We start from the raw sequence: 139602 nt of genomic DNA on the forward strand, positions 1-139602 counted from the left end.
ATATATATAATTGGAATAAGAAGCTCAAGCATTCAAGGTTTCTTTCACATTCTTTCTTCTACCATTGCCTTCAGATTATTCTCTATTACCAGGTACGGACTAGAAGAGTAATGCTATTGTTTTATTTTTTATGTTTATTTATATTTTTTTAATCACTTGGTTTTCTTATGATATCAAAACTTTGATTCAGTTTATGTTCATTTTGTATTTTGTAACTTGGTGGTTCGGACTGGTGGATTATAATAAGACCTGTGTTTTTATGAGCTTAATCAAAGTTTGAAATTTGGGTTGTGTTTTTATCATAAAACCTCATCAAGCTGCTTGAGCTTACAACAGCAACTAAGCCATATCGTACTAAGTGAGGTCGGTTGTACGAGTCATATCACCCATTGCTTTGGTTAGACAATGGATTCCGAAACGAGGAATAACAGTTTTGCAGTTTCATATATTTTGTTGGTAATATTATGTAATCTATGATTTGTAATTGATGACTAAGCAATGCGTAAATCTTCGCTCTGTTTCTTTATTTTTTATTTGTATTTTTTTTTTTCTCTTTCTATATACTTGTTAAAATTTGATTTTTGTTCTGATGGAACTGGATCTTTTGACTATTAAGAAATATCAAGGGTAAGATTTTGGTTGCCCAAACCGGTTTGGAAGATTTGTTTTCGGCTAAATATATTCGGGTTTTCGTAGGATCTTGACAACGTATGGTACTGTGTTTGTGTAGTGGAGTCTGCAACTGAAGCTGGCAAAAGATGTTTATTTAACTGCTGAAAATTTGTATGTGCAGAATGGCCTGTTCAAGATTAGGCCAATGGTTAACTCTTCTAGTATGTCTACTGGTATTGCTGAAAGCAGAAAGCCACCCTGTGGCACTCACTCTCGTCGAGAATGCAGTTGCTAAAGGAGCTGGTACGAAATACTACTGTACCCCGTACATTTAACTGATTAGAATTGAGTCTGATACCTAAAGTTTCATTTTCATTGCTCAAATGTCTGTTTCTTTTGAGTTTTATTTTTGCGCTGTTTATAAATTTGACGTGCTATGCAGTTTGTTTGGATGGAAGCGCACCCGCTTACCATTTCGACAAGGGATTTGGTGCCGGAATCAACAATTGGTTGGTTCATGTTGAGGTTTGTGTTTTTCATATCATGCTAAAATGGATTTTAAAGATAAGAATGACAAGGGTAGAATTTTAATCTTAGAAACTATTTATCTCCAACTTTTCAATGGGAAGAGAAATCTGTTTATTGTATCCGAGTTCTGTTATAACATTAGTCAAATATAGTTGGAGAATTCGGAGGTCCCGTGCCTCAAACCTTTTTCTCTTGTTCATGCAACTAGGTGTACGATTCGTTAGCTTAGTTATTATAAAATTTTGCATTAAAGTTTACAATTTCTTCCATTGATATTTTGTTGTTAGGGTGGAGGATGGTGTAACACCGTTGAAGATTGCCTTGATCGCAAGAGCAATTACCGCGGTTCATCAACCAAAATGGAAAAGACAATGTCTTTTTCTGGGGTTCTTGGTAACAAGCCAAAGACTAATCCAGGTTCGGTTACCTTTTATATCTCATTAATAGCTTTTGTATTTCAATTAATGTTTTTGCCTTGCTAAAATCATTTTTCTTTAAAATGCTAGACTTCTACAATTGGAATAGAATCAAAGTTAGGTACTGTGATGGCTCGTCATTCACCGGCGATGTTGAAGCAGTCGACCCAGTAAGTTCTCTAAAGTTAATGAGCAACCCATGTTTTACATTGATACAAAAGTCTAAACCTGGTGTCTGTTGTACGTCCTTAACCATCGGCTTTCCCATCACATAACATGTTTCCAATCAAACTAATTTGATCAGGCAACAAATCTTCACTTCAGAGGAGCAAGGGTTTTCCGTGCCATCATTGATGATTTATTGGCAAAAGGAATGAAAAATGCTCAAAACGTATGGCCCGTTCTACAAACTGTCTACTTTTTTCATCCTATCCTCGCTACCGATAGCTCATTAATACCATTTTTGATCACAGGCTCTTCTATCTGGTTGTTCGGCTGGTGGATTAACCTCGATTCTTCATTGTGATAACTTTCGTTCTCTCCTACCTGTGGGTACTAAAGTAAAATGTCTAGCAGATGCTGGTTACTTCATTAATGCGTAAGCACTAAGCACGTACTTTATACATTTAATCATGAAAGCTTGACCGAACGTATTTTATACTTATAATCTTTTCTAGTTTCTAAAACCCTATAATGACTTACAGGAAGACTTTGTCTGGATCACAACACATACAAGACTTTTACAGTGAAGTGGTTGCGCTACATGTATGGTCTCTCTCTCAAGCCTCCGTTACGTGCAAGTGATAAGATTTAGCTTCTAGTTCTGATAATCTATATTTTGTGCAGGGTTCGGCGAAGAACTTACCTGCATCCTGCACTTCAAGAATGAGTCCAGGGCTGGTGTGTGTTTATACTTTTGTATGATTTTGCTATTCGCTCTATCCTTATTACTTCTGACATTTCGCTCTATAATATTTCAGTGCTTCTTCCCACAAAATGTGGTACCACAAACCCGGACGCCAATATTTTTGGTCAATGCAGCTTATGATTCGTGGCAGGTTAGCTGATTCTCTTAATTCTTGAATGCGTCCTGTAATTTTGATTGTATTCTACTGTGCAGTGTTATTTAATAATAGTTTTCTTAAGTTCAATGACATATCCTGTATATGTGACCCTGATTATAAAATCGACTAACAGTTTGGTTTGTAATCGTAATAACTTCTTCTTCTTTTTTTGTTTGAAATTTGCTAATAATCAACAATTACTAGTTCTCCCTTTCCACATTCGGAGAGTATGTTAGCGTGCTTTTTTTTTTCTGATTCGTTGTTGTATCCACTCAGATAAAGAACATTTTGGCACCGGGTGTTGCTGATCCTAAGGGTGCCTGGAAAAAGTGCAAGCTTAATATAAAGAACTGCTCACCCAGTCAACTTCAAACCATGCAAGGTATTTCATAACCCTCCTTCACTTCATACCAGCAGCTTGTTCACGTTTTTGACATGTTGCAGAATTTAAAAAAATAAAACCGTCTGCTGGAAAATTGACTTGTCTTTTCGTCTTGGAATATGTTTCAGAATATAGGTTACAGTTCTTAAAAACAATTGCCGGTGCGAGCAATTCTGCATCTCATGGCGTGTTCATAGACTCTTGCTTTGCCCACTGCCAAATTGGAACGCAGGAGACATGGCTGGCAGCTGACTCTCCTATGTTGAGCAAGACGGTAAGAGTACCGTGATCTGCACTCAAATCTCGGTTTTCATTCAGTTTGAACGTGAAAAACTATAACTTGTTTTTAGTTTTTTGTAACGTGTTTACTGTGTTATGCAGACAATTGCAAAGGCAGTTGGAGACTGGTATTACGACCGCACTGCGTTCAAAAAGATTGATTGCCCTTACCCTTGCAATCCCACTTGCAAGAACCGTGAATTTGACTCAAACGATCAGGAAGATTAATTTCTTTATGTCGAAAATATAGTTTTTATGAGCTATATGAGCTGTGAACGTTACATTGATGTAATAGCCTACGTACTTATGGTTCTCGGTAATATTTATTCATTTGAGCTTTGATTTGAAAGTGGTACCGAGCATCTTGTATAGTGTTGCGAATAAAGTTATTCTAGGAGTGTTATTGTGTAACTAAATGTAGAATTCAATAAGATTTAAGAAGTCTTATCTTATTTTGACTTTGAATTACGTAAAACCCTATCTATGATTAGTATAAATAAAGACACAAGGACAAGTGAAAAATACATCTCTCACAAACAGCTGACCCCTTCTCTCTCCAGTCGTCTCTTGCTCTCTCTCTCTCTAATTGTTTTATTTCACAACATGATATCAGCAAGAACGTGAAGGCAAAGTCTTGAAACTGCAGAGAAGGGGACGTTCTGCTTCCTTTTAAGCGCTAGGAGGTGCAATGAACGCATATCCGGGAGGCAATACTGGCGCCACCTGTGCAGGGTGCACCCTGAGGTAGGCCAAGCATATATGCTTTGGTTAGATCTGTCCCTGCCCTCTGAAACAAACGACGAGTCGAAAGAAACAGGGGAAAAACTTCACGTTCTCTCAGGATGACGCGACAAGAACTGTCGCTTCTTGCCTCCTGCTTTGATCTTTCTCTCAAAGGATGAACGCTGCGAGGGCTGGAGGGCTTGCATTTTGGACATGAAGGTTAGCCCACAGTTTTTGAGTAAAAATGCGAAGTCGTAGCCATAGGCTAAAGCCTATCCTTCAGATGGCTATCCTTGAGTTTTCAAACAAATAAAAGTCTATAATTTTTTTTTTTTTTTGAACAATAAAAGTCTAAGCTTATCAAGTAGTCACCAGGCCTCCTATCTCATCACAATTCCATCATCTTTTATATGCCTCCACCCATGTGCCCTTTTCAAATCATGCTTTCTGTTCCAGCTAAATTTTCCACCATGTGTGGTCGAGATGCATGCATAATAAATTGGAATTTAAGAAGAAGTTTCTGATTTGAAATTTAAGAAAGAAGTTTATGATTTTTGACTATATTGTATGACGCGTACGTTGACTCGTGTTTTTAAGTAACTTACACGTCGTTGACTTAACAATAAAATATCATATTTTTAATATTGCTCGGAACGAAAAAGACTTACACCACACACACACACACACACGCACACATCTATATATATACATATACATCTATATACACGCACACACACACATCTATATATCTATATTTATATTTGGAATAAGAAGCTCAAGCATTCAACAGCCTTCAGATTATTCCCTATTATCAGGTGCAGACTACGGTGCAATGCTATTTTTTTTTTTTTAGGTATATTTTTAATTTATATTATTTTAAACAGATAAATCTGTCCTATATTAGTTTCCTTTTATCACTTGGTGTTCTTATGAAATCAAAACTTTGATTCAGTTTATGTTCATTTGTGTAATATAAGTTGGTGGTACTTAGGCCCATACGGGCCGGGCGACCGTCTAGGGCATACAAAAATTAGAGGCACCAAAATTTTTAGAGTTGTATATTCATATATATTTTTATAAGAGTACAAATTTTTTAAATTTGGTTAATTGACAAAGAGATTTAACTAGAATTGGTGGCTTCCATTGTTTGAAATTAATAAGGAGTTCTTGGGTTCACTGTTCAACACACCATGACTGGTGGTTGTGTTGTTTAAAATTGACAAGGATGTCCCGGGTTCGAAGCATTAGCTGTGTTTTTTTTAACTTTCCAACTTTTACAAAAAAAATTTCATAAGAGTTTAAATTTATGAAATTTGGCTAAATGATCAAGAGAGTCAATCATAAGCAATGGTTTTTGTTTATTCTTTTCAATTTTCACGATTCTCTATTTGGTTGTTAATTCTTTTTAATTCCTAGCTAGTAGCTATGTGGATTGCAGTTTTTAAACATTCGTTTCAATTCAAGTCTAACCTTCAACAAAGAGTAATGCATAGACTAAATTTGCAAATTATATGATGTGTCGCTAATAGGTTTTTTTTAGTGCTCGTTCATTGCTTATACATATCAATTAAAGACTTGAAAATATCATTATTTTTTTAGTCCCATATTGCCAAGGTTAGTAAATAAGAAGAAAAAAAACACATCACAATTTATATAGTACACTTTAAAAGTTCATATAGAAGGAAAACAAAACTCATAATCTATCTACTTATAAGCCTATGATTTTTAGTTCCCTTATCTTGATACAAAATAAATTAGTTTTTCCGTGTTTCGAAATTATTGAGTTTGAAGTGCTTTTCTAAATATAATTTATCGAAGTCTCACGTATGTAAACAAATAATTTTCTTATATGAAGTTATGACACTTTTTTGACGTCGTCCTGAGCCTCAAAAATCTTAGGACTGACCTTGGTGGTTTGTACTGGAGTATAATAAGACATGTATTTATAGGAGCTCAATCAAAGTTTGAAATTTGGTTTCTGTTTTTTTTCATAAAACCCCATCAAGCTGATTGAGCTTGCAACAACAACCAAGACCTATCGCACTAAGTGGGGTTGTTGTCACTCATCGCTTTGGTTAGACAATGGATTCCAAAACGAAGAATAATAGTATTGCAGTTTCATATATTTTGTTAGTAATATTATGTAATCTATGATTTGTAATTGATGATTATGCAATGTTTCTTTATTTTTTATTTATACTTTTTTCTCTTACTATATGCTTGTTAAAATTTGTATTTTATCCATTGAATGAATGAAGATTCATGGTCTTGGTTCTGAATCTCTGATGGAATTGGATCTTTTGACTGTACGAAAGATCAAGGGTAAGATTTTGGTTGCCCAAACCAGTTTGGAAGGATTTGTTTTCGGCTAAATGTAGTCGGATTACCGCCCATGACGGAGGATTCCTTTGACAAATATATACACAGACTGTATAGAGAGGGATTCTTTATTAGATTTAGAAACAGATTTTTCAGTGAAGAAAAGCTGCCAAATGCTCTGTATATTAATTGCTGAAAAATTGTATCTGCAGAATGGCCTGTTCAAGATTAGGCCAATGGTTAACTCTTCTAGTATGTTTACTGATATTGCTGAAAGCAGAAAGCCACCTTGTGGGAATCACTCTTGTCGAGAATGCAGTTGCTAAAGGAGCCGGTGAGAAAAACTAGTGCACCATGTGACCATGTCTGTTTCTGTTGAGTTTTATTTTTGCGCTGTTTCTAAATATGACATGCTATGCAGTTTGTTTGGATGGGAGCGCACCCGGTTACCACTTTGACAAGGGATTTGGTGCCGGAATCAACAATTGGTTGGTTTATTTTGAGGTTTGTGTCTCCCCTATCATGCTAAAATAGTTCCCGAATTCGGAGTTCTTGTGTCACAAACCTTTTTCTCTTGTCCATGCATCTAGGTGTATGATTAATTAACTCAGTAAGCTTAGTAATTATAAAATTTTGCATTAAAGTTTATGTTCTTACATTGATATTTCGTTATTAGGGTGGAGGATGGTGTAACACCGTTGCAACTTGCCTTGATCGCTCGAATAATTCCCTCGGTTCATCAACCAAAATGGAAAAGACAGTGTCGTTTTCTGGGGTTCTTAGTAACAAGCAAAAGACTAATCCAGGTTCGGTAGATTTTATACCTCATCAATAGCTTTGTGTATTTCAATTAATGTGTTTGCCTTGCTTTGAAGGTTTGCTTTGTTTAAACAAGCATATATATCTTAAGAATTACTCAATAGTGATGAACATACCTATCATTTTCTTTTCACTAACGGTAAAATCATTTTTCTTTTCAATGCTAGACTTCTACAATTGGAATAGAATCAAAGTTAGATACTGTGATGGCTCGTCATTTACTGGTGATGTTGAAGCGGTAGACCCTGTAAGTTTCAGTTAATGAGCAACCCATGTTTTGCATTGATACAAGTCTAAACCTGGTGTCTAATGCACCTCCTTAACCCTCCGCTTTCCAATCACTTGGCATGTTTCTAATCAAACTAATTTGATCAGGCAACAAATCTTCACTTCAGAGGAGCAAGGGTTTTCCGTGCCATCATGGATGATTTATTGGCAAAAGGAATGAAAAATGCTCAATCTGTATGGCCCATTCTTCGAACTGTCTGCTTTTTTCATCCTGTCCTCACTGCCGATAGCTCATTCGTACCACTTTTGATTACAGGCTCTTCTATCTGGTTGTTCGGCTGGCGGATTGGCCTCGATTCTTCATTGTGATAACTTCCGTTCTCTTCTACCTGTGGATACTAAAGTGAAATGTGTACCAGATGCTGGTTACTTCATTAATGCGTAAGCACTAAGCACGTACTTTAATCATGAAAGCTTGACCTAACATATTTTATTTTTATAAACGTTTCTAGTTTCTAAAACCCTAGACTATAATGACTAACAGGAGGACGGTGTCTGGATCACCATACATTCAAGCCTTTTATAGTGAAGTGGTTGCGCTACATGTATTCTCTCTCTCTCTCTCTCTCTCTCTCTCTCAAGCCTCCGTTCTGTGCATGTGATAAGTGATGGGTTCTAATTAATTCTGATAATCTATGTTTTGTGCAGGGTTCGGTGAAGAACTTGCCTGCATCCTGCACTTCAAGAATGAGTCCAGGGCTGGTATGTGTTTATACTCTTGCATGGTTTTGCTATTCGCTCTATCCTTATTACTTCTGATATTTCGCACTAAAATATTTCAGTGCTTCTTCCCACAAAATGTGGTACCACTAACCCGGACGCCAATATTTTTCGTCAATGCAGCTTACGATTGGTGGCAGGTTAGCTGTTTCTCTTATTTCTTGGATGCGTCCTGTACTTTCCATTTTATTCTAATTTCTTAGCACAACCTACTCCATAGTTCTCTAAATTTGCTAACAATCAACAATTACTAGTTCTCTTTTTCCACATTCGGAGAGTCTGTTAGCGTGCATTTTTTTTTTTTCTGATTCATTGTTGTATCCACTCAGATACAGAACATTTTGGCACCGGATGTTGCTGATCCTGAAGGTGCCTGGAAAAAGTGCAAGCTTAATATAAAGAACTGCTCACCCAGTCAGCTTGAAACCATGCAAGGTATATCAAAACCCTCCTCCACTTCACACCAGCAGCTTGTTTACTTTAGTGTTTAAGATGATAATAAGCAACTTAAAACTCCTCGCTGTCTACGAGTTCCCATAGAAGCTTCTTTGGACCTTACCAAGAAACCGTTTTGATACGTTGCAGCATTGAAACAAAAAAAAAAAAGAAAAAAAAAGAAAAAAGCTGTCTGCTTCGAAAATTGACTTGTCTTTTCGTCTGGAATATGTTTCAGAATTTAGGTTACAGTTCTTAAAAACGATTGCTGGTGCGAGCAATTCTTCATCTCATGGGTGGTTCATACACTCTTGCTATTCCCATTGCCAAATTGAATTCCAGGAGACATGGCTTGCAGCTGACTCTCCTATGTTGAGTAAGACGGTAAGATTGAGTACCGTGATCTGCACTCAATCGTGGTTTGATTCGGTTTTAACGTGAAAAACTGAACTCGTCTTTAACGTGTTATTGTGTTATGCAGACAATTGCAGAGGCAGTTGGAGACTGGTATTACGACCTCACTCCGTTCAGAAAGATCGATTGCCCTTACCCTTGTAATCCCACTTGCAAAAACGCTGAATTTTTTTAACGATCAGCTAGTGGGATAGTTTCTATGTGGTAGCGAGCGTCTTGGATCCAATAAGATCTAGGATATTTTAACCTTTATGGCTTGTATTACTTTGGGTTATATGATTTGTATAAATAAATGCATAAGGCCAAGCGAAAAATATGCATCTACAAACAGCTGAGCCCCTTCTCTCTATAGATGTCCCTCGCTCTAATTATTTTATTTCACAAATAGCTGAGCCTCTATTACGGTCTCGTGATATTCCTCTCTTCACTTGTAAGTGAGAGGTCTTACGTTCAAATCTCGTAGATAGAGAATTTGATACCCAATTTGGTTGCTTATTGTGTGGCTTAGCCGAACTCCATCCCCCCCCCCTCTTTCTTTCAATGTAAAATATATCATTGTACAAAAAAAAAAAAAAAAAAATACATGTTATCAACGTCAACATGACTTTGCCAAGAAGAGGATTCTTTAAGAACGGTGTTCTTAAAAGGAAGGTGTTGAGAGCGCTCATCATCTAAGTAATTTTGAGCCTAATTTACTTTTCGAATTATATATCCTACTGCATTATTTCCTAAATTTTATGCTACGTTTTAAATGAAGTCTTAAGAATGAGTAAATCCTACAACCTTGCAAAATATTTCCTTCAGTCACACAAACCGCAGCCGGAGGAGTTTGAGTACAACGTAACATCGGACCACTAGACACTGGCAGGGCTTTTCCTGTGGAGCCCAGGCACATCAACCCCGATGAGTTGGATAGTTTCCGGTCTAATATATTATATTATCAAACTGTCAACATAATTCCATCAAGTGCATAGCATATAATTGTCCGCTCATCTCAAGTATACATTCAAACAAGAATCCACTTGCTGTTTGAATCCACTTGAGCATCGGTTTAAATTTGCGCAATCCGACAAAATAACATGTTAAATTGTCTAAAATGAGTACAGCTCACGAAACTTTCCTTCGACTATTCAAAGGTTCGGACCAATGACCCAGTAACAAGAAGTCGACCTTTATTTTCTACTGGACTGATTGGAAGAGAGAACACAATCGCAAGGCATGGAATTCATGGGCTGTATAGGCTGTACAGCGTCGACATTCCAGGGGCTCAGCTGGTGCCAGGGAACAATGCCATTTTCCTCACTAGAGAAAATAGTGTCAGTCCTTTCCAAGGAATTATGTATGTTATATTCGTTTAGAAGGTCCATCATCTTCTAAACCCAACAATCCTTGATTGCTTCTGTTCCAAGTAATCAATCAGACGACACCATTCATCCATTGAAAGAGCTAAAATTGCTTCCTAATAACCTAATTTGCATTTGATATAAAATAATTAAAAAGTGCTAGGTTATAAAAGTACTTTAGGTGGAAGCACTTGTCAAATCCTTCTTCAGCGAGCACTTACACGGTTACACCTGCTTTTTCACGAAGCATTTAAATTTTTATAGAAATGTCAAAGAGTTTCTAATAAAAGTATTCTAGCATAAGTGCTTCCTAAAGAAACAACCACAAACAAGCCTTAAGATTGTTTTAGCAACCTTTAAACTGATTGTTAATAACGGTTATGGACTAGAGTGAGTTAAAGAGACAAGAGCATGGAAGAAAATAAGTTTCCTTTTTCATGAGATTGCTATGTACAGAGGTAGACAGTGAATACACAACTCAAAGCATGAAAAGTTCAAGGTTACTCAAACATGAGGACTTGATCTTAGCACCCTCTCTAATTTCTCGGCCTTAGTGTAATCATTTTCTGTGAGAGAGCCAGCCGGAAAAGGAGTGATCTCCACAACTAGGTGAGGAGTTGGAAGCTCATCAAACAGTGCCCTCACATTGTTGCAACAGACACTTTCTCCATGAGCGGTCTCCCTCCTGATCTGACAACCCTATGAAGGCCCGAAGAATTCGGGACAAGTGAGATTAGATGGCTTTCTGATCACCGCTATTAAGAATTTGACTAAGAAAAAACTAAAGAAAATATAAAAAATATCAACCAAATTGGAAGAGGAAAAGAAATTGAAAAAAGTTTCCTCAAAGTTGTTCCCCACAGTTGTAATTACCTTGTGGGAGGTTGCATCTACAAAGTGATCATCGTCTGACAGTAAGGAAGCAATACCCTTCAGAAGACGACGCCCTTCAGATTTAGATGGTACCCTGTAGTTCCTTCTGAGTGTGCCCTTTGTTGTAGGATGCCATTTGCTTACTAATTTCCTTTTATCAGCAGCTTCTTTTGCTGATAAAACAAATCAACAGTCGGGGGTTTACAGCATATTTATAATACACACGATGATGATAAAAGTAAAGTGAAGCTCTAAATGAAAAATTTGTGAAGTGAAAATAAACAAATACATAGCCCAAAAATTTATATTTACAAAAGCCAAGAATCATTACCTTCAAGCAGAACACAACAACTAGAGTTTCTCAGCCAAAAACCTTTTATAATAACAAAACAACTTTTCATAAATATTGATCCGAGTAGGTAATCAACAATTCATTGTGGCATTTGAACACATTTTGGTCCATCATGGTTGAGCGTATCTGTTAGTACCAATTCAGGAGGTGATATAGGCAAACCCCCTGTTCTATCACTCCATAACCGCAGAACAAGATGAACTTTTTTCATCAATAGCAAACCTCATGAAACAAAGACTTTGTTCTGATGTGCTTTGGGCCTTTCAACAACATTAACAGAAATATAATAAATGCCAGCAGTATTCTTCCCGCTCCTCGATAGCCTTGAGGATAGAACCACCATATCCATTTTTCCTCATTCACTATCTTTTTTATTTTTCTTTGGCCTGGTCATTGTCTTTCCGATATGCAAACACCATAAAATGCCAATCTCTATCAATTCTTTTTCTTTAAATAACCAAGGCAAATAGCAATCCATCAATTTTTTACTTCATTCATCCTAGATATTCAGTGTAACCCATCTTGTAACAGAAGCTAGAACATGCCAAGGGCGGCGGCTAGCACAGCAACCCAGTTAATTAATCACAATGAATGATGCTGAAAACTAATTACATACTATGAAAATCATGTGTCCCTTAGATATTCATAATCCTCATGGAACAGAAGCATTGGAACCTCATGCTAGCCTTAAAAACAAAACTCATCATTGACCATTTAACCATATAAATGTTGTTAGTCCCGTGCTTAAATGCTTATCAAACGGGCATATCCTGCGAACAAATTTATCGTTCTCATTGCATCTTCATTCTTGAGTTAGAAACTGAGAGGAGAGAGCTCTACTTTTCTTTTCCTACCTTTCACATACTAAACATACTTTAAATCTTAACTTCCCAAGTTTTATCTGCAACCCAAGTTAAATTAATGCAACAAAATGTCATTCTGTCAAACAAAGAAACAAACCTGGTTTCCCTTGAATGCTGTTCAACCACTTAGAGAACCCCAAATCAACGGACCCACTAACAACCCCATCACCTTCTTCACCTTCAGTTCTTCCCAAATCTGAAAACCAAGTAAAATAATGAACAAATAAAGGCCATCAAAACTATTTAAAACTTAAAAACCAACCAAGGAAAACAGAAACAACCCATTACTTCTGAAACTTTATCAAGAAAAACGCAAATCAAAATTTCAGGAGCAACCCATTATTTCTGAAACTTAAATAATTGGTAATACAATCCATATACTGAATAACCAAGAAAAATAGAAACAACCCATCAAAGAAGTATACCTGACAGAAGTGGACTAGCTGGAGATCCAGCCAAACCAGTCTTCAAGAGAGCATAGAAGATGCAGAGCCTGCCAGCCCAGAGGACCGGAGCTTCAAGCAGAGAAGCATGGATTCTGAGCTTGGGGTTTCTGGGGTTTGTGTAAGAATGCGAGCTTTTGAGGGGATTTGTTATGGGTTCAAATCCAAGACCAAGAAAGGGAGATTTGGGCGGCGCAGCAGTGGGATTGTTGAGAATCTGAAAGTGTGAGGAGTGGAAAGAAGGGGATGATGCTAAGGTGGTTTGGACTAGAGAAAGAAGCATGTTTCTTCGATTACAGAAATATACAGTGATGAGATTGATGAGAGTGCCGGAGGATGAGATCAATAGTTGTTTGGGGACTTTGGGCAATGTGTGATGCGGGAAAACGTTGTCGTACCGACCCCCTATATTTATTAGGGAATGTGATATCCACACATCTCATTTTACTTTTCACACACCTTTTTAATTTTCGGCCGGATCGGATGAATTGAAGAAGATCAACAGACATAAATTATCAAAGAGCGTGTGAGACGTAGGATGGGGTGTGTGGATAGCACACCCCTATTTATTACTCCAAAATCTCTCATTTTCAAAATCTTAATTATTGACATGATATTTTTTCAATGTATTACTTGTATATGATTGCTATTCCGTCAATTTTTTTTTTATTACTACATGATTAACGTTTAATTTTGATCGATTTTCAACATTTTTATTTGTTTTTTGTGAATTTTCTAGCATTTATATTTCCGTAGTATATAATATATATATATATATATATATATATATATATATTGGGATCTTTCTAGATTGGATATTTGTTCATTAAATTCTTGATTCGTACATGCAAACATGACTTAATTATGACCGTTCAAATAAGGACAGACGAGAGGGAGAAGAAATGAGGAGAGAACGTAAATAAAAAGGGAAAGAATTTCTGGCATGTGCAATCAACATTAAGCCTCTCCTCTTCACTTTTGTCTTACTTTTCAACTACATTATTCGGAAATAATAGATAACGGATAACAAATACTGAAACATGAAACGAAACGAACGCATTTACAGAACAAAACCTATACAACTAAAGCCACAGTTCCGACGCGGGACTACTGCGGCAAGAAAAACCACAATCTATGCCGTTTTATACAAGATACTTGGCGGATCAAAAAGGGTAGGCGGGCCGAGAGGGGGTCATAAATACAGGATATCGGAAACTCTTCTCTTCATATCTTTAGAAACCGGATGTCATTTTGACCAAACGGAGTTCCACAGGCAGGACACTTTCGATGATGTATCTCTAGATTTTTTTGAACGCAGTAATTGCAAAATAGATGATAGCACTTGACGATTACCACCTGCCAATCAAATAATTAGAGCTAACATCATCAGTTCACCAGAAGATTTAGGAGATGGTAACAAATTTGTATCTGAAACACTGGTTAGACAAGGGTATATGCGGCAAATATCTTCCTTACCTCCTTCGGCCTATCAGTACAAACACTGCACTGCAAAATATTTTTGCAGAATTTTATTTCAGTTTGGAGTTTCTGTATTGCAGCCTCTCCGGTTTCAGAACTCATCTCAGCAACTATGCTGTTCAATTCCCCGAGTTCTTCCTCAAGGTTCTTCCTTGAGCTTCTGCACAACAAGAATCCAACTTCTCAGAGCTACATTTATGACCAAGTATTACAATGATTAGCTGCACAAACACATCCTGCATAAAGAATTTCCGTACTTGCAAAATCTGATCAAGCAGGGAAGATATACAGTTGTACTAGCTTCCTAGCTTGCATATAAGATTGTAGCCAAAGATTTAAGTAATTCCATGAAATCCATTGTACTTAAAACGAACAAACATTACCTTTCATTGTCTAATTCCAATCGGACGTCATCAATGTCCTTTTCAATATGCACATGTTCCTTCTCAGAAGATGCAAAGGCAGATTTCAACGACTGCAACTCCTTCTCAGAATCAGCCAATTCCCACTTGACAGTTTCCACGTTGACTGCGAGTTGCCTATCTTCCTCAGTAGTTTTTATGGCATCTGTCAGGAGAGCCTTCATCTGCAAGATTAAAGTACACGCTTGATAAAGGTTAACAAATGGAAAAAGATTGTGCATAGGAGTCACCATACCTGCTCTTCACCATGGGAAACTCTAATTTTTAGAGATTCTAATGATGTGTTTACTTGTTGAAGTTGCTTCACCAATAGAGAGTACAAAGCTCTGTGCTTGCTTTGTCTTCACACTCTCAGAAACGAGCTGCACCACCAAAGACATCATTTAAAAACCAAGGACAATGAGCCACCATTCCACCGCACCAATAAATTTGGTAATAATGTGGTGGGAAGAAGGCAACAAAAATCTTAACAGAGACCTTGATATTGTAGTCATCCCTCTCTGTCACCTGCTGCAACAGATGCTGATTTTGCATCTGCATATCTTCATATGCCTGACCAATGGTCTGCGGGAAAACAATAAATTTATCAGAAAGATAGAGTAGGTGAAGCAGAAAAGTGAGCCAACATCATCGTATAAATTATCAAGGAAGAAAAACTCCGGACATGAATAGGATATAAGCATAAACACGCACCTCAATTTCAGATATATAAGCCTCTGCCTCCTTGTCTTTAATTCCAATAGCCTCAGTAAGCACCATAACATCCCTGCAGATAAAGGTGACGCATAGCATTACAGGTTTCATTTTAGTGAAAGAAAACGAACTGCTTATCTAACAGCTGCGAAACAGAATAGTAATGTACTTTAATCAAAAGAAACAAATATTACTAAGCGAAATTGAATGAGATCTGTGTGCTACTAAAGAGAGGAAACATGTCCATAATGTTTGTTAGTAACAGGGGGGCAAGAAGGACACTGAATATAAATATAGAATAACATAATCCTACCCCTATTGTGTCATCTACTACAGGCCTGTTTGGTTTTTTGATAAAAATTTTGACATGCTTCTAATAAAAGCTCTTCTTGCAAAAGAACTTATGAGCAAAAGTCCTTCCTACAAAAGCAGTCCCATATGCACCCTAAATTTCAGAACCAAAAGCACCCAAGTTTGCCTTGATTAAACAATTTCATCTTCAGTGGTAGTTAAATACATACACTGATCAACTGAGCTCAGTGTGTCATCTCAACATTCCTATGCTACATATATCGGCTAACAAAAGCCCATCTAATTTACACATGGCAAGAAATTACCGGTCGTTTAGATTAATTAACCTACAGACAAATTTTTAGTAATGTTTTCCAAATTATGCCAAATGTCCGGTGAAAACACTGCATCTAGAAATAGAATAACATACTACTACCCTTCTTTTTGTAAAGGAAGCGATAGTGTTGAAGAGCAAAGAAAAGACACAGAGATTGCCCGAGCCAACAAGACATGAGAAAGCTCAAAAAAATAAAATAATAATAATAATAAACCACCCGTATGCTACTATATTCAAAACTAAAATGGAACCAAGAAAACTAACCGCTCTGATGCATCAAGTTTGGCACTTAATTCAGTTATTTCAGCCTTGGTAGCAGAAAGCCTTTGCTAACAAGCAGCTTCTACTTCATTGGCTGCTTTCACCCTCAACTCTAGACTATGTTCATCCAATGCATTCTTGAGCATTTCAGCTTGAGAGTAAGCTCTGCGTTCTGATTCTTTGATTTCCATCAAGTCTCTGAAATTTAAAATTCAAATCTTAAATGTACTGATAGAAAATAACCTAGATTTATTTACGTGGAATAGAGAATGTGAGGAGCACATAAGGAAACGTAAAGATGTTTATAATAGATAACCGAAAGCTAAAATAGTTCCAAATAAAACTGTTAAACGAATTAGTCGAATCCACGAATCATATAATGAAGAAATTACTGCATTCTATGTCTACCCCAAAAGAAAACAATATAAACCCTCCAAAATGTATGAAAACAAGAAAAACAAATAAATGTACATATACAAGCTTATGCTTGTATACAAAATCCCTACATTGCCCCCACGTGGCACTCACGAAAAAATGTTTACCTGTTTTCATAGCGTTCCTGTGCATACATGTCTAAGAAGATCTGCAGTTCCAGTTTTTCCTTCTGCAACTTCTCAATCTGCAATAAGTACATCTTCATCAATTACTGACCTGAGCTCAGTTATGGTACAGTCCATGTGTCTTCGAACTTAAATGTTATTAAATGGTTACCGATATCTACATATTTTCTTTGCTAACTATTTTCTTGTTAGGTCATAAGTACATACATATTTGTTTATAACATTTATGACCTTTTAAATAAGTAATCTATTGATAGAACTGAAAAAAAAAAAAACAGTAATTCCAAAAACAAATTGGACAACACTACCACAAGGATATAAACAAATAATTCCACCACAGCATTATTGCCTTAAAGATCAAACTGAAGAATTAAATTGAAAGTTCCAAAAACATTCATGAGGCAAAAAATGAAAAAAAATTCTTACCCGCCAAAAATTAATAAACAAACTTTATTTGACTGAGAAACACAGTATACAGGGTAACTTATCAGGTTCATACAGTCAAAGTGAATCTTAAATTCTCAAATTGGATAGAATTAAAATCAAACATCGGGCACAGATATACAAAGGACCTACATGTAGAGGAGTTGATATAAACTGAAACATAGAAAAGTATATATCAAAAACATTGATGAAGCTAAAAAAAGAAAATCCTATATTTGAATGGTCAAAAAATCAAATAACATGGATCCAATAGAAGTGAAGGCAATGGTAATCAAGACTAATAGAGAATCTCACCAATGCCTTAAGAGACTTTATCTCTATCACCTGTTCACCACACTTGTCCCCAAGGATCTTTTGCTCATTTGTCTTCCAAAAACAAAGAATTCGAGAAATTCAGAGAATATTCCACAATTAAATACTAATCAACAGTAACAACTAAAAAGTAGAAGTTGTAAAACTATTAGAAACCCATTCAGATAGCATTAATAAGAATCTTTTACTTTAAGATCAGAAAGGAGTTCTCCCAAAAAACCAACTTGCAGAAAGAAAAAAAATGATTACATTGTATGTGTATATATACATGTGTGTGTAATTTGATTCAAGCAACATAATCATAAATATCATTATATCCCTTTCTTTCTGGATTGCACGAGTACCCTTGATCTGTATTCATCACCTCCAAGAAAATAAATAGAAAAAAGAGCAGTGCAACTGATATGAGTATGAGAGAGTTAACTGGGAATGGAAGTAGACCCTTGTACTTAATGAAGCTTTCAATGATTGGGCTTTGTCACGTAAACAAAGTGTTTCATGAGCTGTTTCCTTCCACTGCTTCAACTGAGTTTCCACCATTTCCATTTCTTTACACAAAGATGAGGCCATCAAATGAAACTCTTCTATAATGTCCTTTCTTCCTGCAGCAAAGAGCATTTTCAGTGCCACAAGCTTGGGTAAATTAACAGTTAATATCAACAATATCAAACTTATAACACTTTTACCTGAATCCTGGACAGCTTCTTCCATGTTTATCTCAAAGTCATTTTTTGCAATTATACACTTCTGCAGCTGAAGTTCTAGTTCTTCAATCCTAGAATCAGAATAGTCAATGGGATTCCTAACTGCATCTGCTGACTCTAATTTGACATTTAGGTCCTTCTCCCTTCTCACAACAAGAGTCCTGTCAGCCTGAAATTAAACTTTTAAAACATAAAAAATATAGGGCAAGCATTCCAAACATCTGCACATAAACCAAGCATTTTAACCTGCAAAGAATCAGTTAATGCTTTGTATCGGTCCAATTCTGCATTCCAATGTTGGAGTTGATCATTTAGCATAGAGAACAGTCTTGATGAAAGTACGTATTTGTCATCCTTCACTTCATCCTGGGACAACATATAGCTTTTTTTATCAAAGAAGTAAACAGACAATGAAATCTTTGAAAATATTAATAACTATCAAAACTTGAATTTAAGATTAGAAACCTGAAATTCTTGCAATTGTTTTGACAGCGGTAAATTTTCTTCATGTATGTCTTGATACTCAGAAAGGCGGTCGGCTACTAGTATCTGCAACAAATGCTGAGAGAGAGAGAGAGAGAGAGAGAGAGAGAGAGAGAGAGAGAGAGAAGAGAAAGTAAGACAGTGCAACGGAGGACAGGGTTCCATTAAGTGCACTAGAAGTATGGTTCTGCACCCCAGGTCCAACATCCTTTTGCATTTCTAGGTCAGCCATTTTGTCATCCAGCTCACCGGTCACCCATAACAAAAAATTTACGCATTCAACAGACACTCAAAAGGCAGCATACCAAAATTTGGTAAAATTTGATACTTGCTCTGTCACAAATTGAACATAGATCCTAAAATATATAGGTATCAAATATTATGAAGTTTTGCCCAAAAAAAAAATAATATATATATATGATGATGATGCATCTCTACACGTGCTGCCATGAACTTTACTTCAAGTGACATGTGCATAAAAAACAGAGGCTTGTCGTAATAACAATCTCAGAAACCTGTGATGCGCCTAATTTCAGACTGATCTCTTGAATGGCTGCTGAGGTAAGTCTGAATTACGTCAGTATACTCTTTATGCTTCAGATGAAGAAAATCAATCCCTTCGTGTAGATTTTTAACCTCCCTTTCCATCATATCATCAATTTTAGAAAACTGGATGATAGCATCTGAGAATAGCAAGAAAGAAAAGACAATCTATATTCAATACATATTTCCTGGTGCACTTACTCCCTCAAAACATGGTAGAAAATGCAAATGTGATCTTATGAAATTAGTTTGTGCAACTATGAATATAAAATTGAAGCGCTGACCTTCTGAAGATATCTTTCCATCCAAAGTGTGAGATATGTTCATTGTTTTTTCCCTATGAGCATAAATGGCATGTTCTAAGAGTTCCAACAAGTCCATGGTAGACATATGCCACAAAGCGAGAGTTTCTTCAACATATTTAACAATTTCATCATTGCCATTAGCTTCTAGAGAATCTTGTTGTAGGAGTCTAAAAAGAAATATCTCTTCTGCAGAACATGATGGAATTGAACCTACAAATAACTTCAGGTTAATCCAATTTATACGATGAGACAAAAAAACTAAAACTTGGGTTTAGTAACATAAATTTGGACATGCTCGAAAATACCACGAGAATACTCAGCACCATCTAAAATTTCTAAAGCATTTTGGGCTCCTCCAGCACATAGTCCAAGAAGAATTAGATCATCAACCAACTAAAGAGCAAAATAATGAAACCGCCATCAGCAGAAAGTGCAAGTCATCCTGGTATACCTAATAGAGACTATGAAAAGGAAGGAAACAAATCAAACATACGAGATAACCTGATTCCATAGCTGATTCATTGTGATTAAGAAATCATCATAAGAACCTTGCTTATCCTTTAATTCCTGAATTTTCGCTTCAAGATCTTGCAAGTCAAGCTTCTGTTTGTCTACCTGCTGATTAAGTTGCTGGTTCTGGAGCTGGAGAGCTGCTGCATTGACCTAGACGGATATACATACACAAACCGCATACAAATATCTTCAATCTGCTTCCAATTTCAAATCAAAATTAATGTGTACTTGAGGCACATTGAACCATAAACGTACACTCATCTAACTCTGGGCATATTCATGGAATATCATACTATATCCAGAAATGGCTGCATCCAAAATTAGAAATTAACCTCATAACCGTGCTCGTGCTGTTGTTACCCTAAATTACAACATTATTAAACAGAAACCCTTTTCTCTTGATCCCAAAATTTCAATTGGATTCCCCTTTTCTTACACTTTCTCCACAACCAAACAGAGAAGAGCAGAAATGATAATATTCTCGAACGCAAATCCAAAGCAGAAATTAAACACACCCAATGACTCTCATCACCCTTCAATCACACACCTTTGATCTCAAACCCAAAAATTTATTAGAAAAGCAACAAGCAGACAGTTGAGGGAGAGAGAGAGGGATTACGCTGTGGTTCTTGGGCGGAGAGGTGGAGGAGCTACGGGCCATGGTGGGGGAAAGGGAGTTCAAATGACGTCTCTTCTTCTCTGGTTCGTCAGAGTCTGAGTTTTCCATTTACTGTAAATTACAGGAGCTCCTTATGGAATCCACCACACCATTACAACTCTCTCAGCTTCAGTTCAGAGCTTTTCCGTCTCAAAACTCTAGAAGAATAAATAAAATAAAATTCCGCTGATCCGCAGAGAGTATTTGGAGCTGGAGAGGGAGGGAGAGACCCTCGATTACAGTCGGACTCGTGACGACGTTGTAGGAGTATTAATCAAGTATACAAACCTCTAATTTCAAAAATGCCAGTTTTTATATAAACTTTAAAATATATTCAAAATCTCACCCATATCGAGACAAATACCTCAAAATTTTAAAACAAAATAAACTAAAAAACCTAAAAAATGGTAGAGACATGGTGAAGGCATTGGCTGCTGTTGGAAACTTGTGTAACCCTAAACGGCGATGAGTGTAGATAGTTAATTTTTTACATTTTTCCTCCTTTTTTTTTATCAATTTCTTTCCATGTTTCAATCGTTATCTTTGTTTTTTTGTTCTTTCATCTCACTGATTTTTGGGAAGGCTAGAGAAAGAGGATCGAATCCTCTTTGTGAGGATTCTAGGAATCTTTCAATTACATTCGTTCATCGTACATTGTGTGATCAGTTTTCATCAGGTACTGTTTATATTCAATTTTAAATAAAAAAAATTTACAATGATTTCTGATCGCATTATGTATGATAAACAAATATGATTTAAAAATCTTTAAGATCCTTACAAAGAGAATCCGGAATACGGCGAGAATCCTCACTCATACGTAAATGTAGTTTCGTTGAGTTTTGGTTCTTAGCTAACGGTTTGGAGTTCCATATGTAAATATCCCTGTAATTGTGTCAATTCGTCTAGGTACAAAAAGACAAAAGACAAAAACAAAATGCAGATGGAGAAAAAGTTGTGTGTTGTAAAATTGTCACCGTTGATTTCTTATTTATTATCTGGGCAATATTGTACATGGTCCCATATTCAATTGGAACATCAGTGATTGCTACTATTTGAAATGCCAATTTTTCTTTGTTTGTGTTTTTATTCTTCTTATCTTGGCTTGGAAATTGTCAATTAATTGTACTAATAATCTGGACAATATTAAATCAAACATTTTGCTTCTGTAGTTTCTAATCTATGCGGCAGTGTTGTAGTTCTGGCTAAATCAGTATGCACTTCTCCTACAAATCATTATTTGCAAATTGCTTTGTAGTTTTTTTTTTGCGGATTTTTATTGTTTTTCGGTCCTTCTTTTGTTCTAGTAATATATACACATATATATTTTTTGCTGAGGAATATATACATATACATATATATATATATGTATATATATATATATGCGAATATGCAGGTATATATATGCGAATATGCATGTATTGTCCATCACAGCTTATAGTACAAAGAATCTTTTTATCAACAGCTGATTATTCATATAAGTTGAAGGTATTTTTGTCTATTTAAATGGGATTTTGGACAAAATTGAAAGTTTTTATAAAAAATGATATTTTTGAAATTGAAAACTAATTTTTTGCTATTATTGATAAATTTCCACGTTGCAGATCACAAGGAATTTACAACTATCACATTTTCATTTTATTTCTCTCATTCTTTATACAAGAAATGTACAATTTTCAAATTTATTAAAAAAAAACTAGCAATTTTGACAAGTGGGGCATATAATAAAAGCCGTTATTATGAGAAGTACTTTCATGGCATGGACACACCTCTACTATAGGTTTTTTTCAGTTAGTTATTATGAGAAACACTTCAATGATATTGACACTCGTATTGTTGTTACGACAAAAACTTCCATTGATGTACAGCTACAACAACATCATATCCAGTTGTGAAAAAAAAAAGGAAATAAATAAATATGTAATTAATTTTTGTTTTTATTATAGGCGGTAATACTTTTTTATATAGGAGAATACAGTAGCAATTTTATTACTTGATAAGTAGTATCTTTAAAATGTACATCTAGATGATATATAGAGGTCGTCGAATCAAGGATATTCAAATTTATAAAGCAAGTCCAATTTGGCCAAATGATGTGCCACAACATTGGTAGAAGGATGGGACACATGTGAATCATCGAAGGAGCGAAGCTAATGCTTCATGTTATAAACAACTAGACCTAAAGAAGAAGAACTCTTGAGGGCTTCCAATCGCATGAACTAGCTGAAAAGAATCACTCTCCAAATGCTTGCGGTTTTGATGATGCTCCAAAGCGAGATGCACACCCTCCCTTGATGACATGAACTTCGTAGCCTTTGGACTAGTGATATGAGAGACCATATAAACAAACAGTCCTATGACTACGGCTTTGTGTCGAAAAACAACACCAACGCCACCAAATTTCAACGATCCATTGAAAGCCCCATCAACTTAGAGCTCTTGAAATGGTTTTAAGCCATTTGTTGGAAGTGTGTTCTAAAGGTTAAACATAAGATGATATTTTTACAAACATTTCATATATTAGACTGATTTAGTGACTCATAAGAAATAAGAGGCTTTTCTTAACAATTGCAAAATCATCAAAAAGTGGTGCAATCTTTCCCTCGTGGGCATCAGTTGTAGTGGCTTTGATTCATAGGCTTGTTTTTTTTATCGTTTCAAGGTCTTTAGGTGAATGGTACGATGTTTACCTTGTGTATTTGATGGTGTTGGGTCCATCTTGTAGAGTTTACGCCTTTTGAGCTTATCTTTCTTGTTGGTTACGTGTGGGTCTTTCATGGTTTAGAAATCGTACTTCCACGGAGTTTGTTTTGTGTTTTTTTTTTTTCTTTTTTAGTTTGTGATGTTGTTGTTTTTCCCTTGGCAAAGGACTAAAAGAACATCTTTTTGATGCCTCATAGCTAGCAAGACTTCTTTGTCGATGGAGCACTGTCTGTTGCAAGTTCATCAAAATATGATGCAAAGTTTTGTCCTCATAAGCGTTGCCTTTCCTTTTGGTATGTGTAATCATGATACTATTGTTATGACGTTCTTGATTGAGGATCAGTCAACGAATGTGGGTTTCATCTTTATTGGAAAGATGGTACAAATGATAGAACAACTAGGTCATACAAGTATCATTTTTTATTATTAATGAAATGTTTCTTACCTTATGAAAACAGTTTGGTTTCATACGTTCTATTTTTTTTGCTTCATTCTCCCTCCCAGTTCTACCTCCCCTTTTCATTTTCCTTACAAAAACTGGAACTTGAATGAAACTTAAACTAGTCACCAAACATTAATCACCATGCAGTGTTTCCTTGTGCAAGCGACAATATATGAATAAGAAAGTTTAATCAGTTGACAACGACTTCAGACTTTAAGGGCAGCAAGAATATTTGGTGAGGTTCGCAAAACATCACATTGAGATCATCCAATTCCATCTATACGTCCAAAGTTAACCTTATAATATCTGTTAATTGTAACCTAAAGCATGAACAGATATGCACACATTGTTCATGACAGATGGGTTTGGTGTGGCCTTTTGCTTTTTGCATATCATAGAATAATCCACTTTTTCAAATCGCACGCAAGAGAGAAGTAAAAGAAAGAACGCTTAATTTTGAAGTTGAAGAAAACCCAGCACCAGCAGAAAGACAACTTCTTTATATATATGCAATTCATGAAGTACCTCAAACGCCACACTGTCATTGAGATTTTTGTTCTGCCAAAGGAGCAGGCTCGTAAGATCGCTATAGCTAGAGATCGATCGATCGAAGCCTCACTATATGTCATCTCAGAGCGTTCAACTGATTATTCAGGACCGTTATGTAAGTTTCATCATGCTATATATATATATATAGAACCCTAATGAATGTATATGCATGTATTTCAAGATTAGCTTGATCGTTAAGCGAAGTGAATGGATCCTATCTTTGGTCTTAGGATGTTTAACAGGATGCAAATCATGATAGAGCGCTACTTAATTTCATGTTAATTTGGTTTTGATGATCTCGTCACTTCGTCATTTTTGTTTTGTTTTATGGCCTTTTTCTGCGTAAATTTCACGAAAGTTACAATATGCATGGTAAACCAAGTGTGTGGGTGTACTGCGAAATTGTTGGAATTTCAGACAAAACAATACTGGCTAGCCAATCAGGCAATCATGATTACCATATGGTTGTGGTCATCATAGTGAAACATAACTTCCAGATTATATTTTGATAGAGGTGGCGATGAGTTCAAATCTCATGATAAAAATAAAAAGGTTACAGAATCAACCTTATTTGTTGAGTGGACTAGCCAAATGTTAGATTAAAACAGAAGCACTCGAATTTTTACCCTAATGCCCATTCACATAATTTTGCTCGAGGTCTTGAATTCGATTCTCCTCTCTCAGTCTTACTAAAAACATTGCAAGTACAGCCACACATAGGTTAAAGGCTTAATTAGAGCAAATCTCCGTTATCTTTTTACTCCAATGAGCATTTTTTGGCATTACCAAATTGTGGTTTTATGTCAAAATTAACCTAAACAAAGTGTATGATGACCCCAAAAAAATTGTCATTTGCGTAATATATCGTATTGAACCTTTTTCGCAAACAGGTGGTCATGGATAATGGCATACTCCAAGTCACTTTATCAAAACCAGATGGAATTGTTACCGGAATACGATATAGTGGCATCGATAATTTGCTCGAAGTTCTAAATGAAGAAGTAAATAGAGGGTATATATACTTCACCATGTAACTCCTTATAGTTCCTTTCTTCGTTTATGATCAATGTTGAAACAGTACCAAAATTAGGTTTGAACAGTTTTACTTATACTAAAACTTGGAAATTTGAAGGTATTGGGACCTATATTGGAGTGAAGCAGGAAGTGTGGGCACAACCGGGACATTTGATGTGTACGTAAAATTACTCTACTATTAAGGTGTTGAGAAAACTAGATATAAATCCAGTTTTGTAGGCCAATTGGACTAAATCCTTAAGGGGAAAATGTGGCAGAAAAAAAGGTCCATTGGACCTGTCGATTAGAAAATGAATTGTACTAAATCCAATAGCAGCTTAAGCTTTGGACTTAATCTAAGAGTATTTAAATTATTGATCTTTATATCTCTTGTATCAAATCGTTTAGTCAATACACTACAAGAAAAATTGCCAATAACCGCTAACATATTAGTGGTACAACATGAGGTTGATAAAACTTTATCAGCGGCTAAAGATGAACATTGCCTTTACCCACCTCATTTTGTACAATAATGCTAGTGGCAATCTTGTCAACTTTTCTTGTAGTGTTCGTGGCTTCTCTTCTAAGCAATAAGTATGGCTCCTGTACAGGATTAAAGGGACAAAATTCAAGGTTAGAGTGGAAAACGAGGAACAAGTAGAGATCTCCTTCACAAGAAAGTGGAATCCGTCTCAAAAGGGAGAACTTGTCCCTCTCAATATAGATAAAAGGTTTGATAATTCATATAGTTCTTAAGACATGAAAAACTTGAAATAATAATCGAGTGTCACAGTCTTGATCACATGACATTACATTTTGCAGATTTATAATGCTTCGTAATTCTTCAGGCTTCTACTCATATGCCATCTACGAGCACTTGAAAGAATGGCCTCCTTTCAACCTTCCACAGACCAGGATTACCTTCAAGCTCAGAAAAGAAAAGTAGTGAAAACTTTCTTCATTGTTTTCTATCTATAATCAAGTTAGCTATATAATATGTAGTCATTGTTATGGACACTTAAAAATAGTAGTCGAAATGGTAATCGTTGTTCCTCCATAGTGCAAAGTATGAACGCAAAATGATTATTTTGTTGTTAAAAATTGTGATTCCTTGCAAGAGATCATATTTCAGATTCACAGCACTATGAAATCTTGATTCAAATAATGTAACGTTAACAACTTTTGTATATAAGCTAGTATGTTATTTACTGGGAATACTAATTGACTATCTTTAATATTTTTGGTGGGTGATTTATCAGGTTTCACTATATGGCCATAGCAGATAACAGGCAAAGATACATGCCCCTCCCTGATGATCGATCACCTGAGAGAAGTCAAGCCCTAGCTTACCCTGAAGCGGTCCTTCTTGTCGATCCTATAGAGCCAGAATTCAAGGGAGAGGTAAATCTTTCCTCCTCTATAAAGAGGTCTAGCTACTAGCTAGGGTTAATTACGAAAATATTCTTGAACTTAATTGTATCAGAGTTCAAGAGACTAGGGTTTATGGTTGGCTTAGTAAGGTTAGGGTTTACCGAATTTATATAGTTTCAAAATTTCATAGAACTTTTTTCGAAGAAAAGTACTATATTCATTAATAATAAAAAGAATACAATTGCAAATTGTAGGTGGATGATAAATATGAATACTCATGCGAGAATCAAAATCTGCATGTTCATGGTTGGGTCTGTATGGACCCACCTATTGGCTTTTGGCAAATAACGCCTAGTGATGAATTTCGATCCGGTGGACCTCTCAAACAGAATCTCAGCTCCCATGTTGGCCCCACTTGCCTTGCGGTAAATGAAATAAACGGTTGCATGCAACGACAGAACTAGGAATTTAAATAGCGGTTAACTAATTCAATTTTCTTAAAATATGAATGTGTAGTGAAATTTAAACATTGAGGGTAGGCTAAATTTTTGTTTTGTGCAATAAAGACCATAGCATGCTTATCTCAACAGCAAACAATTTCATCTTTTAAAATTTGGGGTGTGCTAGAGGCCAGGGCAGTCACTAGTTGGCTCCGCCCTTGGTTGCATCCATTGACAATAAGTAGTGTTACAAAATACAAGATACACATCTCTCACGTCGAAAACTTAACAGATAGAATATTTGAAAAAATCTACAGAATTAACTATATTATACTTTTTTTTTATTCTTAGAAATAAGTTTGATTTATATTGTTGAAAATACAAAGCAGATGTTTCTTAGCGCTCATTATTCAGGAGAAGACCTAGTACTGAAGCTGAAACCAGATGAGCCGTGGAAGAAAGTTTTTGGCCCTGTATTCATTTATCTTAATTCTAAGTCCGATGCAACTGATCCATCACTACTTTGGGATGATGCAAAAAAACAGGTCGACCTTTTTTCTTCGAATTTAAACAAACTCTAAAAGTATTTATATTCATTTATGTTCAAAAAATTCAGAGACTGATAACTAATAAGTAGCTAGAACATTTACTTTGGATATTCAGATGATGACAGAAGTGCAAAGCTGGCCTTACAAGTTTCCTGCTTCCAAGGATTATCCGCCGTCGGATGAACGGGGTAATGTTAAGGGTAGAATACAGATTCTGGATAGGTACTATTACTTAACCCAAATAAAAACACCTCGTCATGTAATATTACTTAAGCTAACTAATTAGTAGATTATTGGAAGTACATAGATATCATGAGAATTGAATATACTGTCTTTTATTCCCAGTTTTTGTGAAATTCGTCCAAAATTTTACTTAAATCTATACATGTCTAGGTATGTTAGTAAAGATCGCGTACCTGGAAACGGTGCATATGTAGGCTTGGCACCACCAGGAGACGCTGGATCATGGCAAAGAGATTGTAAGGTGATTTGTTTTCTCAACTTTATAACCGAGCAAGTACTGTTTTCCAAGAACTCGGAAAACAGGAACTAGTAGGAAAGAGTATTGCAACTCAATTGGTTGACAATATTTGCATTTTATATATCAGGGCTACCAGTTCTGGACTAGGGCAGATGAGAAAGGATATTACTCTATACAGAATATACGCGAGGGTGACTATAATCTCTATGCATGGTGTCCTGGTTTTATCGGAGATTATCGATATGACGCAACTATTACCATAACCACAGGTCTCTCTCATATTTTTCTCTTCCAGAAGACTTGATGAATTACCGTTATGATCAATACTTTAATATATGTCTATATTAATAAGCAGGTTGTGATATTGATGTGGATGATATTGTATATGAGCCTCCAAGAGATGGACCAACGTTGTGGGAAATTGGCATCCCTGATCGTTCTGCTGCTGAATTCTATGTTCCTGATCCTAATCCAATGTATATCAATAAACTTTATGTCAACCATCCTGATGGGTTAGTTTTCGAGCTTGGTTAACTGATCACTCCATCTCTATGGAATTTAAATTTAGTCAAAGCAATCTACATCTGACTACTATAGTACTATAGTACTATAGTAGTCCGTGAACGTATAAGCTACTATACATCACAAATAAATGTTCTCTTACCAGACATCTTTGGCAAAGATAAGATGGCTGGTTGCCACCATTCATCAACTTGATTTTGGCTTTTGCCTGAATGTGTGATCTAGATGTTGTGCGGAAGCGTCAACCAAGTGTGAGTGAAAATAAACCACAATAACTGACAAAAGATAAATGAAACAATACCAACAAGAACACCAAGATTTATACTGGTTCGGCAATGCCTACATCCAGTTTGGAGACGACGGAGTATTCCACTATAATCAATGAGAACATACAATAGTGTTTATCACTCAATTTCCCAAAGACCCGAATAACCCAAACTCTCACACATACAATAGGAAGAGAAAACCAAAAATACAAAGCAAGACAATTTGAGAAAATTCTTCTCTATGCCAAATGGCTTCTTGCTATTTTTCTTTCTTCCTTGTTTCCTTGGTGTTGTATTTGAGTTATGCCTACACCTCCTTTTATAGGCCAAAGGCCTCTCATCAAGTCAAAAGAATTAGGCATAAATGCATCCATTCTTTGACAACAAATTAGGCATAAGACCATCCATTTTATTTCCCACATGTAGCATGCCAACCATCAATTTTGACCACAAAAGTAGCCAACATCATTTGTTGGTTTTAGACTACTTGTTTGAGCCAATAATCAACAATCTCCACCTTGGCGCAAACCCTCTAAGTAGAACTTCCAATAGTCGTCTCCCACTCCCCCATGGGGCAATCAACAAATTTTACAAATGCCAATCAAGTCTAAGCAGTGCTTAAACTTGAGCAACGAAACTGGCTTTGTTAACATATCCGCAGGATTGTCAGCGGTCCCAATCTTCTGAAGAAGAATATCTCCCTCGTCAATAATCTCACGAACAAAATGGAACCTCACGTCAATGTGTTTCGTACGTGCATGATGAACTTGATTCTTTGCTAAATGAATAGCACTCTGACTGTCGCAATGAACATCCACATGGTCTTGTTGAACCCCTAAGTCATCAAGCAACCCTTGAAGCCAGATGGCTTCCTTTATAGCTTCTGTTACAGCCATGTATTCTGCCTCAGTAGTTGACAGAGCAATTGTAGATTGCAGAGTCGACCTCCAACTTACTGGACCTCTAGCAATAGTAAATACAAAACCTGTAGTGGATCTACGCTTGTCCAAATCACCTGCGTAATCAGAATCCACATATCCAACAACACATTGACCAGTAATTTTATCCTGCTGGAACAATAAACCAACATCCACAGTACCCAGAATATACCGTAGAATCCATTTCACAGCTTCCCAATGCCCTTTTCCTGGATTATGCATATATCTACTAACAATACTAACAGCTTGTGAAATATCAGGCCTAGTACACACCATAGCATACATCAAACTACCAACAACATTTGCATAAGGAATTTGAGCCATGTACTGACTCTCTTTAACAGTTTTAGGAGACATAGAAGCACTAAGTTTGAAATGAGGGGCAAGAGGTGTACTAACCGGTTTTGAATTTTCATTCATCCTGAAACGTTGTAGTACCTTCTTCAAATATTGCTTCTGACACAAACTAATCTTGCCCTTCGGTCTATCTCTTTCAATTTCCATACCTAGTATCTTCCGAGCTTCTCCCAAGTCCTTCATCTCAAATTCATTACTCAGTTGAGTCTTCAACCTTTCAATCTCCACTTTGCTCTTACATGCTATAAGCATATCATCAACATATAAAAGCAGATAAATGAAGGTTCCATCTTGTAGTTTGCGAAAGTATACACAATGGTCATAGTGACTTCTTGTGTACTTTTGCCCTATCATAAATCGATCAAATCGCTTGTACCATTGTCTTGGAGACTGCTTCAAGCCATACAATGATTTTTCCAATTTGCAAACCCAATTTTCCTTTCCAGCAACCTTAAAACCTTCTGGCTGAGACATATAAATCTCTTCCTCCAAATCACCATGTAAGAACACAGTCTTGACATCAAGTTGGGCCAACTCAAGATCAAACTGCACAACCAAAGCCAACAGAATACGAATAGAAGAATGTTTTACTACAGGAGAAAATACCTCATTGTAGTCAATGCCTTCTTTCTGAGCATAGCCTTTAGCTACCAATCTGGCTTTGAATCTTACATTGTCTTTTCCCAAAGATTCCATCTTTTTGGCATACACCCATTTACAACCAATTTCTTTCTTCCCCTTTGGTAACTGAACCAACTTCCAAGTCTTATTTTTATGAAGAGATTTCATCTCCTCATCCATAGATTTCTTCCACAACTCGTACTCTGAACTCATGACAGCTTCTTTGTAGGTGGATGGAATATCATCTTCAATAACGGGAAGTGCATATGCCACAATATCAGTAAATCGAGCAGGCTTTCGAATTTCCCTTCTCGATCTTCTGGTTGCAATATAGTCTTGTTGCTGTGGAGGCTCTTGGGTAGGTGCCTCCTCTTCATCATCCTCGTCCTCATCATCATGATTAACTGTAGGACTAGTGTTTGTAACATCAAACCTTACTGGAACAACTGAAGTCTTCAGTAACTCCACCTGCTTTGAGCTACTCATGGTCTCGGTTGTTTCAGTTTCACCTTCATGCTTGTTCTGATTAACCATAGCAGCCTCATCAAAGGTCACATCTCTGCTTACAACAAATTTCTTCTCATCTGGACACCAGAGTCGGTATCCCTTCACGCCAGTGCTAAAGCCCATAAATAGAGCTTTCTTTGCTCTTGGATCCAACTTGCTTTCTCTGACATGATAGTAAGCAGGACAACCAAATATATGTAAAAACTTGTAATCAGTACAAGGTTTACCAGACCATACCTCCATGGGCGTTTTGCCCTTATTCGCAACAGCTGGCAATCGATTTATGAGATGGCTTGCATAAGTAATTGCCTCAGCCCAAAACGCCTTGCCTAATCCAGCATTAGACAACATACACCGAACTTTCTCAAGCAAAGTACGGTTCATGCGCTCCGCCACCCCATTCTGTTGCGGTGTCTCCCTAACCGTGAAGTGCCTCACAATACCCTCATCTTGACAAACTTTCAAGAAAGGATCAGACTTATATTCACCCCCATTGTCTGATCTGAGAGTTTTGATCTTTCGACCGCTTTGCGTTTCAATCATCTTTTTCCACTTCAGGAATATCTTCAAGACTTCATCTTTACGCTTCATGGTGTACACCCATATTCTTCTAGAGAAGTCATCAACAAAAGAGACAAAATAATGGCTACCTCCCCAAGATGCATTCTTGGAAGGTCCCCAAACATCAGTGTGAACATAATCAAGAATGCCTTTAGTGTGGTGAATAGCAGTGCCAAATTTTACTCTAATTTGCTTACCCAACACACAATGCTCACAGAATTCCAATTTGCATGCCTTTGCACCTTTCAATAAGCCTTGCTTCACCAATCCTTGCAACGCTTTTTCACCAGCATGCCCAAGACGCATATGCCATAATCTCGTGGTGTCTGTGCTATCTGCGTCAGCAGCTTCGGTGACAGCTGCTTCACCAATAACTGTACTCCCCTGCAAGAAATACAAGTTATTTCGTCTTGTACCTTTCATCACCACCAGTGCCCCGTAAACAGCTTTAAGAACTCCACCCTTCATGGTGATCTTGAGACCCTTGGATTCCAATGCACCCAGTGAGATAAGATTTTTCTTCATATCCGGTACATACCGAACATCACTTAATTCTCTGACTGTTCCATCATGCATCTTCAAACAGATTTTGCCTATCCCTTGTGTTTTGCAGGCATTATCATTACCCATCAAAACAACTCCACCATCCAGCTCCTCGAAGCTAGAAAACCATTCTCGAATGGGACATATATGATAGGTGCAACCTGAATCCAAAATCCACTCCTTGGAGTGACCATCAGCAGATGAACTAGTCAAAGCAAACTCGAAATCATCATCTCCAGATTTTGCAATATTTGCTTCAGAACCTGCTTTCTCCTTCTCTTTGTTCTTCAATTTGGGGCAGTCTTTCTTCCAATGACCCTTTTGGCGGCAAAAGGCACATTCATCTTTAGCAGGAAACTTCCCTCGTGACTTTGACCGAGATTGTCCCCGCTTCACATATTTTCTTTCCACTGTTCGACCCCTTGCAACAAGTGCCTCGGTTTGTGAATTGTGAGTCTTTAGTTCCTTCTTTCGACACTCATGATTCACCAATGCCGCAGACACCTCATCAAGTTTCACCTCGGTTTTTCCATACAACAAAGTAGTTGTCAAATGATCATAATCATCAGGCAATGAATTTAACAAACATAGTGCCTTATCCTCGTCAGGAATTTTCACATCAAGGTTTGCTAAATCAGCAAGTATTTTATTATAATCATTGAGGTGTTCATGCATAGAAATACCTGGACTATACTGAAAACGGAAGAGTCGCTTCTTCAAGAAGAGCCGATTTTCTGCGCTCTTGGTCATATACTTCTCCTCCAATTTTGTCCATAACTCCTTAGCAGAAGTTTCCTTCATATACGGGTATTTCAACTCCTTATCAAGGAATGATCGAATAGCAGCACAAGCATGAAGATTAATTCGTGTCCACTACTTGTCATCAATATCTTCTGGTTTATCTTCCAGAACCATATCCAACTCTTGTTGATACAAGACATCCATAACTTCACATTGCCACATACCAAAATTATTAGAGCCATTGAATTTATCAACCTCTAACCTTGTAGTAGCAATTTGATGTCTATTGGATGTAGATGCCGACGAAGACGATGTCGACTCCTTCCCCTTCACAGATTCATCTTTATCTCCAGCCATCTACTCAGCACTATTCACGGGACTGTAGCGCCAACAAATTTTTCACTCCCACGAGAACGCCTAGTCGAAACACTAGGCTCTGATACCACTTGTTGTGCGGAAGCGTCAACCAAGTGTGAGTGAAAATAAACCACAATAACTGACAAAAGATAAATGAAACAATACCAACAAGAACACCAAGATTTATACTGGTTCGGCAATGCCTACATCCAGTTTGGAGACGACGGAGTATTCCACTATAATCAATGAGAACATACAATAGTGTTTATCACTCAATTTCCCAAAGACCCGAATAACCCAAACTCTCACACATACAATAGGAAGAGAAAACCAAAAATACAAAGCAAGACAATTTGAGAAAATTCTTCTCTATGCCAAATGGCTTCTTGCTATTTTTCTTTCTTCCTTGTTTCCTTGGTGTTGTATTTGAGTTATGCCTACACCTCCTTTTATAGGCCAAAGGCCTCTCATCAAGTCAAAAGAATTAGGCATAAATGCATCCATTCTTTGACAACAAATTAGGCATAAGACCATCCATTTTATTTCCCACATGTAGCATGCCAACCATCAATTTTGACCACAAAAGTAGCCAACATCATTTGTTGGTTTTAGACTACTTGTTTGAGCCAATAATCAACACTAGATTCACAGTAAGCTACCAACATAGACATCAGTCTGGCAAGAGAACCAACATAACATTTTGTTGGAAAAGTTAGCAAGTTAGCAATTTGGTTTATTTTTATGTTAGGGTATTCTTTTGTGGTATTTTATGTATTAGGGCTTTCTAGTTAGTAGGATATAGATTATGTTTGCTTTCCTATTAATCGTGAACCCTTTTGTTTCAAGATCAGGTCTCTATAAATACACCTTTTATGATTTTATAGAAGTTTGTGTTCTTCTTTGTTTTAGTCAATAGAATAAGAAAAATTTTGCAATGAGTTTTTTTTTCTTTTGTCATCCTTTCATTTGCTAACACATTTTCCTATGTGTGTGTATGTTTGGTTGGGAGTATTAATCCCATATCGGTGAAAGAAGGGACCTTACACGTACTTATAAATAGTTGGTTACTTCTCATATTACCAGTTGGTTTTATGGTGGAACCTCAACTTTCTTCACTTTCCATAAAAGATCTTGATCATTTTCTTACCTACACTTTCAGGTTTAGGCAGTACGGATTATGGGAAAGATACCAAGAGTTATATCCTGATGAAGATTTAATTTACAGCATCGGCACCAGTGACTATACTAAAGATTGGTTCTTCGCCCAGGTTCCTAGGTGGAGTTCTTCCTAACCTGCATTGGCTTTACTTTCTCAATGTGCCATTCTTTGTGAGTAGTTAAATTAACAAATAAATTTCGAAATTAAATCCGTAGCCTTAACTTCGAGCCTTTTGTTTTACAATATATAGGAAGAAAGATGATGACACTTATCAAGGCACTACATGGCAAATCAAGTTTCAACTTAAGCATTTCAGTGAAAGTGATACCCTCAAACTTCGAATAGCCCTTGCCACTGCAAACATTGCAGAATTACAGGTACATGTTTTGTGTAGAATTGCATGTAAATGTAACCAAAGCTCTAACTAATCTGGTTGCTTTTGTTGTTCTTTTCCTGTTGAAGATTCGAATAAATGATTTGAAAGCAGACCCTCCGCTGTTTACGACCGGAGTGATTGGAAATGACAATACAATTGCTAGGCATGGAATCCATGGTCTGTACTGGCTGTATAACATAGATATACCAGGCACATTGCTGGTGGAAGAAGCCAATACCCTATTTCTAACGCAACCAATGAGCACTAGCCCTTTGGCTCCTTTCCATGGACTCATGTATGACTATATTCGTTTAGAAGGTCCATCATCTTCTTCTTCCAGTACCACCTAAATTATATCTGTGCTTCTTTAATTAACACAAATTAATGAGGATAATATTAAAATTTAATGTATAAATACCTTAAACTTATCATACTCTCTGGCAATTTCTTATTTCTTATTTGTTGTGTGTGTTTTATGCACTTGTTGGATCATATGTGAAGGCACATCATTTACACATTATAAATAAATTAAAGTAAAGGTAGTGCTATTCACACACCTATTTTGACTTCTTATACATTTCTCTTAATTTTCTGCTATCGGATTGAATAAACTGAAGAAAAAAAATCGATTTCTTGTATTCTTTGAAAAAGCAATTCGATTGATGGAATTTAGCCAATGTGGTTATGCTCAATGTGGTTACGCTCACGTCTGTAAATAGCTATGTCATTAAGGCAAGAACAAACTAACCTGACCAACGAAGCATGCCTTCTTAACATTACGAAAACCCTCTTGCAATGAAACAGTGAAAGACAAGCAGTCGTTCTTCAGGCGAGACATGATTGAGTACGAGTTTGAGATTAATTTCTTTACTTTCAGAAGTCGGGAGGATTAGCAAACAACACATCCAAAATCCACAGAGAGAGAGAGAGAGAGTGAAGAGAGAGAAGTTGTGTAGACGTTTTGTTTTGTAGGGAGTGTGCGCAGAGCCACGAGAGTCGTGGCAGCTAAACAACACATCCACGTAATCAAACTATTTTTTCTTGTCCTCTAAAACGTGGCTTTCACGTCAACCACTTATGTCTCATATGTTGCATCAGCGCCGACATCCGGCGTGATCTCATCTCTAACACAAAATTTTGGTTATATAAGTAGAAGATGAAATTGATATGTAATTTTTAATTTTATTTTCGTCTATTTAAATTATGACACGTAATATATTGGAATTAGAAATATTTACATGAAATTGTGCATCAAACATTCTAATCTAACAATTCAAGAATATGTGTTCCTTAATGTGATATTACAGTATACACTTAATATATCACGTACCGATAAATTTGTTCTACACAAGTTGCCCACGTAACAAAATATTTACCATAAATGTCACATTACCGCATGTAGCAAAGTCTAGGTGTATGTTGTTGATTGTAAATCCTTTTTGTTCAAGTGGGATATTATATATGTGCAATTTCCCAAACAAAATTACTAATTTGATAAAAATTGAATTTGACTTAAAAAATACAAAGGACTTGGACACGAACCTAGGCCACGATATCATTCCGAAAAATTAAACCAAGATCAACATTTACTCAATTTCATGGGGAACACATTTTCTTATTTCCGTGTCATGTTTATTTTTAATCTATTCAATTCGAAGGTCATAAAAAAATTAAGGTATGCAGCAATTGATGTGCAATTCAATTTTGGTAGAATATTCATAAGCATACAAAATTAGTAAGACGTAATAAATTTAAACGCACATAGGAAACACATGTTTGAACAAACAGCAACTTCACAGGCTTGCCTTGCCATACAAGTTACAACTAATAAGTTGAAGCAACTGATCTGAGTACGAGAGAGTTAACTGGGAATGGAAGTAGACCTTTGTACTTAATGAAGCTTTCAATGATTGGGCTTTGTCACGTAAACAAAGTGTTTCATGAGCTGTTTGCTTCCACCGCTTCAACTGAGTTTCCACCATTCCCATTTCTTTACACAAAGATGAGGCCATCACACGAAACTCTGCTATAATGTCCTTTCTTCCTGCAGCAAAGAGCATTTTCAGTGCCACAAGCTTGGGTAAATTAACAGTTAATATCAACAAAATATCAAACTTATAACACTTTTACCTGAATCCTGGACAGCTTCTTCCATGTTTATCTCAAAGTCATTTTTTGCAATTACACACTTCTGCAGCTGAAGTTCTAGTTCTTCAATCCTAGAATCAGAATTGTCAATGGCATTCCTAACTGCATCTGCTGACTCTAATTTGATATTTAGGTCCATCTCCCTTCTCACAACAAGGGCCCTGTCAGCCTGAAATTAAACTTTTAAACATAAAAAATATGGGGCAAGCATTCCAAACATCTGCGCATAAACCAAGCATTCCAATGTTGGAGTTGATCATTTAGAAAGTACGTATTTGTCATCCTTCACTTCATCCTGGGACAACATATGAATAAGAGCTATCAAAACTTGAATTTAAGATTATAAACCTGAAATTCTTGCAATTGTTTTGACAGCGGTAAATTTTCTTCATGTGTGTCTTGATACTCAGAAAGGCGGTCGGCTTCTAGTATCGGCAACAAATGCTGAGAGAGAGAGAGAGAGAGAGAGAGAGAGAGAAGAGAAAGTAAGACGGTGCAACGGAGGACAGGGTTCCATTAAGTGCACTAGAAGTATGGTTCTGCACCCCAGGTCCAACATCCTTTTGCATTTTCAGATTAATTAGTTTCCTTCTCTTCAACTCTAGGTCAGCCATTTTGTCATCCAGCTCACCTGTCACCCATAACAAAAAAATTTACGCATTCAACAGACACTCAAAAGGCAGCATACCAAAATTTGGTAAAATTTGATACTTGCTCTGTCACAAATTGAACATAGATCCTAAAATATATAGGTATCAAATATTATGAAGTTTTGCCCAAAAACAAAACAAAAAAAAATGATGATGCATCTCTACATGTGCTACCATGAGATTTACTTCAAGTGACATGTGCATAAAAAACAGAGGCTTGTCGTAATAACAATCTCAGAAACCTGTGATGTGCCTAATTTCAGACTGATCTCTTAAATGGCTGCTGAGGTAAGTCCAAATTACGTCAGCATACTCTTTATGCTTCAGATGAAGAAAATCAATCCCTTCGCGTAGATTTTTAACCTCCCTTTCCATCATATCATCAATTTTAGAAAACCGGATGATAGCATCTGAGAATCGCAAGAAAGAAAAGACAATCTATATTCAACATATTCCCTGGTGCACTTCCGATATATATATATATACTTTGGGAAATTGTGCGGCACAGTCACTGCACCACCATTGTGGCACCGTCGTTGTCCTTTACGCTGGCCTGCAGCCCAACCACGTCAAGCACGCCATCAAGATGATGTCGTTCCAACGTCAGGACTATGACGACAGCCCTTTGGATTTTGCTACGCCTACACGGACACACTAGGCCTTCGGCCTGGCCAGCTTACCCAGGCACGAAGCCCAGCCCATCTCCTTAGAAACCCTGCAGCCTTTCTTAGACCTATCCATGTGTTCTCGGCCCAACTTACCAGCAGCCTTGTGCTGTTGTGCTTTGTCATGCGCCATAGGCCCGACTGTAGCAAGCCCATGCCGCTTGCTGGGCTTTGACCTCGCATCGGCCCACTTGCCCGCAGCTTTTGCTATTGGGCTTAGCTTGCCTTGACCCAAACCCAGCTTCAGTTGGGCTCCCTAGACCAACTCACAACCAACTTTTTTGATCCCAAAGCCAATTTTTTTGATCCCCGCATTATAAATCATGCCCAAAATATTTTTTGGGGAGCTTTGATTTACGCTAATTAATTCTAATTTAATTATCACTTGGTTTATCACCAACTGAAGCTAATATGACCCATTTGTCATTATTTTGCTTCCACAATTGACCCCGTTTTGTCTCAATCTATTGAATTAATTAAAAGTGACTTGCAGTCCATTAATCTGATAATTAATCTAAAATTATTGACCTGAAGATCACTTTTGGACATTAATGATTCAATAATTTATTTTTATCCTTTGAACCGTTGACATCCTTTTGTAGTCCCGAAACTCTCACACTTGAGTTTCCGAAGCAACTCAAATCGACTACACTTAAATCAGCATATTGCATTATGTGTTCTTGCAGGAATCTCTCCTTTATGAACTAATCATTCATAAAACTAAATTAAACCTGTAGTTTCATATTTAGTGCCTTTGAAACCCGAAGTTTCATTCAAAACTTACCACATTAAACTTGTAGCTTTCATGCTTAAATTAAACCAATACATATCTATAGTACCCGAATGTTCTACAATGTATGTCTATGGATTACCATATAACTAAACACGTTTTTGTTGTACCTTCTGTTTTAGGGACATGTCGAACTTAAACAAGCTCGATTTCACCGCTCTGGAAGTATCTAGAAGAAACTACCTGAAGTGGGTTCAAGACGTGAAACTCCATCTTATTTTAAAGGGTATTAGAGCCACTATCGAGGCACATATTGACAACAAACCTGTCGACGAAGCTCAGAAAGCTATTGCAATGATCTTCATTCGAAGACACATCCATGATGCTCTGCAGACTGAGTACCTTGATGATGATGACCCGCGCACTATCTGGCTTGCTCTGGCCGACCGTTTCGATCACCAGAAAGACATCTACTTGCCTGAAGCAAGACACGACTAGCACCATCTTTGCTTTCAAAACTTTAAGTCCGTGAATGTATACAACTCTAAAGTTTGTAGAATCTGATCACTACTTAAGTTCTGTAAAGTGGAACTAACCGAATCAGATCTCTTGAAAAAGACCTATTCGACCTTTCATGCCACCAATATTATCCTGCAGCAACAATATAGGGCATAGAAATTCACCAAATTTTGGATTTGATCTCTTTTTTACTTCTCTCTGAAAAACAGAACTAACTTTTGACGAAGAATCATCAAGCTCAACCTACTAGCTTGAACACCGCACTTGAAGCCCATGCGACCAATTTTAGCAGCCATAAACGTCGCAAAAATCATCGTGGTTGTGGCAATGGGTGGCAAGCCCAACCACGATCCCAAGGTCCACATAATCAAGGCCCACCTAAGGGAGGAAATTTGACCCAAAAGAGCCAACCCCTTGCCACTAAGGCCCCATACTTCAAGAACAAGGGAAAAGCTATCGTTCAATCGGCTTCCACAAAAATGGACATGTGCTACCGCTGTGGATCAAATGATCATTGGTCACGCGTATGTAGAGCTACCCCCGAGGCTATTGCCAAATATCATTCCCGTCATGAGTCTAACTTTGCGCTTGTGGAAAATCCGGAAGATGCTACTACATCTATGGAGATATCAGATTTTCAGGGGGCATCAGCTCCTATGGACGAATAAATTTTAGACATGTTTTTAGGGTGTTTTACCCCTAGTGGCCAAACCCACTAGGAGTGGCTGGACACCCCCCCCCCCCCTAATTTTTAGGTTTATGGTTTAATTTTTGGACAATTTTTTTTATGTATTTGAAATAATTTGTTTGGTTTTGATTTGTTTTGAATTAAGGATTGTTATTTTATAGATATTATTTCTCAAATTGATGAATTGAATTAATGGAATTATATTTATGCATGTGACCAATTCAATCAATTTATTTCTAAGTATATGTCTAGTGAGGAAGTTAGTTGTTTGGCTGATAATGCTACCATGCACTCCATATTGCATGAGCATCACTATTTTACTAAATTTGTACCTAAGAACGCACCTCTGACAACTCTCTCAGGCCCATCCAACCTGATTGAAGGATACACAAAGGTCCATATCAAGTTGTCCAATGGTACTGTTTTAACCATTAAAGAGGCATTCTATTCTCCACGTTCCGAAAGAACGTCGCTAAGTTTTAGAGATATCATACTGAAACAACTGAAGATAATGGTTCTGAATTTCTTCCTATCATGTCGTACAAATATGGCCAAAAGCGTATTCACGAGAAGTTGGAACGTGTCCCGAGTGGGTTGTACATCACAACCATTCGCGGCATAAAAGTCCACCATGTGGCTTGCCCTGTGCCTAAGTTCCAGAGCACTTTGTAGCTTTGACATGATAGTATGGGACATCTCGGATGTGACATGACGCACCGTATCCTCAAATCATCACATGGGCATCATTTACATCCTTTCGTTTGATTCCTGCCATGCAAAGCGTGTTCTTTAGGGAAGTTGAATATTCAACCCTCAAATACAAAGATTATTCACAACCCTTCTAAGTTTCTTCAGAGGATTCAAGGGGATATTTATGGACCTATCCAATCAACATGCGAACCATTTAGATACTTTATGGTGTTGGTTGATACATCGACACGATAGTCACATTTTTGCCTATTGTTCACATGCAATGTTGCATTTGCAAAACTCCTAGCATAAATTATTAAGCTAAGGGCTTACCACCCTGAGTATCCGATCAAGTCAATTCGACTGGATAACGTTGGAAAGTTTACATTACAGACTTTTGACGATTATTGCATGTCAGTAAGGATTGATGTGGAACATCATGTACCCCAAGTTCACACCCAAAATGGCCTGGCAGAAGCTTTCATAAAGCATCTTCAAGTGATAGCTCAGACTTTGGTTATGTGAACCAAACTGCCGGTATCTGCCTGAGGCTATGTAATATTGCACACAGTTATGCTGGTCCACCTGAAGCCCACCACTACCTAACCTCATTCACCGTTACAGTTGGTTACTAGATACGAGTCTGACGTCTCGCATTTATGTGTGTTTAGATGCGTAGTTTATGTGCCAATAGCGCCGCCACAACGTAACAAAATGAGTCCTTAGAGAAAAAATGGGAATTTATATCGGTCATGATTCGCCGTCAATTGTTCGCTATTTAGAACCGTTAACAGGAAATCTTTTTACCACACGTTTTGCAGATTGTCACTTTGAAGAGACAATTTTCTCGTCATTAAGGGGAGATAAGCATGCTAACGTTCCTGGAGAACGCTGCAAATTGTTGTGGTATGTTCCCACTATGTCTCATTTAGATCCCCTCACTGCCTAGTCTGAAACTGAGGTGCGACAAATTATAGATATTCAGAGCATTGCTCAAAGCATGCCGGATGCTTTTACCGATCTAGCTAAGGTGACATGATCACATATACCTGCTGCAAACGCACATGCAAGGATAAACGTACCCCGCGTATGTCGTAACACCGCCTGGGAAGGCAGGACCTTCCCCGAATGTGGGGAAGCCACAACTTCCACGTGACCCGGTACATTGGCGGTTGGCCAATCATCTACTCCGACCCTGAAGCGTGGCAAACCCCTTGGTTTAAAGGATTCACAACCCCAAAAGAGGAAATCGGCACCAACTAGTGACCCCAGTTTGAATCCGACCATCGTTTACTCATGTGTTCCAATGCATGAGGTCATTCTAGATTACAGTGATGTCTTAGACGAGACAACCCGACCTCCCGAGAGTTGCGAAATTGCTGTCCATTGTGAAGTATTGGATGAGGTTTGAAATCGAAATGAGATGATCGTCAATGATGCATTTGCGTACACAATAGCTACTGACATCATGCTTAGCGATGACATTGAACCACATTTTGTTGATAAATTCCGATGTATAACAGATTGGTCAAACTAGAAACAAGCAATCCATAACGTAAGGTGTTTAGACCTATAGTTCCTACTCCACCACATATGAAGCCAGTGGGCTACAAGTGGGTTTTTCGTAAGGAAGCATAATGAGAAGAATGAAATAATATGATACAAAGCATGCCTCGTAGCGCAAGACTTTTCTCACCATCCTGGGATTGGTTACAAAGAGACATATTCCCCTGTAATTGACGTTCTAACGTTCGACTACCTAATTAGTTTGGTAGTTTTTGAAAAAAACTGAATATGCAGCTTATGGACGTGGTAACCAGATATCTTTATGGGGATTTAGGTACGAAAATCTACATGAAAGTTCCAAAAGGACTTCCATTGACTGGTTTAAATAGTTCTAGACCACAGAACACTCTTTCTATTAGATTGAGGAGATCACTCTACGGATTGAAACAATTCGAGCGGATGTGGTATAATCGCCTGAGTGAATATTTGATAAGTCAGGGTTATGTGAACAACGAATTATGCCCATGCATGTTCATAAAGAAGTCATATTCCGGATTTGCGATCGTTGCAGTTTATGTCGACGACATGAACCTTATTGGAACTCCCGTAGAGCTTAAGAAAATTGCCATTCACTTGAAATCAGAATTTGAGATGAAAGATCTTGGGAAAACTTGATATTGCCTTGGCCTAGAGATCAAGCATTGTTCGGATGGAATCCTAGTACATCAATTAAACTACACCCAAAAGGTGTTTCGACGTTTTAATGAAGATAAAACAAGGCCTTCGAGTACACCTATGGTCGTTCGAACTCTAGATGCTAAACGAGATCCCTTCCGTTCAAAAGAAGATGAGGAAGATATTTTGGAACCTGAAGTTCCATACCTAAGTGCAATTGGGGTTTTATTTACTTGGCCCAATGCATTAGGCCCGACATCTCATTCATTGTTAATCTTTTGGCTAGATACAACAATGCGCCCACACCTAGACACTGGAATGGTGTTAAAGACATTTTCCGCTACCTCAAGGGTATGACGAATTTTGGCTTGTTCTACACCCACGAATCTTCGAGAGTTACCGCACCCCTCAATTCTCAGGTTGATTCCCGCCTTATTGGTTACGCAGATACTGGATATCTGTCTGACCCACATAGGGCAAGTTCCCAAACAGGCTATGTCTTTATCGTTAGAGACACCGCTATTTCTTGAAGTTTTACCAAACATACGCTAGTTGCGACTTCTTCGAACCATGATGAGATTCTCGCCTTGCATGAAGCATAACGTGAGTGCTTTTGGTTGAGAGTAGTCATGGAACATATTCAAAGCTCTAGTGGTCTTACTTTTGTTATTGACCTTCTTACGATGATCTTTAAAGACAATGCAGCATGTATCGAGCAGTTAAACAAGGGATACATCAATGGACATAACACTAAGCACATAGCGCCGAAGTTCTTTTATTCTCACCAGCAACAACATCATCAGAATGTTGAAGTTACAACTTGGCTAATCTCTTTACCAAGTTATTGCCCAAGTCGACTTTTCAGAAGCTTGTCCAAGGAATCGGTATACGTAAATTATCTGAGTTGAATTGCTTGTAGTTCTCTTATTTGGAAGTTACGTTTAACTTAAGGGGAGTATCTTGAAGCATACTCACTTGATCTTAATGTACTCTTTTTCCTACGATTAGGAGCATTTTTCCCACTAGGTTTTTGCTACCTAACGAGGTTTTGACGAGGCACCCATCTGAGATGATCATACTCCACTAAGTTCACTACTTTCGTCATGTTTGACGTTTTTTTTAGACATTATGCATACTTCTCACTTTTCTCTTTAGTCTATGGGTTTTCCCCATGCCTTGGGTTTTACCATAGTGAGGTTTTGTGAGTTTTACTACCAATGTAATTTGAGACTCACATTTGCCCGTTGTGCCAACTTCATCAACTATTCTACCTTATCTGCTGAAGATCTGATGCGATGTTTTGTTTGAGTATTTACACACTTAAGGGAGTGTTGCAGTCATATTTAGAATAAGAATGTGATTGTGTAAATCGTAATGTATCTAGTGGTATCTTTGAATATTCCCTTTAGTAGTTTAATTCCTATTAGAGTTGTAATCCTAAAAGGGTAAGGATTTAACTTATCCTACTACTATAAATAAAGGCACAATAGGGTGATACAGCACACACCTCACAATTAAATCTCTCTCTTCTCTCTCTTATTGTTGCCGGCCTCCCCTCTCTATTCCCCTAGAATAGCTCAGTTAAATAGGCCTACAACAAGATGTAATTAATTTTTGTTTTTATTATAGGTGGTAATACTTTTTTATATAGGAGAATACAGTAGCAATTTTATTACTTAATAAGTAGTATCTTTAAAATGTACATCTAGATGATATAGAGAAGTCATCGAATCAAGGATATACATATTCATAAAGCAAGGCCAACTTGGCCAAACGATGTGCCACAACATTGGTAGAAGGATGGGACACATGTGAATCATCGAAGGAGCGAAGCTAATGCTTAAGGTTATAAAAAAACTAGACCTAAAGAAAGGAGAATCCTCTTGAGGGCTTCCAATCGCATGAACTAGCTGAAAAGAGTCACTCTTGAGATGCATGCGGTTTTGATGATGCTCCAAAGTGAGATGCACACCCTCCCTTGATGACATGAACCTCATAGCCTTGGGACTAGTGATATGAGAGACCATACAAACAAACAATCCTATGGCTATGGCTTTGTCTCGAAACACAACACCAACGCCACCAAATTTCAATGATCCATTGAAAGCCCCATCAACTTAAACCTCTTGAAATGGTTTTAAGCCATTTGTTGGAAGTGTGTTATAAAGGTTAATCATAAGATGATATTTTACAAATATTTCATATATTAGACTAATTTAGTGACTCATACGAAATAAGAGGGTTTTCTTAACAACTGCAAAATCATCACAAAGTGGTGCAGTATTTCCCTTGTGGACGTCAATTGTAGTGGCTTTGATTCATAGGCTTATTTTCTTATTGTTTCTCGTTTCAAGGTCTTCAGGTGAATGGTACGATGTTTACCTTGTGTATTTGATGGTGTTGGGTCCATATTATAGAGTTTACGCCTTGTGAGTTTATCTTTCCTGTTGGTTACATGTGGGTCTCTCATGGTTTAGAAATCATACTTCCAAGGAGTTTGTTTTGTGTTGTGTTTTTTTGAATTTGTGTGTTTTTCCCTTGGCAAAGAACTATGAGCAGATTTTTCTAATGCCTCATAGCTAGCAAGACTTCTTTGTCGATGGAGCATTGTCTTTTGCAAATTCATCAAAATATGATGCAAATTGATCAAAATATGATGCAAATTGTTTTGTCCCCCATAAGCATTGTCTTTCATTTTGGTATGTGTGATTATGTGGCTATAATTTTATATTATATTTTTTATTGTAGTTGTAATCATGATACTATTGTTATGATGTTACTGATTTAGGATCAGTCAACGCATGTGGATCCCAACTTTATTAGAAAGATGATACAAATGATAGTACACTATGTCATACGAGTATCATTTTTTATTATTAATGTTTCTTACCTTATAAAAACAGTTTGGTTTCATACATTCTTTTTTTTTTTTTTGCTTCATTCTCCCTCCCACTTCTACCTTCCATTTTCATATTATCTATATACTAAAACCCGATAGAAAAGCACTATTCACGAACAGTGTTTTGGCGGAATTGCCCTTGCGCTGCTGCCCATTCACATCTATTTTTTTCCGTTCTGTACAGTAAATTTACAATTTTACCCTTTGTATGCATGTGTTGGTCATCATGGAAAAGAAAAAACAATCTTCGAGGTCTTGCGTCTCTCATCAGCATGTACTCCCCTCTGTGCTACATCCGAAGCCTTTGAAAAAAAGCCGAAAGAAAAAAGCTACTCACAAAAGAGATAATAAATGCGAAGACCCATTCCTTGAAAAGACAGAGGATAGAAGGGATGCCACAATTACATAAAATGATAAAGATATCGGTTAGAGAGAAAAAAATGATTAAAAAATATGAAAAGCTGATTTGATGTGTTTGGTTTTTGTTTTCTAATATTTTTTTTGTTTAGCATACCAAGGAAATTGATGAGCACGTCTTGATCGTTCCCTTCCATTTAAGAAAAAGACAGGAAAACAGAGATGCCATTGCCATTGCAGTTGCGTGGTGGTGGTGGTAGTAATGAAGGCTCATTCCTCGAAAAAGGGCTAATAAATGCGAAGTGGCAGAAATATATATATAGGAAAGATAGTCCAATCTGAAATTGTGAGGTCATGATGTGAGGTGGGAGGAAAAAAAATATATATTATCTATATCTATATACTAAAGCTCAGCAGAAAACACTGTTCATCCTGTGAGAGCAAGCACTGTTCACCAGCAGTGAACTCCCCAAGCTGCCCTCCCATTCCTTCCTTCCCGTTCTTTTCTCCCTCTTTGCTGCAGTGAAATGACCTTCTTGCCCTCGAATCCAACGTTTGATTTTTTTTTTTCAGCCTGAATGCTCTCCGCGTGTTGATCATCGCTTCGGCTTCATTTTTGCTCTGCACCAAGAGTTGTTTTCTTCTTTTTTATGGTTGTGAATATATATATATATATATATATATATATATGTGAACATATAATACCTTCGTTTGGACTGAATCGAAAAGCTTACTACGATCAAATTATATTTTGTGGTACTTGAATATTAGCCCATGATATAATCAGTTTCTACTCAAAGTCTAGAAATCAAGGACCCCAAATTTGCTAGAAAACGAGTAGAGGTTGGTTGTCCTGCAATCTAACCTCAATAATTATGGTTTAAACTTTATAAATTCTGGATTTTTTTAGTTAATTGTTTGGACTTTGAATTGGCAGATGAGGTTATATTAAGTTTTGAACTTTGATTTTTGTTTTGTGTGATTGCAGAGCAAGGAGAATTGACCCCAGTTAGCTCCAAGCTTGCGGTAAACATTTCTTTTTGTTTAGAGTTATGAGAATTCTTATAGAAAAAAATTAGAAAAACTCAAATTATAATTTTTGGTTTAAATATGTTTTTAATTTGGTCCACCATGTTATGTTTGTTAACAGGAACCTAGAAGAGTCTCAAATTCAGTTGCGGACTCTGACTAAAAATGGAACTTGGTGCTATTAAGCGATCGTCCTCAGCCCTCAAAATTCAAGTAACCCCATGATTTTTACATTACTGCGTTCGTTTTCTCTACTAATTATTGTTATATGAATTGTATTCTTCTATTAAAAATGATTAATTAGACTGTCTAGAAAAGAAAAAAAACCTCAGGCATTGCAGGTTTGGGATGATAGTTTAAATCGATATGCTCATTAGCCAGTCAGAGAATCTAATTTGGGAAGTGGGTTTTAAAGTTTCAATAGTTTCGTTATGTGTAATTTTCTTGCTTTGCCTACTAAGAATCTAATAACCAAATGCTTGGTTATTTTCTCCAAATGGTTTTTAATTTATTGTAGGTAAACGAGAGCTACTCTACTATTTATGCAGCAGGGGAAGGGAAGGGAAGTAAAAATTATAGGAAAATGCATAAAAGTTACAAGCTTCTAATTAAAAATAGAAATGGAGTGACCAAACAAAAAATAGGTAAAACTGACCACTACTTTCTTTCTATTTAAATATAAATCAATTGATTAAGTTTGTGCCTTCACAAGTTTAAAATGAAGTTATGTGTTGATTTTAAAAGAACTATGCATGCTGGATTTTTATAGAAGTGTCATGAAAGTTTTATACCAAACTTTTTACAGGAATTAAGTTGATTTAAGTATGGGTGGTTTTGTATTTGAAATCTGAAAGGAGAAACAGAAATTACAAGAAGAAGAGGAATACTGAATTCCGATCATGGCCTTCTCTTCCTGCCTCTTATCCAAATCCTGACAAGTTAGTTACTCAACCTTCATTTCTCATTCATCTCCTTTTTTTTTTTTTTTTAATTGTTTGGCTTCCGAAATTCGAGAAAATTAGGATATTTAAAGATTTTGATTTCATTTTAAATTTTCTTAAATTTATTGATTATTAAATGGCATAATTTGTGATATACTGTAATTGATTTGAGCGATTATTATTAATTTTAATTTTTCATTGTTAGAGCGGCAACGCAGTGAAATGGGTATGAATAACATCTTTTGTGTGTTTGAATCCTCAATGAAGTTGTTTACTACAGTAATTGTGTTTGTTTGATAATAGGGATCTTATTGAAAAGCAAGGAAGAAGAATTGAATTAGATTATTGTGGGGCTCAGGAAAAACTATGCTTCTTTGCAAGAGAAATTTACGAAATAAGAGTTGGATAAGATGGTAATTAGATGGGTTTGATATTCAATGTGGCTAAATTTAGTTAACTTCTGTACATTAGTAAATGTTGAATATGTCTATCAGGCTGCAATGGAATCTCTCATTAGGGAAAGAGAGGCTAGACTTGAAATTGAGCAACAACAAAATTCCCTCTCATATGAGCACACGAGAGTTCAAAGAGAGCTTTCAAGTGCTACTCAAAAGGTAGGCTCCATGTGCAATTGTTCATTACTATTTAGGCAATTTCCTGGAACATTGAGTAGAAAAACAAATTAGAATTCTGTTAGTTTTTTCTGATTAAGTGTAAGCGTTAATGTATTTCATCCTAATATGCAAGTGCAACTTTTATTAGTATTGCATTTTGAAAGGTTAGCATCTCAAGTGAACCAAATTTACCATTTTCCATTTAAATGAATTTTAAGATAACCTCCAGTCCATGTTTGTTTAACAATTTTTTATAATTCATTATATAGTTTTCAAAAAGGTCGTGCATAATTCTTGCTGAACTTGGTTTGGGTTTCTTTTGTTTACAGATAGAGTGAGTTAATCACAGTTCTATCTGGGTAGTCATGTTCCCATTGTTGCGTGACTTTATGTCCAAAGCGATCTTTCTCTGCATGCTGACTGTGTGTTGATTTGAAGGGATGGTTTAGTGAATGGGTGTTTCTTCTTTTTGGCCTTTCTCTATTATCATATATCTTTTTCTATTCTCGGGTATCAGATCATTCGAAACAAAAATATTTTAACTTTAATTTTGCAGGTTAAGGTTGGGTTTGAGTCCAACACGATATACACTTGGACAGAGTAGAGTAGAAGACAGTATGCAAACATGATTTAGGACACAGTTTACCTATTTGTAAACAGTGTGAAATATTATTAGTGATGAACATCCAATTTGAATCCCCCACATGCTAAATTAGGTACTATTAAATTAGTTTTATGTCCTTTTTTTTTTATTTGAAAGCTGCTTCTTATTTCTCTGTCTTTATTAAGATTCTAGGGTGTGCTTTGGATTTGCTACATATGTTCATATTTTTTGTCATTGGCTTTTTGTTCTGCTTAGTTATTTTTAATTGAGTGTTTTATCTGGTATTTCATTTTGTTTTGTTTATTTTTTTTCCTTTTTATGTTTAAATGTTTTTTTTTCCCTTCTAAATTTGGGCTTCTGGGAAATTCTTGCTCACTGTTTGGATTCCGAGAAAATTTAGGGGATGTCCAGTGGTATTCACATCCTGAAAACTCAGTGAAAATACATACCAATTTATGTGCAGCTGAAAATTTTGTTATCTGATTCTGTTCTAATTAACATGATTTATTTGTTTTTTAAAATTTTAATTATTTCGTATTTATTTTGTGATTGCAGATGTTTAAATGATGTAGACGTTCGCAAAGCTGTTACTCGGAGGAGACATGTCTGGATGAAGGAAAGGTGTCTGCACTGCCCTTGCTATCTCAAATGGCATCACCAATCTCTCTGGTTAGTCACATTCCTCTTGGAATATGCATATTCTTATGTGATGTTGGCTGATACCTTGGTGAATCAACTTAATAAAAAATGTGAGATGAGCAAATTGAAAAGTCTACTTTCTTCTCATATGCATCCTTTAACATATGTCAGTTTTAATTATTGATGAGCAATTGAAAATTTAGTTTTTCTTCTCATGGTACACTTACATTGGTAGATCAACATATGTTTGTTGTTAACATATCTTATTAATGCATTTGAGAATCGATTGAAGAAACTATTCAGTTCTTTTAGCAATTAAGAACAAGGTAAACATAGTTGTAAATATGTGTAAATAAGATAGGAATTTTGATGAATTTATGTTTTTTCCTCCGTTTTGCAGTGTTTTCAGGCATTGAAGCTAAATATGGAGAGGGTTTTGAGACTTTTAGACCTATTGGACCTCCCAAGGTTTGCGTGGTCAGGAATTTATGGAGTTATACGTATAGTAGTCATTATATTTTATGTTCTATTGAATTTAATTTAATGGTTATACTTTATGCTCCTGTGAGTTATTACTGTTATTTTTACTCTGAGTAGGATTTGTTGAACGACAAACTACAAGGAGGTTTTCTTAAACGAATATGATATGCTATGAAACCGAATGAAGCTTACGGTCTTCTATTCTCTTTTGTTAATTTCGTGGTAAGTTTCTATAACACTGATTAGTTATGTCTTCGAGGTTCTAATGGCTAGAAATGCTAATGTAATGAACTGTGGAATATTGTAATAGTTTATGGTCAATGTGATCCCATATCTATTTGATTGGAATATTGTTCTATAATAGATTTGAACTTTGTTTTTCCAATACCTTATCACAAAATAATTCCACCTTGGACAAATTACAAGGTATGCTGGAACCTGTGCTTTGATTAATTGCATTCAAATTGATACTGCTTAAGAATGCATTTGAACATGTTGAATTTCACGCCAGCAGCATCGCGGGGGCACTATTGCTAGTTCCTTACTAAAATTGGAACTTAAATGAAACTTCAACTAGTCACCAAACATTAATCACCATACAGCTTTTCAGCGTGCAAGCAACAATATTAAGAAAGTTTAATCAGTTGACATCGACTTCAGACTTTAAAGGCATCAAGAATATTTGGTGAGGTTCGCAAAACATCACATTGAGATCGTTATGGAAAATGATCTATCTCTGGATCTTTTCCTCTTAATCCATCAAATTAGAGAATCTGAACTATTGAAATTTGATTCAACGGATGAAGTTATTATAACTTTTAAAATAAGATTCTATTTGTAGCTGTTTGGATCAAATTTCAATAGCACGGATTCCTTGATTGTACCCTAAAGAAGGAACAGATATGCACACATTGTTCATGACTGATGGGTTTGGTGCGGCTTTTTGCTTTTTGCTTTTTGCTTTTTGCTTTTTGCACATCATAGAATAATCCACTTTTCAAATTCGCACGCAAGAGAGAAGTAAAAGTAAGAACGCTTAATTTTGAAGTTGAAGAAAACCCCGCACCAGCAGAAAGACAAGTTCTTTATATATATGCAATTCATGAAGTACCTCAAACGCCACACTGTCATTGAGATTTTTGTTCTGCCAAAGAAGCAGGCTCGTAAGATCGCTATAGCTAGAGATCGATCGATCGAAGCCTCACTATATGTCATCTCAGAGCGTGCAACTGATTATTCAGGACCGTTATGTAAGTTTCATCATGCTATATATATAGAACCCTAATGAATGTATATGCATGTATTTCAAGATTAGATTGATCGTTAAGCGAAGTGAATGGATTCTATCTTTGGTCTTAGGATGTTTAACAGGATGCAAATTATGATAGAGCGCTACTTAATTTCATGTTAATTTGGTTTTGATGATCCCGTCACTTCGTCATTTGGGTTTTGTTTTTTGGCCTTTTTCTACGTAAACTTCACGAAACTTACAATATGCATGGTAAACCAAGTGTGTGGGTGTACTCCGAAATTATTGGAATTTCAGAAAACATAATACCGGCTAGCCAATCAGGCAATCATGATTACCATATGGTTGTGGTCATCATAGTGAAACATAACTTCCAGATTATATTTTGATAGAAGCGGCGATGAGTTCAAACTCATGATTATAAAATTAATAAGGTGACAGAATTAACCTTATATGTTGAGTGGACTAGCCAAATGTTAGATTAAAATAGAAGCACTCAAATTTTTACCCTAATAAAGCATTCACATAAGTTCACTTGAGGTCTCAAATTCGATTCTCCTCTCCCAGTATCACTAAAAACATTGCAAGCACAACATTTAGGTTAGAGGCTTAATTAGAGCAAATCTCTGTCATCTTTTTGCACCAATGAGCATTTTCTGGCATTACTAAATTGTAATTTATGTCAAAATTAACCTAAATAAAGTGTCTGAGACCCCAAAAAAATTGTCACATGCGTAATATATTGTATTGAACCTTTTCCGCAAACAGGTGGTCATGGATAATGGCATACTCCAAGTTACGTTATCAAAACCAGATGGAATTGTTACCAAAATACAATACAATGGCATTGACAATTTGCTCGAAGTTCTTGATGAAGAAGTAAATAGAGGGTATATATACTTCACCATGTAACTGCTTATAGTTCTTTTCTTCGTTCATGATCAATGTTGAAACAGTACCAAAATTAGGTATGAACAGTTTTACTTATACTAAAACTTGGAAATTTGAAGGTATTGGGACCTTGTTTGGAGTGAAGCAGGAAGTGTGGGCACAACCGGGACATTTGATGTGTACGTAAGACTACTCTACTATTAAAGTGTTGAGAAAACTAGATATAAATCCAGTTTTTCAGGCCAATTGGACTAAATCCTTAAAGGGAAAATGTGGCAGAAAAAAAGGTCCATTGGACCTAAATCGATAAGAAAATGAATTGTACTAAATCCAATAGCAGCTTAAGCTTTGGACTTAATCTAAGAGTCTTTAAATTATTGATCTTTATATCTCTTGTATCAAATCGTTTAGTCAACATTACAAGAAAAGTTGCCAATAACCGCTAACATGTTAGTGGTATAAAATGAGGTGGATAAAACTTTATCAGCGGCAAAAGGTGAACATTGCCTTTACCCACCTCATTTTGTACAATAATATTAGTGGCGATCTTGTCAACTTTTCTTGTAGTGTTCATGGCTTCTCTTCTAAGCAATAATTGTGGCTCCTGTACAGGATTAAAGGGACAAAATTCAAGGTTCGAGTGGAAAACGAGGACCAAGTAGAGATCTCCTTCACAAGAAAGTGGAATCCGTCTCAAAAGGGAGAACTTGTCCCTCTCAAAATAGATAAAAGGTTTGAATAATTCACGTAGTTCTTAAGAAATGTAAAACTTGAACTAATAATCGAGTGTCAGAGTCTTGATAACATGACATTACATTTTGCAGATTTATAATGCTTCGTAATTCTTCAGGCTTCTACTCATATGCCATCTATGAACACTTGAAAGAATGGCCTCCTTTCAACCTTCCACAGACCAGGATTGTCTTCAGGCTCAGAAAAGAAAAGTAGATAAAACTTTCTTCATTGTTTTCTATCAATAATCAAGTTAGCTATATAATTTGTCGTCGTTGTTATCGACACTTAAAAATAGTAATCGAAATAGTAATCGTTGTTCCTCCGTAGTGGAAAGTATGAACGCAAAATGATTATTTTGTTGTTAAAAATTGTGATTCCTTGCAAGAGATCATATTTCAGCTTCACAGCCCTATGAAGTCTTAGAGTTCAAATAATGAAACGTTAACAATAGTTGTATATAAGCTAGTATGTTATTTACTGGGAATACTAATTGACTATCTTTAATATTTTTGGTGGGTGATTTATCAGGTTTCACTATATGGCCATAGCAGATAACAGGCAAAGATACATGCCCCTCCCTGACGATCGATCTCCTGAGAGAAGTCAAGCCCTAGCTTACCCTGAAGCAGTCCTTCTTGTCGATCCTGTAGAGCCAGAATTCAAGGGAGAGGTAAATCTATCCTCCTCTATAAAGAGGTCTAGCTACTAGCTAGGGTTAATTACGAAAATATTCTTGAACTTAATTGTATCAGAGTTCAAGACTAGGGTTAATGGTTGGTTTAGTAAGGTTAGGGTTTACCAAATTTCTATACAAAAGTTTTTTCGAAAATAAGTACACTATTTATTAATAATTAAAAAAATACAATTGCAAATTGTAGGTGGATGATAAGTACGAATACTCATGCGAGAACCAAAACCTGCATGTTCATGGTTGGGTATGTATGGACCCACCTGTTGGCTTTTGGCAAATAACACCCAGTGATGAATTTCGATCCGGTGGACCTCTCAAACAGAATCTCACCTCCCATGTTGGCCCCTTTTGCCTTGCGGTAAATGAAATAAATTGTTGCAAGCAACGGCAGAGCTAGGAATTTAAATAAGGGTGAACTAATTCAATTTTCTTGAAATATGAGTGTGTAGTGAAATTTGAACATTGAGGGTAGGCTAAATTTTTGTTTTGTGCAATAAAGACCATAGCATGCTTATCTTAACAGCAAACAATTTCATCTTTTAAAACTTGGGGAATGCTAGAGGCCAGGGCAGTCAGTAGTTGGCTCCGCCCTTGGTTGCATCCATTGACAACAAGCAGTGTTACAAAATACAAGATACATCTCACGTCGAAAACTTAATAGAGTAGAATATTTGAAAAAATCTACAGAATTAACTATATTATACTTTATTTATTCTTAGAAATAAGTTGATTTATATTGTTGAAAATACAAAGCAGATGTTTCTTAGCGCTCATTATTCAGGAGAGGACCTAGTACTGAAGCTGAAACCAGATGAGCCGTGGAAGAAAGTTTTTGGCCCCGTATTCATTTATCTTAATTCTGCGTCCGATGCAACTGATCCATCACCACTTTGGGATGATGCAAAAAAACAGGTCGACCTTTTTTATTCTAATTTAAACAAACTCTAAAAGTATTTATATTCATTTATGTTCAAAAAAATTCAAAGACTAATAACTAATAAGTAGCTAGAACATTTACTTTGGATATTCAGATGATGACAGAAGTGCAAAGCTGGCCTTACAAGTTTCCTGCTTCCAAGGATTATCCGCCACCGGATCAACGGGGTAATGTTAAGGGTCGAATACAGATTCTGGATAGGTACTAGTACTTAACCCAATTAAAAACACCTCGTCATGTAATATTACTTAAGCTAACTAATTAGTAGATTATTGGAAGTACATAGATATCATGAGAATTGTATATACCGTCTTTTATTCCCAGTTTTTGTGAAATTCGTCCAAAATTTTACTTAAATCTGTACATGTCTAGGTATGTTAGTAAAGATCGCATACCTGGAAACGGTGCGTATGTAGGCTTGGCACCACCAGGAGACGCTGGATCATGGCAAAGAGATTGTAAGGTGATTTGTTTTCTCAACTTTATAACCGAGCAAGTTCTGTTTTCCAAGAACTCGAAAAACAGGAACTAGTACGAAGGAGTATTGCAACTCAATTGGTTGACAATGTTTGCATTTTATATATCAGGGCTACCAGTTCTGGACTAGGGCAGATGAGAAAGGATATTACTCTATTCAGAATATACGTGAGGGTGACTATAATCTCTATGCATGGTGTCCTGGTTTCATTGGAGATTATCGATATGACGCAACTATTAGCATAACCGCAGGTCTCTCTCTCATACTTTTCTCTTCCAGAAGATTTGATGAATTACCGCTACGTAAAATTGAGTTATGATCAATACTTTAATTTATGTCTATATTAATAAGCAGGTGGTGATATTGATGTGGATGATATTGTATATGAACCTCCAAGAGATGGACCAACGCTGTGGGAAATTGGCATCCCTGATCGTTCTGCTGCTGAATTCTATATTCCTGATCCTAATCCAATGTATATCAATAAACTTTATGTCAACCATCCTGATAGGTTAGCTTTCGAGCTTGGTTAACTGACCACTTCATCTCTATGGAATTTAAATTTAGTCACAGAAATCTACATTAGTACTATAGTAGTCTATGAACGTATAAGCGACTATACATCATAGATAAATGTTCTCTTGTCAGACATCTTTGGCAAAGATAAGATGGCTAGTTGCCACCATTCATCAACTTGATTTTGGCTTTTGCTTGAATACGTGATCTAGATTCACAGTTAGCTAGCAATATAGACATCAGTCTAGCAAGAGAACCAAGAGAACATTTTGTTGGAAAAGTTAGCAAGTTAGCAATTTGGTTTATTTTTATGTTAGGGTATTCTTTTGTGGTGTTTTATGTATTAGGGCTTTCTCTATTAATCGTGAACCCTTTTGTTTCAAGATCAGGTCTTTATAAATACACTTTTTTGTAATTTTATAGAAGTTTGTGTTCTTTGTTTGTCACTAGAATAAGAACAATTTTGCCATGAGTTTTTTTTTTCTTTTGTCGTCCTTTCATTTGCTAACACATTTTCCTATATGTGTGTGTATGTTTGGTTGAGAATATTAATCCTACATCGGTAAAAAAAGGGACTTTACATGTGCTTATAAGTAGTTGGTTACCTTCCATATTACCACTTGATTATGATGGAACCTCAACTTTCTTCATGTTCCACTAAATAAAAGATCTTGATCATTTTCTTACCTACACTTTCAGGTTCAGGCAGTACGGATTATGGGAAAGATATCAAGAGTTATATCCTGATGAAGATTTAATTTACAGCATCGGCACCAGTGACTATACTAAAGATTGGTTCTTCGCCCAGGTTCCTAGGTGGAGTTCCTAACCTACATTGGCTTTACTTTCTCAATGTGTCATTCTTTGTGAGTAGTTAACTTAACAAATAAATTTCGAAATTAAATCCGTATCCTTAACTTCGAGCCTTTTGTTTCACAATATATAGGAAGAAAGATGATGACACATATCAAGGCACTACATGGCAAATCAAGTTTCAACTTAAGCATTTCAGTGAAAGTGATACCCTCAAACTTCGAATAGCCCTTGCTACTGCAAACATTGCAGAATTACAGGTACATGTTATGTGTAGAATTGCATGTAAGTGTAACCAATGCTCTAACTAATCTGGTTGCTTTTGTTGTTTTTTTTTCCTATTGAAGATTCAAATAAATGATTCGAAAGCCGACCCTCCGCTGTTTACGACCGGAGTGATTGGAAAGGACAATACAATTGCTAGGCATGGAATCCATGGTCTGTACTGGCTGTATAACATAGATATACCAGGCACATTGCTGGTGGAAGGAGCCAATACCCTATTTCTAACGCAAACAATGAGCACTAGCCCTTTGGCTCCTTTCCATGGACTCATGTATGACTATATTCGTTTAGAAGGTCCATCATCTTCTTCTTCCAGTACCACCTAAATTATATCTGTGCTTCTTTAATTAACACAAATTAATGAGGATAATATTAAAATTTAATGTATAAATACCTTAAAGTTATCACACTCTCTGGCGATTTCTTATTTCTTATTTGATGTGTGTTTTTGTGCACTTGTTGGATCATATGTGAATGCACATTATTTACACATTATAAATAAGTTAAAGTAAAGGTAGTGCTATCCACACCCTTATTTTAACTTCTACATATCTCTCTCGATTTTCTGCTATCGGATCGAATAAATTGAAAAAAAATCAATTTCTTGTATTCCTTGAAAAAGCAATTCGATTGATGAAATTTAATATGATGCTTATGATATCATCTAAATCGATGATATTTATGAGATTGATATTCAAATATTTTTGGCAAAAATTAACATGGGAAGTAAAAATGGGTGAATACTGTACTATCCCAAATTAATTGGCAGGATGTGAAGCAACAATTTTTCTTCTTATATTCTAAGAATGAAAATGCATCTAATTTGGAGGCAAAAGAATCTAGTTGGAAAGAGAAATTCAGAAATCAAACAATATAAATCAATTCAAAATTTTAAATTGCAAAATATTCTGCTTAATTATAACAAAAGAAAAAAAGGTGGAACTGTTAGAGCAATTACATTACATGTGGAGTCTGTTTTTGGTATCCTCAGCGGTATCAGCTGCTTCAACTTGCATTTTGGCTATCTGAAGCTGGGCTTCTGTTGCTTCCTGCTCATTCCTTGCTGTCAACTTCTTAGCCTGCTCCAACATCAATCAACCGTCATAAAAATTAATATCGCACAAGAAAGAACACGCCTTTGCGTACATCCGTTCCAGCCGGTGTGACGGCTCAAATCCGATTTAGCCAATGTGGTTACGCTCACGTCTGTAAATAGCTAAGCCATTAAAGCAAGAAATAAACTAACCTGACCAACGAAGCATGCCTTAACATAACGAAAAATTTCTTTGCCTTGAGCAGTCGGGAGGATTAGCACTCATCCAAAATCCAGAGAGAGAGAGAGAGTGAAGAGAGAGAGAAGTTGAGTAGACGTTTTGTTTTGTAGTGTGTGTCGCAGAGTCACGAGAGTCGTGGCAGCTAAACAACACATCCACGTCTTAGAGCAGTTCCACCATGGTGTATTACCCGGTGGACTAGGGATGGAATAGAGTCAAATAGGCCGGCGGATAAGGTCCAGCGTATGCCAGCTCAAGGGACAGGTCCGGTAGGGATTGCCTGCCCGAGAGCCCGACGGCCTTGTGACATGGGCTGTCGTTAAGATGACGTCAGTCATAATATAAAATTAATAAAAATATATAATATTAATAAAAAAAATTTTAAAAATGTAAAACTCTGGCTTGGAACTCAACCACTCTCGCCGGAGTTTGACGTCGAGACTGATGATACACCCACAGATAAATGAAAGAGATCCAGTCCCTCCTCCACCGCAGTTGTCGCCGCACCCCACACCGTCTTCGCCTCCACGCACTAGTGATCCCCCTCCTTACACTCGTGCGCCCATATCGCACGATTTGGGATTTGTTTTTGGGGGAGAGAGAGAGAGAGATTTTAACTAAGGAAAAACTGTGAATTTGAGGCCCTGCCGCCGAAGCTCAAAGTGAGAGAGAGCAGAGCAACTGAAAAAGAAAGAAAAAAAGAACACACAACTTTTGGAATGGTGCGTTGGCATCATGTGAAAAGAAGAAGAAAAAATAATTTAAAAAAAAAGGTTTTGAAATGGTGCATCGGCACCATGTGAAGAAAAAAAACGAAAGTTTTGAAATGGTGTGCTGCACCATGTGAAAAGAAAAGTACAAAAAATTAATAGAAAGTACTACAACGAGATCGATTAAAAAGAGAGAGATTTTAACTAAGGAAAAACTGTGAATTTGAGGCCCTGCCGTTGGAGCTCAAAGTGAGAGAGAGCAGAGCAAATGAAAAAGAAAGAAAAAAAGAACACACAACTTTTGGAATGGTGCGTTGGCATCATGTGAAAAGAAGAAGAAAAAATAGTAAAAAAAAAGGTTTTGAAATGGTGCATCGGCATCATGTGAAAAGAAGAAGAAAAAATAGTAAAAAAAAAGGTTTTGAAATGGTGCATCGGCACCATGTGAAGAAAAAAATGAAAGTTTTGGAATGTTGTGCTGCGCCATGTGAAAAGAAAAAAAAAATTAATAGAAAGTACTACAACGATATCGATTAAAAATCTTATTTGAAATTACAAATAAAATTATTTTGCATTATTTTAAAAAAAATACTGATATTTTATTATCTATTGTCGGGGTTATTTAATATAAAAATAGAAATGCAAAAAGTAATTACTGTTTATTAAAAATAATTACTATTCATTGAATGAATTAAATAATGAATAGCCGAAAGGACCTTAACAACGAAACTGCTCTTACACTCTTAGCTTCCTTCTTTATTATATGGTAGAGTCTAGAAAACCAGTACTGCGTGATCGATCGAGTGAGAATCGATGTTGCTTTTTTAGTCATCCATTAGGCTTTTCTTTATTTTTAACTTCTCTTTCTATTTTAACTATTTTTTTTTAATCAAACTATTTTTTTGTCCACTAAAACGTGGCTTTCACGTCAACGAAAAATGGATCCTATGTCTTATGTGTTACATCGTATCGTGATCCGGCGTGATCTCGTATCTAACATCAAATTTTGGTCATATCAGTAGACGATAAGAGTGATATGTAATTTTTGATGTCTTTATTGTTTACTTAAAATTATAAGGTAAATCTCAATTTACTATTCTTATATTTTGTGGTTTTCAACATTTAGTACATCAAGTTTTTTTCGTCTTAGAATCATACTTAAAATGTAAAATTTTGAGACAGTCTCATATATCTGTTAATCAAACTGTTAAGTCTCCCGTTAACTGATGATATGACGCTTATGTGACAATGATTGGATGCCATATGCCATTAAAGAATCCACGTGGAAATTCAAAATTCAAAAATAAATTATTCAAAAAAAAAACAAATACACCTTCGCCTTCCCCGAATCCCACGCTCCCACCCCTTTCTCTCAGTCTCTGATTCGTCCTGTGAGCTCGATTCCTGAGGAGGAAGACGATGGCGGCATACAAATGAAAGTACTTCGAGAAGAACGAAGATCGTCCCGAAAAACCTCGAGGCTATGGCGTCATAGAAATGAGAGCCCCCATTACTCCTTCTTGAGCCAAAACGTCCTTCAAGTACTTCCCAAAATTTCATCTTTCTTTTCCCTTGGATTCATTTCATCATCATTTTTTGCTTTTGGCTTTTTCACAAAATGTTGTTTTGCTATGTAAAATTTTGGCTTGCCCCCATTCAAAATTTCAAACTTTTGCTTTTCTTTCCGGATTTTAGGACTTGGGTTTTTTTTAATTTGTGGAAACGTTGATGTGGGTTTTATCATAATTTGTTGTAATTACCACCCCCAACACTCTTCCTCTCTCACCACTCCTACCCGGACTCCCACGACTCCTCCCCTCGCTTCCGCGACTCTTTCTCTCTCCCCATTCCAAAAGTGGCCCAATTTTCAGCAAAATCCAAAAGGTTCAAACTTCAATAGTACCTGGCTGCAAGATTGGTGATGTAAACAACAGAGGGAGTGTTCTCCTGAAAGAGCTGAACCGTGGCGAGCTCATCGGACTGCAGCTTCCTCGGCGGAGTGACGACGAAAGCAGAGGCCGGATCCACATCGGCGAAAACGGAAAATGGCATTGTCTCCAGCGGGGCTTGGGGACGGGTTGGCTGTGGACCGCCAAAGACGAGGGTTGGGGTGCAGGAGAAGGAGGAGGAAGAAGAGGGTAGGGGTTTGGAGAGGAATGGTGGAGGAGGTGGTGGTGTGGAGAGGAATGGTGGAGGAGTTGCGGGTTGCAGAGGAGAGATGGAAGGGAGGGACATGCGGGTTGGAGAGGAAGGAAGGGAGGGAGGTGGATGGAGGAGGTAGGAGACGGGGGGGGGGGGGATTTTATTTTATTTTTTAAGTTTTTTAATATTCAAGTGGGCCCCTATTGATACGTGGTTCCAAGTCATTGTTCATATACACGTCACATCATCAGTTAACGGGAGACTTGAGAATTTGATTAACAGATGTATGAGACTATCCCAAAATTTATAATTTAGGTATGATTCTGGGACAAAACAAATTTGATGTACTAAATGTTGAAAACCACGAAACATGAGAGTAGTAAACTGAGATTTACCCTAAATTATAACACAAAAATTAAAAAAAACTTACATGAATAAGTACATTGATATCAAACATTTTAATCTAATAATTCAATAACATGTGATTCTTCGTATAACATTATATTATTCATTTAGTATACTAGGTACCGATAAATTTATTTTACATAAGTTATTCTCGTAACAATATATTTACTATTAGTGTCACATTACCACATGTAGCAATGTCTAGGTGTAAGTGATTGACTCTGAATCTTTTTTGTTTAATTGGTATATTATATATGTGCAATTTCCAAATGAAATTACTAATTTGATAAAATTTGAACTTAGAGTTAAAAAAATGGACTCGGGCACGAAGCTAGGCCACAAGATCATTCCGAATAATAAAACCTCCGCTACAGCATCCTAAGTAAAGTATGACGAAGAAAGCAGTTAAGTTTGGAAGAGCTAACTTAATTGGAGATTCATATCAAAATAAATAAGGGTTTTCATTATGTTGGTAAAAAAAAAGGCGAAGCTAGAGTTATGCATCTATATCTATATAAGAGAAACATTTACTCAAATTCTTAAAGAACAAATTTTCTTTTTTTTGTCTCTTGTTTATTTTTAATTTATTCAATTCGAATGTCAAAAAAAAAAAAAATTAAAGGGTGCAGCAACGGACGTGCAACTCAATTTTTGGTATAATATTCATAAGCATACAAAAGTAATAAGAGGTGATAAATTTAAACACACACAAAAAACATATGTTTTAACAAGCAGCAACTTCACAGGCTTGCCTTGCCATACAAGTTACAACTAATAAGTAGAAGCAACAAGAAGATTACAGGTTACAAAGGCTAGCTCAATCAATAAAGTTCTGTCCACGACTAAAATTTGCGTAGAGCTAAGTCAATCGTGAATTTTGCTCTACGCAGATTTCACGAATGTGCATACCGTTATGTTGGTCAATCATACACATAAATGATCTTCATTCTTCATCCTTGCTTGAAACATGTATGTACCAAGCATGTTATCGAAGCTAAATAATCTTGTCAAAACAAAGCCAATCAAAGTTTGTAGTAAAGCTCTAACAATTCAATAACATGTGTTTCTCTATATGACATTACAGTATATCACGTATCGATAAATTTGTTCTACACAAGTTTCCCACATAACAAAATGTCACATTACCACATGTAGCAAAGTCTAGGTGTATGTTGTTGATTGTAAATCCTTTTTGTTCAAGTGCGAGATTATATATGTGCAATTTCGCAAACGAAATTACTAATATGATAAAATTTGACTTTGACTTAAAAATACAAAGGACTTGGGCACGAACCTAGGCCACGATATCATTCCGAAAAATAAAACCAAGAGCAACATTTACTCAATTTCATGGGGAACACATTTTCTTGTTTCCATCTCTTGTTTATTTTTAATCTATTCAATTCGAAGGTTACAAAAAATTAAGATGTGCAGCAACGGATGTGCAACTCAATTTTAGTATAATATTCAGAAGCATACAAAATTAATAAGACGTGATAAATTTAAACACACATAGGAAACACATGTTTGAACAAACATCAACTTCACAGGCTTGCCTTGCCATACAAGTGACAACTAACAAGTTGAAGCAACAAGAAGATCACAGGATACAAAGGCTAGCTGACTCAATAAAATTCCGTCCGCGACTGAAATCTGCGTAGAGGTAAGTCAGTCGTCGATTTCATGACTGTACTTACACATAAATGATCTCCATGCTTCATCCTTGCTTGAAACATGTATGTACTAAGCATGTTCGCCGTTTTGCCAAAACACAAATAGCTAATCAGAGTTTGTAGTAAAGCTCCAGATGATTTCGTGCTAGCAGAATTTGAACAGTTGAATCAATCAGAAAAATCTTTCGTACAAGTCATTTCTAATGTATGTGCATTTGATTGGCACATTTGATTGTATGAGAGAAAAACAAGTGAGTTGCGAAAGAATGCAAAACATATAACAGATCTACCCTGTATGAACTAAAGAGGAGTTGTTAGCTGCAAATGAGAAAACACGTAGCAATGGCTCCGGTTGAGAAAAACCAGAAGATGCCAATGGAACTACAACACCTGCCATATTATCCATACTGCCCTTTTCAAATGCAGTACTTACAATGCGGTCAGCTAATGAGTATGAACCTGCCGAAGAGAGCTCCAATTTCGTAGGATGATGACTTCGTGCTTCCCACAACAGATCGCAAACAGCCTGCAAGTTCAGCTTCTCAAAAACTCCGTCAGATGTAGCCACAAGACATGTATCATTTACAGTCAGGGGTTGCCAATCTGTCAACTCCGGTTCTGATACAACACCAAAACTGTTGACAGTCAAGAACAACTTAAATTAGTTACATGTCACAAAAGACAGACATTTAAACCAGCACATCTTAATTTCGTTGTTCAATCAATAGCAAGAAAAGAAGGAATGCAAACTTTAAAAATAATCCTATTATTCTTTAACTTCTTACCTTTTAAAGGAGATGTCACCAATAGATCGGGTAACAGCCAGCTGACCATTTACTCGAGGCACACCAGCTCATTCAAGAACATTTCCACCAGCACTTTCCACCCTAAGTTTTTCATCGTCTCTGTCTGGATGATGATCTCGTCAATTCCTTAACAGATAAATGCACCAACTCATCCGCAGGAGCTAATTCAAAGTTTTTATTGCGCCTTCAATGTGAGATAACACCATTACACCTTTCCTCCACATGCAATCTTAAATGAGCAGCTGCAATAACCACAAACATCAGAAGGTAAATAACTTCTGTCGTGCTTTTAATCTTTCCACATACAAACTAAATAGTCTCACGCTCAATGATCCATACATGCATGCAGAAAACTACCTGATTTTAAGAGAGCAAGAGAGAAGAAACATCACATAAAGTTCCCAATAAACCATGTTACCTAAAACAGATGCACCTTTACACCGAAAAAAGAAAGAAAAATACCTTTAGCCTCTGCAAGAGTTTGAAATTTTTCCCAGCACAAAATGGCCTTTGAGTCTCCAATATTGGCAACTAAGATTTGACCATCCAAAAGTAGTATAATCGTGGCAGTAGAACCGGAATTTAGATTCTACACAAACGCAACCTTCAAAAATGAATAGCAGGAACCTCAATACGGTAGTAAGCAGATAGAACACTATATATGCAGAACAATTCAAAGAAAGCAGAGAAAAAACAATTAGAAGAGATATAAATATACCTTAGAAAATTTTGCATCAATATCATGAACTGCCCTCAACAATGCCTCTTTCAAGATGTCAAAGCGAAAAGAATTGTCAAAGTTTGCTTGCAACGAATGCTTAAACCTGAGAATTCATTAATGAACTAAGCATAATTATCACTATTTCTAAACCCAATAACTTGTTATCATGAAACGGAGACAAATTAAACCAGCAATTAGATCATCAATCAAGAATTAGTAAATAACTTAAGAGTAGCTCTGCACAGAGTAATTATTTATATTACAAATTAGAAAAGCACCTTGCAATATCCAATTGGTGCAGATCAAGTAAGTTGATTAGAGTAACAGGTTATCGAAACCTTATTCACAAAAACCTCTACCGACTCTACATATCTTGCAATATGTTTCAAACCTTCTTCACAAAAACCTCTACGCATTCCTATTCCATATGCCATTGAGTCAGTTGATTAGAGTAACAGGTTATCGAAATTCAATTGAGAATTATTAAAGACAAAGCTTAGTGCTCCAACTGATACCGAACCTTCAACACAAGGAGGCTTTTAGGAAAAATTCTCCAAAATGCTTTTCCCATAAACCACTTAAGTAAACAGAAGCCCCTCTCTCCACCTGTGAGATAATTAACAAATTCCCAGTCAGACCGCTATTAAGAATTAGAATAATAGCAGCTGTAAAAATTCATCGAAAGATATTCCATGAAATATCAGAACTCTTATCTCTAAAAAAACAAGAACTAAGCAAACATGGAAGCATGACTATGAGATAGTAAATAACTCTTTACAGAACCAATGGATGAAACATCAAGAACCAGTAAGAGCTTATAGTCTCAGCATGCTTTTAAAGCAGAAGCCTGATACGAGATTTAAATTGAATATTCTGATGTATTTGTCGAATGATCTTAACAGTCCAACTTCATTGGAAATACAAAAAAATGAGAAACAGGCCAACAACTTAAGAAATAACTAGGCAACAGTTCTTAAGATGAGCAAAAGTATCTATTAGGATGTTAATTCTGACAAACCCAATTTTGGTCTAATGCTGTGTGAAGCACTTCTTAGTTTTCAGTGTTACTTGTCAATGTCTTTATTTTAGTACAAATCAAGCTACTATACATACAAAGAAAACAGAACGAAATCTGGTTTTGCAGAAAAAAATTGAAAATAAGTTTAAAAGAAATACAGCTAATACGCTACACAGTCAAAATAATATCAGGATCTACTGAACCACATCTGGTTGCAAACTTTAAGTGAACAAAGGAATTTACCATCATGCGTTTTCAAATGAACAAGTTGTCATCAGGAGGGCCTGCATGAAAATAGTGAGCAAATGAGTTAATCTCTGATGTGTGCGTCATAAAAATAAAAAGATAACTAGATATAGTGCTATTTTTCCCACTTGAGTATGAAGCATTGCTGTCTTGATGATAGTCCGGATTATAAGCCAGCCATACTTCTCCATATGATCCACGGCCAAACCGCATTTTTAGAACATACCTACCAGCCAGTAAGGACAATGTTTCTTAGATATCTTCTGGCAATAAGATGCAGTATCAAATCAACATACGGCATAGTAGTATAGCATAAGCATAAACTTAAAAGAGCAAAAAAAAGGTGGCATCTCACTTGCAGGAGAATGGATATAAACACCAAGATATATTTTCAAATGATATGCATCACACTTGCAAGTGAAATTTAATCAAGTAGATACACAAGACCACTACAGCAAGCAATGGAATTTCTCTTCTGCTCTTCATTGTGAGCATGAATGAATGATTATGCACATATACATCAAGTTAAAACTAAGATCAAAGACTCCAACCAAACTTCAGTAAAAACCGGATATTGCCCACATACAAACTCTGCAGTTGTACAAATATGATTTCAAGATATTATCTTATGTCAAAATCACAACATTCTGGTCTTATGATCTACTTCACCAAGGACACCTCCTCTGAGGCTCTGAATATTCAAATGATTCACTATTTAAACCAGTTTTGTCGAATGAAATTGAATCAAACAGGGGAAGGGACGTTAAAAGCCTCCAGAATTTGTAGATTGGTTCTTAGCATTGTCGCCAGTCATTGGCAGGTGCATACACAAATCCGGGTTATGGAACAGCATAAGAGGTCCGCCTAAAATCAGAACAAAAGGAAACAGTAAAAGTTTCTGTGTGTAAAATATACCAATGCAATACAATTCTGGTAAACCTTGTTCGTCTCAATTTCTAGCTTCTACTGTACATCAGGAATGTGCATGTGTGTGTGCATTTATGTGTTAAGTGCTTTTTTGTGTGTTGAGTGACTCTAGACGATATAATTAATTGCATAGTAAGAAGAGAAAATTTCAAAGACGGTTTGTAGAGCGACTTCACAGGCTTGCCATTGAACTAATTAAAAGCAACAACAATATCATCCAAAACTAACATGCAATGAAGTCCTGGATTTGGCACCTGCATCCACTTACCATACAGTTGGTCAGCGGAACCTGAGGCATGTCATACAGATGACTTTTGTGCTTGTCTGTTGCTTGCAACATGTAATCCGCACGTTCATCAAGCTGCTGAACAGCCAATATGGTAAAAGTAAGCAGTATTCATTCTGTTCACAGTTAGCCATCCAATTTTCTCAACGGCTACAAACAGAATGGAAGTCTACATTAGGAGGAAAAAAGAAAATGTAAAATGACAAAGTAATTTGATTTAAGGCTTACCAGTAACCTCTCAAATTTGGAATTAGCGAAATGAGCATGCTCCATTTGCTTTAGGTCATATGCAGAGACATTGCCTGATCAATGCAAATTAAAGAATTATCAAAATACTGTATTAACCAGTGAAAACATTAGGAAAAAATTCATGTGATGATGTTCTTAAATATGGTATCAAAAGAAATTCTACTTGTCATTTGTTCCCTTCTATGATATCTTTCTATGAGATGCTACCTTTTGTTCATCAATGTACTAAGGTTGCAAGTCTCGTGACCAGTCAACCACTTTAATTGATATTACTTATCACTTTAATCTTGCATTCTTACAAGGTAAGATTGCAAATCCTCCCCCATGAAATTAAGGTACTGAAGAAGGTTTAAAAGCATAGGAAACTCACCTGAACATTCAACAAATTTTAAAGGACTCTCTTCAACTGATCTTTCCTTTAACAAACTTTCTGCAAAACCAGGAGATACCAATGTGACGACTACAGCTGCTACACTATCCACACTCCCCTTTTTCAGTGCAGTATTTACTATGCAGTCAGCTAATGGATATGAACAGGGCGAAGACAACTCTGATCTCCCATGACTATATCTCTGTGCTGCCTACATTAAGTCACAAACATCCTGCACGCTCAGTTTCCTGGAAACTCCAGCAGATGCAGCTACAAGGTAGGTATCATTTACAGTCAGGGGTTGCCAATCTGTCAACTCTGGTGCAGAGAGAACGCCAAACCTGATGACAATCAAGAGCAAAAGCAGAATTTGAGTAAAAGCATAAATTAGGTTGATGAGTACTAACCAAATTAGAATGAATCAATAACATATCCTAAATCAGAAGCTCTTGCCAAAGTACAATAGGATCAAATGGGGTTTACCGTTTACATAGTTTCTTTTTGTTACTGAACCTCACCTTTTAATTGAGACTCGACCAATTGCTTGTGAAATATGATTTACACGAGGCACACCACCCCCTGAAAGATCATAGCCACCGGCAGTTTCCACCCGAAACTTTTCATCATCTCTGCCTGGATGATGGTCTCTTGTCAATTCCTTGACAGAAAAAGTCATTACCTCAGGGTTGGCCAATTCGAACATTCCATAGTTTCTTGGACATGAATCAGGACCATTATTACATTTATGCCTCTACTGAGTGTATAGCCTCGGACGAGTGGCTGCACTACGAGAACAAGAGAATAAATATATCCTCGACCATCATTTTATCTTTTGAAATTAAAACTAAACAGAAAATCCTATGCATTTTCAAGCACACACAAATAAGAAATATGTGTTCCCATTATACAGCATTATACCCAAAATGCATGTGCTTTAAAACAATAAACATTCCATTACAAGATACGAGATAGAACCCCTCTGACCTTCAGACTCAGCAGGATACATAGATTTTTCCGAGCACAAAAAAGGCTTCGAGTCTCCAATATTGGCAACTAAAATTTGACCATCAGCTAGTAGTACAATCGTGGCTGTAGAACCCGAACTAATATTTTTTGCAGATGCTTCCTTGGCAAGTATAAGGATATAAGAGCAAGATCAACATAAGAGTAATTGGATATAACACATTAAGCAAAAGAACATTTTTAACTAAGCAGAGAAAAGTTGATATACTTTGGAAAATTTTGCATCAATATCATGAATTGCCCTCAACAACGCTTCTGTCAAAATGTCCGACTGGAAAAATGCATCAAAGTGGGGTTGCAATGAATGCTCAATCCTGAGAAATGATCAGTGAACGTAAATTAAAATTAATACCAAAATTATGACAATATTATCAAGAAAGCAAATAAAACTAAAGAATTTATTCAAACAAACAAAAACCACCTAGTAATATCGGATTCTTGAGGATCTTGAAAGCCATCCGAATTATGCAATCTTGCTGTTCTTGAGGCTGCATTCTCCAACATAGCAGAATACGAAGCACCGACAAGAAAATGCATATGCAAAGCGAAATACGTAACAGCTTGGAAGCCATATCATTAGCTTCACTACCATTATGACCATCAAAAGCAGCAACTATTCCAACTCTATCCGCGTATGCGCGATCACACTCAGCTTTCACCGTCACAGTTTCGGGGCGAGGAGTAATTACTGAAGAGCCGCTGCGTACCGGTGCAAAGCTAGTTTTTTGGAGTTCATTTATCATTTTTTCTGTTCTGTTCTGTCCAACGCTAATAACTGTTTTCTTGTTGGTAACTAATTTTGTTGGCTTTATAATTTCACTAAGTTATTATATCTTTATCGTAATATTTTTGGAGTAATAAATAATAATAATAATTTATTATTTTTTAACATTTTTACTTTTCATTTTAATGCTACTTATTAGTGAAATTTTTTCTTCGTTATAAGTAAGGGATTTTAGGTTCAGATACTATCTTGATAAATTTAAACACATAAAAAACATATGTTTTAATAAGCAGTACACATAAAAAACATATGTTTTAATAAGCACTAACTTCACAGGCTTGCCCTTCCATACAAGTCACAACTAATAAGTTGAAGCAACGAGGATCATAGGTTACAAAAAAATGATAAAAATAATAACCCGAAGCGAATCTTGTAGGCTTGGAAATGTAGCATTCACACACAGGTTTATGGTTAAGTACCAAACCCAAAAGTAGATCCTAATTATAGTGGATCTTGATTCCCAGTTTGACTCTAATGATTTTTCGGTGTGTAGGAAACACATCCAGATATACCAATTGTTATAATACAATTGATTGGAAACTTGAAAAAGTAACAACATTTCTATTAGAATCCCACAAGGGGCATTACTATTCTAACTTGAACTTGTCATGTAAGCCTTCTCTGAGTCTGATTTCATTACGCAGAGTGAACAATGAGGTACCTAGCTCAACATCAACATAACTAGTTTAACCAGAACAGCTTAGCAACACACCAATCAGCGTAACCAATACCTTAGAGCAACTCCACCCCTAAGACTTTGCGCCAGCACCCAGCCCATTTATCCACTTCAATGAACAGTAATAGACTTCAATGAACAGTAATAGCCAAAGCATCTCCACTCCTAAAAAAAATAGACTGGTCAATTTTATTATTTTTTATTACAATGGTCCTCTTATCCGACTTGTCATCGTCAGCCTCCGTACCTTCTCCGTCGTCCTCCACTTTCGCTTTCCCTTTCTCCTTCTTGTTCTCCGCCTCGACCTCCACTTTCTCCTTCTCTTTCTTCTTCTTGTTCTTGTTCTCCACTTGGGTCGGTGCTAAAGCTGGGCCAACCAGTCTCAGTCTCGACCTCCGCCTTGCTCTCGCCGGAGTTGTCCTCCTCTTCCTTCACAGCTTCCCCTTCCGCTTCTTCCGCCTCCACCTCTTCCTTCTTCGCCTGCTCTTTTTTCTTCTGAGCTCCCTTGACCTTCTTCCTCGCTGGCGCCACGAGTCACCAGCTTGATTTCGCCGGCACCACCAACTGCTTTTCTTCTTGCTCAGCCGTCTTGCGTTTCCTCGACACCATTCCCACAAAACGCACGCTAATAGGCCGGTCCCTGGCTCTGTCAATTCTAGGCTGGCCTGGAGACCAGCTTGGGCTGGGTGCCAAGCAATTGAACGGGCTGGAGCGGATTGACTGAGTCCCGACCCCTTTTTTTGACTGGGTGCCGGCCTAATGGTGTTCCGGTGGAAGTGCTCTTATGGATTACCAAGGCTGGGCTCCTCATCAAGATTTACGGGGCAAATGCAACATACCAAATGAGTCATCCATATAAGTATATACTAATCAGATCATATAGGCAATCTGCAATCAGATCAAATTAAGAAAGACCCAAGCAAGCTATTATCGATGGATTTGGATGTATTCTTTAAAATCTTCAACATATTTTGATTTGTATATTTTGTTCTTGGAAATTGCTTTCGCCGGCTCTGACATGATGTCGCGTTGTTTCAGGTACAACACTAAGGAACAGGTTTTTAGGTGGATTCTTAAGATTTTAATTATGACAACAGTTTTATTTTAATTTCATTTTTGGTTTGTAATTTTAATTTTGTTGAACTTTGCATGATTTTTGTGTTATGCTATTTCTCGACCCATCACTTATATTTGAGATCATTAATTTTGCTTATAACCATGATTCAGTATCAATATTTGCCCATTTGTTTAGCCATATAAGCATGTATTACCAAACAAACTAGTCATTCGTTATCAACCAGTTATTAATGACAAATTATCGATTCAATAACCTAATCACCGTTTGTGAAACATGGACAATTATTAGAAATACAAGTACAACTAGTGCAATTTTCCTCGCCAATTACCAACTTTCATAAGTATTAACTATGACTATAATCCTATAATATGGCTAAACAAATGGGCAAATTTTTGGTTCAATTATTTAATCATAATCATTCATTCAAATTGTGAAAATAAGTGTGTATTATCAAACAAACTAGTCATTGGTTATCAACCAATTATTAATGACAAATTATCGATTCAATAACCTAATCACCGTTTGTGAAACATGGACAATTATTAGAAATACAAGTACAACTAGTGCAATTTTCCTCGCCAATTACCAACTTTGATAAGTATTAACTATGACTATAATCCTATAATATGGCTAAACAAATGGGCAAATATTGATACTGAATCATGGTTATAAGCAAAATTAATGATCTCAAATATAAGTGATGGGCCGAGAAATAGCATAACACAAAAATCATGCAAAATTCAACAAAATTAAAATTACAAACCAAAAATGAAATTAAAATAAAACTGTTGTCATAATTAAAATCTTAAGAATCCACCTAAAAACCTGTTCCTTAGCGTTGTACCTGAAACAACGCGACATCATATCAGAGCCGACGAAAGCAATTTCCAAGAACAAAATATATAAATCAAAATATGTTGAAAATAATAGGGACACTTGGTTTCGGTCCTTGGTTGATAACTTTCTATCACGTAGCCAAACATATAAAATGAAGCTTGATTTTCAAACGTGGAAATACCTGCATCTGATCCCTTCATGGCTGGTACTCCCAAAAGTCGGCACAAGTTAACGCTGCTATTGTTGAAGTTTCGATTTTTATTCTAGCTCTTACCGGATCCTTTCAAGAGGTCACATAGGCTACCGGCGACTTTGTTTCAAGCGCATTTTCTTTTGTATTTTTATAGTTTTCATTAAACTATATTCTTTAAAAAAAAAAATGAGAAAAGAGACATTTTAGTCTTCACCAAAAGTGTGCTCTAATTTTAGGCATTTAGGACCAGAGCATGGTGTGACTACAATTAGGAGAGACATGATTTTGGTGTTGAAGGAGGTTCCTTCCTTCGTTGTGAATACTTCTCCCTTTTTTATTTATAATAATTGTTTGGCTACCAAGTCAAAGAGTAATCTCCCAAAAGCAAAATGTGCAAGTCACGGCTAAACGAAATTTGCCAACGCCGCAAATGGCAGTTGCTTGACTATGATACTACCAAGGTCGGTCCTGACCACATGCCCCAGTTCTTCTCCACTGTAACTGTCAATGGGCACAACTTCCAGACAATCGAAATGTTTAGGTCGTCAAAAGAAGCTCAGCATGAGGCTGCCAAGATCGTCGTCGACCACCTCTCATCCCAACCCATAACCGACCCTTCCTCTTCCTTTGGTAAACGCTCGATTATGGGTTGGTTATCGATTACTGGTTGGGATGAGAAATGGTCGATGACAACCTTGGTAGTTTCATGCTAAGCTTCTTTTGATGATCTAAACATTTCGGATGTCTGGAAGTTGCGCCCATTGACAGTTACAATGGAGAAGAACTATGGCATATGGTCGAACCGAACCTTGGTAGTATCGTAGTCGGGCAACTACCATTTACGGCGTTGGCAAATTTCGTTTAGCCGTGACTTGTACGTTTTACTTTCGTTTTTAGGAAAGATTACGCTTTGAGTTGGTAGTTAAAACAATTATTACAAATAAGAAAGTAAGAAATATCCACAACGAAGGAAGGAACCTCCTTCAACACCAAAATCTTAGTCACACTAAATGCCTAAAATTAGAGCACACTTTTGTTGAAACCTAAAATAGCTTTTTTCTCTTTTCTTTTTTAAAGAATTCATTTAATTAAAAAAAATGAAAAATGCAAAAATACAAACACACTTGAAACAATTTGAACTGCTTATTACCCGAGCTGCCAAGGGTGATGTTTGACATTTTAACCCACATCTCAATTCCAACTAGCTACCACATTAAAAAAGATGATGATCACCCTTGTCAGCTCGGATAACAAGCAGTTCAAATTGTTTCAAGCGCGTTTGCATTTTAATTAAATTGTATTCTTTAAAATAAAAATAAAAAAGTCATTTTAAACTTCACCAGAAGTGTGCTCTAATTTTAAGCATTTAGGACTACAGCATTCAGTGTGACTACAATTAGGAAAGCTGATTTTGGTGTGAAGGAGGGAACCTCCTTCGTTGTGGATACTTCTCCCTTTCTTATTTATAATAATTGTTTGGCTACCAACTCAAAGAGTAATCTCCCAAAAACAAAAGTAAAATGTATAGATCACGGCTAAACAAAATTTGCCAACGCCACAGATGGCAATTGCATGACTATGATACTACCAAGGTCGATCCCGACCACATGCCCCAGTTCTTCTCCACTGTAACTGTCAATGAGCGCAACTTCCAGACGGTCAACATGTTTAGGTCATCAAAAGAAGCTTTGCATGAGGTTGCCAAGGTCGTCGTCGACCACCTCTCATCCCAATCCATAACCGACCCTTCCTCTTCCTTAGGTAAACGCTCAATTATGGGTTGGTTATCAGTTACAGGTTGGGATGAGAGATGTTCGACGATGACCTTGGTAGCTTCATGTTGACCTTTTGACGACCTAAAAATTTCAGATGTCTGGAAGTTACACCCATTGACAATTACAATTGAGAAGAACTGGGGCATGTGGTCGAGACCGACCTTGGTAGTATCATACTCAAGGAACTGTCATTTGAAGCGTTGACAAATTTCATTTAGACATAACTTATACATTTTACTTTTTCTTTTGGGAGATTACTCTTTGAGTTGGTAGCCAAACAGTTATTATAAATAAGAAAGGAAGAAATATCAACAACGAAGGAAAGAACCTGCTTCAACACCAAAATCTTAGTCACATCAAATGCTCTGGTCCTAAATGCCTAAAATTAGAGCACACTTTTGGTGAAGCCTAAAATGGCTCTTTTCTCTTTTTTTTTTTTAATTTTAAATTTTTTAAAGAATACAATTTAATTAAAAAAAATGAAAAATGAAAACTGTAGAAATACAAACGCAAAAGCGCTTGAAACAATTTGAACTGCTTATTACCCAAGCTACCAAGGGTGATGTTTGACATTTTAACCCACATGTCAATTCCAACCAACTACCACATAAAAAAGGATGTTGATTAATTTCTGCAATTTGGTGCGAGTAGTCTTCAACACCATTGATGAGTAGATTTTATACTATATATTTAACCCTATTCTTAGTATATTTTGGAAGAATTTTGCTAATGTGAATTGTATTTTCAATATAGGACTTTCAACTTCATCTATAGCAAAATAGAATCTGACCAATGCAGAAACTGTACCAAAACAGGTTTCTGAGCATGTTTATGACCCTCCATTACCATATCCTAAACATTTAACATTGAAGGCTAAGAATCAGCAGTTAAAAGACTTCATACAGACCTTCGCTAAAGTTCAAATTCATTTACCATTGTTGGAAGCCATTAAAAAGATTCCTTCCTATGCTAAGTTTTTGAAAGATGTTTGCACCAAGAAGAAAAAGCTAGTAGAAACAGAAAACATTGTGCTAACAGAACACAGAACAATGCAATGCAATTTTACTGCACAAATTGCCTCCAAAGAAGAAAGATCCAAGAAGTTTTACTATCTCTTGCACCATTGGAAATTGTGATTTTAGTTGTGCTTTAATTCATTTAGGTGTAAACTTAATGCCTTATTCTGTTTTTAAACATTTAGGTGAAGGCAAACTGAAGCCAACCTCCACCGTTATTCAATTGGATGACCGTTCAATTACCTATCCTAGAGGAGTCATTGAATATGTTATTGTTAAGGTTGGCAATTCATATTTACCAGCTGGTTTTATGGTGCTGGACATGGATGAGGATTTGACAACACCCATCATATTGGACTGCCCATTCATGGCAACAGCCTAGACTCTTATTGATGTTGAAGCGGGAACATTAACATTAAGGGTTGAAGATCAAACAGTTGTTTTCAGTTTGTTTGAAGTCGCCACACATTCAGGTGACAAACATGAATGCATGCGTATTGATGTGTTAGATGGTTTAGCTCGTGCCAAGTGTAAAACCAGATCATCAAATGACCATCTATCCCTAAAGTCTTTAAATGTAAGCCATGATTGCAATAGTATTGAGGCGCAACAACACAAAATCCAATTGCTTGATGTACAAAAGTAAAATACAGAACCATCCCCGTTTGACAACTATCTGGGCCACCAGATTGACCAAAAACAACCGAATGTCAAATGTCAAGGGCAAGAATAAAAAGTTGCAAGGTAGTCCAAGTTGTGAGAAAATACAGCCTAGTAAAAAAGTGTGGTTGTTAAGTTCAAATTTCAAGTTTCCAGGAAACTGGATTCTCGATGGAAAGGCCCTTTTGTAGTTACTAAAGTTTTTCAAAATGGTGACGTGGACATCAAGGCTAAGGGTAAAGGCCTCGCATTTAAGGTTACCAAACATCGACTTAAACCATTCATAGAGAAGTTCAATGTAAGCGAGCCATCAACTCTGAAGGAACCAGTGATCTAGCCACAGGGCCTCTACCAAGTCTTGCTATAGACTTAAAATAAAGCACTTATTGGGAGGCAACCCAATTTTTCTAAACCCCTTACTTAATATATTTTTCGTTTGATTTTCCATTTTATTATTAGTTTAAATTTCTAGATGCATTTACATACCTAAGTTTTCAAAAAAATATATATATATATATATGTTTTTTTTTTTATTTACCTAGTTTATTTTAGTTCTGTTTTTAATTTTCAAAAACATTGGAAACTTGCAGGTTGACCACCGAGATATCACCAATCATTACACCATAGAACTGAACAGATTTTGATACCAGATCCACGATCACAGAACAAGCAAGGTTGCATTTTATACCTTCCAGATCAATGGATCTGGGATTTTCAACGGAGGAGCGGCCTGTTGTCCAGTTGCACTTGGGTTTGGAATCGTTGTACGCAGCCATGTTTAAACACAGATCCGGGCTACTGGTCCAGAAACTACACACATGTTAGATCCAGTTTATTTCGCACATAAACAGCATCCTATCAGATTGGAGTTCAAAAAGGTCAAGACAAGAGTTTTTACCTTCCGTTTTCTTGGATCTATGAACATGGACCTTCAATTGTGTGTGTCGGCACCTCTTCTCTGTTCTGGATTAATGACACCTACCAAGACGATTTATGCATGTATGTGTTAGTTTTGTTAGTTTCACTGAAACCACCACATCAGCGCTAACTGCAAGGAGAAAACGAGAGAGATTCTTACCCTTGGTGTAGATCGGCTAAGATTGCAAGTTTGGGGGAAGCTGGATGACCTCTGTGCTCTCGGATTTGGCGACTCAGGGTGGTCACTCCTGTTGTTTTTCTCAGATTTGCAAAGTTTGGGGGGACCTTATACAGATAAAAACACATGCATGTGTTAGATCTTGCTACATTTCACTCACATACATAAAGCTGCAACGAAAAATACACAAATTGAGGAGGGTTTTACCTTCGGCATCTTAGCTTGTCAGCTCACTCCACCATGGCTGGGTTATAGAGTCACGGAAGCTCATGTCTGTTACTGGGTTATTGGTTGCATCAAGGATGAAGGAGCAGCTGCAGATGGGAGGTTTGTACGAATGGGCGCTGGACTTGAGAGAAAATGGAGAAAAGAAAGCCTTTTCTGATTTTCTAGAGAGTGAGGGAAAGGACTGAAGATAGCCGTTTGGCTCTGGGCTCTGGGCTCTGGGCAAGTGAGAAGGGTATCCAATGTCGGATTAAATAGCTAGGGTTTCTGGTGCTCTCGTGTGCGTCGTCCGTGTGAGCCGTAAAATGGGACACATGTGATTGTGAATCATCGAAGGAGTGAAGCTGATGCTTAATGTTATAAACAACTAGACCTAAAGAAAGAAGAACCCTCTTGAGGACTTCCAATCGCATAAACTAAATGAAAAGGATCACTCTCGAGATGCATGCGGTTTTGATGATGCTTCAAAGTGTGAAATAAGTAAAATTTTAGGATTTAATATTTTTGTGTCAGTTAAAAATTTTTGTTTTTAAGTTAATATCCATAGTTATTCTAAACGTTAGAATAAATGGACATGATGAAGATTAATCCCACAGTAGAGTCTTTTTTATTTATGGTTGTTTAATCACTAATTCATAACTTATACTTTGAAAATTTGCACATAACACCAACATGGTTTATTATGAGGAGTGAGATTGAAACACTTACTTTTTGTCTTAGTGCATTTTAACTTTTGTTATATATAAAATAAAGTTAGTATGTGTTGTAAAGTAATAATTGTTCCACCCGAGGCTTTACCTAGTAAGCGGACCAGTCCTGCCTAATCAACAGTGATTCTCGCATCAAACAATAGAGTTTTGGCATGGGGCAGAATGGTTAGTTGGTTTCGTAGCCTTTTCAGCTCCAGTTAATAAGTTCTTAAGGGTGTTTTACACCTAGCACCCTAAAGCCCTAGTGGTTTGGGAGTCATTGACCTAAAGCTCGCTACATGGGTTGGATCGAAGGCTTAAGAGAACTGACATTGCACCACCACTACTATTATTGAAGAAAATAATAATATTATTATTATAAATAAAATAAAAAGAGAAAATTTTGAAAAAATGATCATGTAAGTGTGTGAATACAAATAAAAGAGATGAGAGATAAAGGTTTTAGTCGAGTCTCCTTAACTTTGATGGTTCACTTTACACCGAAGAAAGTTTGTAAATTCTTTTCTAATTGATTCTAAATGGCTTAAGACTGTATGGTGGGATTGGTTGGAACTTTTGAAAAGATGTTTTGATTTTTAACATTTTCTACGGATTGCAACTTAAAAGTGAAAATTTTGTTTTAGCTAGGTTTTATTTAAGTCTTTAGTTCAACCATTAAACATCAAGGAGACTGAACAAAATGAAACATTGAAGCATGGAACTTTATTTTCGTACTCTGAGGACAAAACTCCAAGTCTTTTAACCTTGAAGAACCAAGAGAAAGCTCTCCATTATGCGACAGGTCAGAAACGGTATATGTGACCTCTTGAACTTGTTGAGATGGCGAGTGTCCGCCAAAAGGATCCGGTAAGAGTTAGAATAAAAATCAAAACTAAACTTAGCTTCAACAGTTGCAGCGTTAACTTGTGCCGACTTTTGGGAGTACCAGCCATGAAGGGATCAGATGGAAAGCCATTTTCGGTATTTCCACGTTCGGAAGGAGAATTGTCCAGAGAAATTACTCGAATAGGAAATCTAAATGCAAAAATATTGTTATCAGAAGAAGCTCTGCTGTCCAAATCTTCTTTATCTGTTTCATCTTTCATTGAGAGTCAAAAATAAAAAATCATTGATACTGCCATACATACGCAAACTAAGCAAACCTCGATGCAGAGGTCTGGCCATTCTTTGATTTCAATCAATGCAGGCACCGGTCCAAGAGTCTGCTAAACGAATAGATAAAATTAAAAATCATAAACAATCAAAAGACATCCAGGGAAGCTCAAACAAGAGAAAAACAAATCAGCGCGTCGGATTTTTTTTTTTTAAATATTAGAATTATATCTTTTTCATTAAAATTTAAGTTCTTTTGTCTTTTCTATTAAAATTTAAGGGTTTTTTTTATTAAAATTTAAGTCTTTTTCATTAAATAAAGTTCTGACATGATTTTTTATTAAAATAAACTTGATTCAAACCCTTTTCATGAAAATTCCCTTATTTTAACTCCTTTTGATTCTTGTAATTTTAAATTTTTTTAAATAGCAATTTATCTTTAATTTCATAGATTTGAAAAAAGCAAAAACTAATGCCTTGGGGGCCCTAGACGACCATCTACCTCGGCTACCCTTAGGCCCGGCCCTGGGACTTATGTATGACTATATTCGTTTAGAAGGTCCATCATCTTCTTCTTCCAGTACCACCTAGATTATATCTATGCTTCTTTAATTAACACAAATTAATGAGTATAATATTAAAATTTAATGTATAAATACCTTAAACTGGCGATTTCTCATTTCTTATTTGTTGTGTGTGTTTTATGCACTTGTTGGATCATATGTGAATGCACATTATTTACACATTATAAATAAGTTAAAGTAAAGGCAGTGCTCTCCACACATTTATTTTGACTTCTCACACATCTCTCTCAATTTTCTTCTATTGGATCGAATAAATTGAAGAAAAAAATCAATTTCTCCTATTCCTTAAAAAACAATTCGATTGATGAAATTTAGTACGATGCTTATGATATCATCTAAATCGATGATATTTATGAGATTGATAATATTTTTAGCAAAAATTGACATGGGAAGTAAAAATGGGTGAATACTGTACTATCCCAAATTAATTGGTAGGAAGTGAAGCAACAATTTTTCTTCTTATATTCTAAGAAGGACAATGCATCTAATTTGGAGGCAAAAGAATTTAGTTGAAAGAGAAATTCAGAAATCAAACGATACAAATCAATTCAAAATTTTAAATTGCAAAACATATTCTGCTCAATTATAACAAAAGAAAGAAAGGTAGAACTGTTAGAGCAATTACATTACATTAGGGAGAATTATGGAGTCTGTTTTTGGTATCCTCGGCGGCATCAGCAGCTTCAACTTGCATTTTGGCTGTCTGAAGCTCTGCTTCTGTTGCTTCCTGCTCATTCCTTGCTGTCAACTTCTTAGCCTGCTCCAATATCAATCAACCGTCAAAAAAATTATTAATATCGCACAAGAAAGAACACGCCTTTACATACATCCGTCCAGCCGGTGGGACGGCTCAAATCCGCTTTAGCCAATGTGGTTACGCTCACGTATGTAAATAGCTAAGCCATTAAGGCAAGAAACAAACTAACCTGACCAACACGAAGCATGCCTTAACATAACGAAAACCCTCTTGCAATGAAACAGTGAAAGACAAGCAGTCATTCTTCAGGCGAGACATGATCGAGTACGAGTTTGAGATGGATTTCTTTGCTTTGAGCAGTCGAGAGGATTAGCACTCATCCAAAATCCAGAGAGAGAGAGAGAGAGTGAAGAGAGAGAAGTTGAGTAGACGTTATGTTTTGTAGGGTGTGTGTGCAGAGTCACGAGAGTCGTGGCAGCTAAAAAACACATCCACGTCTTACACTCTTAGCTTCCTTCTTTATTATATGATAGAGTCTAGAAAACCAGTACTGCGTGGTCGGTCGAGTGAGAATCGATGTTGCATTTTTTGTCATCCATTAGGCTTTTCTTTATTTTTATAAATGTATTATCCACACATTTTATTTTATTTTATACATACTCTTCATAATTTCTGTCCATTAATTTTCTTCAATTCATCCTATCTAACGGCCGAAAATTAAAAAATTGTGTGAGAAGTAAAATGAGGTGTGTTGTATCACACCCCTATTTTTAACTTCTCTTTCTATATTTAACTTTTTTTTTTAATCAAACTATTTTTTTGTCCACTAAAACGTTTTCACGTCAACGAAAAATGGATATTATGTCTTATGTGTTACATCGTGCCGACATCCGGCATTGTCTCATATCTAACACCAAATTGTGTTCATATAAGTAAACGATGAGATTGATATGTAATTTTAATGTCATTATCATTTACTTAAATTATAACACATAATGCATTGGAATTAAAGAGACTTGCATGAAAAAGTACATTGATATCAAACATTTTAATCTAATAATTCAATAACATGTGTTTCTCCATATAACATTATATTATTCCTTTAGTATGCCAAATACCGATGAATTTATTCTACACAAATTGTCTTCGTATCAAAATATTTACTATCAGTGTCACATTACCACATATAGCAATGTCTAGGTGTAAGTGATTGACTCCGAAACTTTTTTGTTCAATTGGTATATTATATATGTGCAATTTCCCAAACGAAATTACTAATTTGATAAAATTTGAATTTTGAGTTAAAAAAAATGGACTTGGGCACGAAGCTAGGCCACGAGATCATTCCGAATAATAAAACCTCCGCTACGATGGCAGTAAAGTGCGACGAAGAAAGCTGTCAAGTACAGAAGAGCTAACTTAATTGAAGATTCGTATCAAGATAAATAATGGTTTCCATTTGGTTGATAAAAAGAAAGCGAAGCTGGAGTTATGCATCTATCTCTATATAAGAGCAACATTTACTCAATTTATTAGGGAACAAATTTTCTTATTTCTATCTCTTGTTTATTTTAATTTATTCAATTTGAATGTCATAAAAAACTAAGGTGTGCAGCAACGGATGTGCAACTCAATTTTTGGTATAATATTCATAAGCATACAAAAGTAATAAGAGGTGATAAATTTAAACACACATAAAACACATGTTTTAACAAGCAGCAACTTCACAGGCTTGCCTTGCCATACAAGTTACAACTAATAAGCAGAAGCAAGCAAGAAGATCACAGGTTACAAAGGCTAGCTCAATCAATAAAGTTCCGTCCACGACTGAAATCTGCGTAGACGGTCGTGGATTTCGCTCTACGCAGATTTCACGACTGTGCATACCGTTATGTTGGTTGATCATACACATAAATGATCTTCATGCTTCATCCTTGCTTGAAACATATATGAACTAAGCATGTTCATCGAAGCTAAATCATCTTGTCAAAACAAAAATAGCCAATCAAAGTTTATAGTAAAGCTCCAGATGATTTAGCGCTAGCTGAATCTTAACAGTCGAATCAATCACAAAAATGTCTTGTATAAGTCATTTCTAACGTATGTACATTTGATTGACATCTTTCCTTGTATGAGAGAAAAACAAGCGAGTTGCGAAAGAACGCAAAAACGTAGAACAGATCTACGCTGTATGAACTAAAGAGGAGTTGTTAGCTGCAAATGAGAAAACACGTAGCAATGGCTCCGGTTGAGAAAAACCAGAAGATGCCAATGGAACTACAACAGCTGCCATATTATCCATGCTTCCCCTTTCAAATGCAGTACTTACAATGCGGTCAGCTAATGAGTATGAACCTGAGGAAGAGGGCTCCAATTTCGTATGATGATGACTTCGTGCTTCCCACAACAGATGGCAAACATCCTGCAAGTTCTGCTTCTCAAAAACTCCGTCAGATGTAGCAACCAGATAGGTATCATTTACAGTCAGGGGTTGCCAATCTGTCAACTCCGGTTCTGATATAACGCCAAAACTGATGACAATCAAGAGCAGCTTAAATTAGTATTACATGTAACAAAAGACAAGAAATTTAAACCAGAACATCTTTTAATTTCATTGTTCGATCAATAGCATCAAGAGAAGAAGGAATGCAAACTTTAGATATATTCCCATTATTCTTTAACTTCTTACCTTTTAAGGGAGATGTCGCCAATAGATCGGGTAACAGCCAGCTGACCATTTACTCGAGGCACACCAGCCCTTTCAAGAACATTTCCACCAGCACTTTCCACCCTAAGTTTTTCATCGTCTCTGTCCGGATGATGATCTCTTGTCAATTCCTTAACAGATAAATGCACCAACTCATCCGCAGGAGCCAATTCAAAGTTTTTATTGCGCCTTCGATGTGAGATAACACCATTACGCCTTTCCTCCATGTATAATCTTAAATAGGCAGCTGCAATAACCACAAACATCAGAAGGTAAATAAGCTCTGTTGGGCTTTTAATCTTTCCACGTATAAACTAAATAGTCCCATGCTCAATGATCCTCACATATATGCAGACAAATACAATGATTTTAAGAGAATGAGAGAGAAGAAGCATCACATAAAGTTCACAATAAATCATGGTACCTAAAACAGATGCACCTTTACACCGAAAAAAGAAAAGTACCTTTAGCCTCTGCAGGATTTTGAAAATTTTCCGAGCACAAAAAGGCCTTTGAGTCTCCAATATTGGCAACTAAGATTTGGCCATCCAAAAGTAGTATAATCGTGGCAGTAGAACCGGAACTTAGATTCTCCATAAATGCAACCTTCAACAATCAATACCAGGAACCTCAATACAATAGTAAGAAGATAGAACACTATATATGCAGAACAGTTTGAAAGAAAGCAGAGAAAAACCAATTAGAAGAGATATATATACCTTCGAAAATTTTGCATCGATATCATGAACTGCCCTCAACAATGCTTCTTTCAAGATGTCAAAGCGAAAAGAATCGTCAAAGATTCCTTGCAACGAATGCTTAAACCTGAGAATTCATTAATAAATTAAGCATAAATATCACTCTATCTAAATCAAATAACTTGTTATCATGGAACGGAGACAAATTAAACCAGGAATCACATCATCAATCAAGAATTATTAACTTAATAGTAGCTATATACAGAGTAATTATTATTTATACAAAAATTTAGAAATAGCAGCACCTTGCAATGCCCAATTGGTGCCGATCGAGTAAGCCATCCCAAGTTTGCAATGTTGGTGTTCCAGGTGACGCAGCGAAAAGCGATGCATCTAGAAGAAAGTAGGTATGCAAAACGAAGTACTCCAAGAAAAGCTTGGAAGCCAAGTCACTAGCTTCAGCACCATTATGACCATCAAAAACAGCAGCAACTCCAACTCTAACGTCCTCCATAATCCCTACTTTACCTGCACCTCCATCCAAATCATCACATTATATTTATATACTTCAATTATTCAATATATATATATATGTATATATGTATATATCAGCCTTCTCATAACATGATTAATAATAAATTAAGTTAATTACTTAGCCATTGAGCCAGCAAAAAATTTAGCATATACCAACTGCATTATAATCCAGGAGCTTCAGACGATTAAAGAAAACCCTAATTATATAGAGAATACATACAGAGAGAGACGGACCAGGAAAGGGAATGCGAACGTCGAGAGCGCAGAGAATGCGATCCTCCAAGTACTTTCTTCGACCTTGAAGCATGGCCGTTTGACAAAGCGACGTGCGTTGGGAGTCGTTGGAGTGCTTCAATTGACGGCATTCTGGGGATTCAAAAACCGCCGGAGCGCCACCATGTTCGTACAGCGCCAAGCACGTCGAGGACGATTCTCTTCCGTAGGAGAGCGTCGGAAGGCCGGCGAATAGTAATCCCAGTACGATTAGGTGGAGGACTCCGGAGCACTCCATTGTCCGCCGCTGCTATTCTCTTTCGCTTCCACCGTCGCTTCCCATCCCTTCTGAAATTCCTTTATATATATGCATTCAAGAGTTTCCGACGAGTAGCGCCCGGTTTTCTCTTTCTTTTATTATTCTGTTTTTCTCTTGAGAAAGTGTTTGCAATAAAAAGCGTTACTCTTTACTTTTAACGAAAAATTATATTTTTACACTAAAAAGTCAATTCTGCTACTATTTATTTTATCTTTTATTTTGTCCTTATCGTTAAAACTCAAAGTTTTCAAGTCATTTTTCATTAGTTTTTGTAAAAGCGAGTCTGCTATGGCATGTTGACATGTGCATTGTAGCCCAATCATTTAGGGTAGTGTTAGAGGATGAAATTTTTAAATTGAATTTTGTAACTTATATGACGTAATTGTTGATGATTAGATTATTAAGCATTTTGAAAGAAGATATCAAATTCTATGTAAGATGTCATTGTGCATGTTTGACATACAAAATCTTTCCACGTTATTTGATGACTATTGGATTTGAAGTTTTTGTGATTAGAGCACTTCCAAATGAGGAATCAAAAAGTCTACATCACCTATAACATGCCAATTCCTATGTAGCATAACGTGGATTGGCAACAAAGGTGGTTGTTGACAAATTTGACAGCAACTTCAAATCTATTTTTAGTGATTAATAAATGTTTTTTATCATTATTATTATTATTATTATTATTATTTGTACTAAACATACAATTATGAAAAGTAATACATTAAATAATAATTTAAATTTGACATTTCGGATGAAAAACAAAAAAAAAAAAAAGAAAAGAAAAAAAGAAATCAAAGTGTCATATAAACTTTCAAATTTAAACTTTATGCTTAATGATAGAGATAGTGTTTGAGGAGAAAGTGTTTGACTACCGCGTTAGTGTCATGCCACTTCTACTCAACTGAAGAGAGATTGAGCATGAAAGATGGAGACAAAACTGTCTTCTAGTTGAGTGTATAGTAAGATAGGTTTTGTAAGCCCTTCCATGAGTTTTGTTACGGTGAAGTCGTTTCTTGATCTCAAAAACTGATTTCCAAAACTCAACAGTATTCCCTCGTCGCAATGAACTTTGTTTTTTTCACTTTCTTTGCTATTTTCAATTTTTTCTTCAAGTCAACTTTAGGATCTCGTTTTCAGTTTGTTATCTGCTTATTCTAGTTAGTGTTTAGAGTTTGGTAAGTTAAAGTAGGTAATTGACAAGAAAGGATAATCAATCATTGTGGGTATGATCTCGTACTGATTTTTGCTATATTAGATATTTCGATCGTACATTTGCGACTCGTGAGTTATCTTAATTTCAATTTCTCTTCATCATTTTTCTCTTCATCATTTTTCTCTATACGAACTTACTCAACACATACATAATATATGAATAGTTTCTAATTCTGTTAAATTTAAACTCAAGTATAAATGGTAAACTCAATCGTGTAAGAATTCGTCATCCACGAGCGTCAACATTTTTAAGCAAAAAATTAACTAGATACCGGTATTTAAATTTTTCCTAGAAATAAACTCTGACTTGAGGGGTATAATGGTCATTGCATCTTACCCAATCCATCGCGACTATATATACCGGGCAGCTTCGATGGCTAGGTATAAAAGCCCCAAATTTCTGCGCCTCGCGAGGAATCAACGTTCACAGAGAGAGAGAGCGAGAGGGCGAAGAAGCTCCACAGCCCAAACCCGATAAACTCTTCCGCAGCGTCGCCCCAATCCCTGTAACTCCAATTCCTCTCTCGATTTCAACTCCTCTCACGAATTCACACACTTGGTCTCGCAATTGTTTTCCCGGGAATTCGATTCCGCAGCGCTGATATTTGGTTTTGTTTGTGTATATGTTGATGCTGCAGATCGAGTAGATGGCGACGTTTGAGCTGTATAGGAGGTCGACAATCGGAATGTGTTTAACGGAGACTTTGGACGAGATGGTTCAGAGCGGGACTCTCAGTCCAGACCTCGCTATTCAAGTTCTCACTCAGTTCGACAAGGTATTAATATTACCTTTTGATTTTCTGTTTATTTAGAATTTGATGTATTTAGTTTGTTTAATTATTTTTTATACCTTCTTGATGGGTTTGTGGGTTGCGGATAGTCGATGACTGAAGCCCTTGAAAACCAAGTGAAGAGCAAGGTCACCATCAAGGTATTTTTCTTCCTTTAACTTTTTGTATTTCTGGGTATTGCTTCAGGCCAAGTTGTGGGCTTTGTCTCTAAATGGAAGGGTTTTGTTTTGCTTGTTTACATCTTTGATACTCTAAACGTGGTTGTTGCGAAAGCCGAGTGGTAATGATTATGTTTTTGAATGAATTTGCCTTAGAACAGTTAGGCTTATGTAGTACTGAACTGAATCTTCGGGTGATTATGTCTTCCCATTTCTTTCTAGCATACTTGTTCGTGTTATTAAAATGTATCTTTTGCTGCTTTGTTACTATTGAAGTTGAAGATTTTGCGAATTAGAGTATGTAAGGAAACACGATGTGCCCGCTGCAGCCCGCAGGTGTTTTACCAAATGCATTTGGTGGAGAAAAAGCTTTCTTTTTTCTTTTTTTTTTCTTCTCCTTTGCCCAACACTAAAATGGTCAACCACCGTGAGTATTTGTTGCTGTTTAAAAAGGGAGATAGAGAGTTGACAATGACCTTGAAATGATCCGTGTCTTTTGAGATAAGCATGAGAACCTTTGGTGTTTATCTGCTTTGTTCAAAATTTTATCTCTTCTCCGGTGCCTTTGGTGTGTTGAACGTCTCATTTTATTGTTATGTGAAATTATAAGAATATGATGCAGGACTGATGCTGCTGTGGCTATATTTTTGGCCTTAGTTTTCCCTGTGCTTGTTTGTATCATTCTGTATGACACCCTCCTTTCAGGAAAAATCTTGACTAGTTATATAGTTGTATGCTTTGGCATCTCTCCTTGTTACATCTTTTATGCCTGTGGTCTACACAACAAAATAATCATGGGAGGCATTGCCTTTTCTCTTTTCTTTTACGTTTTCAGTGTTTTTCGGGGCTTCTTCTACAAGGTACGGATATCATGTAATGAATCAGTTGGGTGAAGTTTTGGCATGTTTATTGCCACGGGTTATGAATCAGTTGGGCGGACTGGGGCAAGCTTATGGGCATCAGATTTTGAGAAATCGTAGGATCTACCTTTTAGTTTGACTCATCTTGATTATATGGGAATTATGGATGAGTTGTGATTTTTGTGATGTTACTTTCTGCATTGTTTATCGGGCATAGATGAACAAATGAAGGGAAATTTCGTTTGTCTTTTTCTCAGTTTTCTTTCTCATCCTCAGTAGTATTTGAATGTTGAGAAATGCCAAGGAGACTCTCTCAAAGTGGGACTCTCCATGGAATCTCTGCCACCTCACAATGTTCCTTTTGTTCGAAATTGCTTTGTTAGTAATACCCGTGCCAACATTATTAAACATTGTGCCAAAAACATGAGGTGGCAGAGATTCCATGGAGAGCCCCACTTTTGAGAGTCTCCTTAGCATTTCTCCTTAATGTTTCTCATGAAAATAGGATTGGCTTACTTTATGACTATTCAGATCTTATAGGCATAAAAAGCTGATTTTTTAATACGAAGTTTACATCTGAATTTCAAAACATCTTAATAATTGTTTAAGACAATAGGAACCTGCAAAGAAATAAATTTAGGGAGATTCTAGATTATTTCGGACTATTTTTTAGGAGATCCTTAAACTGTATCTCAAGTCTCGCTATCGCCACTGGTTGTATGTTCATTCAACAAGGGGTGCTTTATTTATTTTGTTTGTATTTACATGTCCTCTGTGATCTTTTTTCCCCTCTAGATAATAGATGATGAATAAACAAATGAATATCTATGTAAGTCAAAAAACAAACATAAAAGAACATCACTAATGGTTGTTTGTATTTGTCCTTTATTGTTTCTCTTGTTTTACTTGCGTCCATTAACTTAAGAAACAGTAAGTGTAATGGTGGGCCCCCAAAGGCGCATATGTACTCGTGAGGCCTATTTCAAGATTGAGTTATGTAAACAACTGACGCTTTCGTGTGTTTGTAGATCCCCTAAGCTATACTCTTATAGTGAATGTTCCATGCATGCATACTATTAAATCTAGCATTGGATGATGGTTCCATTTACTTAATAAATTAACATGCCACCAATTTTTTTATTTTTTTATTTTTTATACTGGTATGTAATTTATATTCAAACAAATCTAGTGTATTAAATGAATGTGCTGCATGAAGGCGTGTGTCTGTGTTGGGTTTATGGGAGTCTTCAAATCTCAAGTGTTTGATTTGCAATAAAAAATGAGGTTTCGTTTCGAAAGTTTTGGGTCAACAATAACTGATCTAGCTTGGCTACACAAGCTTTAAATTAGTAGTATAAAGGCCAAAATGTGTTCTAGAACACCAACTTCGTATTTTGCTTGAGTAATTGTGTCAATAGTCACTGCTCCACGTATTATGCTACAAAAGCTTTACATTGATGGTATAGAAGCCAATTTAACAAGTGTCATTTGGACCATTGGCAAGTTCCTACACTTGGGGAGCTTGTCCGCACATAGGGCTTGGTCCTTAGTATGATAATAGCAGGAGTTCGGCAACTTCTTTGCCTGCCAAGGGGTTATGTGGGTCAGCAGTTCATTTAATACTAAACAATACTAACGTATTGATTTATAATCTTTTATAGACACTAACTTGTCATAATATATCTTGGATACTTTTTAAAGTGGTAGATTCTGAGACGGGTGTAAGTCCTTTATCTAGTATTTGGTAGTGCCACATATTTTTTTATTTTTACTTAGATCCAATACTATATTAGGACATGGCATTATGGTTAACGGGTTTGATATGCCAAAATTATTTCTGTAAGTATTGATAGGCTTTTTTGTATGCTTTTGGCTTTTGGAGACGTGATTCCTTCTTGATTTGATGGAAATTGCAGTCTGCTATCAACTGGTTGTGTGACATATTTCCTTCTTGATTTGATTGCCATTCTGCTGTTCTTCTTTCCTGCCCGCGTACTGCAATTCTTGTTTGCATCTCATATTTCTACCGCGTTGCACAAAATAAATACAGGTTACAGATACGAGTTAGGCTGTGAAATCCAAACTATTTCTGACGAAGTTTGTATCCTCCACAGGGACATTTGCACACCTATAGATTCTGCGACAACGTTTGGACCTTCATCTTACAGGATGCTTTGTTCAAGAACGAGGATAACCAGGAAAATGTTGGCCGTGTTAAAATAGTGGCATGTGACTCAAAGCTGCTGACACAATGAGATGCCAAACTGACGGTGGTAACGTTAAATAAGAATTTAGTAATCTGTTGCTATGGAGGGTGAGGAAAATGTAGCGGTTAATCCGGTTATCTGCAGTAACTGGAACCTATAGGAGATTGAACATAAATTGTAATATCCCTCCATTTTGACAACTATCCTTATTTATGGTTACACTGAGGATGTTGTGTGCTTGCTCATATATCTTCGTTCGAGGTTCTGTTGTTTTGAGAAGATGAAACACGCCGGCGATCGAAGAGTTTGATGCTTGTATTGTTATGGACATATTCACACAAGTACTATTATTTATGAGAAGGGTTCCTAAAAAGAAGAAGGTAGTATTATTTTAGGCAGCATGTTCTGTCAACCCTGTTGTGAATATCGTGTTTAGGAAAAATAGAACAAACTTTGGAAATTGGAAACAAATAACCAATACAAATCAACGCCGAGAATTAACATGGTTCACGGGGCAGTAATTATAATCTTTCACTATATCGATAATGAGTACAACGAATGATTTTGCCATAATCTCTAGAATTAAGATTTGACGAAAAACTTGAAAGAAGAAGAACAAGAAATACACTTTTATCTCTTCTCTTTTCAGTTGCACACGCTAGGACCACTATTTATTCCTCTAAAACTATAACTCCTAATAGCCTTAAGACAACTCATCATGAGCGGGAAGAACTCAACAAACCCTCGTAAGAAATATACCTCCATTGGGAATTTATTCCTTTGCAGTCACTAGGACCACTATCACCACCGATTTTCTCATATGCATATCATTTGTGAGGGCTACCAGTCTTTATCAATATTCGGTTCCATTGAAGTCGGTAAGTCAAAAGGCTAGTTTATTGTATATTATTAGCTCGTTTGAGAATTACTTTTAAACAACTGAAAGTTTTTTTAGATAAATGTTTTGGAACCAATTTTTAGTAAAATGTAAGTTAATCTTAGAAAAGCACTTTAAGTACTTTAAGTATTTTATGCAAGAAGCACATAACTAGTGCTTCTTGGAGGAATCGCTTCCTAAAAGCACTTTCAATTATTTAAAAACACTTCCTAAACAAGCCACATATTGACATTCAAAATAAGGTCTAAAAAAGATCCAATATAGAAATAAATATTATTAACCACTGGAGCTGCAAACTCCTTATAAAGACACAAGTTTTATACAAAATAGTTTAACGATACGAAATCAAAAGGAATACGGATGCTTTTGTCCGGAACGCAGTGGATTGAAAAAAGATCATAACTACTATAGTAATCGACCGCTTGTGGGATGTCGAATTCCGATTAGGACCGGAATCAATCCAAATTTCACCAGAAATGCATTACTTTGACAATACGGCGCCACTTTGACGTCTATAAAGCGGCAGAAGATACAAAACGTTAGGACCGTTGAAGCGCGCCGTTCCTCCCTCCCACTCTCACCCTCTCTCTCTCTCTATCTGCTCGAATTTGAATCGCTAAAAGATGAGGATTTCAGAATCAACGGAGTGGGAAGTCGGAATCACGGATCGTTTTCCGTGTCCCTCTGTCAAATTCCACGATACTTGAGCATCCAATTCTAAATTCTCTCCCACCTTTTCTTCTTTTATTAATATTATTCTCCAAAATTCAAAACCCACACAAAAATCTCCGTAATTTCGCGGATTTTTTTAGGCTCTCATTGCTTCAACCTGAGCCGCCGCCATGGCCGCCGCCGGTAACCACCCTTCCGGCTCATCACAGGCACCTGCTCCTCCTCCTCCTCGTCTCCACCAGTTTGATCTCATTGACCGCATGCAACTTCAGGTAATTAATTAAACTCAATTAACTAATAATTAATTACTCTTTTCTGATATCTTGGCGCTTTTTATGGTAGATTAATGTCTCGGGTTCTTCGAAAGGACGCAATGCAAGACTTGAATTTCAGCTCAGCAACTGCCCCAGCACTTGGGTTCTTCACTGGGGTTGCATTCTCCGTGGAAACAAGTAAATTTACCACCACCCCCATTTTTTTTTATGTTAATATATCTGTGTGCCTATGTGTGGAATATACAATTTTGGTAATCATCTACAGGAACTGGTTCGTTCCCGCTGATCGCTCTTCGGGTTCACAAGCTTACAAGCAAGGCGCATTGCAGACACAATTCACTAAGGTCTTAAAAACCTCATTTTTCTATCTTTGTGACTGTATATACATTTCTACAATATGTAGAAAGTTCTACACCACCTGCTATATAGGATTAAACTTGAATTTAATGTTTGTAACTTTGTACTCATGCTCGCAGACTCGCGGTCAAATTTCAAATCAATTCAGTATCTATATAGATTCATCTATACCTGTCCATAATATTTTTGTTGTACAGTTTATGAATTGACCCTTGTAGTTTGAATTGTTGTCTGTATATGTTGGACTGTCTTGTTTGATAAACGTTGTTATTTGAGCGGATAAAGAATTTTATCTAATGGAAAATGATGCTAAAAGTTTCCAGTTTTAAACTGTTGTTGATGGGTTGTACCCTATATGTGTGTTTGTGTGCAAGACTATGTAGTTTTCTTACATTTAGTTCTCATGTTAAGTTGCAGAAAGGAGAATTGTATTTGTTAACCATCGAGTTGCGGGACCCCAACGTACATGCTATTGAATTTGTACTTAAAGATGGCAGTCGCGAGAGATGGTTTGGTTTCTTTCTCCTGTTGCACTTGGTTATTTGCTTCGTCTAGCCAAACTCATGCCTAGATGCTAAGGAAATGTTTATATGTGTTTGGTAGGTTGAAAATGAATCACGGGAACTTCCGTGTAGAAATCCCTGAGACCGATCCAACTACTTTAAGTCCCCCAATACCAAAAGAGCTGATTGAACAGAAAAGCAAGGGCAGGCCCATGAGCCCGCCACAACAAGAAAAGGTTATACATTTCTTTCATCGGCAAGTTCTTGCCTTGTGAACTTAAATTATATTGATTCAGTCTATGACTCTATCCTATGACATTCTCTATGTCCATTTTTGAATTGATAGACTCCCATTCTGTTGTACCTATGTGTGTTGTACATGTGCTTTAGTATGGAAGTTGCTGAAGGTATACCTTTCTGTTGTATTCTCGTTAGGGATCTCATTTTTTCCTTCTTTAGAAACTTTTGTCATATTGTTACTTTGGATTTCTCATGTAGGAAGATTACAGGGATACTTTAATAGGGCTACAAAGTCAGATATCAAAGGGAATATCCTTTAATGAGTTGCAGCATAGTTTTTCAACCTCCAGTCCTAGAAGAATGGTTAATAATGGAGAGAAACTGAGGAGTGGGATGCCATACTCGTACAAAAGGAAACATAATGTTGAGCAGTGGTTGCAAAAGCATTCAACAGAACCTGCCAAAAACGCTAGTATGCCAAATTCAGCTCTCGTGGATCTTGTAGAAAAATCTATGGGAGGAGACAATGTGGTCTCACGGATAACTTATCAAATTGGCAACTATGACATAGTGGTTAGTTTTCTTCTATTTCAACCCTTAATTTGTATCAACTAGAATCATTCTGTAATGTAAGTTCCATAACCTTTTGCCATGCTTAGCATTGAAGTAGAACAGTAAACGAAATACATCAGATTGCATGATTACATTCATTTAGCTCAGTCTGATTTTCTGAGAAATTTTTATATGATTGGCACTTATCAATATCAAGTTATTTGATTATTGACCGTTTGATTTCGATCAACGTTATCCGGTCAAATATTTCAGTCCACTATGATTCTAGTCCTTGCATGTGAGAAACCAGCAAAGTAAGACCATGTGGATCCCGTGTGAACCCAAGATACATGGAGGATTTAAGTTGGTGAAATTCATAAAGAATACTTTAGAGAAGTGAAAAGAAAAGAATAAAAACTTCATTTTGACTTTCATTCTATCTTTGGTGGGATGTAGGTCCTTTCAAAAATGGATAGGGGTGACTTTCACATATTGGTTGCTACAAATATGAGAGGTGATACAGTTCTTCACTGGGGTGTTTCCAAATGTTCCCCCGGGGATTGGTTGGTGAGTTTATGTTTTCAGACTTAGTAAGATGCAATCTACTAGATAATTAAACTTCTATATGTTTGCCAGGTATGAATGGTACTTCACCTTATGTCCAGCTTTTGTCACGTCTTGCAGGCTCCTCCACCAGAGATATTGCCTAAAAAATCAAATTTAGTTCCTGGAGCATGTCAGACTTATTTTACAGAAATATCAACTGGAAAGGGTTCCTTTCAGGTATGCAAATCAACAAAGGGTGTATTCTGTGATTTAGATTTTGACTTTCTTTTTGTTTTCAACTAAATCATTGTTTAACCAATCTACCTTCAACCATAAAAAAAAGATTGTAGATATTAATCTTCAGCAAAGCAATTTGGTGGGTATCCAATTTGTGATATGGTCTGGTGGGTCTTCTTGGATAAAAAACAACGGAGCAAACTTCTTTGTAGGCGTGAGTCGTGTGACACCAGTGACTTCTACTGCAAAGGTAATCAAATGTGATTTGTACTGAGAATTAGGACTCCTTTTATGAGCCCTTGCCAATTAACTAAACGAATAATAATATAATAGTTGTTTCCCATAATGGCATTGGTTGCTAGCGTGCATGAATTAAAATATATACTCATACCGATTTAGCTGCTTAAATTTTTTATATTTATATGATTTAGACATGAGCTGCGATTCCCTGGGATAGCATTTGCGGATTATGCCTTATTGATGAACCTCCTAGTTCCAAACAATCTTGTGTATATGCCTGTCTTGTCCAGAGTCCAGATGATTATTATAGCCATATGAGCTCTGTCCCTGTTTCAATGGAGCTTAGCATTCTTTCTTTAAACTGAATCACTTTTTATTTTCAATTTTTTGAGATTTTTTAAGATAGGGTTTTTGTTTTCTTTTTGTCCCCTTTTTTGTACTAATGCTGTCGTGTGATTATTTATCTTGCAATATGAATGAGACATAGTCTAGCTGGTAAGGAGACATTTGAAGTTCAAATCCTCGCCCTTTGTGTTGTTAGTTTTCATTAGAAATTTTGTTCCAAGTGACGGCTACACAAAGTTCACTGTTGACCAAAAAAATAAAAATATAATTTTCACCAAGTCATTTATAATGCACTACGCAGTTTTCAGACTAGTGTTGTAACTATGGTTAAGACTAATACTACACCTTGTATGCAGGCTAGTGGGAATGGCGATGGAATCTGCAAATGGTTACTTGATGAAATATCTCGAAGAGAGAAGGAGGCCGAGAGATCGTTGATGCACAGGTAATGACAAGATATGGTATATATAATCAATTAAGTTATAACTAATATGCATGGTGCATGGAGAAACCTTGATGCTCATTATCATTGGGCCAGTTATTAGTTTCTTTTTATGTCACCTAGATGGGCATAAGAATTGCTTAATATGATAATAATGTGAAGTTGCTCTTATAAGATAGGAAAATTGTCTTCAGCTTCATTCTTTCATCAAAACTATACTGATTTGACACAGATTCAACATTGCAACGGAACTCACAGAACGCTGCAAAAGTGAAGGTGAGTTCGGGCTTGTTGGTATATTGGTATGGTTGAGGTTCATGTCATGCAGGCATCTAACATGGAACAAGAACTACAATGTGAAACCTCGGTAATTTCCATACTGTAGATTTAATAAATTATTTTCCTGATGAAAGGTGACTCCACATGGGTTTTTGTTATCGTCCTATGTCAAATTATTTTTATTTTCTCTACACAGTAGTTATAAAGGACTTTCTGGCCCACTGTTGGCATTTTAAGCTTCTGGTTATTTGAGTACTTATTTTTGCATCTGTTTCCATCAGTATGAATGATCCATCTGCACGTATTGTACTAAGAAGGGACCTGACAAAGCCTTCTCTATTTGGTTTCAGTTTTCCTCTTATAATTGGGACATTTCATTGACAGACAGCTTTTTACTTGTGTTTTTAGTCGCCCCCTTCTGTCCTGCCTTGTTATTCCTTGTTTGCACTGTAGAGACTTTTGTTTCTTATGTGATTAGGCCAAGCTTTTGAATGACCATGCGAGTATGGCGCACATCTTCAACCAGAGACATGCACTGACTTATTTGCAATATATCTGCAGTGAAATTAGTGAAGCTCAGGATAGGTTTACCAATCTGCTACAAAGAATATATTTAAACCAGCCTAATGATCGGGAAATTGTGAGATTACTAATGACACATGTTGGTCGTGGAGGTCAGGGAGATGTTGGACAGAGAATTAGAGATGAAATACTTGTGATTCAGGTATTTAAAATTTATTTGGTGCATATAAATGTGTGTATATATTATATAGTTCATATTGCATCACCTCTGAGTATAATGTGCACATTTTCCACCATCAGAGAAATAATGACTGCAAGGGTGGCATGATGGAGGAATGGCACCAAAAGTTGCACAATAATAGTAGCCCAGATGATGTGATAATTTGTGAGGTATGGTAATTTATCGATTTTTTGTTTTCGTTAGTGCAGTATCATACCCAGAGCTGATTGGGCATCAACATGGTTTTAGGTTATTGGATATTGGTTCAACTGGTGTGGCATGTAGTGTTTTATGTAACTGAAAAATGCTCAAATGTTTATCGGTTTCACATGATATATTCTTCCTGTTTTGTAACAGGCGCTCTTAAATTTCATCAAGTCTGGTTTTAGAGTTGATGTTTATTGGAAAACATTAAATGCCAATGGTCTCACAAAAGATAAACTTGCAAGTTATGACCGCCCAATTGTGTCAGAGCCGCATTTCAGGGCTGATACTAAGGAGGGACTCATCCGTGACCTCACAGCATACTTGAAGACATTAAAGGTAAGAATGCAATCTAAACAGTAAATAGGAGCAATCATATTTTACTGATGCCGTCTAGCTGAGTTTCGGTTGACATTTGTTAGTACTAAGTAGGGATTAGATGGAAGTTTATCATCCAATATGCATGTTAGGTGCTGGTCTATTGTGTGCTACAGATATAGGGAAAGTGCACATATACTGAGAAAAGGGTTTCCTTCTTAGTAAACTGAAATGCCTATTCTTAAAGATGTGAATTCATGAACCTTCTACAATAAATTGTACTTTATAAGTAAAGTTTTACTTAAATGGTGATCTCAAAGCTTTGGTATAAGGCTGACCCAGGATGTGGTATGTTGTCGTACAAGTTTGGCATGTGGGCTTCCCAAAATTTAGTCTCAAAATGAAAGAAAGTAGAGCAGATAGATGAAATGAAAAACTAATATGTTTGATTACAGTCTCCTTGATTATTGACTTTCATGGCATTTTGTTTTATGATGGATTGCAACGGATAGCTCCTTACAATGTTGGCGCTCGTCAAATTAACTGCACCTGAAGTTTTCTTTAGCTTTTAGTTGCTTTTATATTTCATTCCTCTAACATATTAACTATAGGAGAATGCTTATGTGTTTTCCACTTCTTATTCCTATTATCATCATGCCCACAGGCTGTTCATTCAGGTGCTGACCTTGAATCAGCTATTGAAGTTTTGGTTCCCTCAAATGAGGTAAGATCACTGATTATTGAACGTCCCTTTCATCGCTATTAAATGTTTGTTCTTTTGGCTAATAAGTGATACACCTTTTCTGTTTTGACCTTCAGAGTCGTAATTTCTCAAGCATGGTTGGAGTTAATTATGTTTGTGATTTGTCACCTAGGTTGCAGGTAACTTAATTGTTGTATTTGAATTCAACTTATGCATTGAAAATTTTAATGTGATACAACTGGTTTTCCTATGTGACTGCTATCAAATAACAGGAGTGCCTGAACTTTGTCAAAGCACTTGTTGGTGATGAAGACATTGTTCCACTAATGGAGGTCATTCTGTTTTACAAACTTTCAAATTTTGATGTCTTATATTGGAATATCATTGTGAAGTTTGGATTTGTGTTTTCAGAAGTTATTAGAATCTCGAATTGAGCTACGCCCTGTTCTAATCACCAACCACAGAAGATTGAAAGATATACTCTTCCTTGATATTGCTTTGGATTCAGCTGTCAGAACAACCATGGAGAGGGGACTGAAAAATCTGAACTCTGGACACCCACCAGTAAGTGGTAAACTATGTTTCATGTATACTCTCTGCTTACCTCAGAAAATTATAATCATGTAGATAACAGTTATGCAACAAAACATGTTTATGCTTCTGTTCCGTGCAACTAAAAACAGGAGATTATGTTCTTCATTTCCTTGGTGCTCGAAAATTTATGTCTGTCAACAGTTGACAATGAAGACCTCATTTACTGTACCAAGGTATCTCTCTTTGAACATGAATTTAAGTTTCGACTGCCTTTCTGGTTGATTCATGTAGAGAATGACAAAAAGACGACCTTGTAGTTAGTGGTTTTGCTTCTCTCATGTATTTCCAACCTTTTGCAATCAATCATTTAGATATTTCATCCTCTTTTTAGTTTTGATGTTAATGGAGTTCAGTTCTCCATCTTGGTGTTTTGTTCTTGTCACAGGACTGGTACCGTACCTGCGAATTGTACAAACCCAATGATGGTCAGTGGGCTTTACAAACAAAGGCCATTCTTGATAGATTACAATTAGTACTTGCTGAGAGGTCTCAGTGTTACCAGAAGAAGATCCAGCCCAGTGCAAAATATCTCGGCAATTTGCTTGGTGTTCAGAAATCGCCGGTATGATATTGGTGTTTGACTTTGGCATCCTTGGTGGACAACCTGTGAGCTTTTATTTAATATCTGTTTCCTGATTTCCAGATCGATACTTTCTCTGAGGAGTTAATAAGGGCTGGATCAGCAGCTATTCTGTCTACCCTCATTAATCGCTTTAACCCCATTCTTAGAAAAGCTGCAAACTTGGGCAGGTAAGATTAAGTTGAGGATTACTCCATGCTCAAGTGTAAAATTCTGTCTACGAGTCTGAGTTTATTGCTATAGGTTCACTTTAATCTGCTCCCATTACTTTGCCTTAAAAACTTGCCTTGATATTTTGGTCATTCTCTTCCTTGTCGTTTGTTGTGCCTTGCAGTTGGCAGGTTATCAGCCCAGTAGAAGTGTCAGGATTCTTACATTCTGTTAGTGAGCTCATTAGTATTCAGAACAAAGTCTATAAAAAGCCAACCGTTTTAATTGCAACTAGAGTAACGGGAGAAGAGGAGATTCCTGATGGAGTTGTTGCTGTTCTGACACCTGATTTACCAGATGTTTTATCTCATGTCTCTATAAGAGCAAGAAATGACAAGGCATATAACCTTTCATCTTTATTTATCAATTCCCAAATAACCAAACTGTAGTGCATACATTTGATAGGATGTGAAAACAATATCGTAGTTTGTGTAAACCAACACATTTATTAACTAGAGTAGAGCATGCTGCAGGTATGCTTTGCCACATGCTTTGATCCGAATATTATCAGAGATCTCAAGTTGAAGGAAGGCAAACCAATATCAATACAAGTGAAGTCGGCAAATATTATTATCAGGTTGGTCACTGGAGTGGTTGTTTCTGTGTTAGAAGTTATGTGCTTCTTTACATTGCAAATTCACCCTTTTTTGTTTTACTTGCAGTGACATCAGTAGCTCCAATCTTTCTTACAAGTCATTTGCTACTCAGTCCTCCAATCATCCAGGATTAACGCTAAAAAAGAAGGCCTTCTGTGGTAAATATGCTGTCTCAATTCAGGAGTTCACTAGTGAGGTGGTATGTCCTCGGAATAACTTTTTTCTCCATCTAATTCTCTGTTTGTTCATGATGTTGCTCTAGCATAGACTGTTTAATAAATATCTTACGGATTATGATATGTTCTTAATTGCTTGTATCGCACGGAGAAGCCATTTCAAGTTATGTGTAGATTACAAAAACTGCGGTGGCATCATAATAATTGAAACATAATTATGATGAAACATATACTTTCAAAAGTATTAGCTATTCTACTAACATTTAATCACCTTTTAATCCATTTTCTAAATGTAGTCCAAGAAATTAGAATGCAACAAAGTATTGTACTAATCTCTTTATTCTCTTATATTTCCCCTTGGCCAATTAATCTCTTGGTTCTTGCAACTGTTTATAGTAATGATTCTGTCTGACATTTACATACCACAAACTTTCTTTTGTACTTGAATTTTCAAGTTATTTCTGTTGAATCTTGAATAGGTAATACAAGCTTAAAGCATTCATGTTATCTGATGATTTTCTATTGCATAGGTTGGTGCAAAATCTTTCAATATAAAAGTTTTGAGAGAAAGGGTGCCGACATGGATTAAAATTCCAATGTCAGTAGCCATACCGTTTGGAGCCTTTGAGAAAGTCCTACTGGAAGATGTTAATAAGGTATTTTCTCAAAAGTGATCAATTTGTTAAACACTTAATTCTGATTGCAGACATTTTTGAAATGTCCACTGTCACATTCTTCTTTCTTCTGTTCAAGAGGCATCATTTTAGCTTAATTTGGTGGTGACCCTAACATATGCACAAGGCTCAAAATAGTGGCTGCTTGATTATGCGAAGTTGGGAGCACATAACTTCTTACCAGGAAAAGATATATTAAAAGCACACAACTTCTTCACTAATTCAAATCGACTGAAAAAACAAAAATGTTTATCGGCTAGCATTAGTCATCACATATATTTTTGATTCATTCTTAAGTTTCATATTCATGTCTATGATATCAAGCCGTTTTTATAATTGGTTGCCTATCCTTTTTGGAAGATATTTCCTAAACCTATTATGATTTACATATTAAAGTCTATATAATGTACCACAATCACATTGTAGGCATCATAACCACAACTATTCACATACCTGAAAACAAAAGGGCTGATTCTAATGTTGTGATCAAGGTGTTTTTGAGTATTCTCGACCTCATATTATGCTCTCTTCAGGTCCCTCTTTGAATCTTAAGTGGAAAAGGTCTATCAAAATGGGGAGTTTTCCTAAGAGACATTCCTTGTGGGTTTCTGCTTTTCTTGCCCATAGTTTGTTGCTAGAGCCTATTGTCATAAATTTAATGTGAATGCATGTTGCATTATAAACTACCATCTATTTTTTCTTTTTTTAGAAGAAACTATAAAATTTTATTAAAACAATAACAAGAATTACAAAATAGTGGATAAGAAATCCACCATCTTGCAAAACTAGCTATGACATCTCAGGTAGGGCTATTATTTACAAGTAACCAAGGCTGAACCAAATTCATTTTCCTGCTGCTAACACATCCCTCACTATTTGAGAAAGAGAATAATCCCTGAACTCATTCAAAACTGATGCCCAAAGGGCTGCCCAGTATCTTACGCTACTCCATAGTTCTTCTACCCCCACTCCCGTATAATCCTCAAAAACTCTTCGATTACGGTCCAACCAAATGTTCAAAAAACTGCCAACATCAAACAAGCCCTCATAGCTTTAGCTTTCCTCCCCTTTCCTAAAGCCTCCAAGTTGGTGCTTAGAATCTCGAAACAACCCTTTGGAATAACCCAACTAGCTCTAACTTCCTTGAACAATTTCCACCACAACTGAATTGAGTAAGAACAATGGAGAAAAACATGATAACTCCTCTCCTCCTCAGATCTAATCAAGCTTACATTTTTTTTGTAAAGCTTGCGCACTCCTTTTTCTTTGTTCCCCTTGCCATTGTGTGCAGCAGCTACTGAAGGGTAGGGGAATCTCATTAATTTATTTGCCTCGTGTATTTTTACTGTCTTGTGTGTTTGCGTGTGCATGTGCATGTGCATGTGCATGTGCATACATAGAGGAAGAAGGATGAGCCTAGTTTAAAAGTCCATATTTGCAAGAGCTTCAGTTATTGTTATTGTAGGGATTATTTTAAAAAGAAAAGCCCTGAAACAAGTTTTCACATTTCTTGAGTGGATATGGAATGAAGATGGGTCTGGTTACTTTCTAAATCTGAACATTGTAAGGTTGCATCAGTCATTTATTCAATCATAATTTCATTCGAGTTCACAGTTTTAATTTATCTCATATATTTCATTTGTTAAATGAAAAGAAAAAATAAAATAAAACAAAATTAACTGTTAATTTTTCACTCTTTTGCAGGATATAGCAAATAAGATTTCCTCATTTTACAAATGTGTAAAGAGCGGAGACCTCTCAAAACTTCAAGCAATACGAGACACTATTCTACAAATGAATGCTCCTATTTCATTGGTACCTCAACTATCTTCTAGATTTGTATTGATAACTTAGTTGGCATTCCTACGTATTGTCTAGTTTTCACACTGGTCTGATGCCTGGTAAATGTTGCTGCCTGCTGCATGTCAAGTCCATAGGGAAGTTACTAACATTGAAATATAACTGTAGAGATGTAAAGCTACACTGTAAGTTTTCCAGATATCATTTCTTCGAATGAATCTTAACTATTAGTCTATTTTAAACTTTTTTCCACATGGTCCTTCAATTTTCAGAGAATATGCCCAAATATTACAAGAAAAAAAATGGAAGAGTGATATATGGTTTAACATAGAAATTGGCCAACAACCCTAGCTGGGCCCTTCTTAGAGAAGCTATAAACTCTTGACTTAGGTTTCTTTGGATTTTATTCAAATTAGGGTATTCAGTGGCTGTTTGCTCAGCTATTCCAGGTAGGGTTTATTTTTTAGTCTGGATGAATCTATGCGTCTTTATCCTTGCTTCTTGATTACCCTCTGGATCCATGAGTCCGCAACTAATTTGATGCTCTCTTAAAGTCCTTCATCACACTTCGCACTGTGTCATTAGTGAGCTGCAACCTTGTTGCTTTGTTTTCACAGATAATAGATGGTATCATCACGTTGTTCTAACATCTATATCACTAGAGCCCCTCTCTCTTTGTATTGGATCTCTTGTAACCTTTATTATTTTCTTCGAGTGGGTGGATTATACAGATGTTTATATGTGTTTTTATTTTTTTTATGTTTCAACCTAATTATTTACTCTTTCATTTTACCTTTTGGCAGATCCATGAGCTTAAGAGCAAAATGAAAAGTTCAGGAATACCTTGGCCTGGTGATGAAGGTGGCGAGAGGTGGACTCGTGCTTGGCAAGCAATAAAGAAGGTATCAATTTCAATCATGTGCTTTGTGCTGGTCCATCGAGTTTACGTGATTTGATCTTTTGCAGATGTAAATCTTAGTGCATCGATGTAGGAAGTCTCTCAAGTCTGTATGTTAGATGTCTATGTCATTCTTTTTGGGGCATTTCGTTTGCAAAATACAGTCTGGTACTTTCTAGTAACTTGGGCAGGATCTACTTTTGAAAACCAAATAAAGAGTATTCATTTTTTATAATTGCAATCACTATCATTAAAAGAACTATAAGGGCTCTTACACTTTGTATAACTAGGGTTGTAGCAAAGTCCTTAGTATATATGAGAAGGTATTTTAGAAATGCTGCAAAACTTTCAGATTACTGTGACTTGAGAACCATCTCAAATTGCCAATTGCTGATATAAAGACGTATTCTTCTTGCTTATTCTCAACAGGTTTGGGCTTCAAAGTGGAATGAAAGAGCATTTATTAGTTGTAGGAAAGCTAACTTAGATCATGAAAATATATGCATGGCTGTACTGATTCAAGAAATTATTTGCGCTGATTATGCTTTTGTAATTCACACGAAGAATCCCCTATCAGGAGATACCTCAGAGATATATACAGAGGTATGCATTGTCTATGAGTTTCAAATTTCTCTGTCACTCTCTCTCTCACACACACACACACACAGTTGGATGTACTGGAATCTAAATCAATAAAAATTTTGTTCTCATTCAATTTATATGCAAATACAGATAGTTAAGGGCTTGGGAGAGACTTTGGTGGGTGCATATCCCGGACGTGCCTTGAGCTTCATTACCAAAAAATCAAATCTAAATTCTCCTGTTGTAAGCCCAATTCTTAACTTTATTACATGAAAATTTTGAGCTTGTTTTATTAATTATTAACTTTATCCAGGTTACAGGAGAGAAGTTATGTAAATGGTAGTTGTTATGAAACTTTACATCTTGAACATGAATCTGACTTTCAGGTTACTGGTTATCCAAGCAAGCCAATAGGATTATATAGCAAGCAGTCTATCATATTCAGATCAGACTCAAATGCCGAGGACCTGGAAGGATATGCAGGTGCTGGGCTTTATGACAGGTTTGTGCTGAACTTGAATTTTGTAGTAAGATGTACAACAAAGAGTACCCTTTTTCATCTTCTTTACTCTACGACCAGACGAGAAAGCATCAGAAACTTGCCTACTTTTTAGATGTTTTACCGAGATTTTTGAAGACTAGAAAACCCTAAGGATGTAGAAAGGTTTGGTATGGTGCTGTTTTTGTAGCCATTCAATCTACATGTTCTTGAAACGGGCAGTCGTTACTCATTAGCTTATCAGGCAGATGGAATGGTCAAATCCGTACATAGTCTAGTGTTCTAGGTAGATACTGTTCTGTTCAAAAGTCCCTTTGTCATATGAATGTTTCATCAAAACTGGTTTTGTTGAAAAGGATTCATTACTATTTACCTTTCAACAGCCTGTTCTACAGAGTGACCGCCAATTCGGCCATTTCATCTTTTTGTATTCGCATAGTAAAAATGCATTTTGCGTTCTACATAGAACCCATGATCGATTCCAACCGCTTAGTGTGTTTACATCTCTGTTGCCCCATGCTCTTTCCGTATAATGTGTCTTTGAACTTGTTGCAGTGTGATCATGGATAAGGAGGAGAAGATTGTATTGGATTACTCGAGAGATCGGTTGATTATTGACAGACCCTTCCAAGTCTCAGTCTTGTCGAGAATTGCAGAGGCGGGAAAGATAGTAGAAGGCATTTACGGTCATCCTCAGGACATTGAAGGGGTGGTAAAAGATGGAGTGATCTATGTGGTTCAGTCAAGGCCACAAATCTAGGGTTCTTAACCAGCTTTGATTTTCAAATTTTATTTATGCTGAAACCATTACATTCTGAATGTAGATGAAGGGGCAAACTTATGATCCTACTGTCACCAACTAAAATAAAATTGACGTTCCTTTGGATTTTCAGGCTTTTTTGGGCATTGTTTTGAAACAGAATCACATTGCTTTGTCGAACGGACGGAGAAAATTAGTGTGGAAATCATCTACCTTCAAGAAAATTAAAATGTTAAAGTGGTAGATTGGAAACATAACAAGAATAATAGTGCAAGGTCTTGTTTGCTAATATTTCAGGTGGTTTGGTGGATTGGTCCTCTCATCATATTTCCTCCTTCCAAAACATGGTTTACTTGCTTACTTGTTCGAGTAAGAGGCTTGAACCATAGACATATGATAGTTCCGAATAAAAGTTCTTTAGAAAGATCTTTTGTTTTGTGGTAGCCTGCTCTGGTTCCCTTACGAAACGATTGAAAAAAGATGGAGCACGACTAATGACCTCCCTAAAAGAAAATAAAACATTTCAATGGTAGATTTGGAAAACCAACAAAAATGAGTGCAAGCGGAGAATTGAGTGCGAAATTCACCTCCTTTTTTACACAAGGGTTGATAAAGCATCATCTCTTTAGTAGTAGCATAGGAAGCCTTCTTTAATCTTATATGCTGCAATTTTTTCAAGACACAAATGATTAAGAGCATTTACCTCTGCAATTGAGATTATGTTTTTATCTCGCTCCACTTGAATATATCAGTTGTAAATTGTAACAAAACAAATACTAATCCCAAAATATCGACCCATGATTAGGATCGATGTGCTCTTTATCTTATTATACAACAACAAAAACAAAGTCTTATTCTACTAAATGGGGTAGGCCGTATGAATCTTGGAATGTCACAACGCTGGGTTTTGCGCCAAGTCTTCGACTCTTAATGTTAGTATAATGTACTCAAATTTCCTATGCTTCTTTGGACATTAAGAAGAATGATTGGCTGTTGAAAGAAGAGCAAGAGCTCCTGATGAATTGAACAGTGCCCAATCACCATTGCACACCTGCCCAAAAAAAAATTAAAGAATTAAAACTTAGAACCAACATTACCCCGCTTGTTCTAACACTTGTTGATTTTTAATTAGGTTTTTAGCAGGAGCTCCAACTCTTCTTTCAACAGCATGTCATTGTTCTTACTTTAATCAATCATACATACATTGTGTTCCAGTGGTGAAACATAAAAAAATAAAAAAAAATAATAATAATTAATAATAATAATTTTAATTAATTATTGAACAACTAAGTTTTTTGTTTGAATTGTATTAACTATTAAACAGCAGAATTATACATCTTTTGTGCGGTTTGGTTTTCCAATTGGTTGACTTTTCTATGAGTTGACCCTCCTTCCTTAAGTAGCCTGCCAATTGAGATTTTGCAGCTCTCTCCCATAACAATGAGTACCAGGACACAGCATGAAGCATCCTCCTCATCGAAACGTTGGATGCAAGACGTGTTCTTGAGCTTCAGAGGCGAAGACACACGGAACGGCTTCACAGGCCACCTCTGCATGACACTGAAAGAGGCTGGAGTCAACGTGTTTATAGACAACCAGCTAAGAAGAGGGGAAGAAATAACAGCAGAACTGGTGCAGGCAATCCGAGGGTCTAGGATTTCCGTCGTTGTCTTCTCAAAGAGGTATGCAGATTCAAGCTGGTGTCTTCAGGAGCTTGTGGAGATCATGGAGTGTAGGAGAAGACTTGGACAAATAGTCTTGCCAGTATTCTACGATGTCGATCCTTCACATGTCAGGAAACAGACTAGTGCTAGTTTTGCACAAGCATTTCAGAAACATGAAGAATGCTTCCATGAAGATACCGATAAGGTAGCGAGGTGGAGAGCTGCTCTTACGGAAGCTTCAAATTTGTCCGGTTGGGATCTCAAAAACACTGCAAATGGGTAATAATTCTTTAACTTATCAATCTTCTTTTACTGCTATATAATAAAACCTTAAATAAAATTTGATTCCCTAGTTCAAGATCCATCATTTTGATTCATAAAATCATTCACCTTCCGATTCAAGGATCTCTTAAGAGAGCCGAACCATTTCTTCTGACTCTTTCAAATTTGATAAATGTTGGATAAGATAGTTCTATGATTCAGATTATCATTTCCTATTTGATTCCTTTGAATTCCATATTCGAAGTTGTGATCGGATCTATCCATTAAAAAGAATCGATTCAATACATTTCTTATGTACCCATACGTGCTATATTGGATTTGAATCAGATTTCGGATCAATCTATATTGATTGACTGCCTCCATTATGTTGTTGCTAGCAAATACCACTAGTTTTTGTTTTTCTCTAATCGATCTATAGCCAGAATGTGTACTGCATAGCGAGTCTTAGTTGTGCTTCTAAATGTAATTGACAGGCATGAGGCGCAGTTTATCAGAAGAATTATTGGCGAGATCGCTAAGCAACTCGATACCACGTACTTAAATGTAGCTGTCTACCAAGTGGGAATAGATTCTCGGGTGAACGAGATTAACAGCTTAGACGGGGGATCATACGATGTTCAAATGGTCGGAATTTGGGGCATGGGTGGAATGGGGAAAACATCAGTTGCAAAAGCCATCTATAACAAGTTCTACCATAGCTTTGAGTACAAAAGTTTCCTTGCAAATGTTAGGGAAACTGCAAAGGAATCGAATGGCATGACGAATTTGTTGAATAATTGGCCAAGTAGCCAAGTGGACAAATGTCCAAGAAAACTTTAGGTGATTAAACAAATTCAAAGGTGGCAAACACATTCCTTGTTTTGGGGAAGAAAATGGGGAAAAGCATTTTTGTTCTCTTCCATCACCCGTGCTTTTTGGAAAAGAAATATGAGAGAGCTCATTGTGTTCGGTTGTGAAAAAAGAGGGAGAGAAGAAAGAGAGTAGAGTTTTTCGGTTTTGGAAAAACAAGAGAGAAGAAAGAGTTTCTTCTTTGCAGAGAGCAATTTCTGATTGCAGTCTTGCAGAGAGCCCAAAAAGAAGAACAAGTGGCTGCTTCAATTGGTTAGTAATCATCCACCAAAGAAGTTGTTGTTGTAATAGCTTTGAGCTATATGTATAGAGAAGAAATTATTCATTATATTTCGTTCTCTATTTTGTTTCTTTGGTGTGTGAGAGTTATTGGGTGTATTGGGCTTTTGGGTTGTGAGATTGCCAACACTTTGTAAACTCCCATTTGGTTGATAGTGGATTATTGGGTGAGCTCCTATTGCTCCGAGGACGTACTCCAGTTACACTGACTGTGGAGGAACCTCGTTAAAATCTTGGTGTCATTTTATATTTTGTTCTTGCATTTTCATTTGATAAATTTCCTGTGGGTTAGCTTGAGTTGGTTCCATTTGGTTTTGGTGTTATCCTAGCACAACAATTGGTATCAGAGCACTGGTTGCTCTTGGGTACTGTCTAATTGCCAAAAATGTCAGACGGGCAAGATGAGAATCCTTTTGGAAGCAGCTCCGGATTTGCAAGAACTACGGTGCAAAATGCAAAGTTCGAAGTGGAAAAGTTTGATGGCACAAACAACTTCGGGATGTGGCAATGTGAGGTTAAAGATGTGTTGGCTCAACAAGATCTACTTGCCGCTTTGGGAGAGAAGCCGGAAGCTATGTCGAAGCCGGAATGGGAGAAATTAAATTTGTGGGCTTGCTCTTCAATTCGGTTGTGCCTTGCAAAAACTCAGAAGTATTTTGTGATGCGGGAGACATTGGCAAGTGTGTTGTGGCAAAAATTGGAAGACAAGTATATGACGAAGAGTGCAGAGAACCGGCTACACTTGAAGAAAAAGCTCTACCGCTTCCAATACAAAGAAGGTACAAAAATGATTAGACACCTTGATGCTTTTAATAAGTTGATTGCCGACTTGTTAAATTTAGATGAGGATATTAAGGATGAAGATAAGGCCTTAATATTGTTGAATTCCTTGCCGGACTCTTATGAGCATTTTGTTACCACTATTATGCATGGTAAAGAAACTGTGAAATTTGAAGATGTGTCAAATGCCTTGATGAATTATGAAATGAGGCATAGAGATAAAAATCATGATAGTACCTCTGAAGCTTTATTTGTTAGAGGTAGATCATCGGAGAGGAGATCCTCTTCTAGCAGGAAAAAATCACAGTCTCGACCTAGAGGAAACTCTAAAGGTAGAAAACCTTTGGAAAGGGATGAATGTGCCTTTTGTCGTAATAAGGGTCATTGGAAGAAAGATTGTCCTAGATTGAAGACCAAAGGCAAAGAAAGTTCTGAAGCTAATGTTGCTGAGGTTGAAACAGATTTTTCTGATTTTGCTTTAACCACTTCCTCATCATTTGATTGTGCTACTAAGTGGGTGTTAGATACGGGTTGTACTCATCATATGACTCCTCACAAGGATTGGTTTTCAAGCTTGAAAGAGTTTGATGGCGGTGTTGTGTTCATGGGAGATGACAATCCTTGCACAACAAAAGGGATTGGTACAATTCGTTTGAAGTTGCATGATGGCATGGTTAAAGAGTTGACAGGTGTTCGGTATGTACCGAATTTGAAGAAAAATCTTATTTCTTTGGGAACTTTGGAAGCCAAGGGCTTCAGGTTTCATTCAGATGGGCAGACATTGAAGGTGACTTATGGTGCACTTGTTGTGATGAAAGCTCCTCGATGTGGCCATTTGTATTTATTGCAAGGAAGCACTGTGACAGGTGAAGCATCTGTAGTCTCAGAAAATATGGGCACATCTGATTCTGATACTACTAGATTGTGGCATATGAGATTAGGCCATGCCGGTGAGAAAGCTCTACAAGGGCTTGTGAAACAAGGTATTCTAAAAGGTGCCACGACTTGTAAGCTTGATTTCTGCGAGCATTGTGTCTTGGGAAAACAAACTAGAGTGAAGTTTGGTACTGCTGTACATCAGACGAAGGGCATTCTTGATTATGTGCATTCGGATGTTTGGGGTCCTACAAAGACTCCCTCTTTGAGTGGTAGACATTGGTTCGTGACCTTTGTTGATGATTATTCAAGAAGGTCTTGGGTCTACACTATGAAGCACAAGAGTGAGGTGTTGAGCATTTTCTTGGGTTGGAAGAAAATGGTTGAGAACCAGACTGGGAGAAAGATTAAGATTTTGAGATCGGATAATGGTGGTGAATACACATCCGACCCTTTCTTTAAAGTTTGCAAAGAGGAAGGGATTGTGAGACATTTTAGTGTCCGGGGAACTCCACAACAAAATGGAGTTGCAGAAAGATTGAATCGAACCTTGCTTGAGAAGGTTAGATGCATGTTGTCTCAGTCGGGTTTGAGCAAGTCGTTTTGGGCAGAGGCAGTTACTTATGCATGTCACATCATCAACCGATTACCCTCAGCTGCTATTCAGGGTAAGACGCCAATGGAGGTATGGACTGGAAAACCTTCTAATGATTATAATTATATTCGTATTTTTGGTTCACCTGCTTATTTTCATGTAACTGAAAATAAACTTGATCCTAGAGCCAAAAAGGCTATCTTTCTTGGTTTTAGTAGTGGTGTCAAAGGTTACAGGTTATGGTGCCCGGAGATGAAGAAACTTGTAATCAGCAGAGATGTGACATTTGATGAAGAAAATATGTTCAGAGACTCTGAAAAGAATGTGAAAGATGTCCAACAGGTGGAGCTTGAGAAAGTTGCCTCTAGTACTTCAAATCCTATTTCCGCTGATGTCGAAGCCACTACAAGTGAAGAAGTGGAAGACCATGAGGATGTTGAAGAAGTTGAACTTGAAGATTCTATTCAAGTTGAAGAGCAAGTTTCACCTCAAGAGTCTATTGCCAAGAACAGAGGAAAGAGAAATATTACCAAGCCAGCTCGGTATAGTGACTATGTTGCTTTTGCTCTTCCTATTATCACTGATGAGATTCCATCCAATTTTGAGGAAGCCATTGAGAGTGAGGAAAATGAGAAGTGGTGCAATGCCATGGGTGATGAGATGAATTCTCTCATGAAAAACAAGACTTGGGAGTTAGCTAAATTGCCTAAGGGTAAGAAAGCTATTGGTTGCAAATGGGTGTATGCCAAGAAGGAAGATGTTGCTGAGAATAGCAATGTCAGATTCAAAGCAAGATTAGTTGCTAAAGGGTATGCACAAAAGGAGGGCATTGACTACAATGAAATCTTTTCTCCAGTTGTGAAGCACTCCTCAATTCGCATTATGTTAGCTCTTGTTGCACAATATGATCTTGAACTTGTGCAACTTGATGTGAAGACGGCTTTCCTACATGGTGATTTGAATGAAGAGATCTATATGTGTCAACCGGATGGGTATAAAGTGAAAGGGAAAGAAAATTTGTTTTGCAAATTGAAGAAATCACTTTATGGCTTGAAGCAATCTCCAAGACAATGGTATTTGAGGTTTGATAAATTTATGAGAGGCCAAAATTATTCTAGAAGTCAATATGATCATTGTGTGTACTTCAAGAAGTTGCAAGATGGGTCTTTCATTTATTTATTGATATATGTTGATGATATGTTGATTGCCTCAAAGAATGTCGAAGAGATTGAGAAATTGAAGAAGCAAATGAAGAATGAGTTCGAGATGAAGGATCTTGGTGAAGCAAAGAAGATCCTTGGCATGGAGATCACTAGAGACAGAGAGAAGGGTTTGGTTTGTTTGAATCAAAGACAATACCTTGAGAAGTTGATTCAGAAGTTTGGAGTTCATGATTCAACTAAACCGGTTAGTACCCCTTTGGCTCTTCATTTTAAATTGAGTTCTCTACAATGTCCTAAAACTGATCAAGAGAAGCTACAAATGAAAAATATACCATATGCAAATTTGGTTGGTAGTTTGATGTATGCAATGGTATGCTCTAGACCGGATATTGCTCATGCAGTTGGCATGGTGAGTCGATATATGCATAATCCTGGTAAAGAGCATTGGAATGCAGCTAAGTGGATATTGAGGTATCTCCATGGTACTCGAGACGTTGGTTTATGCTTTGAGAGAGATGACTCTGGTATTGGTCATTTTGCAGTTGGTTATGTTGATTCAGATTATGCAGGTGATCTAGATGGAAGGAAGTCTACTACAGGCTATGTGTTTACTATGGCTAAAGGGCCAATTTGTTGGAGGTCCATTTTGCAGTCGTCTGTTGCTTTGTCTACTACAGAGGCTGAATATATGGCAGTTGCTGAAGCTATAAAGGAGGCCATTTGGATACATGGGCTGATTAGAGATTTGGGGGTTGATCAGAAGCAGGTGGAGGTGCATTGTGATAGTCAGAGTGCCATTTATTTGGCTAAGTATCAGGTTCATCATGCGAGGACCAAGCACATAGATGTGCGTTATCACTTTGTTCGTGAAGTAGTTGGTGAAGGGGAGATCATTCTCCTGAAGATTCCAACTAAAGACAACCCCGCTGATATGTTGACTAAGGTTGTTGGTGTAGCCAAGTTTGTTCATTGCTTGAACTTGGCTCACATTTTGCCTATATAAAGAAGGCGTTGAGCAGTAGGAGTTTTGGAGATTTGGCTCGGCATGAGTTGTTCTCTTGCTAGTGATTGGGAGTGATGTTGTGTGTTAATTGTGTTGGTTGGCTTATCATGGCGTTTTCGGAACTTGGCCAAGGTGGAGATTGTTGAATAATTGGCCAAGTAGCCAAGTGGACAAATGTCCAAGAAAACTTTAGGTGATTAAACAAATTCAAAGGTGGCAAACACATTCCTTGTTTTGGGGAAGAAAATGGGGAAAAGCATTTTTGTTCTCTTCCATCACCCGTGCTTTTTGGAAAAGAAATATGAGAGAGCTCATTGTGTTCGGTTGTGAAAAAAGAGGGAGAGAAGAAAGAGAGTAGAGTTTTTCGGTTTTGGAAAAACAAGAGAGAAGAAAGAGTTTCTTCTTTGCAGAGAGCAATTTCTGATTGCAGTCTTGCAGAGAGCCCAAAAAGAAGAACAAGTGGCTGCTTCAATTGGTTAGTAATCATCCACCAAAGAAGTTGTTGTTGTAATAGCTTTGAGCTATATGTATAGAGAAGAAATTATTCATTATATTTCGTTCTCTATTTTGTTTCTTTGGTGTGTGAGAGTTATTGGGTGTATTGGGCTTTTGGGTTGTGAGATTGCCAACACTTTGTAAACTCCCATTTGGTTGATAGTGGATTATTGGGTGAGCTCCTATTGCTCCGAGGACGTACTCCAGTTACACTGACTGTGGAGGAACCTCGTTAAAATCTTGGTGTCATTTTATATTTTGTTCTTGCATTTTCATTTGATAAATTTCCTGTGGGTTAGCTTGAGTTGGTTCCATTTGGTTTTGGTGTTATCCTAGCACAACAGAATTTGCAAGAAAAGCTTCTTTCTGATATCTTCAAACCAACCAAGGTGGAGGTTGGTGATGTTCATAGAGGTATTAATCTGATAAAAGAAAAACTTCGAAGCAGAGAGGTACTGGTCATAATTGACGATGTAGATCATGTGGACCAATTAAATGCTTTAGCTATAGCCCGGGACTCCTTTGGTCGAGGAAGTAAAATTTTTATTACAACCAGAGATCGACACCTACTGGAGCAAGTTGAAGTTAATATAATATATCTGGCTCGAAAAATGAAGGAAGAAGAAGCTCTTGAGCTCTTTAGTTGGCATGCCTTTCGAAATCCCTGTCCTAATGAAGAATACAGTGAACTGACAAGAAGTGTTCTTGGTTACTGTGGAGGTTTACCGCTTGCTCTTGAAGTTTTAGGTTCTTTTCTGTTTAAAAGAAGCTTAAGAGATTGGACAAGCACATTGAAGAAGTTGGAAAAAATTCCTCGTTTTGAAATTCAAGAAAAGCTTAAAATAAGTTTTGATGCACTAAGTGATGAGGATGAGAGGGAAATATTCCTTGATATATCTTGTTTCTTCATAGGAATGGACAGGAACTATGTCACAAGGATCTTGGACGGTTGTGGGTTTTTTGCAGAAATTGGAATTAGTGTCCTCCTGCAACGATGCCTTGTAACTGTCGATGAGAAAAACAAGCTCGTGATGCATGATCTACTTCGAGACATGGGCAGAGAAATCGTGCGTGCAAAATTTCCAAACCACCCTGGCAGGTGTAGTAGATTGTGGTGCCAAGAAGATGCAATAGGTGTACTGACGGACAAATCTGTAAGTACTTGATTCCATATAATACAAGAGAATAACAACTGCAGATGTTTGTATGTAATTCATTTTTGCACATATGCACTAACCTGTTCCTTATTCACTGTTTTTTATTAGGGAACAGAAGAAATTGAAGGACTCGCTCTAAATTTGCTAAGACCAGACAAAGCTAGTTACAATATGAAAGCTTTTAAAAAGATGAAGAGTCTGAGATTGCTCCAACTTAATCGTGTACAGCTCACTGGAGAGTACAAACATCTTTCCGAAAAGTTAAGATGGATTTGCTGGCGAGGATTCCCTCTAAAGTTCATACCAAAAAAAGCATTAAATCAATTAAGAAGCCTAGTTTCTATCGACCTACGGTACAGCAACCTCAGACGGTTTTGGGAGCATTCTATGGTATACTATCATAACCTTAACCAGCCATTGATTGTTCCGTCGAGTTTTACGCCTAGACACTCTTCCTCTTCCTTTTGATTTCAGGTGGCTTAGATTGAAATTTTAATAGATGAAAAAAATAGAAACTCATTGACAGATGACGATCAAGTTATCTATTTTGATTTTTGTTTTCTTTTGGGTTTGTCTTGCAGTTGCTCGAGAAGTTGAAGATTCTGAATCTCAGCCATTCGTACTTCCTAAAACAATTGCCAAACTTCTCAAAACTCCCAAATCTCGAGTATTTGGTACTCAAGGGCTGTAAGAGCTTGCTCGAGATTCACCACTCTGTAGGATGTCTTGAAAGACTTGCTTTGGTAAATCTCAAAGACTGCATAATGCTCAAGGATCTTCCAAAGAGTTTCTATAAGTTGAAACACGTTGAAACTCTTGTTCTTTCTGGCTGTTCAAGATTTCAAAACTTGGTTGCGGATATAGGAGAGATGGTATCATTGACAACTCTTCTTATAGATAACACGGCCATAGAAGAATTACCATATTCTTCCATAGCACGGTTGAAGAACCTGACACGTTTATCTCTATGTGGTCTGAAACTTATAGAACCCAACCCTTCCGTTTGGCCTTTGGTATTGACAAGAGAATATCCTCCTGAATTACATTGCTCAATTTCTTCCGAGGATATCAGGACCATCGACTTGTTTAGCAACGCATTTCATATCCTTCCGAGGAATCATAAGCGCAAGACAACTAGTGGAGATGGTGTCATTTTCCCCCCGGGAAATGATATTGCCAAGTGGTTCACAAATGTCGACAATGAGGGTGATCGAGTCTGTTTCCAAGTGCCTCAAATCACTGGTTCTAACTTAAAATTGTTGACTGTGTGCACCGTTTATTCTTCATCATTACACAAGGACGCACCTCTTAATCATTTTGCTATATTTATTACGAATCATACCAAGGTCATCAGCTTCGTTGTCCGGCCAATGGATCCCTACACAATAACTTCAAATGAAGTCATTTGGCAAGGACATTTATCAAACAAGGAGCTCAGTTTGGAAAGGGGAGACTCCATTGAAGTTTATATTGTGATGGGATCTGGTTTCAGGGTGAAGAAAACGGGGGTACATCTCGTATGGGATCCCGAATTGATCAACGAAAATGTGATTGAGTTCGAGCCTATCCCATATGCTTATTTCCGTAGTGATGTGGAGTATGAGGCAGGACCGAGTCATGTCTCATTAGATGAGAATCGACCACGCGACGAGTTGTGGTACGTATGATGATCACCCCACTATTCGAAGGAGTACAGATGAACAATTGGAGCAGGGAAACAAAGATGAAGCTCTGCGGATAGAGAGGAGCTTTATACTTCAAGTTGAAGAACGGTTTGCACTACAACTTAATTTTATTTTTTATTTTACAGCTGATTTTCTGAGCTAACGGAAGAATTGGATTCATACAGTAGACGTCACTTAATGCAATAAGACTTTGTTGTTATTGTTGTAGTAGTATTTTACAGCTGATTTTCTCGTCTACAGAACAATTTGCTTTCCACAATCAGTGGTGCGGTTTGTAAGAAATTTTTGGTGATGCAATAGAGAGAGTCCAAAGTTTATTTGGCTGCATCCACCAACTTGAAAGGAATAAGTCATCAATTGTGGCTTCAAGTTTTAAACTTATGGGAGGGTGAACATTGATTTGGTCATAACCAAGTTCAGGATCATGTCTGTCACTTAGTATTACGATTCAAAGGTAATTTTTTCCACTTGTAAGTAAAAGTTCTTGAGTTTTACTTTCGTTAATGACGAGATTGATGTCAAATTATTATGTCAAACTAAATTACCATGTATAGACTTTTTGTTTGATTCTAAACTAAATTATCGATTAACCTGATTATTAGCATTTCAAAAATGTTATTAAGCACTTTTGTGTAAACAACTAATATTTGTTTTCTTAATAAAGAAAGAGTTTTTGTTCTTTAACATAGCTCGTTTAAAAAATAAAAAAAAAAAAAAAAAAAAATCACCGCATAGTTTTGAGCTTGAATGCCTTGAGAACATTACTCTAACAACTAGGTTAAGTCTAAATTATTAAAAAGGTTAACTTTTCTAGAATGTCAATGGCATTTATTTCTTATCATTGACAAATTCTTCCAAAGACTGAGACAGCATGTGTAAGCGTAGAGAGAGAGAGAGAGAGAGAGAGAGAGAGAGAGAGAGAGAGAGAGAGAGAGAGAGAGAGTGCCTCAATGCTCGGCAGTTTATGGCCCAAACGAAACGGAAGGCATGGAAAGAAAAAATACAAACTATTCAGTAGCTCAAGAATACAATAATAATAATAATAATAATAATAACTAGCATTTGTCTACACACTTTGTATGTATGAGCACATTTTTTAGAAAATGAGAAGGAGAGAGGGAGAGATCAAGAACGTGGAGGGGGAGTGGGAGGTTTTTGGTTTTTTTCTTTTATTTTTTTATATTTATTATTATTATTATTTAATATTAGAGGTACTTTAACATTACCTATAGATGAGGCTTCAATAAAAAATAGTAAAATTTGAACATGTGAAATTTCATTATTGCCCATCATTTTTTTTGTGTGATAGAAAACTAATTTATCTTTTCACCCTCTTTTGGTTGATTTGATTGACAAAGAGAGTTTTATTAATTAATAGAGATAATAGTTTTCCAAAAAAAAAAAAAAAGAATACAATAATAATACAAATGAAAGCCTTTTTGTTCAATAAATAAAAATAAGAAAAATTACACATAGATTATACTTTTAATGCTTAATTTTATATTGAGATCACACTTTTAAAACATTTTAAGGAGAGAAAAAAAATTAATACATAAGGAAGATGACATCATTTGCTTTTTTTTTTCTTCTCTGAACTCTATGTTAGAAAATACTCTTTATCTTTGGTGTCCTTTCACACTTCTCTCTCTCTCCCTTCTCTCTTTCTCTCTCCCTTCCCTTTCCCCATTTCATACAGTAATAAACAGCAAAAAACGGATTGAGTTCCGAATTTATTGCAGGGATGGCCATAAACGTTGAGAAAATTAAATTAAGGGGAAGAAAACATGTATACTTGTTTGGGTATTTAATCCCAAAGAATGTATTATAATAAGTGGAACAAGATTTATCGTGAAAGGGCCACTTCACAGAGTTCACAGTCACAATCCTCCACACGACTTTGAAGCAACTGGGGTTGCTTTGCTTTATTGTTGTGTCGGAATTTAATTCCACCAAAAAAAAAAAAAATCGACTTTCTCACTTAAGCAAAAACAAACAATTGGGTTATCAAAATTTTAAAATAACAAATGGGTGAAAAACACACCTGGGTAGAGGAGAGAGCGTGATGAGTAGTAAGAGCAACATAAAGTTGATATACTATGTACGTATGAGAAAACAATTTCAAAGAGACATAAATTAGATATAATTAAAGGGGTGTGATATCTACACATCCCTGTTTACTTCTCACACACCTTTTTAAAATTTCGGCCGCCGGATTTGAAGAATTAAAGAAGATCAACGGTGAGAAATTAACAAGGAGTGTGTAAGAAGTAAAAAAATATGTGTGGATAACACACCCCTAATTAAATTGTCTATAAAGGGGTATTGATTATCAAATAAAATTGTCACCTCTTCCACCCATCTCTCTCTCGTCATTGGTTTTTTTTTTTTTTTTTTTGGAAGTTCTTTTGGCTTTTGAAATCTCTCCAGCTTTGTTTCTTGATAGTTAATGGAAAAGGATCCTCTCCTGAGCTCAGGATGAGAATCCTCCTGACCAGTTCATCCGAACCGTTAGTCTTCTAAAATTATAATAATTACAACCGTTAGATTAAATTTGAACAGTCCGGATGGGCTAGTCAGAAGGATCCCCATCCTGAGCTCAGGAGAGGATCCTCTTCCATAGCTGATACCCTGCATGTGTGTACCAAAACAAAAGGATAGAAAGAGTTACCAAAATGAGTATATGAGACTTTTTTTTTTTTTTAACTAGTAAAAAAAATGTGGAAGAGACCACATAAATAGATTTTAGGAACTTTAATGAAAAGATTACAATACTGTTCACTTTAACGAAAAACCACATTTTTACACTAAAAAGTCAATCCTGAGACTACTTACTTTACCCTTTATTTTATCATTATCGTTAAAACTCAAAATTTTCAAGACATTTTCATTAGTTTTCCTTAGATTTTACTAGGGTCAAGTTTGAAATTGATTCTACAAAAATGGTCGAGACTGATTGAACTGATTTTACAAAAATAGATGAGGATGGATTGATGCAAAAATGGTCAACGACTGATTGAACTGATTTTGCAAAAATCGTTGAGGATGGATTGAATGATTCTGTGAAAATGGTCGAAGATAGGTTGAACTAATTCTGCAAAAATGGTTGAGGATGGGTTGAACTGATTCTACCAAAAAAAAAATGGTCGAGGACATGCTAAACTGATTCTGCAAAAAAAATGCTCGAAGACCGGTTGAACTGATTCTGCAAAAATAGTTGAGGACAGGTTGAACGGATTCTGTAAAAATGTTCAAAGACAGGTTGAACTGATTCTGCAAAAATGGCCGATGACGGGTTAAATGATTCTGCAAAAATAGTCGAGGACGAGGACTAATTAAACTGATTCTGCAAAAATGGTCGAAGACGGATTGAATTGATTCGGTAAAAATGATCGAAGACTGATTGAACTGATTATGCAAAAATGGTTGAGGATGGATTGAACTGACTATGCAAAAATAGTTGTGGACGGGTTGAACTAATTCTAGTAATAAATCATACAAACTGATTCTGCATATAGTTTCACAACTGATTCTGCATAAATAGTTGAGGATGGATTGAGCTTATGACACATATTAATTTTGTTGGAGCTGTGAGGGTTGAGTTCTATTAACAGCCCTAAAGCCTTAGGGATGTGACTAGTATTTTAAAACATTGTTTTCATGTTTATGGGATGGGTTTTAGTTGTTTTTATGTTTTTGTTTCTCATTGACATGTTTAAAAACTAATGGAGTTTTTTGACATATAACAAAAGTTTTTATCTTTATTTATAAAGCTCCCATAAAAATACTACAAAAAGAGAAAAAAAAATAGAAGGAACAGCAATTTAAAGAATGCACATAATGGATGTCAATTTTACCCCAAAAAAAATACAAAAATACAAAAAGCACAATGGATTTTGCATCACGAATATTCCAATGCACTTATGAGCGTCCCCTTTATAAGAAAAAATTTTAGTGTACCGAAAATACGGTTTAATACATTAAGTGTAATAATACAATTTGTTGGAAATAATACAATTGGTTAGAAAATTGACAAAAAAAATTCAATTAATTGTATTACAATAGTTGGTGTGCCGGACCTTATTTTTTACACACTGAAAACTATCTCCCCTTCCTGCCTATGACATAGACATTTATGCTAATCTTCCTAGAGAAAATAGAAAATATTGAATGTGGTCCAATGTTTTAGTCGATAGGATGTTGAGTTTATATACATGCATCCCACGTTCAAAACTCTTTCTCCTCTAAACTATTGTAATAGTTTCGAACTCTTCCCTCCCCCTAATAATAGTAAATATTTATCTAAAACAAATGGAAATATTTGCTATAGTTATTATTGTTTAAGAATGTAATTGTGTAAATTTAGAAATTGAATCCAATAACATATGAGAGATTAAATCTCTTTATGACTTTACTTATAGGGCAAGTAAATCTCATCTGATTAGCATAAATAAAGGCATAAGGCCACAAGGAAGAATAAGGCCTCGTTTGGTGTTATTTTTTCACCAAACACTTCGTCACTTTAAACTGAAGCAATAAAAAGTGTTTGGCAAAAGTTAAATATCATGCTTATCTTAAAAGTTATGGGCTCCAAACTGCTTTTAAAAGCTACTTTAATAAAAAAAGGAGTTGAACCTTTATTGAATATTTTCAATTTGTATAAAACTATCATCAATTTTTAAAAAATAACATTATTTATCATGCTACACACATTTTATCCATTGGACAACAAAGTGATCGTTGCCACATACCACTACAAACACTAACCTTGCACCATCACTGCCATTATTCCCTCCACCACCACAATCGTCACCCTACCGCCGCCGCCACCACACTCATCACCACTGCTGTCGTTGCCAACTCCCCTACCATGTCCATTTTTTTCATCATATATAGTTATATCACTTCAAAATTAAATTTTACCAAACGCTTTTACATTGTTTTGCTTAGTCACAACACTTTTAAAAATATAATTTACCAAATGCTCAACTGCTTTATTTTATAGCTAATTATTCTTAGAGCATATCAATAACAGTTTTTTTTTTTTTTTTTTTTTTTTTTTTTAATTTAGAAAAAGCACATCAACCCCAACTGGTCCTATATCATTTACAACCTCTATGGCTATTGGGTCGGGCAGTGGCGAAGCCACGTGAGGGCGAGGAGTGGCGACCGCCACTCCCTTCGCCGAACAAACAAGCTTGGAGCGCTGGTTTAGCCCTTCCGTTCTTGGACTCCTGAAACGCTGTGGTTGATTTTTGGAAGTAAGCTTTGAATCACCAGCAGAGTCTCATTGGGTTCCGGCTTAAAGGCCAAAAAGGAGGTGCATAGGCAAGTTGTGTCCGTACAGTTCATGGGGCTAAGGGAGAAAGTTGTGGAAAGGGTAAGTTGAAGGAGAAAAAGGTGCAAAAGTATTGGTATTGGATTCCATTGAAGCTTCATTGTCAAGAAAATTAGTTCAGGTAAAAAAAAATAAAAAAGGTTGAAGAATTGTGTAGTGGGTTGTGGAAAAAATGGTGGCTTGATCAATTGGTGGGGGTGAGATCAAATATTTGACAAATTGGGTTCTATTCAGCAGAATGATTGCAGTATATTGGTAGCAGAAAAAGAAAAAAAAGGGAAGAACTAGGAAGTGGGTTGTTCTAATTAGCTCGATTTATGGGTGTGGATTGTGGAAAAATGGTGTCTTGATCAATTGGTGGAGGAAGATCAAAGATTTGACGAACTGGGTTTTGTTCAGCACAGTAGAGTGACAACAAGAACTTCGATGGAGAAGCACAAAGTTGAGTTAAATTGATTTGATGGGTTTGGGAAGAAATAGTAAGACTTGCAGAGAGCCAGCCACCTGGGGATATTGTGGACCATTTGATTTTTCTGGGTTTTTGACTAAATTGTCCCTTTATGGCTTTCTAATCTTTTATTTTTCTCAATCAAAGAAAGGAAGGTGAAAAATATATTGGAAAATTGGAGCCTTTATTCACTCATTAAAAAGAGAAGAGAGGTGATCTCAAGAACTCATTATACTCAATTTTAGTTTGGAAATCCTATCTACTTTGACCAAGTTCAAATAAATTCAATAATAACTTAGAAAAATTAGGCTAAAACTCTAGTTGTGTACACATTAAAAATAGAAGAGAGGTGATCTCAAGAACTCATTATACTCAATTTTAGTTTGGAAATCCTATCTACTTTGACCAAGTTCAAATAAATTCAATAATAACTTAGAAAAATTAGGCTAAAACTCTAGTTGTGTACATCAATTTGGTTGAGCTTGAATAACAAGTTACGAGGAATTTTGCCCCTCTCCAATGTGAAAGCAACCGCTTCGATTGAACTTTGTACTCTTTTGAATTTCGCCCCCATCCCTCGGTAAATCCTGACTTCGCCACTGGGGTCGGGTATGTCATCACTGATTCAATTTCTGCAACAGTGGCCATATAACTCAGGTTGCCCATGATGTTCCCGTAAAATGTTGGACATCATTAATTAGCATAACATTCATGATTCTATATATTTTGCCCGAATTTAGACTCTTCCTGCACTTGTTCTGTTTTGTCAACAGTGTCTGTATGACTTGGGTTGTCCACGATGTTTTTGGAAAGCATTTGACATAATTATCTACACTAGCCTTCATGCACGCGCTCGCACGTATAGAAGATATTTTTTGAATCACAGTATGATATGCGCGACTTACACGTTTTAAATTACTTATATACGTGAATTGACAAAAGCAAAGTCAAATATTTGAAGTAAATGAATAATCTTAGATCATGCTAGAAAAAACCCCTCACAAACCAATCAAAGTAGCTGAATTTACATAATAAAGTCAGTCTTTCAATTTCCATCTACATTCTGTTAAATTTACAATCAGAATAGAGAAAATAATATTTAATAAACAATTGTCTATGGTAGATTGGAACATAACAAGAATAATAGTGCAAGGCCTTGTTTGCTAATATTTCGGGTGGTTTGGTGGATTGGTCCTCTCATCATATTTCCTCCTTCCAAAACGTAGTTTACTTGCTTACTTGTTCGAGTAAGAGGCCTGAACCATAGACATATGATATTTCCGAATAAAAGTTCTTTAGAAAGATCTTTTGTTTTGTGGTAGCTTGCTCTGGTTTCTTTACGAAACAATTGGAAAAAGATGGAGCGCGAATAATGACCTCCCTAAAAGAAAATAAAACATTTCAATGGTAGATTTGGAAAACCAAAAAAAAAGAGTGCAAATGGAGAATTGAGTGCGAAATTCACCTCCCTTTTTACACAAGGGTTGATAAAGCATCATCTCTTTAAGTAGTAGCATAGGAAGCCTTCTTTAATCTTATATGCTGCAATTTTTTCAAGACACAAATGATTAAGAGCATTTACCTCTGCATTTGAGATTATGTTTTTATCTCGCTCCACTTGAATATATCAGTTGTAAATTGTAACAAAACAAATACTAATCCCAAAATATCGACCCACGATTAGGATTGATGTGCTCTTAATTTTATTATACAACAACAAAAACAAAGTCTTATTCTACTAAATGGGGTAGGCCGTATGAATTCTGGAACGTCACAACGCTAGGTTTTGCGCCAAGTCTTCCACTTTTAATGTTAGTATAATGTACTCAAATTTCCTATGCTTATTTGGACATTAAGAAGAATGATTGGCTGTTGAAAGAAGAGCAGGAGCTCCTGATGAATTGAACAAGTGCCCAATCACCATTGCACACCTGCCCAAAAAGAATTAAAGAATTAAAACTTAGAACCAACATCACCCCGCTTGTTCCAACACTTGTCGATTTTAATTAGGTTTTTAGCGGGAGCTCCAACTCTTCTTTCAATAGCAAGTCATTGTTCTTACTTTAATCAATCATACATACATTATATTCCAGTGGTGAAACATAAAAAATAAAAATAATAATAATAATAATAATATTAATTAATTATTGAACAACTAAGTTTTTTGTTTGAATTGTATTAACTATTAAACACCAGAATTATACATCTTGAGTACGGTTTGGTTTTCCAATTGGTTGGCTTTTCTATGAGTTGACCCTCCTTCCTTAAGTAGCCTGCCAATTGAGATTTTGCAGCTCTCTCCCATAACAATGAGTACCAGGACACAGCATGAAGCATCCTCCTCATCGAAACGTTGGATGCACGACGTGTTCTTGAGCTTCAGAGGCGAAGACACACGGAACGGCTTCACAGGCCACCTCTGCATGACACTGAAAGAGGCTGGAGTCAACGTGTTTATTGACAACCAGCTAAGAAGAGGGGAAGAAATAACAGCAGAACTGGTGCAGGCAATCCGAGGGTCTAGGATTTCCATCGTCGTCTTCTCAAAGAGGTATGCAGATTCAAGCTGGTGTCTTCAGGAGCTTGTGGAGATCATGGAGTGTAGGAGAAGACTTGGACAAATAGTCTTGCCAGTATTCTACGATGTCGATCCTTCACATGTCAGGAAACAGACTAGTGCTAGTTTTGCACAAGCATTTCAGAAACATGAAGAATGCTTCCATGAAGATACAGATAAGGTAGCGAGGTGGAGAGCTGCTCTTACGGAAGCTTCAAATTTGTCCGGTTGGGATCTTAAAAACACTGCAAACGGGTAATAACTCTTTAACTTATCAATCTTCTTTTACTGCTTATCTTATCGACCTTATTAACATGAGTGAGTAAGGTCGATAAAACCTTAAATAAAATTTGATTCCCTAGGTCAAGATCCATCATTTTGATTCATAAAATCATTCACCTCCCGATCATGGATCTCTTAAGAGAACGGAACCATTTCTTCTGACTCCTTCAAATTTGATAAATGTTGGATAACATAGTTCTATGATTCAGATTATCATTTCCCATTTGATTCCTTTGAATTCCATATTCAAAGTTGTGATCGGATCTATCCATTAAAAAGAATCGATTCAATACATTTCTTATGTACCCGTACGTGCTATATTGAATTTGAATCAAATTTCGGATCAATCTATATTGATTGACTGCCTCCATTATGTTGTTGCTAGCAAATACCACTATTTTTTGTTTTTCTCTAAGCGATCTATAGCCAGAATGTGTACTGCATAGCGAGTCTTAGTTGTGCTTCTAAATCTAATTGACAGGCACGAGGCGCTGTTTATCAGAAGAATTATTGGCGAGATCACTAAGCAACTCGATACCACATACTTAAATGTAGCTGTCTACCAAGTTGGAATAGATTCTCGGGTGAACGAGATTAACAGCTTAGACAGGGGATCATACGATGTTCAAATGGTCGGAATTTGGGGTATGGGTGGAATGGGGAAAACATCAGTTGCAAAAGCCATCTATAACAAGTTCTACCATAGCTTTGAGTACAAAAGTTTCCTTGCAAATGTTAGGGAAACTGCAAAGGAATCGAATGGCATGACGAATTTGCAAGAAAAGCTTCTTTCTGATATCTTCAAACCAACCAAGGTGGAGGTTGGTGATGTTCATAGAGGTATTAATCTGATAAAAGAAAAACTTCGAAGCAGAGAGGTACTGGTCATAATTGACGATGTAGATCATGTGGACCAATTAAATGCTTTAGCTATAGCCCGGGACTCCTTTGGTCGAGGAAGTAAAATTTTTATTACAACCAGAGATCGACACCTACTGGAGCAAGTTGAAGTTAATATAATATATCTGGCTCGAAAAATGAAGGAAGAAGAAGCTCTTGAGCTCTTTAGTTGGCATGCCTTTCGAAATCCCTGTCCTAATGAAGAATACAGTGAACTGACAAGAAGTGTTCTTGGTTACTGTGGAGGTTTACCGCTTGCTCTTGAAGTTTTAGGGTCTTTTCTGTTTAAAAGAAGCTTAAGAGATTGGACAAGCACATTGAAGAAGTTGGAAAAAATTCCTCGTTTTGAAATTCAAGAAAAGCTTAAAATAAGCTTTGATGCACTAAGTGATGAGGATGAGAGGGAAATATTCCTTGATATATCTTGTTTCTTCATAGGAATGGACAGGAACTATGTCACAAGGATCCTGGACGGTTGTGGGTTTTTTGCAGAAATTGGAATTAGTGTCCTCCTGCAACGATGCCTTGTAACTGTCGATGAGAAAAACAAGCTCGTGATGCATGATCTACTTCGAGACATGGGCAGAGAAATCGTGCGTGTAAAATTTCCAAACCACCCTGGCAGGTGTAGTAGATTGTGGTGCCAAGAAGATGCAATAGGTGTACTGACGGACAAATCTGTAAGTACTTGATTCCATACAATACAAGAGAATAACAACTGCAGATGTTTGTATGTAATTCATTTTTGCACATATGCACTAACCTGTTCCTTATTCACTGTTTTTTATTAGGGAACAGAAGAAATTGAAGGACTCGCTCTAAATTTGCTAAGACCAGACAAAGCTAATTTCAATATGAAAGCTTTTAAAAAGATGAAGAGTCTGAGATTGCTCCAACTTAATCGTGTACAGCTCACTGGAGAGTACAAACATCTTTCCGAAAAGTTAAGATGGATTTGCTGGCGAGGATTCCCTCTAAAGTTCATACCAAAAAAAGCATTAAATCAATTAAGAAGCCTAGTTTCTATCGACCTACGGTACAGCAACCTCAGACGGTTTTGGGAGCATTCTATGGTATACTATCATAACCTTAACCAAGCCATTGATTGTTCCTTCGAGTTTTACGCCTAGACACTCTTCCTCTTCCTTTTGATTTCAGGTGGCTTAGATTGAAATTTTAATAGATGAAAAAAATAGAAACTCATTGACAGATGACGATCAAGTTATCTATTTTGATTTTTGTTTTCTTTTGGGTTTTTCTTGCAGTTGCTCGAGAAGTTGAAGATTCTGAATCTCAGCCATTCGTACTTCCTAACACAATTGCCAAACTTCTCAAAACTCCCAAATCTCGAGTATTTGGTACTCAAGGGCTGTAAGAGCTTGCTCGAGATTCACCACTCTGTAGGATGTCTTGAAAGACTTGCTTTGGTAAATCTCAAAGACTGCATAATGCTCAAGGATCTTCCAAAGAGTTTCTATAAGTTGAAACACGTTGAAACTCTTGTTCTTTCTGGCTGTTCAAGATTTCAAAACTTGGTTGCGGATATAGGAGAGATGGTATCATTGACAACTCTTCTTATAGATAACACGGCCATAGAAGAATTACCATATTCTTCCATAGCACGGTTGAAGAACCTGACACGTTTATCTCTATGTGGTCTGAAACTTATAGAACCCAACCCTTCCGTTTGGCCTTTGGTATTGACAAGAGAATATCCTCCTGAATTACATTGCTCAATTTCTTCCGAGGATATCAGGACCATCGACTTGTTTAGCAACGCATTTCATATCCTTCCGAGGAATCATAAGCGCAAGACAACGAGCGGAGATGGTGTGATTTTCCCCCCCGGAAATGATATTGCCAAGTGGTTCACAAATGTCGACAATGAGGGTGATCGAGTCTGTTTCCAAGTGCCTCAAATCACTGGTTCTAACTTAAAATCGTTGACTGTGTGCACCGTTTATTCTTCATCATTACACAAGGACGCACCTCTTAATCATTTTGCTATATTTATTACGAATCATACCAAGATCATCAGCTTCGTTGTCCGGCCAATGGATCCCTACACAATAACTTTAAATGAAGTCATTTGGCAAGGACATTTATCAAACAAGGAGCTCAGTTTGGAAAGGGGAGACTCCATTGAAGTTTATATTGTGATGGGATCTGGTTTCAGGGTTAAGAAAACGGGGGTACATCTCGTATGGGATCCTGAATTGATCAACGAAAATGTGATTGAGTTCGAGGCTATCCCATATGCTTATTTCCGTAGTGATGTGGAGTATGAGGCAGGACCGAGTCATGTCTCATTAGATGAGAATCGACCACGCGACGAGTTGTGGTACGTATGATGATCACCCCACTATTCGAAGGAGTACAGATGAACAATTGGAGCAGGGAAACAAAGATGAAGCTCTGCGGATAGAGAGGAGCTTTATACTTCAAGTTGGAGAACGGTTTGCACAACAACTTAATTTTATTTTTTATTTTACAGCTGATTTTCTGAGCTAACGGAAGAATTGGATTCATACAGTAGACGTCACTTAATACAATAAGACTTTATTGTTATTGTTGTAGTAGTATTTTACAGCTGATTTTCTCGTCTACAGAACAATTTGCTTTCCACAATCAGTGGTGGGGTTTGTAAGAAATTTTTGGTGATGCAATAGAGAGAGTCCAAAGTTTATTTGGCTGCATCCACCAACTTGAAAGGGAATAAGTCATCAATTGTGGCTTCAAGTTTTAAACTTATGGGAGGGTGAATATTGATTTGGTCATAACCAAGTTCAGGATCATGTCTGTCACTTAGTATTACGATTCAAAGGTAATTTTTTCCACTTGTAAGTAAAAGTTCTTGAGTTTTACCTTCGTGAATGACGAGATTGATGTCAAATTATTATGTCAAACTAAATTACCATGTATAGACTTTCTGTTTGATTCTAAACTAAATTATCGATTAACCTGATTATTAGCATTTCAAAAATGTTATTAAGCACTTTTGTGTAAACAACTAATATTTGTTTTCTTAATAAAGAAAGAGTTTTTGTTCTTTAACATAGCTCGTTTAAAAAAAAAATAAAAAATAAAAAATCACCGCAGGGTTTTGAGCTTAAATGCCTTGAGAACATTACTCTAACAACTAGGTTAAGTCTAAATTATTGAAAAGGTTAACTTTTCTAGAATGTCAATGGCATTTCTTTCTTATCATTGACAAATTCTTCCAAAGACTGAGACAGCATGTGTGTGCGTAGAGAGAGAGAGAGAGTGCCTCAATGCTCGGCAGTTTATGGCCCAAACGAAATGGAAGGCATGGAAAGAAAAAACACACACTATTCAGTAGCTCAAGAATACAATAATAATAATAATAATAATAATAATAACTAGCATTTGCCTACACACTTTGTATGTATGAACACATTTTTTAGAAAATGAGAAGGAGAGAGGGAGAGATCGAGAAAGTGGAGGGGGAGTGGGAGGTTTTTGGTTTTTTTCTTTTATTTTTTTATATTTATTATTATTTTTTTAATATTAGAGGTACTTTAACATTACCTATAGGTGAGGCTTCAAAAAAAAATAGTAAAATTTGAACTTGTGAAATTACATTATTGCCCATCATTTGTTTTGTGTGATAGAAAACTAATTTATCTTTTCACCCTTTTTTGGTTGATTTGGTTGACAAATAGAGTTTTATTAATTAATAGAGATAGTAGTTTTCCAAAAAAAAAAAAAAAGAATACAATAATAATACAAATGAAAGCCTTTTTGTTCAATAAATAAAAATAAGAAAAATTACACATAGATTATACTTTTAATGCTTAATTTTATATTGAGATCACACTTTTAAAACATTTTAAGGAGAGAAAAAAAATTAATACATAAGGAAGATGGCATCATTTGCTTTTTTTTTTTTTTTTTTCCTCTGAACTCTATGTTAGAAAATGCTCTTTATCTTTGGTGTCTTTTCACACTTCTCTCTCTCGCTCCCTTCTCTCTTTCTCTCTCTCTTCCCTTTCCCTATTTCATACAGTAATAAACAGCAAAAAACGGATTGAGTTCCGAATTTATTGCAGGGATGGCCATAAACGTTGAGAAAATTAAATTAAAGGGAAGAAAACATGTATATTTGTTTGGGTATTTAATCCCAAAGAATGTATTATAATAAGTGGAACAAGATTTATCGTGAAAGGGCCACTTCACAGAGTTCACAGTCACAATCCTCCACACGACTTTGAAGCAACTGGGGTTGCTTTGCTTTATTGTTGTGTCGGAATTTAATTCCACCAAAAAAAAAAAAAATCGACTTTCTCACTTAAGCAAAAACAAACAATTGGGTTATCAAAATTTTAAAATAACAAATGGGTGAAAAACACACCTGGGTAGAGGAGAGAGCGTGATGAATAGTAAGAGCAACATAAAGTTGATATACTATGTACGTATGAGAAAACAATTTCAAACAGACATAAATTAGATATAATTAAAGGGGTGTGATATCTACACATCCTTGTTTACTTCTCACACACTCTTTTAAAATTTCGGCTGCCGGATTGGATGAATTGAAAAAGATCAAAGGTGAGAAATTAACAAAGTGTATGTAAGAAGTAAAAAAATGTGTGTGGATAACACACCCCTAATTAAATTGTCTATAAAGGGGTATTGATTATCAAATAAAATTGTCACCTCTTCCACCCATCTCTCTCTCATCATTGGTTTTTTTTTTTGGAAGTTCTTTTGGCTTTTGAAATCTCTCCAGCTTTGTTTCTTGATAGTTAATGGAAGAGGATCCTCTCCTGAGCTCAGGATGAGAATCCTCATGACCAGTTCATCCGAACCGTTAGTCTTCTAAAATTATAATAATTACAACCGTTAGATTAAATTTGAACAGTCCGGATGGGCTGGTCAGAAGGATCCCCATCCTGAGCTCAGGAGAGGATCCTCTTCCATTGCTGATACCCTGCATGTGTGTACCAAAACAAAAGGATAGAAAGAGTTACCAAAATGAGTATATGAGACTTTTTTTTTTAACTACTAAAAAAAATGTGGAAGAGACCACATAAATAGATTTTAGGAACTTTAATGAAAAGATTACAATACTGTTCACTTTAACGAAAAATCATATTTTTACACTAAAAAGTCAATCCTGAGACTACTTACTTTACCATTTATTTTGTCATTATCGTTAAAACTCAAAATTTTCAAGACATTTTCATTAGTTTTCCTTAGATTTTACTAGGGTCAAGTTATTTGAAATTGATTCTACAAAAATGGTCGAGACTGATTGAACTGATTTTACAAAAATAGATGAGGATGGATTGATGCAAAAATGGTCAACGACTGATTGAACTGATTTTGCAAAAATCGTTGAGGGTGGATTGAATGATTCTGTGAAAATGGTCGAAGATAGGTTGAACTAATTCTGCAAAAATGGTTGAGGATGGGTTGAACTGATTCTACAAAAAAAAAATGGTCGAGGACATGCTAAACTGATTCTGCAAAAAAAATGCTCGAAGATCGGTTGAACTGATTCTGCAAAAATAGTTGAGGACAGGTTGAATGGATTCTGTAAAAATGTTCAAAGACAGGTTGAACTGATTCTGCAAAAATGGCCGATGACGGGTTAAATGATTCTGCAAAAATAGCCGAGGACGAGGACTAATTAAACTGATTCTGCAAAAATGGTCGAAGACGGATTGAATTGATTAGGTAAAAATGATCGAAGACTGATTGAACTGATTATGCAAAAATGGTTGAGGATGGATTGAACTGACTATGCAAAAATAGTCGTGGACGGGTTGAACTAATTCTAGTAATAAATGATACAAACTGATTCTGCATATAGTTTCACAACTGATTCTGCATAAATAGTTGAGGATGGATTGAGCTTATGACACATATTAATTTTGTTGGAGCTGTGAGGGTTGAGTTCTATTAACAGCCCTAAAGCCTTAGGGATGTGACTAGTATTTTAAAACATTGTTTTCATGTTTATGGGATGGGTTTTAGTTGTTTTTATGTTTTTGTTTCTCATTGACATGTTTAAAAACTAATAGAGTTTTTTGACATATAACAAAAGTTTTTATCTTTATTTATAAAGCTCCCATAAAAATACTACAAAAAGAGAAAAAAAAATAGAAGGAACAGCAATTTAAAGAATGCACATAATGGATGTCAAATTTACCCCAAAAAAAATACAAAAATACAAAAAGCACAATGGATTTTGCATCACGAATATTCCAATGCACTTATGAGCGTGCCCTTTATAAGAAAAAATTTTAGTGTACCGAAAATACGGTTTAATACATTAAGTGTAATAATACAATTTGTTGGAAATAATACAATTGGTTAGAAAATTGACAAAAAAATTTCAATTAATTGTATTACAATAGTTGGTGTGCCGGACCTTATTTTTTACACACTGAAAACTATCTCCCCTTCCTGCCTATGACATAGACATTTATGCTAATCTTCCTAGAGAAAATAGAAAATATTGAATGTGGTCCAATGTTTTAGTCGATAGGATGTTGAGTTTATATACATGCATCCCACGTTCAAAACTCTTTCTCCTCTAAACTATTGTAATAGTTTCGAACTCTTCCCTCCCCCTAATAATAGTAAATATTTATCTAAAACAAATGGAAATATTTGCTGTAGTTATTATTGTTTAAGAATGTAATTGTGTAAATTTAGAAATTGAATCCAATAACATATGAGAGATTAAATCTCTTTATGACTTTACTTATAGGGCAAGTAAATCTCATCTGATTAGCATAAATAAAGGCATAAGGCCACAAGGAAGAATAAGGCCTCGTTTGGTGTTATTTTTTCACCAAACACTTCTTCACTTTAAACTGAAGCAATAAAAAGTGTTTGGCAAAAGTTAAATATCATGCTTATCTTAAAAGTTATGGGCTCCAAACTGCTTTTAAAAGCTACTTTAATAAAAAAAGGAGTTGAACCTTTATTGAATATTTTCAATTTGTATAAAACTATCATCAATTTTTAAAAAATAACATTATTTATCATGCTACACACATTTTATCCATTGGACAACGAAGTGATCGTTGCCACATACCACTACAAACACTAACCTTGCACCATCACTGCCATTATTCCCTCCACCACCACAATCGTCACCCTACCGCCGCCGCCACCACAATCATCACCACTGCTGTCGTTGCCAACTCCCCTACCATGTCCATTTTTTTCATCATATATAGTTATATCACTTCAAAATTAAATTTTACCAAACGCTTTTACATTGTTTTGCTTAGTCACAACACTTTTAAAAATATAGTTTACCAAATGCTCAACTGCTTTATTTTATAGCTAATTATTCTTAGAGCATATCAATAACAGTTTTTTTTTTTTTTTTTTTTTTTAATTTAGAAAAAGCACATCAACCCCAACTGGTCCTATATCATTTACAACCTCTATGGCTATTGGGTCGGGCAGTGGCGAAGCCACGTGAGGGCGAGGAGTGGCGACCGCCACTCCCTTCGCCGAACAAACAAGCTTGGAGTGCTGGTTTAGCCCTTCCGTTCTTGGACTCCTGAAACGCTGTGGTTGATTTTTGGAAGTAAGCTTTGAATCACCAGCAGAGTCTCATTGGGTTCCGGCTTAAAGGCCAAAAAGGAGGTGCATAGGCAAGTTGTGTCCGTACAGTTCATGGGGCTTAGGGAGAAAGTTGTGGAAAGGGTAAGTTGAAGGAGAAAAAGGTGCAAAAGTATTGGTATTGGATTCCATTGAAGCTTCATTGTCAAGAAAATTAGTTCAGGTAAAAAAAAATAAAAAAGGTTGAAGAATTGTGTAGTGGGTTGTGGAAAAAATGGTGGCTTGATCAATTGGTGGGGGTGAGATCAAATATTTGACAAATTGGGTTCTATTCAGCAGAATGATTGCAGTATATTGGTAGCAGAAAAAGAAAAAAAAGGGAAGAACTAGGAAGTGGGTTGTTCTAATTAGCTCGATTTATGGGTGTGGATTGTGGAAAAATGGTGTCTTGATCAATTGGTGGAGGAAGATCAAAGATTTGACGAACTGGGTTTTGTTCAGCACAGTAGAGTGACAACAAGAACTTCGATGGAGAAGCACAAAGTTGAGTTAAATTGATTTGATGGGTTTGGGAAGAAATAGTAAGACTTGCAGAGAGCCAGCCACCTGGGGATATTTGTTGGAAATTCAAATCAAAACATGTTGTAAAATGTTGCTAGCCATTGTTGAAAATCAATGTCAAAGTTAGGCATGGAAAGTTAGGCAATGTTAGGTATAGTTGAATAAAAATTATTAGGTGCAATTAATGTGTTTTGTGTGGTAATAAATAATCTTAGTTTAATCATTTGGTTTGCTATAAATACCCAAGTTCTCAAGCATTGTAAATCATCCAAATCCCATTTCCCATTCTCATTTTCAGCTTGTAAGCTTTCTTATTCTATTGAGTTTGTAAACTCTCTTTTCATATATCAAAGTCCAAGTGCCTTGTTTGTCAAAGCTTGTTGCTTCCCTCCTTTCTCTATTTCTTTGTCCAATTTTATTGAGAGTGCAAGTGAGAGGTGTGATAGAGTTTGTAAACTTATCACCCACATATTTTGGTATTGAGTTAGTAAACTTTCAAATACCAACAATTGGTATCAGAGCCAGAATACCATTCTGGCAGGTGCAGCAGTTATGGCGTCCAACTTAGTGCAACTCCAAGTTCCCACATTGAAGAAAGAAAATTATGAAAGATGGTGCATCCAATTCAAAGCATTGTTTGGATCACAGGAGCTATGGGAAGTTGTCAGTAGTGGGTATGTTGTACCCACTGCCGAGCAAGAAGCCGTATATACTGCGGATCAAAGGAACACTCTCAAGGACTTACGAAAGAAGGACCAAAAGGCGCTGTATCTTCTATACCAGGGTTTGGAAGATTCAACGTTCGAGAAGGTTGCAGAAGCAACAACGAGCAAGCAAGTATGGGATACACTCAGTACAATCTACAAAGGAGTAGATCGAGTCAAGAAAGTGAGGTTACAATCACTTCGAGCAGATTTTGAAACTGCTCATATGAATGAAGGGGAGAGCATCTCCGACTATCACTCAAGGCTCATTGTGATAGTAAATCAGATGAGGAGAAATGGCGAGAGACTCGATGAAGTACGAGTTGTGGAGAAGATACTCCGGTCACTCACATCTAAGTTTGAGCATGTGGTGACTGCCATTGAGGAATCCAAGGATTTGGAGGTGATGAGCGCAGAAGAGCTACTAGGATCCCTCCTAGTTCACGAGCAACGCATTCAGAAGAATGCAAGCCCCACAACGCTAGAGCAAGCTTTGGAGTCAAAGTTGAATATTGACAAACCAAATAAAGGTCGTGGGCAGTGGAACTCACGTCGTGGGAGCTCATCCAACCGTAGCCGAGGACGAGCCCGAGGAAGAGGTCGAGGCTATGCACAAAATCAAGGTCAGTCTCAGGAGTGGAGATCTACTCGAGGAAATGCGCATATCCAGTGTCACAACTGTAAGCAATATGGACATTATGCCAATGAATGTTCACATAAAAATGGTGAGCATGTCAACATAGCAGAATCAAGTGGAAATACTGATGAAGAACTTACAGTCTTACTAGCACACCATGATTCCAGTAGCCAACAAGATGTTTGGTATTTGGACTCTGGTGCAAGCAATCACATGTGTGGAAAGAAGGAGTTTTTTTGCCGAACTCAAAAAAGGGGCCTATGGATCTGTAAGTCTTGGTGACTCCTCAAAGTTGCCAGTTGAAGGCAAATGGAAGATCAAGATCATCCAGAAGGATGGAAGAGAAGAATACATCTCCGATACCTACTACATACCAGGTATGAAGAGCAACATTCTGAGCATTGGTCAACTGCTCCAGAAAGGGTACATTATACATATGGAGAACATGCTTCTCACTCTCAGGAATGCAAGGAGAAAGCTTATTGCACGTGTTCGAATGTCAAAGAACCGGATGTTTCCGTTGAATTTGAACACAAAGATTGGAAGCTGCAACATCGGTGTAATGGAAGATGAGTCATGGAAATGGCATCTTCGATTTGGCCATCTTAATTTCAATGGCCTAAAGTTGCTGTCAAGTGGAGGAATGGTTCGTGGTCTACCCCAGATTGAAGCCACACGCCAAGTATGTGAAGGTTGTGTGATTGGCAAGCAAGCACGACTATCGTTTCCTGTTGGTGATACATGGAGAGCAAAGGCACCACTGCAGTTGGTGCACACAGATATATGTGGTCCATTGGATCCCATGTCTTATGGAGGTAATAGGTATTTTATTACCTTCATTGATGATTTCAGTAGAAAGACTTGGGTCTATTTTCTCAAGGAGAAGTCAGCTGCCCTAAAAATTTTCAAGGAGTTCAAGGCACTCACAGAGGCAGAAAGTAACCACAAGCTTGTGGCTGTGAGATCAGATAGAGGTGGAGAGTACACCTCCAATGCTTTCCAAGCATACTGCAAGGAGCAAGGAATTAGGCATCAACTTACTGCTGCCTATACCCCACAGCAAAATGGGATAGCCGAAAGAAAAAATCGAACCATCCTTGACATGACAAGGTCCATGCTTAAGGAGAAGAATTTGCCAAAAGAGTTATGGGCAGAAGCTGTAGCTTGTTCGATTTATTTGTTGAATCGATGTCCAACAAAGAGTGTCAAGAGGATGACACCACAAGAGGCTTGGAGTGGATACAAGCCGAATGTTACACACCTAAGAATTTTTGGGTGTGTTGCATATGCTCAAGTTCCAGAAGCCAAGAGGAGGAAACTTGATGATAGAGGTGAGAAGTGTGTGTTTGTGGGCTATAGTGAAGAGTCCAAGGCATACAAGCTCTACAACCCACTAACTGGCAAACTAGTGGTTAGTAGAGATGTCATCTTCAGTGAGGAAGAGACATGGACGTGGAACAACAAAGAAGTCAGTAAAGAGAAGATCGTCTCCACTGATTTTGAAGAACCAGAAGTTGTACCACCGATTGAGCAACAGCCTGCTCAAACAATCACAACAACTCCAGTGCACAGAATTGCAAGGAGTGGTCCTACATCTAGTGAGGAAAGCAGCTCCTCAACTCCAGTAAGGTTAAGGAGTCTCACAGAGATTTATGGACAAGAAGAAGAATAAGAAACCAACCTTTTCTGCTTGTATGCAGACCACGAGCCTTTCTCATTCAATGAAGCTGTGGAAGAAGATTGTTGGAAGAAAGCCATGGAAGAAGAGATCCATGCCATCGAGAAGAATGACACTTGGGAGCTGACAAAGCTCCCACCAAATCAGAAGGCTATTGGTGTCAAGTGGGTTTACAAGATCAAACGCACTGCAGATGGGAGTGTGGATCGATACAAATCAAGGCTTGTAACAAAGGGCTACAAACAGAAGTATGGAGTGGACTATGATGAAGTCTATGCTCCAGTTGCGAGACTTGACACGGTAAGATTGCTAATCTCTCTTGCCGCACATCATAAATGGAAAATTTATCAACTAGATGTCAAGTCAGCCTTCCTTAATGGAGTACTTGAGGAAGAAGTGTACGTGGAACAACCGGAAGGCTTCCAAGTACAAGGAGAAGAAGATAAGGTGTATCGTTTGAAGAAGGCTTTGTACGGCCTCAAGCAAGCACCACGAGCTTGGAACTCAAGGATCGACAACTATCTTCACCAAAATGGATTTCAGAAATGTCCATACGAGCATTCAGTTTACATGAAGAATGGTGAAAAATGGGAGTTCTTAATTATTTGTCTCTATGTAGATGATTTATTGTTTACAGGAAACAATGAGGCAATGTTCCATGAGTTCAAGCAATCCATGTTCAGTGAATTCGAGATGACTGACAATGGATTAATGTCATACTTTCTTGGCATAGAAGTGAAGCAAGAAAGTGATGGTATCTACATCTCTCAACAAAGGTACATGAGAGACATATTGAAGAAGTTCAATATGGACAAGTGCAACACTGTCAATACCCCAGTCGCAACTGGATTGAAGCTGTCCAAAGGAGGAGAGGGTGAGTTTGTAAACTCAACATTGTACAAAAGCCTCGTTGGAAGCCTAAGGTACCTTACAATCACAAGACCTGATATAGTTTATGGTGTTGGACTCGTGAGTCGATACATGGAAACACCAAGGGAGTCTCATTGGCTGGCCGCCAAGAGAATTTTGAGGTACATAAGAGGTACTCTAAACTATGATCTATTTTATAATTTTGGTGAAGATGCAAAATTATTTGGTTATTCAGATAGTGATTGGGGAGGTGACCAAGATGAAAGGAAAAGCACAACTGGCTATGTGTTTTTTCTAGGATCAACAGCTTTCTCATGGACTTCAAAGAAGCAATCAATTGTTGCTTTGTCATCATGTGAAGCCGAGTATGTTGCTGTAGCCTCAACCGTGTGTGAGGCAATTTGGTTAAGAAATCTGTTGAAGTCAGTGTGTCATCCACAAGTGGAATCGACTGTGATTCATGTAGATAACGTGTCTGCAATCAAACTTGCAAAGAATCCTGTTCAACATGGAAGGAGCAAGCACATTGATACCAGGTTCCATTTTCTAAGGGACCATGTGAAGCAAAAGACAATTGAACTTGTCTACTGTCACACCAAGGAACAAGTGGCAGACATCTTCACAAAGCCATTGCCAATTGAAACATTCCGGCTACTGCGTGAAATGCTAGGAATGAAGGCGTTTTGATTTGAGGAGGTGTGTTGGAAATTCAAATCAAAACATGTTGTAAAATGTTGCTAGCCATTGTTGAAAATCAATGTCAAAGTTAGGCATGGAAAGTTAGGCAATGTTAGGTATAGTTGAATAAAAATTATTAGGTGCAATTAATGTGTTTTGTGTGGTAATAAATAATCTTAGTTTAATCATTTGGTTTGCTATAAATACCCAAGTTCTCAAGCATTGTAAATCATCCAAATCCCATTTCCCATTCTCATTTTCAGCTTGTAAGCTTTCTTATTCTATTGAGTTTGTAAACTCTCTTTTCATATATCAAAGTCCAAGTGCCTTGTTTGTCAAAGCTTGTTGCTTCCCTCCTTTCTCTATTTCTTTGTCCAATTTTATTGAGAGTGCAAGTGAGAGGTGTGATAGAGTTTGTAAACTTATCACCCACATATTTTGGTATTGAGTTAGTAAACTTTCAAATACCAACAATATTGTGGACCATTTGATTTTTCTGGGTTTTTGACTAAATTGTCCCTTTATGGCTTTCTAATCTTTTATTTTTCTCAATCAAAGAAAGGAAGGTGAAAAATATATTGGAAAATTGGAGCCTTTATTCACTCATTAAAAAGAGAAGAGAGGTGATCTCAAGAACTCATTATACTCAATTTTAGTTTGGAAATCCTATCTACTTTGACCAAGTTCAAATAAATTCAATAATAACTTAGAAAAATTAGGCTAAAACTCTAGTTGTGTACACATTAAAAATAGAAGAGAGGTGATCTCAAGAACTCATTATACTCAATTTTAGTTTGGAAATCCTATCTACTTTGACCAAGTTCAAATAAATTCAATAATAACTTAGAAAAATTAGGCTAAAACTCTAGTTGTGTA

General features: G+C 36.6%; 11 protein-coding genes, 3 long non-coding RNA genes and 3 pseudogenes across 40 annotated transcripts in view; 9 read left to right on the top strand and 8 right to left on the bottom strand.

The window, feature by feature from the left end:
- Positions 1-3735, top strand: part of LOC137717247 (pectin acetylesterase 8) — a 3781-nt gene extending 46 nt beyond the window's left edge. The window contains exons 1-13 of one of the 2 annotated variants that reach the window (XM_088698424.1): positions 1-92; positions 731-915; positions 1055-1137; positions 1428-1557; positions 1647-1726; positions 1861-1947; positions 2030-2154; positions 2261-2321; positions 2403-2456; positions 2537-2614; positions 2897-3002; positions 3131-3276; positions 3384-3735. The exon at positions 1-92 is cut by the window's left edge and continues 46 nt beyond it. In XM_088698424.1, coding sequence (XP_088554550.1) covers positions 786-915; positions 1055-1137; positions 1428-1557; positions 1647-1726; positions 1861-1947; positions 2030-2154; positions 2261-2321; positions 2403-2456; positions 2537-2614; positions 2897-3002; positions 3131-3276; positions 3384-3509 — 1206 coding nt within the window. In that variant the 5' untranslated portion in view covers positions 1-92; positions 731-785 and the 3' untranslated portion in view covers positions 3510-3735. The remainder of the gene's footprint in view (positions 93-730; positions 916-1054; positions 1138-1427; positions 1558-1646; positions 1727-1860; positions 1948-2029; positions 2155-2260; positions 2322-2402; positions 2457-2536; positions 2615-2896; positions 3003-3130; positions 3277-3383) is intronic. The other variant, XM_068456547.2, reaches the window with a different exon arrangement.
- LOC137717248 (pectin acetylesterase 8-like) overlaps positions 1-9384 on the top strand; it is a 9390-nt gene extending 6 nt beyond the window's left edge. The window contains exons 1-13 of one of the 2 annotated variants that reach the window (XM_068456550.2): positions 1-92; positions 6536-6657; positions 6745-6827; positions 7000-7129; positions 7310-7389; positions 7518-7604; positions 7687-7811; positions 7915-7975; positions 8079-8132; positions 8213-8290; positions 8480-8585; positions 8824-8969; positions 9067-9384. The exon at positions 1-92 is cut by the window's left edge and continues 6 nt beyond it. In XM_068456550.2, coding sequence (XP_068312651.2) covers positions 6537-6657; positions 6745-6827; positions 7000-7129; positions 7310-7389; positions 7518-7604; positions 7687-7811; positions 7915-7975; positions 8079-8132; positions 8213-8290; positions 8480-8585; positions 8824-8969; positions 9067-9174 — 1179 coding nt within the window. In that variant the 5' untranslated portion in view covers positions 1-92; position 6536 and the 3' untranslated portion in view covers positions 9175-9384. Of the gene's footprint in view, positions 93-4706; positions 4820-6535; positions 6658-6744; positions 6828-6999; positions 7130-7309; positions 7390-7517; positions 7605-7686; positions 7812-7914; positions 7976-8078; positions 8133-8212; positions 8291-8479; positions 8586-8823; positions 8970-9066 lie in introns of those variants that run through there. The other variant, XM_068456548.2, reaches the window with a different exon arrangement.
- A 1370-nt stretch (positions 9385-10754) lies between these two features.
- Positions 10755-13254, bottom strand: LOC137717249 (6,7-dimethyl-8-ribityllumazine synthase). The gene is made up of 4 exons (XM_068456552.2): positions 12856-13254; positions 12528-12626; positions 11216-11388; positions 10755-11041 (listed from the first exon to the last, which is right to left on the bottom strand). The coding sequence occupies exons 1-4, from the start codon at positions 13154-13156 to the stop codon at positions 10847-10849; spliced, it is 768 nt and encodes a 255-aa protein (XP_068312653.2). The 5' UTR covers positions 13157-13254; the 3' UTR covers positions 10755-10846.
- Positions 13255-13791: 537 nt separating this feature from the next.
- On the bottom strand, positions 13792-21080 carry LOC137718509 (E3 ubiquitin-protein ligase BRE1-like 2; annotated as a pseudogene). The gene is made up of 18 exons (XR_015965032.1): positions 20840-21080; positions 20209-20370; positions 20013-20100; positions 19687-19917; positions 19379-19542; positions 18842-19112; positions 18623-18742; positions 18359-18545; positions 18114-18274; positions 17655-17726; positions 16899-16975; positions 16360-16554; positions 15468-15540; positions 15252-15338; positions 15010-15136; positions 14736-14938; positions 14350-14512; positions 13792-14229 (listed from the first exon to the last, which is right to left on the bottom strand). The product of XR_015965032.1 is annotated as an E3 ubiquitin-protein ligase BRE1-like 2 (transcript).
- Positions 21081-24525: 3445 nt separating this feature from the next.
- Positions 24526-35937, top strand: LOC137717772 (uncharacterized). 6 transcript variants are annotated; one of them, XM_088698189.1, is made up of 15 exons: positions 24526-24684; positions 25460-25581; positions 25702-25761; positions 26195-26314; positions 26406-26525; positions 26843-26984; positions 27209-27379; positions 27781-27939; positions 28058-28164; positions 28336-28426; positions 28551-28692; positions 28779-28899; positions 34996-35112; positions 35246-35372; positions 35458-35937. In XM_088698189.1, the coding sequence occupies exons 1-15, from the start codon at positions 24643-24645 to the stop codon at positions 35719-35721; spliced, it is 1905 nt and encodes a 634-aa protein (XP_088554315.1). In that variant the 5' UTR covers positions 24526-24642; the 3' UTR covers positions 35722-35937. The 6 variants fall into 6 exon arrangements, with proteins under 6 accessions (XP_088554315.1, XP_088554318.1, XP_088554314.1 ...); XM_088698188.1 differs by having other exon boundaries at positions 24528-24684; positions 28779-28935; XM_088698190.1 differs by having other exon boundaries at positions 24528-24684; positions 27784-27939.
- Positions 35938-47497: 11560 nt separating this feature from the next.
- Positions 47498-51590, top strand: LOC137718511 (uncharacterized). 5 transcript variants are annotated; one of them, XR_015965073.1, is made up of 8 exons: positions 47498-47741; positions 47887-47924; positions 48049-48140; positions 48733-48865; positions 49172-49281; positions 49363-49482; positions 50642-50755; positions 51126-51590. It is a non-coding gene; the product is annotated as an uncharacterized LOC137718511 (long non-coding RNA). The 5 variants fall into 5 exon arrangements; XR_015965072.1 differs by adding an exon at positions 48445-48571 and having other exon boundaries at positions 47519-47924; XR_015965070.1 differs by having other exon boundaries at positions 47531-47924; positions 51126-51202; positions 51323-51590.
- A 706-nt stretch (positions 51591-52296) lies between these two features.
- Positions 52297-58234, top strand: LOC137718508 (uncharacterized). 3 transcript variants are annotated; one of them, XM_068458066.2, is made up of 15 exons: positions 52297-52455; positions 53223-53344; positions 53465-53524; positions 53958-54077; positions 54170-54289; positions 54609-54750; positions 54959-55129; positions 55528-55683; positions 55803-55909; positions 56081-56171; positions 56296-56437; positions 56541-56697; positions 57402-57518; positions 57649-57775; positions 57863-58234. In XM_068458066.2, the coding sequence occupies exons 1-15, from the start codon at positions 52414-52416 to the stop codon at positions 58124-58126; spliced, it is 1938 nt and encodes a 645-aa protein (XP_068314167.2). In that variant the 5' UTR covers positions 52297-52413; the 3' UTR covers positions 58127-58234. The 3 variants fall into 3 exon arrangements, with proteins under 3 accessions (XP_068314167.2, XP_088554319.1, XP_088554320.1); XM_088698193.1 differs by having other exon boundaries at positions 52308-52455; positions 56541-56661; XM_088698194.1 differs by lacking the exon at positions 54959-55129 and having other exon boundaries at positions 52308-52455.
- Positions 58235-58656: 422 nt separating this feature from the next.
- On the bottom strand, positions 58657-59781 carry LOC148694615 (uncharacterized). The gene is made up of 3 exons (XR_015965033.1): positions 59489-59781; positions 59047-59387; positions 58657-58879 (listed from the first exon to the last, which is right to left on the bottom strand). It is a non-coding gene; the product is annotated as an uncharacterized LOC148694615 (long non-coding RNA).
- A 4391-nt stretch (positions 59782-64172) lies between these two features.
- LOC148694616 (putative protein phosphatase 2C 51) lies at positions 64173-65859 on the bottom strand (annotated as a pseudogene). The gene is made up of 5 exons (XR_015965625.1): positions 65810-65859; positions 65529-65634; positions 65273-65414; positions 64790-65052; positions 64173-64639 (listed from the first exon to the last, which is right to left on the bottom strand). The product of XR_015965625.1 is annotated as a putative protein phosphatase 2C 51 (transcript).
- Positions 65860-67558: 1699 nt separating this feature from the next.
- LOC137717172 (putative protein phosphatase 2C 50) lies at positions 67559-70393 on the bottom strand (annotated as a pseudogene). The gene is made up of 8 exons (XR_015965626.1): positions 70072-70393; positions 69859-69964; positions 69612-69753; positions 69146-69407; positions 68628-68968; positions 68237-68310; positions 67991-68086; positions 67559-67693 (listed from the first exon to the last, which is right to left on the bottom strand). The product of XR_015965626.1 is annotated as a putative protein phosphatase 2C 50 (transcript).
- A 2461-nt stretch (positions 70394-72854) lies between these two features.
- On the bottom strand, positions 72855-78435 carry LOC137718510 (uncharacterized). Of its 7 annotated transcripts, none has more exons than XR_015965467.1 (5): positions 77973-78435; positions 77748-77872; positions 77568-77647; positions 77358-77467; positions 72855-73032 (listed from the first exon to the last, which is right to left on the bottom strand). It is a non-coding gene; the product is annotated as an uncharacterized LOC137718510 (long non-coding RNA). The 7 variants fall into 7 exon arrangements; XR_011065892.2 differs by having other exon boundaries at positions 77358-77479; XR_015965468.1 differs by lacking the exon at positions 72855-73032 and adding an exon at positions 75260-75645.
- Positions 78436-80905: 2470 nt separating this feature from the next.
- On the bottom strand, positions 80906-81440 carry LOC137717171 (uncharacterized). The gene is made up of 2 exons (XM_088698789.1): positions 81308-81440; positions 80906-81136 (listed from the first exon to the last, which is right to left on the bottom strand). Exons 1-2 carry the CDS (start codon positions 81389-81391, stop codon positions 81008-81010), a joined length of 213 nt encoding a protein of 70 aa, XP_088554915.1. The 5' UTR covers positions 81392-81440; the 3' UTR covers positions 80906-81007.
- A 1549-nt stretch (positions 81441-82989) lies between these two features.
- Positions 82990-85655, bottom strand: LOC137717169 (putative protein phosphatase 2C 51). Its single transcript, XM_068456473.2, has 6 exons — positions 85247-85655; positions 84784-85006; positions 84500-84605; positions 84245-84386; positions 83763-84027; positions 82990-83604 (listed from the first exon to the last, which is right to left on the bottom strand). The coding sequence occupies exons 1-6, from the start codon at positions 85521-85523 to the stop codon at positions 83256-83258; spliced, it is 1362 nt and encodes a 453-aa protein (XP_068312574.2). The 5' UTR covers positions 85524-85655; the 3' UTR covers positions 82990-83255.
- Positions 85656-87142: 1487 nt separating this feature from the next.
- LOC137718470 (transcription initiation factor IIA gamma chain / TFIIA-gamma (TFIIA-S)) lies at positions 87143-91157 on the top strand. Its single transcript, XM_068458027.2, has 4 exons — positions 87143-87268; positions 87401-87538; positions 87643-87693; positions 90686-91157. Exons 2-4 carry the CDS (start codon positions 87410-87412, stop codon positions 90824-90826), a joined length of 321 nt encoding a protein of 106 aa, XP_068314128.1. The 5' UTR covers positions 87143-87268; positions 87401-87409; the 3' UTR covers positions 90827-91157.
- Positions 91158-92009: 852 nt separating this feature from the next.
- On the top strand, positions 92010-105826 carry LOC137717647 (phosphoglucan, water dikinase). 4 transcript variants are annotated; one of them, XM_068457068.2, is made up of 31 exons: positions 92010-92620; positions 92691-92800; positions 92889-92967; positions 93398-93489; positions 93584-93719; positions 93982-94296; positions 94732-94842; positions 94960-95058; positions 95165-95308; positions 96000-96088; positions 96318-96452; positions 96926-97088; positions 97187-97276; positions 97464-97649; positions 98293-98352; positions 98448-98510; positions 98604-98663; positions 98743-98895; positions 99015-99098; positions 99311-99487; positions 99569-99675; positions 99840-100053; positions 100189-100292; positions 100378-100510; positions 101018-101143; positions 102866-102976; positions 103765-103863; positions 104289-104462; positions 104592-104684; positions 104828-104943; positions 105496-105826. In XM_068457068.2, exons 1-31 carry the CDS (start codon positions 92519-92521, stop codon positions 105698-105700), a joined length of 3930 nt encoding a protein of 1309 aa, XP_068313169.2. In that variant the 5' UTR covers positions 92010-92518; the 3' UTR covers positions 105701-105826. The 4 variants fall into 4 exon arrangements, with proteins under 4 accessions (XP_068313169.2, XP_068313170.2, XP_088555026.1 ...); XM_068457069.2 differs by having other exon boundaries at positions 100378-100507; XM_088698900.1 differs by having other exon boundaries at positions 92219-92620; positions 93392-93489.
- A 1285-nt stretch (positions 105827-107111) lies between these two features.
- On the top strand, positions 107112-117123 carry LOC137717168 (disease resistance protein RPV1). Its single transcript, XM_088698905.1, has 5 exons — positions 107112-107643; positions 108120-108438; positions 114046-114840; positions 114952-115233; positions 115425-117123. Exons 1-5 carry the CDS (start codon positions 107141-107143, stop codon positions 116508-116510), a joined length of 2985 nt encoding a protein of 994 aa, XP_088555031.1. The 5' UTR covers positions 107112-107140; the 3' UTR covers positions 116511-117123.
- A 7402-nt stretch (positions 117124-124525) lies between these two features.
- Positions 124526-129033, top strand: LOC148694617 (disease resistance protein RPV1-like). 2 transcript variants are annotated; one of them, XR_015965534.1, is made up of 5 exons: positions 124532-125123; positions 125632-126730; positions 126842-127123; positions 127316-128506; positions 128660-129033. XR_015965534.1 is itself a non-coding variant. In XM_088698903.1 (4 exons), the coding sequence occupies exons 1-4, from the start codon at positions 124621-124623 to the stop codon at positions 128399-128401; spliced, it is 2970 nt and encodes a 989-aa protein (XP_088555029.1). In that variant the 5' UTR covers positions 124526-124620; the 3' UTR covers positions 128402-129033. The 2 variants fall into 2 exon arrangements, 1 of the variants encoding a protein (XP_088555029.1); XM_088698903.1 differs by having other exon boundaries at positions 124526-125123; positions 127316-129033.
- Positions 129034-139602: the final 10569 nt, after the last annotated feature.

The sequence above is a fragment of the Pyrus communis genome, chromosome 8, assembly GCF_041283825.1.
Source record: "Pyrus communis isolate YQ-2024b chromosome 8, ASM4128382v1, whole genome shotgun sequence".
In the NCBI taxonomy this organism is placed as follows: Eukaryota; Viridiplantae; Streptophyta; class Magnoliopsida; order Rosales; family Rosaceae; genus Pyrus; species Pyrus communis.

Excerpts from the sequence above, each read along its gene's own strand:
- LOC137717249 (XM_068456552.2), bottom strand. The coding sequence starts at position 13,156 with ATGCTTCTTTCTCTAGTCCAAACCACCTTAGCATCATCCCCTTCTTTC. Across the intron at positions 12,627-12,855 it reads AGCTAGTCCACTTCTGTCAG|ATTTGGGAAGAACTGAAGGT; the intron begins GTATACTTCTTT and ends CTTGGTTTTCAG. Across the intron at positions 11,042-11,215 it reads TAGATGCAACCTCCCACAAG|GGTTGTCAGATCAGGAGGGA; the intron begins GTAATTACAACT and ends GGGCCTTCATAG.
- LOC137717772 (XM_088698188.1), top strand. The coding sequence starts at position 24,643 with ATGTCATCTCAGAGCGTTCAACTGATTATTCAGGACCGTTAT. Across the intron at positions 24,685-25,459 it reads TGATTATTCAGGACCGTTAT|GTGGTCATGGATAATGGCAT; the intron begins GTAAGTTTCATC and ends TTTCGCAAACAG. Across the intron at positions 28,427-28,550 it reads CATGGCAAAGAGATTGTAAG|GGCTACCAGTTCTGGACTAG; the intron begins GTGATTTGTTTT and ends TTTATATATCAG.
- LOC137718508 (XM_068458066.2), top strand. The coding sequence starts at position 52,414 with ATGTCATCTCAGAGCGTGCAACTGATTATTCAGGACCGTTAT. Across the intron at positions 54,751-54,958 it reads AGCCAGAATTCAAGGGAGAG|GTGGATGATAAGTACGAATA; the intron begins GTAAATCTATCC and ends TGCAAATTGTAG. Across the intron at positions 56,698-57,401 it reads TATGTCAACCATCCTGATAG|GTTCAGGCAGTACGGATTAT; the intron begins GTTAGCTTTCGA and ends CTACACTTTCAG.
- LOC137717171 (XM_088698789.1), bottom strand. The coding sequence starts at position 81,391 with ATGTCTCGCCTGAAGAATGACTGCTTGTCTTTCACTGTTTCATTGCAA. Across the intron at positions 81,137-81,307 it reads TTAAGGCATGCTTCGTGTTG|CAGGCTAAGAAGTTGACAGC; the intron begins GTCAGGTTAGTT and ends TTGATATTGGAG.
- LOC137717169 (XM_068456473.2), bottom strand. The coding sequence starts at position 85,523 with ATGGAGTGCTCCGGAGTCCTCCACCTAATCGTACTGGGATTACTATTC. Across the intron at positions 85,007-85,246 it reads CGTTCGCATTCCCTTTCCTG|GTAAAGTAGGGATTATGGAG; the intron begins GTCCGTCTCTCT and ends ATGGAGGTGCAG. Across the intron at positions 84,028-84,244 it reads AAATCCTGCAGAGGCTAAAG|CTGCCTATTTAAGATTATAC; the intron begins GTACTTTTCTTT and ends TGGTTATTGCAG.
- LOC137718470 (XM_068458027.2), top strand. The coding sequence starts at position 87,410 with ATGGCGACGTTTGAGCTGTATAGGAGGTCGACAATCGGAATGTGTTTA. Across the intron at positions 87,539-87,642 it reads TTCTCACTCAGTTCGACAAG|TCGATGACTGAAGCCCTTGA; the intron begins GTATTAATATTA and ends GGTTGCGGATAG. Across the intron at positions 87,694-90,685 it reads AGAGCAAGGTCACCATCAAG|GGACATTTGCACACCTATAG; the intron begins GTATTTTTCTTC and ends TATCCTCCACAG.
- LOC137717647 (XM_088698900.1), top strand. The coding sequence starts at position 92,519 with ATGGCCGCCGCCGGTAACCACCCTTCCGGCTCATCACAGGCACCTGCT. Across the intron at positions 100,511-101,017 it reads AGGAGTTCACTAGTGAGGTG|GTTGGTGCAAAATCTTTCAA; the intron begins GTATGTCCTCGG and ends TCTATTGCATAG. Across the intron at positions 102,977-103,764 it reads TGAATGCTCCTATTTCATTG|ATCCATGAGCTTAAGAGCAA; the intron begins GTACCTCAACTA and ends ACCTTTTGGCAG.
- LOC137717168 (XM_088698905.1), top strand. The coding sequence starts at position 107,141 with ATGAGTACCAGGACACAGCATGAAGCATCCTCCTCATCGAAACGTTGG. Across the intron at positions 114,841-114,951 it reads GTGTACTGACGGACAAATCT|GGAACAGAAGAAATTGAAGG; the intron begins GTAAGTACTTGA and ends GTTTTTTATTAG. Across the intron at positions 115,234-115,424 it reads GGTTTTGGGAGCATTCTATG|TTGCTCGAGAAGTTGAAGAT; the intron begins GTATACTATCAT and ends TTTGTCTTGCAG.
- LOC148694617 (XM_088698903.1), top strand. The coding sequence starts at position 124,621 with ATGAGTACCAGGACACAGCATGAAGCATCCTCCTCATCGAAACGTTGG. Across the intron at positions 126,731-126,841 it reads GTGTACTGACGGACAAATCT|GGAACAGAAGAAATTGAAGG; the intron begins GTAAGTACTTGA and ends GTTTTTTATTAG. Across the intron at positions 127,124-127,315 it reads GGTTTTGGGAGCATTCTATG|TTGCTCGAGAAGTTGAAGAT; the intron begins GTATACTATCAT and ends TTTTTCTTGCAG.